Here is a 144179-nt window from a genome sequence, read left to right as displayed (position 1 = left end):
ACCCCTGGACAGAGAAGAAGGGATTGATGGACAGAACTTTGGGAGGGGTTAAAGGGTTAAAAAGGGAAAACCTCCATTGTGAGGGGGCTGAGCACATGGCAGGGAAAATCCTTTGCTCTCTTTTTTCTCTATTCAGTCTTCTGTTGTATTTTTGATAAGGTTTAATAAACCTTCCTAAACTATGAAAAGTGAGGAGCTGTTTCTCACAATAGACTCATTGGGCTTTGATTTTCCTTTCTCAAAGTTTGCATGCAGTCAGGAGTGCCTCTTGCAGGGAGCTCCATCCCATGCAGGTCAGTGGGGCAGGATTACCCTCAGGGGTCTGCAGAACTTTGCTCAATTTTTGACCACAACCTGCCTGTCCTTTAGGTCTCCAGCCTGCAATGAGCAGCAGGTGCCACATGTATGAAACAAGGTACTACATATTTGCTCCTAATTAAAAAATCCTCATGAAGTATCCAAAACCCTCAAGGATTTCCAGGGATCAAACCCAACTGAGGACCCTCATTTAATTGCATCTCCCTGAAGACAGACACAGGCAGTCTTTCCCAAAGTTCAGTGTCCTGGGTGGTGATGTTGGATGCATGCTCATGTTCCAGAGATTTTATTAGGAATTAAAAGCCAAGACCCAGGTCACTGATAAATTGCAGTTTCGCCATTCACATCAGGACTGAGATTTACACAACTGGGCAGGAGGCAAGAGCTTTGGTGACCAACACAGAGAGCATTTCAAAGTCTCCAGCAGTTTATGAGTTCAGACAGACCACCAGCTCTCTGGGCTGGTCTGTGCCAGAGCAGAGGGAGCTGCTCCATTGACTGACTCCACAGGAATCCTTCCTCCAGACTCTGTTCTGCTGCTTCACAAAAATAAAACAGTTACAGCTGAGGTGGGATTTCTAGTTCCTGGAAGTCTCCCTCAAAATGAAGCTGGCTGATAGAATCCTGGATTGTTTTTTCCTGGTGTTAGCAACCCTGAGACAAAGCCACTGGAAATGATAGCACCATGTAGAGAAGTTCAAGGGTCTAATGCAACAAAGGACCTGTGTGTTCAGCTCTTTTTCTCCTTTGCAGGAGAAAAGTCTCTTTCTTTTTTAGTTTCTTCTCTGGAGAGAGCTTTATTTAAAATTCTGTTTGTACATCCTTTTTTTTTTTTCTTCAGTGCCTTTGGGCCTTGAGAAGTCTGGAAGCTCAAGAATTCAAACTTCAAGGAGGTTGTTTAGAAAAAACCTTCAGTGTGCTACAGCATTTTGTAAACCCCAGATGGAGGCTGGTGCCTTTGATTATTCATACATGCCATTCAGGCTCTGCCTCTGTCAAATATTTTTTATTTCCACACTATTGGATGAAAAATTCCCCATGCAGCAGTTGCCTTGTGAAGCAGAAAATGTTAATGTTTGTGTCTATTGCAATGCACCTCTGGCAGGAAAAACAGAGGCTCTGTGCAGGGAAATCTTAGTGTTGTCAACCCCTCTTTTCAGGTGGAATGTGCACCTGTGTCATATTTTTATATAAATGCTGTAGGTTGGTCTCAGCAGAGAACGAAGAGCTTAAATTTATGGCTTGCCTGGCTGTGGTTGTCCCCTGCAGCACATTTGACTATTCATCATCAGCCCTTGGTGCAGCTCAGGATGTCACCTATCAGAGGATAAACCCTTTGGTCACGTCATAAATTTAAGATTACACATTAAATATCTGTATTATTATAATACTGACATAAGACATTTTACATGTATTCAATCTTTAGAACTCCATACAAAGAGATTTTGACTGTCATGTCCTCCTCAGGCTGTAGCTCCAGTAATTACACAATATTCCTCTCATAATGGACCAGAGTTTCAAAAGCCAAAATCAATGCAACACCATTGCAGCTCTGCCAAGTCACACCAAGATGGACTGGCATCATCTTCCTCCCCTTCATCCCTTGTCCATGTTGTCTTATATATTGCAACAGTTCTATATCATTATAGTGCAAGGATTCCACATTGCCAGGGTTTCATATCTCTTCAATGTTTCTCACAGGCAGCTCCTCTAAGCACTGACTGTTCCTGGTCCTCACAGCAGCCAACTGACTCTTGAGCCCACCAATCCACTCTTTTATAGCGCTGTTCTTATTGGCTACAGGTGTGGCCTGTTACCATCAGGCCTGCTCCTAATCTTTAGTAACTGCTTCAGCTGCAAATCTTTAGGGAATAAGATTACATTCTATACCACCTTCATTTACCCATACTGTATCCCCCTACATTGTTATAATACTGACATAAGATGTTTTACATGTATTCAATCTTTAGAACTCTATACAAAGAGATTTTGACTGTCATGTCCTCCTCAGGCTGCAGCTCCAGTAATTACACAATTTCTGGTCCATTCCTCTCATAATGGAACAGAGTTTCAAAAGCCAAAATTAATGCAGCACCATTGCAGCTCTGCCAAGTCACACCATGATGGACTGGCATCATCTTCCTCCCCTTCATCCCTTGTGCAGCTCTCCAGGGACTGAGCCCAGCTCAGCTTTTCCTGTGGCCTTGGGCAGCACGGGTCATCAGGCAGGGCAGGGAGGGTTGATCCTTGCTGGGCTTGCAAAGGTTTGGGCTCCACAGACAGCATGGGGTCTCCACCGGGAATATTTTCATGCCTTGGGCTGCCATATCATTCCAGATGTCCCCATTTCTGCTCCCCAGGCAGCCCTGGGAAGGGATTTACTTGAGGTGACATTCCCCACTGTCACTCAAAATGGGACCAGACAGCAATGTCCAGCCAGCTAAAATCTGCTGATGCCCTTGCCTAAGCAAGCCCAAAAGGAGAAACACAGGAAAACAAGAGAGGTACCCAGCTGGAGGGTGAGGAGTGTGCTGAGGCACTGGAACAGGCTGATCTGAGAGGCAATGAAATCTCCTCCTTGGAGATCACAGAATTACAGAATATCCTGCAGCAGAATGGACCCAGAGTGATCACTGAGGCCACTGACAACAGAAATTCAGCTGGAGGAGGCTGTGAGTTACCTTCCCCAAGCTGGCCTCATTTTTGGGGTGCATCAGAGACATCCAGAGGTCCCTCCCAACCTGAATTATGCTACCAGCTCAGGCTTATAGATGGGATAAGATGAGGCCCACAGGACAGAGAAATAAGATTGGGGTTGCCAACAAAAGGTCTTGCTCTTGTCCCTCCAAAGGACAGGGGAGAGGGATTTGCATCTCAGGCAGAGTCATGTTATGGCTTGATTTTCCAGAGAGGAAACACAGCTTGAAAACAAGTGTATTTATTTGATTTTCATTAACTAGGCACAAAAATAACCCTGTGTGTCAGCTGAACTCTCCTCGTGCTTTTCAGCTTTACAGATTTTTCTCAGAAAGCTTCCAAAATTTAGAAATATTCCCAGGCAACCTTCCAAAATTCAGAAAGCACTGAATATTGAACACTATTTTCCTCCTTCTAGACTCCCTCATTAATTTTAATCAGCAGGGAATACATTTTCAAAGTGGCACTTAGAGGCAGACAAATCACGTTAAAAAGTGAGGGTATTTCCACCCCTAAATCACCATGACCAGCTTTAAATCATACCTGAAGGCAGCTCATTATCCTGCCCAGGCACAGAGTGAGGCAGAAGGAAAACACTGGGTGCCAGAACAAGCCTGAGGAACCTGCTTTTCTTGAGGAACCTGCTCTCTTTGCACATGCCTAGGAAGGATCCAGGAGCAGGAGCCCCATCCCTGGGACCTGTGTCTCACAGGAGCTCTGTGCAATCTTCTTTTTGCTGCCCACTCCACAGAGCATCTCAGAGTCTCTGGTTTTTAACAGGGTGAAAGAACAGATGTTAACTCCACAGGTCTACACCCATTTGAACAATACATCAGCAGAATTGGCATCTCAATCCTTGTCTTCTCACTCCACAGACAAGATGTCAGGTTAATTGGTGCTCTGGACTTGTGTTCGCACGCTGCATTTTTGTTTTAATTACACCTCATTAATTTTCACCTTCTAAGCTTACAGAGAGCAGTGAGAAACCCAAATACTCACTCCCATTTTTCCTGCACCTTCATTTCTTTCCATTCTGGGTACGTGACATGCACAACACACTGGCACCAGAACACTTGGCACCAGAATTTAAGGCCCAAGCACAAAAGCATTTATTCTGTCACTTCCTGAGCTCAGTGGGATGCTCAGGGTCTCACCAGGAGCAAAGAGCAGCAATGTTTGGCTGAATTGGAGCCCTGAGGAGGAGGCCAGGACCACACAGTGAGCTAGAAAGTGCTCCAAGAATAAAACCAGGAGCTTCCTGGCTCTGTGGTGCCCATTCAGGACACAGGATCAGCCTTCCTCTCTCCACTGATTTCATGAAAGAGCACATGCATGATTTGGGGATGGCTGTGCATCCCTGCAATGACTCATGTTCCAGGTAACCAACACAGGAAATATTTGAGGAGAGGGATGTGACAAATCTGAGCACACATAATTGAGACAAAAAAACCCTTCACAAATAACTGGCTTGAAAGCCAAGATTAAAAATACTTTTAAAAGATAGGTCTTAATTTTTTAATAAAGACATGTTTAAATATTTAAATTATTAATTTATATATAAAAATTAATAAATTAAATTAATATATAATCAATTATATATATAATTAAATTATTGTTTAATTATTAATTTTTTTTTTAAAAAGATGGGTTTTAATTTTTTAATAAAATATTTAAAAGATAGGTCACAGTATTATCTGCTACAGTGATATGTGATGAAAACAATGGACTTCAGGGCATGTGACTTTTGTACATTTTCAAGAGTATTAATAACTTTGAATGAGGCTGAACACCATGTTTCCTCAACCCTCCTTACAAAAAAGGAATGCTAAAACACATAAAAAGGAACATTTAATTTTTTATATAAGAAACAGTTAAAGTGGCCCTTCATGACACAAAGCCGCTCATTAAAGCTTTTCTTTAGCACAAAGGAAAAGAACAAACTACACACACGAGATGACCCCAACAGCTGCCTCTGCTTTGTTTTGTTTAATGAGTTATCCTGGGGCAGATTCCCCCTGGCACAGACACAGAACCTCACCCTGCACAAGCTCTGCTCCCACTGCACATTAGAACAGAGTCCTGGAGCTCCTCCTGTGCACAGCACCCTCTGCAAACACCTCCAGCACCACTCCCAGCCCCTCCTGGAAACCTCTGACATTCACAGGCCTGCAATGCAAACATCTCTGAACTTAAATATCAGCCGAGATATTCCTGAACTGCCCTCGGTGCTCTTTCCATGAGATAACCCCACCTCAACAGAGCTGAAGCACAATCATCAGCCAGTCATGGATGGAGGAAGGATCAAGAGGTCTCCTACTCCCCTCCTTCCCATGTTTGAGATAATCATGGCATTTTGAAGGCAATGAGTGATTTTTGAAACTTCCTTGGCTGAATACTGGCCTTTATGAAGACAGCTGCTTTGAGGGAGCTGCACATAAAAAATGCCTTTGCTGAATAGCATCATTAAACTATGCAGGCATTTTCTTAGATTATTTCCTCTTATTTGGAAGCTATTCCAAATATCTTCAATTTTATATTAGCTTAAGTTTAGGGATGTCATCATTGCTGCATATTAACTCACTGGCAAAAAAATCCAATTACAAACTCAGCCTGGAATCCAGAATGAAATGCAGCAGATAGTACTGAAATCTTTAGGAATTAGAATAACTGCTGATAAAAAAGCCATTATCTTTTCCTGAATGCTTGGTTGCACAAATCCAACTCAAGGTGAGAACAAACAAGTTTTGGAGAACTTCCTTGGCACAAACTTGTTGACCAGGGCCTATAAAAACAGCTTTTCAGAAGCAATGCTCAGTCTGAAATCTTGCAGCAAGAGGATGAAAAAGCCATTCCAGCTACTGAGCCTTAATTCCCTCTCATGCTCCTCTATGCACAACCCTGTGCTCCAGGATGACTTAAAAGCTGGGAATGGAAAAAATACTGAGAAAATCACAACTTAGCATAGCCTGGCAGGGTTTAAATGCCCTTGAAATGGCAGGTGAAATGTTGGAACCCAGAAATTCCTCTGGCTGCCTTGGAGGGCTCAAGCCCTGCCCGGGGGCTCAGAGACCTTGGCACAGAGCCCCAGAACCCTGTGCCTTTGATTTAGCCCTTAGAAAAAACAATTACCAACCTTTATATGAAGAATTACAAGTCAAAAGAGTTTAAGTAGAATAATAGTTGGTTTGTCACGGGGTGAAAAATAGATTTTTGGGGTTTTTAGAATGGGGGTTCAGGGGGCAAGATGGAAGAATCTGGGCATGTTCAGCCTTTCTCCTTCTTCTTCTTGGCCTCCATATTCTGCTGTGATGTTGGCAGTAGAAGCTCCACTGTCTAACATAGGTGATAGGTGTTGGAAAGTAATTGTAAATATTGTACACGTAGTTTTTCGTATAAAAAGATAACACTGCCCTGGGGGCAAGCAGAGTGCTTCTGACTGTCTTGCTGAGCAGACCTCGGCTGGACAGGAGAAAAAATTTTATAGATAAGAAACAATAAACAACCTTGAGACCGAGAACTGAAGAGCTCTAGCTCCTTCTTCGAGTGCTGGGCTGGGAAAAGGTACTTTCTGATGTATCTCAGGGTCATTCTGACCAGCTAAAGTCCTGAGAGTGGAAAGCCAGGATCCCTCACCCATTCCTATTTGGATGGGATCAATGAAAGAGTGATGCTTTCCCTGGAGAAAATAGGGGATGCAGGATCTCTGGTATCAAGGTGATTTGCTACTGGAATTTCTTCCATTTCCCTGGATAAGTCAGCTTGGGCCAAGGGCTGTGGGCATGCCATGTCACTGCTGGGCAGCTGCTCCTGTCCCTGTCTCTGGAGCCTCCCCACGCTGAGGAAGGCACCACTGGAGGTGGAGATTGGGCTGGGAAGCAGCAGGGTCCTCAGCCAAGGTGAGGACAAAAATATTGTATTACAGGGTGATCCCAACACCTGGGGAGAATTATGAGAAGGACTCCAAAATATCAGAGGGCTAATTAATTACTTTATTATACTGTATTATTCTATATTCTATTACACCACATTACATCTAAACTGAAAAAGAACAAGCATTCAATTCAACCAAATCTCGTGACTCTGCTGAGGGTCCCAACACACACACATGTATGCAATTGGTCACCTTGGGTAAAAACAATCTCCAGAACACATTCCACATGAGCACAAGAGGAGCAATAAATGCAATAAGAATTGTTTTTTCCTTCTCTGAGGTTCCTCGCTGCGATTCCCAGAAATATCCTTGGGAAGTGTGCCTTGCTTTTCTCAGTGAAGAGAAACGTGGCTACATCTCACAGACATATTTTGTGAAAAATCCTTTTGCCAGCATTTTTTCTCCTGAGAAGCTGAGAGGCCTCAGAAATGAAATGTGAACAATAATTATCTGCTGCTGTGGAATGTGGCAGGTGCATCTTTGATTGGTCTCATGTGGTTGTTTTTACTTGATGACCAATCACAGTCCAGCTGTGTCAGACTCTCTGGTCAGTCACAAGATTTTATTATCATCCCTTTCTGGCTTTCTGTTGTCTCCTTTCTCTTTCTTTAGTATAGTTTTAGTATATAATTTTCTTTTAATGTAATATATATCATAAAATAATGAATGAGCCTTCTGAAACATGGAGTCAAGGTTCTCATCTCTTCCCTCATCCTGGGGACCCACAAACACCATCACAGCCACACAAGAATATCTGGGCCTGCTGTGGAGGTTCCAGAAAAAGGCAGCTGGGAGTCTCCAGTTATGGGAGCAAACCTCTCTTTGGTCAGAGAACCCACAACATTCACCAGTTTCATTAAAGATTTCCTCACTGCTTCCTGGGAGGGTGGAAGGCTCAGCACAAAGGGGCACTGTCCCCTGGGTCACAGGAAAAACATATGTCTGTCTCCTCCTGATGGAAGAGTGGCAGTAGCAGCTCAGATTTGTCTTCTGGAGCCTCTTCCCAATTATCAAAACCAGGTTGTGTGAAAAGCCCATCCGGACACCCAGGCAAAAACATTTTGCACCTAAAAGTCATTTTAAAAAAGAAGAGATCCGTAACTCTGGAATAAGGGAGCTCTTGAACCCAGAAATCCAAGATGAACTGAAAGAACAGGTTTTTAGTCAAATGCTCCATATATAAAGTAAATTTATATTGCTGTTGAGGCCAGAAAAACTCCCAAAATTAACAGTAGCAGATATGTAGTTCCAGCTGCAGCCAAGAGTGCAAAAACAGTTCACTGCTAAAAAGAGCAGAAATTGCCATAAGTATTCTGAAGAGCTTTCCAATTTCCTGGGTTTGAAGTGATTTCACTCCAGTCAGTGAGGGTGAGATATAAATGCCAAGGGGCTGGAGAATTTAAAAATGCACACAAAGGTACTTTTAGGGAACAAGCTCCCAGCACTCTTTGGCCATGTACCTTGCTTGGCAAACAAAAAATGTTGGAGGAAAACAGCTCCTCAATCTGGCCAGCCCACTCCCTAGAGGAGGCTGCACTGTTAAATACATTTTGGGAAAACCCCAGATTCCCCTGGCCTCCAGCCTAGGAATGGAAAATGGAAAATGTTACAGGTAAAGCAACAGCTTGAGCTGTCCTGAGATGAGAAGAGGCAGAGGATATGGGATCATTCAGGCTGGAAAGGACCTTTAACATCATTGAATCCAAATGTTAACCCATGGACAAGTCCACCAGTAAACCAGGTCGCATCTACACATCCTTTCAATGCCTCCAGGGATGGTGACTCCCTGGGCAGCTTGTTCCAATGCTGGGAAACTCTTCTAGTGAAGAAATTTTTCCTAATATCTGATCTGAGCCTCCCCTGGTGCAACTTGACGCCATTTCCTCCTGTTCTATACCTGGAAGAAGAGTCCAAGGGGGCTATAACCTCCTTCCAGAGAGTTGTAGTGAGAGAATCCCTCCCTGTAATGATAGAATCCCTTCCTTTTCTTCATCCTCCACCCCCTCAGCTGCTCCTCCTCTGCCTTGTGCTCCAGCCCCTGCCCCAGCTCCATTGCCCTTCTCTGGGCACTCTCCAGCCCCTCAATGCCCTTCCTGAGCTGAGAGCACAGCACTGGAGGGTGGTTCTTGATGTCCCTCCAGTCTGGCATCATCTCATGAGGCTGTCCTAGGTTTTTTTCCATCAGGGAGTTAAGAAATCCTTGTGGTGAGCCCTGGCACAGCAGCTGGCCCAAGGAAAGGGCAGCAGAGATGCAGCTCAGGATGAGGAGCCTTGTGCCTCACTGTAAGAGCCTAAATGAGAGATGCAGGACTCCAGGGGCTCTCCAAAATGCAATTTATTCCACCCAAGAGGTTACAGCAGTCCAGGGTGGTGGGTGACAGAGCTGTGCCTGCAGCTGTCAGCTCCAGACCCTTTGGGTTTGGTTACAATGCATTATGTAACCAAATGAGCATCTTAATACAGTAAAACCAATCTGTACCTTAACTTTTATCTATAGCCTATCATAACCACTATAATTACCATATTCATGTGACTGTTCTCCAATCACTAAAAGTTAGTACATTACAGTTTAAGCTACAAGCTGTTTTTCAGTTTTCTTGCAGTGGAAAATTCTGAGACCTTTTTTCTGCTTGCAACTTTGCTGAGTTGTTTGCCTGTGCCATCTTTCTGCTTGGTAAAACATCTTTTTTGAGGTGGGTTTATCCTTTGCTCAAAGTCATAGAAACCCCTTCTAACTAACAAACCCTTTGCCTCACTGGTTATCCAGTAAGACTGGCTCAGCAATTCTTTTCTTCTATATCAAAACTTGCTTCCATCTCTATTCCTTCACCAGACTCTACATTTAAAAATCTTTCCACTAAGCACACACATCTGTGAGACTTTCTTGTCAAACTCTCATCCTTCCCAGCACCACACTCAGTGACAGAGAGGAACTCACCATTTCCACCTGCACATTCCATTCTGCTGCTGCCAGCCCAGACAGGCTGGGAGAAATCAGTTTTAAATGGAGCTCATGATCGAGGGTGGAAAAGCCACCATGGTTGTCGGCTAGGAGGGCCCTCAAGCACCTCAGGGGTGGCAGGGCTTGTTTCCCTACCCTCTGCAGGATCAGCAAGCTGTGCCTACAGCACCCTTGAAGTGACAGAGAGGCTTTACACAGCACCAGTGGTACTGCCTGGGCTGGATGTGTGGCTTAGGCCACAGGGCAGAGGCACACTGAGATTCTAGGAAAAAAATTCTTTCCCCTGCACCTTTGTGCTAGACACACCTTCCAGCTTTCAGACCAGGCCAGGTGTTGAAGATTGCAATGCAAGATGTTTTCCATTACCATCTGTATGGCAGATTACCTTTGTCAAGTGGGCAGTTTGCTTTATCTCTCTCTTTGAGTGACCACATTCACACCTCCCTCAGGAGGGGACATTGCTGATAACAGCAATTGAATGTCACTGCATGACTGATAAGAACTATAACATCCCATTGGGAGATGCTCCGCCCAGAGGGAGGAGCCAAGCATTCCTACCCAGATATAATCCAGAGGTTTTGAGACACCAGCATGGCTTTCTCCACTGGATTCCCCAGAGGAACAGCAGCTGCCTCTTCTTCCACTGGATCTTCAGAGGAAGAATACATCCTTCTCTACAGATCCCCCTTGCTCCAACAGAACCACCCCTGACACTGCAGAAGGGCTGCAGCCACAATTCCAATGGGACTGCTGCCAACACCCTGACCCACAGGGTGTCAGGTTGGGTTCTGACTCTGTCAGTGTTGTTCTAGTGAACTGCATTGTTTATTTAATCCCTTAATTTTTTTCTTTTTCCTATTAAAGAACTGTTATTCCTGCTCCCATATTTTTGCCTGAGAGCCTCTTAATTTAAAATTTATAGCAATTCAGAAGGGTGAGGAAGGTTCACATTCTCCATTTCAGGAGAGGCTCCTGCCTTCCTTAGCAGACTCACAGAATCACAGAATTCTTTAAGATCATCGAGTCCAACCCATACTTCAAGGAAAGACTCCTGTCTTTCCAAACCAAGACACCAGGATACAACCCTGGGCACATATTTTCTGTATTTCAAGCAATTCTCCCCATTCCCATTCACAGTTTAATCTGCATGGGGTTTATGAGGCACAAGGGTGGTGTTTTATCTCAGAGGGTGTGTGGGACAGTCAGTGTGGCCCAGCTCCTGTGTGTGGATCCAGCTGGGAGGCTGCAAAGCATGCACAGAGGGGAAAGGAGGCACGTGGGGGGTGCAGAGGGCCCTGAGCCCCCCAAAGGGAGCAATCTCCCCCTTGCAGGCAGATGGCAAAGGCTCGAGGAAGGAGAGAGTGTGTTCACACCTAGGGGGATGATTTGGATGCAGGCAGGGAAATGTGGCAGGGTCTGGCTGATTTGGCTGGGCTGCTGCTCGTTGTTATAGCAACAGGAGGAGCCTGCTGCCAGCGAGGATGGAGCTGAGGATGGGGAACATTTTTAGAAAGCAAAGGAGAGAGTTTGAATGGGTACAGAGAGAGAGAAGTTGTAGGTATGGAAACCAGAGTGGCAAATGCAGGCAGATGAGTGGCATGTGTGGGAATGGGGGATTCTCCCCACCTGCATTCTCATGGTTCCATTGCTCCTTCCCTGGGGTAGAGGGAGGCTCTGGCTGGGCTGTCCCTGCTGCTGGGAAGGGCTGCCAGGCCACAGAGGCACAGAGTGCTCTGTGGGGTGACAGCAGGAAGAACACCCTGCTGGGGGTGCAGGCAGTGGAAGGGGGCACAGGGGGGTGGCACAGGGATGGGATTACTGATGGGATTGCAGCAGGAGGTGAATCCTCTGCAGGACCCCAGATTGCAGCAGTGGTGGTTGTCACCACATAAAGCAAAGGAGCAGCCGCTGGAGAAGGCTGCTCCAAACACAACCCTGGCACATTTGGGCTTATCACATCTCTAATCTGTGCTGAGAACACCTGGGATCTCTGCAGGGATCTGCCTGTGGATAGCCCCAGAGACTCCACAGGAGCCATCAGAGATCTCTCCATGGTGAACCCTCATGCACAGGACACCAAACACCCCTCTGTGAATCCAGCTCCTGAGCTCCCGAGCTCTTGAAACACACTCAGTCAAGGCTTTTAAACGTGGAAAATCAGCGATGTGTTAGCGGAAATGCTGATGACATTTGCATAGGAAAATCACGAAATAACAACGCATTTCCCCGAGGAAGCAGCAGTCATTCGGTCTCGACAGCTCAGCGCTGCGGTGTTTTTAGAGGAAAACTTTGGAGGGAAGGAAAGGCGAGCCCTGGATCCCTGCTTTGCCCAGGAGAGGGCAGCAGGCGGTGGGAGTTGAGCGGGGGCTGCGGGAGCATCCCCGAGCATCCCTGTGCATCCCCGAACATCCCTGTGCATCCCGGTCCCGGCAGCTGCCCGGGCAAGGAAACGCCTGCACTGCAAATCCTTCCAAGAGGCTTTTCATGGCTTTAAGGAGGGCAAGGTGAGTTTGCCCTCACACTGCTTCTATGTATTTTGGGCTTCTTGCTAATCACAGAATGGCTTGGGTTGGAAGGGAACTTATTGATCATCTATTTCCAACCCCCTGCCACAGACAGGGATGCACCCCTAGACCAGGGTGCTCAGGGCTCCATCCAACCTGGCCTCAAACACTTTCAGGGATGGAGCATCCACAGCTTTTCTGGGCAACCTGTTCGAGTGATTCACCATCCTGTGAGTAAAGAACTTCCAGCATCTAACCTAAATCTCTCCTCTTTTAGTTTAAAACCATCCCCCCTTGTCCTGTGACTGTCTGCCCACATAGAAAGTTGCTCCCCCTCAATTTTGTAGGATCCCTTCAGGTACTGGAAGACCACAATGAGTTTTCCTCAGAGCCTTCTCTTCTCCAGGCTGAACAAACCCAGCTCTCTCAGCTTGTCTTCCTAGGAGAGAATGAGGAGAGAATGCTCCTGCCCTCGGATCATCTTTGTGGCTTTCTCTGCACCCTCTGTGACAGCTCCATGACCTCCTTGTGCTGGGACCCCAGGGCTGCATGCAGCATTCCTGCTGGGGTCTCTCCAGGTCAGGGGCAATGGAGAAGGAATCAAAGAGCAAACTTTTGCCACTCTCCTTTTCACCCCCATAGGTTTTTTCTCATCACAGTCCTTTTTGAGTAGGGCTCTGAGATAAAAGCTTTGAGATGTCTGTATTGGTTTCTTATTTATGCTCTGTCAGACAGCCACTCAGAGTTTTTATCCCCACCTGCTTCTGGTCGCTGCATACCCAGTATTTCCCATCTCCTCTCCCCACAAACCAAGGGCTCAGGCTGGGTTTCCCTCCATGCTGCAGCAGTCAGCCTCAAACACCCATTTCAGGATCCATCCCAAGGATTCTTCATTAATTAAATGCCTTTCATTACAAACCAGCCCTGGGAAATAATCCAAAGGCAGGGAGGCCTGAATATGCAGGAAGAGCTTGGGGTGAAAGGAAACAATAGGAAAGGAATCAAAAACACAATGAGGCTTCAGGGGAAATAAAAAGGCACAGGGTACATTAGATGTGAACACAGATGCAGACTGAGAGCATCATCCTCAGAGCTGCTGTTTAACCTTGGCTACAAGGTGGAAACCTTCATCACTCAAGCTCTTGCCTTCCTACTGTCTGCTCCTCCTTCTTCCTCCCCAGACAGCAACTCCTGCTTTCCAGCATGACTGAGTGGCTCTAACTGTAGAGGGGCCTGTAGCAAGTTTGCAGCTCACCTCTTGTCTGGTTATCATAACAATTTCTTAATACAGGAATATATTTCCTGATATAAAACAGAAGCAACTCCCTTGCAACAAGAAAATGATACAAAATCCAAGATCTCTGTTTGAAGAGAATTTACTCCTTGGTGTTTAGGAAGTTAATTCTATCTGTACTAGAAGTGAGAGTAAAATTTCCCCAACAAACCAGAGGTTGTGATGTTTGGGGCCCGCTGGGCTTAGCAAATTCCCCAAATCCACTTTGTTGCAGAGCTCAGCTCATGAAGGTGGTTCCCTGAAATTGTATGGAGCAGAATTCACTGAAAGGATTAGCACCAAAACAAAGCTGGATGAAGACAGGAGCTCAAACTGCATGTTAGAGAAAATCACCCCTTATGACCCACAACCACAATGATGAAGGATGTTTCAGGTTTAACAATGTAAATTTAAGGGGTCTCTCTCTTTTTCTGCTGCTACTGATGAAAGCAAAATCCTGATCAGCTTTTCATCAGAGAATCTTTTAGGCTTCATTTACCAAAGGAAGAGTGAAAGGACAGATAACCAGATGGACACAACCCCTCCTTCAGGGAGACCATTTCAGATGGGCTGGGTTACCATGTCCTGACTCCACAGGCAGCTCCCTTTGCCTTTCTGTACCAAGCAACACTTACCTTAAATGAACCCCACTTGGGGGCTTAGGCTTTCTGGGCACTCTTAATTTTTGAGCACAATAAAGTAGACCTGGCATTTCGATTGCATTATTAAAGGTTTGTTTCCGAATAGCTGAAGAGGGGGAAAGAAACATGTTTCTCCTTCCCATCTAATCAGGCTGAAGTTTCCATGTGCCACCTTCAATCTGTGTTAAACTGCTCGTGCTGTCCACCTGAGAGATTAGACTTGGGTGCATAATGGAAGTTAATTTCCAAAATGATTACTTAGATAATTAAGTTCTGTGGCTGTAGCAGTGGGTGATTCTGGCTGTGGGAGGTGCTTCCCATCCTCCTCCTTCCCTCACAGCACTGTGGAGATGCCACCTCCCCTCCTGCTGGTCAGTGATGAACCACACAGACATGAAAGGCCAAATCTACTGAAGGCATCCAGTGCCTGATCTGTCCTGGGGCACAAAACTCCATGAAAAAGAGAGGGGTGGTTTGGAGGTGTCATTTGAACTCCTGGCTGCAGAATGCCTGCAAGGTAGACAATGTTCCCTGCCAGTCAGACATTGTGGGCTCCTGCACAGCAAAGGAAGGCAACACAATCCACACGGCTGATTGCTCTGCTCTGATAGCAAGGAAAAGTGGATGATTAGCTCAAATGCATGTACTTGAGTTCAGCAAAATCAGCCCAGAGAACAGAAGCCGTCCCTGCTAAGCTCAGAGAGGCACTGCAGGCCATGGGAGGGACCCAATGCAGCCCTCCCCTAGGTCTGAAGCAATGCAAAAGCTGTGGAGCACAAGCACTGGAGTGACAGGCAGGACATCTGTGCTCCATTACCACCACCAAACACTTCCTGTGGCCACAGTTTCCACCACTTCCATTGAGGAGTGTCATCCTTACTATTGACAGCAGCACAACAAACCTTTACTCTGACAGATGAAAGATTTCAAACAGTTTAAACTGGCAGGGGGAGGGAAAAATTATCTTGTATTTCCACTCCTTCAGATCTCATCAAGTGTTTGTGCTCTTTGTGCTTTCTATTGCAAAGCCTCGAGAACCCAGCCTGCCCTCTCATTCTTCCCCCTATAAACACCAGTTCTGAGCCAATGGAAATTGCACAGCAGCAGCTCTTTGGTCTCCAGTTATTTTCTTAAGTATTTTCTTAAGTGCAACTTGTTATGAACAAAAATTCAGTCAATATTTTTTTTGTGAGAAAAAGTTACAAAAAGGCAGCCAGATCTGTTTCTGCCAGGGTTCTGTGTGCTTTGTTATTGTAATCACGGGTCATTGTAGATTATCACCCCTTTTGTATTAGTAAAGGCCCTGGCTGGGGTGGGGTGATGGCCCTTCCCCAAGGCTGTGTTCTCTTCCCAGCATAGGGAAGACACCTGAGAGGGTGGGGGAGGTTATGCAAAGTGACTCCAAGACCAGCATGCTTTTGGGACCCCGACTCCAAAATGCAACGAGAAAACCCTAAAAACAACGAGCCACCTAAGAGTTGAGAGACTAAAGTGATGTCCGGATGTGAGGAGCCAAGTGCTGAGCCTGCAGAGATGCGGAGTCCCTCTCGCCCTGACCATGAGAGTCGTCCCCGGCAGAGAGACCAAGCCGGATAAGCGAGAAGGGGTAACATCTGACGGGGACCTCACGCCCTAAAGCTCCCACGAGGACTGGATCCCCCGGCTCTGCCCCTAGTGGACGGAGCTGCGCATATCCTCCTCCTCTGAGTCGCCCTGGGAGATGCGACGGGGACTGCAGCCCTGCCGAGCCGCCCAATCCTGAGCTGATCACTTTTAATAAAGGCATTATAAAGGAGAAGAAGTCTCCTGGCCCTGTTTATTTCAGCTGGGGGCGCTCGTCCGGAATAGCCACGCCGCAAGAAGACTCAAGACTGGCCATCTTGGACTTCAGGACAGCTGGCTACCAGGACCAGAGGGATCAGCTCAGGAGCAGCGACGCAGAGGAGCACCGGAGCACCGGATTGGTGAGAAAGCCGGTGGCGGGAGCGGGAGTCGAGCGCATGTGTGTGTGAATGAGACGAAGGCCGGCAGCGGACCTTCGAAGCGAGAGCGGACCTCTCAGTACCGCGGTTCCGGACTCCTGCGAAGGGGTCCGGCCGGGAACAGGGGGTGGAGCTTGGAATTAGCGTGAGTGAGTCGTCTCCCAAGGGGGAATAAAGGGCCCCCCCCCTCCGGGCGTGCGGAGGGAATATTTGTATGAGTGGCACGCACCCAAAATAGGCCCTGACAGAGGGAAGTCAGGCAGATTTGTCAGTCCCGAGAAGGATTCGGGTAGCAGTTGTAAGTCTCGAGAAGGATTCGGAGATCTCCATAAGCCCTGCAGGCAAAAGTAAGTCCTGGCACAGGAACCAGGCAAAAACCCCAGCGAAGGAGGCTGTGGTTTCTTTTAAGTCCTGATACGGTGAAGCCTAAAAATTGGCGGGTTAGGCAAACTAAAAATCAGGCAGTTGTTTTTCCTGACTGAGGGAGTCAGGCACGACCCGGATTCTTAGGCCGAGGTGTCGTGTGTTCAAGTCCCGATAGATGTAAGACCTGACGTGGGGAAAGTTAGGCAATCAAGAGATTGGGCAGTTGTTTCAGTATAAAGTCCTGAGCATCAGGCAGAAATTTGAAGTTTCAGTGGAGGAGGCTGAAGCTCCTCAAAGAAGGTTCTGTTTTGAAATTACGGTCAGTAAAGGCACCTTTGGGATTTTTTTTACTGTTGAGACCTGTAAAATGGGAGGGTGTAATAGTAAAAGACCGGTAAGAGACTGAGGTATATACATCCCAATAGTCCCTTAGGAGAACTGTTAGTAAAATGGGATTCTATAGAGGCCACGGAGGGATTAGATAAAGGAAAATGATCCATTATTGTATGGAAGTGTGGCCAGAATTAGAGATACAAGGAGGATGGCCTTGGTGTGGGACAAGGATAAGTGGATGTGCCACTATTAAATAATTATCTGACAGCTCGAGGGATACTGATCCTGAGCAATTATTGTATGTACCCTTGCTGGTTAAAGAGCACTGTTGGGGATGAAGGGGTGCGAATTTGTAAGGTACAGAGGAAGAAAGAGGGGAATGAAGGAGGGGATGATAGGACTATAAAGATGGGATCCCCTGGATTATTGCCTCCTTCTGCCCCTCCACTTATAATCCTCTTCTTCAAGCACTCAAATGGCAGGTCCGGTTCTTCCCCCGGCTGCCATCTCATTACCACCTGTTTCAGAACTCCTCCTTCTACCTCTTCAGCTTCCGCTATGATAAACCAGTATCCCCTCCAGCTTCCTTCTGCACCACCACAAGGCCTACTCCACCTGCTGCATTCTCCACCCCTTCTCCAGCTCCACTTAATATTCACTCAGGCTCTTCTCCACCTCCTATTGCTGTCCCTTTACCTCCTCCTAGTTGGGGCACAAATGGCTCCTCGCCGATAAACAGCTATCAGCAAATACACCTGCTGATGGGCAGAAAGTTCAGGGTAACCCAGATATCCCTCAAAGTAGTTTGGCATCTGAAGATGGGCCGTACTGTGGTACCAGATCCAAGACCTCCAAGGCAGAGAGACTCTTTCCCCTCAGAGAGGTTCCTATGGGAGGAGTAATGGGAGGTGTTGGCTTTGTGAATGCTCCCTAACTGCTTCTGAGGTGAGAGGATTCAAGAAAGAATTGGGGCATTTAGTTGAGGACCCAGTGGGCATAGCTAACCAAGTGGATCAATTTCTAGGTCCAAATATCTACACTTGGGGGGAGATGAATTCCATCCTGAGTATATTATTTTCTCCAGAAGAGGTTCAGATGATTAGGGAGGCTAGCATAAGAATTTGGGAGAAAGATAACCGTCCAGGACCCCAGGTGCCATCAGGTGAACAGAAATTGCCACTAACGGATCCCAGCTGGACCCTAACCAGGAGGAGGGGAGGAAGGCCATGATGGAATAAGGTCTTTGATAATAAGGGGGATCAAAGAGTCAGTTCCCAAAGGAACTAACACCCAATGGCATTTGAGGGCATGCAGGAGAAGATGAAACTCCTGCTGCTGGCTTAATCGCCTAAGACGGAACTTCCAGTTGTACTCTAGAATAGACCCAGACACCCCAGAAGGTCAAATGCTACTAAAGGTCCAATTTGTTACCAAATCTTGGCCTGATATAAGGAGAAAACTGGAAAAGATGGAAGATTGGCAAGAAAAGGACATTAATGAGTTATTAAGAGAGGCATTGAAGGTGTATTTAAGGAGGGAGGAAGAAAAGGCAAAGGCCAAGGCTAAGATCATGGTTGCTGTAGCTAGGGAAAGTGCAGGGTGGGCGGGACCACCACCAGGAGGAGGCAAGGATAGGCCTCTTGTACTGTCAGGTGCAACGGGGATGGAGACACCTCAAGGCCCTTTGAGAGGACGACATTGCTATTACTGTGGAGAGCCAGGACACACCAGAAGGTTTTGTAGAAAGCTCAGTCTCGATGTGGCAATAGCCAGGGAACAAGATAATTTAGGGAAGATCCTTATAGGTGATGAGTAGAGGGTCAGGGGCTTTTTAATATAGGGGACCCGATGCAACATCTAGAAGAGCCCTTGGTAAACTTTGAAGTGGGACCCTTAAATGAGGAATTTGAATTCTTGGTTGATACAGGAGCAGATAAGTCCTGTCTCAACAAAGTAACATCTGAAGTTAGAAAAAACAGCTAGGTAGAAAGGATATCCAATAGCACCAAAACTGGCCAGTAAAACTAAACTTGTAATAAGTGGTGTGAAAGTAAAAGGTACCTTATTGTTGTCTTGTTGTGTGTGTGAGAGTGAGTCACAAGAAAAGTCAGCCTCAACTTCCCGGGCAGGTGGGAAGGGGGCAGTGGGAGTGTGTGTGTGTGTGTGTGACCTGCAAACCAGGCTTGTGTCCCCCGGGTGGGTGGGGGCTGTGACCAAAGTGTGTGTGTGTGTGACCTGCAAGCCAGACTAGTGCTCCCCAGATGTGTGAGGGAGCCGTAGCTGTAAGAGCGTGAGTGACACGCAGGCAGCCTCACAGGTGAATGTGCACCAGAGGCAACCAGAGTCAGGGCCCTTCCAAGAGGCCCAGAGATACTGAGACCTGTGGGCCAACCCCAAGGTGGGGATGGGGCTATAGGGACCTGTGATTTTCTAGCAATAAGTTTGTGTCTTAAAGGTGTGGAGGAGTGTGTGAAAGTGAATGAGAAATGAGAGGGTGAATATAGATGAGTTAGAATAGAAGTAATGTAGATTGTGCATTACAAGTTTTACCACATCTCCTTAGAAGGAAGTGTATTGTGTAAAAGAATGGTGTAAGGAAAAAATTTAAGTGTAAGAGATTGAAAGAAGTATTTAAGCTGTAAGTAAAAGTAAGAAACAGAAGCAAGAGATAAATAAATAAGATCTTGAAAATAGAACAGAAAACCAGTGAATTAAATACACAGATATATAGGAGAATAAAAGTACTTTGAGAGTTAAGCTAGCTGAGAAATACAACTCCTTGCAAAATACAGAGTATGTAGAAGTTGATGAGAGAAACATACAAGCTATGGAAAAAGAGAAATTACTGATAACATTAAACAGAGAAGCTGAGTTTTGATAAAATCATTAACAGTAGACCATTAATGCCTGTGTTTGAAAGCCCGTTTCAGGTATTCTTCATTACTGAGACGGTTGGACTCACATCACTCTCACCCCTGGTATTGGACCAGGATTCAACACCAAGTTTTTCCCTCTGGCATTCTGGTATTGGACCAGACTCCACCCCTGTCTCCTGCTGGCATTGGGCCAGACTCCCAGTTTCTACATCTGGCATTGGGCCAGACTCCCAGTTTCTCCTTGTGGCATTGGACCGGACTACACCCCTGTCTACTTCTGGCATTGGGCCAGACTCCCAGTTTTCCCCTCTGGCATTGGGCCAGAGTCCACACCACTCACCTCCAGGCACTGGACAAGGATTCATCCACATCACAAGTTAATTCACCTGGGTATACTGTGATTTAAAGTTGACTCTCAGGAGGAAGAGTCAAAAAGACTGAACTGTATAGAGGAAAATTGGTATCAGAGTTTTAATATTGCTTAAAATGTTTCAAAACTGTTCTGTGTAAATTATGTTGGTAAAAAGTTTAAGGCTGTAAATAAGTAATTCTAGTTTAAGTTCCCCAATATACTTCTAAAGACTCCAGGTTAACCCTCTACAGAACACTCCCCTGGGGGGGGAAACTAAAATTTGTAGGGAACAGACCAAGAGAGGCTTAACCAGAGAAGCGGGTAGAAGGGACTCTAAAGAGCTTGGAAGCTTGTCCTCAGAAAAAAATTCCCCAAGAGGCAAGGCCGGGTGGGCATGCTGTGCAAGATGACCCATACCGGACTCTTGGGAAGGGTAGTAATGATAGCTCTAATTGCTGGTGGTGCTCTGGGAAGCCCAGCTGAGCTGTGCAGTGAATGCTACCAACCCTGCTATGAAGAGGAGGAAGTGAGCTCCTTGTCGAGAGTCCACATCAGTTCTAACCCTGATGGTGTTAACCTCTCCCAATTGGTCCTTTATCAGAAAAATAAGAGAATGTATTGGATAGCCCAGAATACTGCCACTTTTAGGCAGCCGCTCCTAGGAGAGTGCCCTATAGAGGAAGCCTGGTTGTGCTTTGAATGTGATGCTGCTGAAACAAGCTCAGCAGATATAGTAAAAAGCAAAGAAATGGTGAAAATGGTAAGAAAAAATTGTTTGTTACAAGTATTTAGATGAGTGTACTAGAAAAGAGATAAACCCCTTTTGGAACACATTTCAGGGGAACTCTAAACCCCTAAGTTTGATCCCATCTGGCAACTGCATTGCTAGGGTGATAACACCAATTTTCTTATTACCCAAAGAAACTGGATCAAGTTTGGGAGTTCCTATATGTAATGATTTGGGAGAAATTAAACAAAACCGGGAAAGTGAAATAGAAATTGGGAAAATCAAAAATTGTAAAAGCCAAGTTTAGATCCCAAAATCTGTGTTGAACAAAGTCATCCGGCTACAGGCAGTGTTAAAAATAAAGAATTCAATTATTAGGGACATTTCAAATGAAATAAAAGGATTAGCATGTGAAAATAATCAAGATCAAACTCCTACACTTGATCCCAGTGGGTGGGAGAATTTAGAGATTTTCAGAAAATATGTATGGGAAAAAGTGGTTTTTCTCGCTGTGTGTGTACTTGGAAGATTGCTCTTTTTACTATGCTTATTTGTCTGTTTTAGTAAAACAGTATTTGCTGTACAGACTAACCTGAAGAAACCAAGAAAAGTAACAAGGTTAAGTAACCATGATTACCAAAGTGCACAAGAGATTTATAGTAGATTCAAAACAAAAATTGTGAGTTGATGCGAGCTTAAGAATTCAAGCTCGATCAAAGAAAAAGAGGGGGGACTGTTATGAACAAAAATTCAGTCAATATTTTTTTTGTGAGAAAAAGTTACAAAAAGGCAGCCAGATCTGTTTCTGCCAGGGTTCTGTGTGCTTTGTTATTGTAATCACGGGTCATTGTAGATTATCACCCCTTTTGTATTAGTAAAGGCCCTGGCTGGGGTGGGGTGATGGCCCTTCCCCAAGGCTGTGTTCTCTTCCCAGCATAGGGAAGACACCTGAGAGGGTGGGGGAGGTTATGCAAAGTGACTCCAAGACCAGCATGCTTTTGGGACCCCGACTCCAAAATGCAACGAGAAAACCCTAAAAACAACGAGCCACCTAAGAGTTGAGAGACTAAAGTGATGTCCGGATGTGAGGAGCCAAGTGCTGAGCCTGCAGAGATGCGGAGTCCCTCTCGCCCTGACCATGAGAGTCGTCCCCGGCAGAGAGACCAAGCCGGATAAGCGAGAAGGGGTAACATCTGACGGGGGACCTCACGCCCTAAAGCTCCCACGAGGACTGGATCCCCCGGCTCTGCCCCTAGTGGACAGAGCTGTGCATATCCTCCTCCTCTGAGTCGCCCTGGGAGACGCGACGGAGACTGCAGCCCTGCCGAGCCGCCCAATCCTGAGCTGATCACTTTTAATAAAGGCATTAAAAAGGAGAAGAAGCAACTGGTCACTGCAAGTGCCACCAGGCACTTCATGTCACAGACACTACCCACGGACCCTGTAAGAGCAGCTAAGGGACCTCAAGTTGCTTCTTTCCACACAGCTATGGCATGGCACAACCCATCTGCCCATGGCCACAGGAGCACAGGCAAAGCCCCCAGTGGATTGGTGCTTGCAAAGCCACATGCCAGAGCCTATCAGCTCAATGCAGTCCAAAAAAGCAGACAAAAGGAGGATCATCTTTTCTTCTGGACGTGCTACAAAAGCAGATCACATGCCCTCACCATTTTCCTTGTGGAGCTGGAGTGAAATATTGAAGGATAATTCAGAACACATTTGGCTACACTTGAGGAAGGAGAGCACAGGGCAGTGTCTCCAGCAGGCCATAGGAACTCACCCCTTATTAACTCTGCTCTCTTTTACCTCCCCCTCATCTCAGAGCTCTGGGAGCGGCTCCAGCACCATTGCATCAGCAGAGCTGCCAGGACCCATTCCACATGCTGAGCACTTTCTGAAGGAAAAAACCATTTCCTGACATCTGTTCTGAATTCACTGCTCTCCTCCTCCCCCACCTCATTTCACCCCATGCTCCTCTCCAGCTCCCCCCCCACTGTCACCTGCCCAGCTGGCCAGGGCTCCCCAGTGTGAGCTTTGAGCAGAGCTGATGGCACACAGCTCTGCCAGCCCTGTCCATCCCCTGCCACCTTCCCTCTCTGCTGCTGGCACAGGATTTTGCTCTTTGCACTCAGCTGTCTGACCCTAACCCAGCAAATCCTTTGTGCCTGCACCTTCTTTCTCATGCCCAAGTCTTTCCTACTAGAACCACACCTTGGAGCGTTGGCTAAATTAAAAGGAGCATTGTAGGACTTGAACCCAGGACCAGGCTTGTTACTCTTTTCTCACTCCCATTTGAAATGGAGCTATTGCAATGCTGATAATTCCAAGGATTGACAGGGAAGAATTTCCACAATTACTTTACTCCCATCAGACATTTTACTTCATGCTCTGCCTCACCTTGCATTACCTGAACAGCTGCACAGTCCTGTTAAAAACTTCCTGCATCTAATTTATTTGAAGGATAATACTGTTCAGAGACACAGCAAACTCCTCCTGCCAACTTTTTCACATACAAACAGGGTTTGCAGGGTTTAAGGAACCAAGAGTCATTATGATATTGATACTTCCCCCCACACTGAAGAATGTGAAACAATCTGGATATCTCAGTGCAGCCCCCAAAGTTTTGTTTTTGGCAGGATATGACAGACACCACCACATACACCAAGCATGTAGTAGATTTTATTAAGCATAGCTTTGGTTCTAAGTATTCCACCCTCATTCTTGTAATACCTTTAGTTAAAAACAATTATACAAGAGCAAATACAAAAAATATTAAATTATGAAAACAAATCCATTAAGGCTCCCTTTTTATATTTATATATATTTATATATGTACACTCAAACAAGTGCAGATATTAACAGAATGTTAAAGCCACAAAAATGCTAAAAAATTTACTACTATACTATCAAAAAGCAAGAGTTTTTAAAAAAGTACAAAGTGGTAAGTGAGCAATTTTCAGATCACTGAAGGATTCGCTGAATTGCTTCAAAACCCACAGAGCTGAAGGGCAGAGCAGGAGTTGCTTATGCTCACTGCAAGCAGTTTCTTACTTGAGTAGCTGCACAGGACACTTGTGGTGTGACTAACTGGCCACCCATTGAAGGGTTGCTCAATCCTGACTTCAAATCAAGCTTTTTCCTGTCAAAATTGATATGAAGGTGGCTGGGGTTCCTAGGATTAGCAGGACTCAAAGATGTTCTAACACACACGTTGATGTTCTGTTCACACAGAGAGTTAATTCCAATGAAAAACAAAAATAAAACCACTTCATGCTGTATGTACAAGGGAGTTTTCTGGCCTCCTGTGCTTCAGAAAGAGAAACTCTACCCTGAATCACAGGCTAACCTGGGGAGAAAGCAGGCTGCCCTTAGCCTTGAGGGCCAGATCCAGCACAGCCACTGAAGCCACACAGGGGGTCCCTGTCCCCCACCACTCCCAGTGCCACTGATTCCATTTCACTGAATTCACTGAATGTGTGGGAGGATTGCCATGATCACCAAGGGGAAATGGCTAACACCAAATGGTCTGCTCAAACCAGAGGAAGGTCTCCTCACACACTTCTAGACTTCTCCATACTGAGCAGAAGGTTAACATGGAGCTGGAACCAAGAGGCAGGATGGTTGGTAGGCTGGGAACAGCTAAGATGAAGCATGAGTGGGGTGTGGAAGTGTCAGACAGAGTGCATGTCTCAACACAGAATCAGTGCAAGCATTGGAAGGATGTATTGCCAGAAAAGATCCTCTCTTGCCAAGAGAAAGGAAGAAGAGAGGGAAGTACCTGCAGCATTCAGGGTGCTCCTTTGTTGAGATAATACATGGAAGAGTCTTACATTTGGCCTTTGTCTTTTGTATGTCCATAACCTGAACAGTCTTAGACCATCTTCACGTTTAATCCTCTAGACATGAGTCACACTGCAAGTCTAAATCAATGGCAATATGCTTATCACAATTCAATTTACCCTCAATCTGATTATGTCCTCACAAAAAATGCCTGTATCTTAACAAATTAAAGTCTGTATCTAGGAAACATTTCTAATTGTGAGTGTATTGTCCCCAGTGCTAATCTGAAATTGTATTTAAAATGTCCAATACTTATAGGAAAGGCAAAAGGAACTATAAAAAACCAAGCAAACAACCCTCCACCACACCTTTACAATACAAACATGCCACTGCTGATATTAATAAAAAGTGTTCTCAAACAGTTATGTCCAATGTAATTACAAAGTAGAAATTGTTGTGTTTAGCATCCTAAGGCAAAGGCTAGGGATTAGATCCTCAGCAGGTATGTATGAACACAGTTTCAGTGAGAGCTAGGACTGCTCTGACCAAGGAAGATCAGGGTTTGTCCCCACATTGTGAAGATACATCTGCACCCAATCACACCAGGTAAGAATCCAATTCTATAATCCTACATGAACAATCTGTTCCCCACTCCTCATCCCAGGCTTTTCTGGGTAACTAGTAGTCATAAGCATGAAGGATCAGATTCTGTCATCCCTGTGCAAGCTGAGCAATATTTTATGTAATGGCAAGTCACAGGACAACTTGTGGAAAGGCAGAAGATGACAGAATTGGACCCAAAGTCTCAGTGGTAACAAACTTCTTTCTTGAGGCTGAATGAAGGATGGGAAAAAATGAATTTCATTTTATGCCTCACTTTAGGGTAAAAAAATCCATTTCAGTAGATTTCAGTAATTGGTTTGGTCTGGTTTAAACACTTCTCTACTGCAGAAACAGCAATGTGTCTGCAAGCAGAGTAGGAACTGATGGTAGGTCAGTTCCAGCAAATGAGTTCAAACACTACCAAGTGATGTGTTAACACTGTACTCTGTTCAGCATGTCCTTGGAGGAGAAAGGCCACAACACCAAAGTAAGCAGGATTTCAAAACATGAGAAGTAGAAGACAGATAATTTTGCTTTGAGAGGTAAATTCACAGGTAGCACTTCACAGACCTGTACACAACAGTGTAACTTTCCAGACAGAGACAAATCAGTCTCTGGAGTCTCCCTGTGAAAGGATCATCAGATTTTCATTCTTTCATAGCCCAAATTCTACATGCCAAACAGCAAGAAATGGGCTTTAAGGCTGCTTAACTTTTCACTGCTGGTGAATTTTAAGCATTCTTATCTTGCCCACACCTACCTATCCTAGTGGGGATGGGCAGCAGTAATCAGCACACCTCATAGTCTCCTAGATTTAATAAAAATTCCAACTAAACACACATTATTGTGGGATATACACAAGCTGTAGGTCTAGATGGAGGACATCTACCTGCTTAGCAAAGCTTGATATAACAGGAGGATTTTTTTTCTGTTTTAAAGCAAAATATAATCTGTGTATCTCCACTAAACGAGGATCACAAGAGTTAAAGCAGTGCAACACTGAAGGAGTTTCTCTATATCCCTGGTTAAAATCTCTGAGAAAGCATGTCAGCCTGGTCCATGACACTGAACTGACAAAGACACTCCTTATCCATTGATCTCAGGACTGTATTTGGCAATCGATCTGTTTACGATATTGTCTTTTTAATCCACACGTCCCAGGAATTAAAAATCTCATCTTCAGTAAGTGTCAGCTGATGCTGTTATTTTGCCTCTTGAGGGGCAAATGTGAGACAACTTGCAAAAGCCTCTCTCTGCAGGAAAGCTGGAAGTCTAAGCAGGCTCTGGCTCTAGGAGTCTGGTGCTTCTGCTGCTTCCTGGACCGTCCTCCTCAAGTTGCCCTTGACTTTGACAAATTCAGGAGCGTTTTCCTGCTCTTCCTGTATCTTCTGCTTCTCCAGTTCCAGCTTAAAAGGGAATCACATATTAAAAAAAAAAGTTCAGAAAACACATCATTGAAATACAAGACAAAAAACGAAAGGTTTCAATAATTGGCCATGCCAAACTCTTTAAATTGCTTCCTTTCTTTGTCTCATGGAAAAGATAAAATTGCTTTTCTTTGGGAGTATCTGTTCTCATAAACAATAAATCTTTTCAAATCCTTGGCTCTAGCTTGTTCCAGATGTCCACCTTTGCCAGACAGACAAAAACTCTGCAAGCTCAGTACAAGAACAAGATGAAGCATTTTTTAAGAAATTCTTGGACATCTTCATTAAAGAAACAACAGTAATTTCCTTCTCTGGCTTTTACCACAGAACAAGGAAGAATGTGCCTCGTGGGAGAACACGTGAACAGCTACTACTGAGCACACCTGCAGAACTGATTTCTGAAAGTTTAGCTATGAAGTTCTGTATCTAACTTGAGCCTCTTTAAGAGTATCTGGTTTGTCTATCACAAAAAGCAATAAAAATCCAAAAATCTTTGTTGGCCCTAAGCCATTCATTTTTGAGAGGCCATTCACTGACTTTTTAACCAAGCTGGAGCTCCTGCCCATGCAGACACTTGAAATTTCCATGTGAGGAATGGAAATGCTCTGTGTGAGAAGGCTCTGCAGTGCCCACCCAGCACAGGCTCACACATGGCACAGAATATGGACTGCTTTTAGCCATCTTTTGGGAAGACAGATCAGTTGGCAGAAAGGGAGGAAAAAACCCTTTAGAAAACTAACAAAAGTGCCTGAAATGAGCTTTTTTTTTTTTTCCTTTTTCATCAGACCAAGGTCTCCCTTATTAATGGGGACCACGTACAGCACACCTTAATAATCTCTGCTTTGTCTCTGGCTCACAGACAAGGGACATGCCTTGTTTCTATAAATCAGAACAATGTCCCTCCATGAGTCATGTTGTCAATTAATGCCAGTCCTGTGATGTTTACAAAGTCACAGCACTGTTTGCATGGGCAGGCTTTTCCTCTTTTAAAACAGAATTTTCTGATCTACATAATCTATGTTGGATGGCTCAGTTTCAAATAAAATCTTCCCTCAAGCTGGGCCATTAAGAGAAATAAGAAAAATGACAAAATGATATACTTAAAAATACAATAGCTTTCTCCAAAAATATTTCTAAACCTAATTAAAACAAAACACCCTCAACCTATAATAAAACCCTAAAACCTATGATTGGATTACATGTAATTTTTAACAGCAATTATTTGGCTTAATTGTTTTCTTTTGAGAAACACAGGAGGTACTGTTTTAAAGCATTTATTTATAGCATTAATTTATTTTAAAATTGCTCGATGCACAGTGGCTTCTCTGATGAGCTGTTTCACTGCAGAGATATTTCCTCCCAGGCACATGAAGGGCAGCCAGAGGCACAGAGATTTTGGCTGGTGCCTGGCAAAAAGCTTCACCACAAGGAACTCCAACTCCACATCATCTCCATGCACAGGGTCTGAGGACTTTTTCTTTCACTTGAAAACATCAATGGGCTCACACATTTTACAACAACAAAAGAGCTTTTAAAAATTATCCTAGTTTCTTACATAACTCAGGGGAATCAGTTGGTTTTAATTCATGAAATGTAATTTTGATGTACTGCAGCCTAATAGCCATTCTTAGTGGATCATAGTTAGACTACAAAAATTGAGTAAAACACCACAGTTTCATCAGTGCTCCACACACATTCCTGTTGCCTGGAGAAGGACTAATTTGACCAAAGGCAGACCCCATAAGCAGTTCCTGTACAGTAAGTGACAACAGGTAATTAAAGAGCGTGATTTGACTTATCCTAAGAGATATCTGAATTTAACTAAGGGAAATATGCCAAAAATTGGCTGCTGCTTCTTTTCTGTCTACAAAGGGAGCCTCAGGTGAGTAGCTCAGATGGAGATGTGTAAATGTCTGTTATTCCCCATCTCACCTGCTCCAGTTTCTGCTGCCGTTTCAGTAGTTCTATTTCCAGGTCTGACTTCTTCTTCTGTGCTTCCTCTTCTTTCTGTTGTTTAATAACCTGATCTCGTTTCCTTTTCTCCATCACCTTCTGTAGCTCTGGTTTGTTCTGAGGTGCAAGACCCCTGCAAGTTACATGAGGGGGGAGAAAAGAGAGATCCATTTCAACTAGCTGGAATTCACACAGAATTGCAGGCAGCTTTATTAAAATCAAGTAGTTGCCTATTTAGGGATTGGGATATAAATAAATAAAAGGAAAAAACATGCAAAATTTGCTTGATTTCTAACCAGTACCCTAAGCTAGAATTTAAGCCTTTAAGATATTTCCCTTTAATGTGCATGGCAGTATTTCTCCTGTATACTTCATTAACTTTCATCTTTAGCCTTCAGTGTATTATCTTGATTCCAGAAGAATGGACTGAAAAAACCATCACAAATTAAGACATTATCAGAACTAGAAACAAATTTTGGACACGAAGAATTTGCTTGGTGCCTCATTATTCTGAAGGACCGGGTTCAGACAGCCCTGTGCAGGCTATTCTGCCCACAGAAGTCTGCATGGACAAAACTAAAAAGCAATCTGTCACACTGCTCCTGGAAATCATGGATTCTCTCCTTGCCTTGAAAATGTGACAGCTTTACCCATGCCCGGTTGTGAAGCTATTTCCAGTCAGAGCTCCCAGGCTACATCACAAAGAGCCTAAGACAACAAAAATCCAGAATAAAAAAGTTGCCATCACCTTGGAGACCAGACAAAGCCTGGAGGATTCCCCCTCTGAGAAGCCTTTAGGTGCTACATGAACTGACTGTTTTGAGCCTGTTCAGCACAAATTGCTTTCCAAGCCAGCTACTCTGGAATGAGAAAGCTCCCTCCTTGGGAAGATGCATGACATTATTTATACAGGCACACACATGGATACTCACTCCTACTTATTTTTGTGACTTCAGCTGTTTCTTTTATCTCTGTTACGCTGTGATGGTTTCAAAATTTGTTATAAGATTCAAAGCTCTCCCTGTTATTCAGGTATTAGCATCACTTACAGCAGAGCAGGGAGATCTGAAATTTGTCTTTGTTATTGTTGTCTTTCCTGGGAAGACAATTATGTGAAAGCATCCAGCGTTAAGTTTAACATCAACCATTTTTTATTTCAACTTTAAGAAATTCAATAACCTGAATAAGCTTTCAGGAAGAGTATTTTTACCCTTCCTACTTGCTATACATCTGTGGTTTCTTAATTATTCATTAATATGCATATCTGACAGCATGTCCAATAAAACATTAAAATGCCATTTTATGGTGGCATCTAGGAATGACTCCATATATTATGCAACACTCTATCCCTGTAGATACCCTGACAGCAAAATCAAATATTTAGCAACACCAAATGCTGTTCCCTATTTCTCATAATAGATCTCATGGCCTGAGTGCAACAGAAGCTACAAGACTGTGTTCATATTTTATGTTTCATGCTATTTTAATTACATTTTAGCACATAAAACTGAAGTCAGGCAGGAAAAACTGGAGTAATTTTTTTACTACTACCACTACTACTACTACTGGATTGGTGAGAGCAGAGTCAGTGGAAGCTTCCACACTGGCAATCAGGAGTCAAAACAGCCACAAACCAGGGAGCAGCTGCTAAGTAACATCACTGCTGCTGCTTTTCTCACTGAGGATGCACCATAACAAAGCAGAGGCACTGACTGGTTCAGATGTGCTGTAACAAAGGGAACCCACAGAAGCTACAAGTAAATAAACCCCTCAGTCCAACCAGGTGGGGGTGGCAGGTCTGTAACAGAACTATAAACTCAATCCTGTTTCCACTGTTAGGTAAAAAGGAAAAGCAACAAACTGGTGGGTACTGGACTAACTGGGGTCTGGTATCCCCTCCTGGTGACTGTTCTGGTTAAATCACAAATCCTAAGGTTTGATACAGAGCAAGCAAAGTGTGTTACAACACAAGTGAGAGCTGACAGGGCTAAAACCTCTGGAAGGGACAGCACCAATATTCTGCAGAGCTGAGGTTGACTCCTAATAAGGAAAAACAATTTAAGTGACCAGTGCCTTGAGGTAGCACCACCTGAATCCCTTTTTATTTCCCCTCCCTTAAACAATGACCCTTTCTGCAAGTAGAAAACTACACCACTTCTAGACCTGAGACAGACACTCCTCACAGTGGAGAATGACTGGGCCAGTACTAACATCTTCCAACATCCATTTCTGGCTGTTCAGAGCTGATGAGTCCAAAAAGTGAAGCTGCTGATGTCTGCACTGAGTCTTTGCAACAAAATAAGCAGCATGTTAAGCAGAATTCTATAAGAGCACTGAAAGTCCTCCTTACACCTGAAAATTTGCTGTAACAAAGCAGAACAGAGCCTAATATCTACATTACTGAAAAGCCTCCTATCAGAGCTCCTACAGTGATGCAAAGTACAGAAGACTAACCCTCCGCTAAAGGATACCAATTTTTCTGCTGGTGAAAATCCTCAAAGTATTTATTTCTGCAGCAATAAATAAGAATCTAAAATTACCAGCTGCAGCTAATCAAAATTACAATAAGAGAAGAGAGGGTATTGAGGTCTGCACAACTTTTCTGTGTAATAGGATATTTTCCTAGAAGAAAAGAACTCCATACTATTTTAAAGTGCTTTATGCTTTCATAAACTTAAAAGAAAAAAAAATAGTCTTAATTTATTGCAGCCTTCACATCCTCTAGATTAAGATCATCAGGAAACTTCAACTATTTTTCTTTCAATGACTATAAACTTCTTGGTGCCAGGAACTGACTTTGATGTTTAATCCCATTAACAAAAAATAGGACAAACACCTATTTAGGCCAGTTTCTTCCAATTCAGTTGGCATTCTGTAAAATATCTCTCCTTCTTCATCACTAAAGAAATGCTATATTGTGTATGCAATTCATTTAGAATTAAGTCTCTAAGCCCAGCATTTGTGAGGATTTTGCTACTACATATAAAAAGACCCCTTCTCCTCTCAAATACTACAATGCTAAAGGATTAAAAAAAAAGAGAGAGAAGAACTGCCATAATGTGACTCTTCCTGCCAAATACACAAATCCACCTCTGCTGGAGTAGCCAAATTCATGCCTTTTTACTCTTCTTTATCAAAGTCCTAGATCTCAAAAAGTCAGATTGGCTGCTACCACCAGCTTTCTGCTCAAATGCACTCTGAAATACTTCTATTTTATAGATCCCCACACTCTGCCTTTGAAAAATCCATTTTGGGTGTCTTCAATGCAACAAATCACCAATTGATATCATAGTTGGTTTCTGCTGGTTCAAACAAAGCAGCATCAACAGATTTTCTGCCTTTTCCTCCACCAGGTGGTCTGGTGGCTATTTTCTTAATGTGCTTTCCAAGTGACTTCTCTGTTGCTGAAGAGATTTATTAACAGAACTTCAGCTATTTCTGGGCCAGGTGCTTGTGTCTCTGAGGTTGATGAAATGAAGACATGGTTGTTTACATCTCGAAAAGCAATATACAGAGCAACAGCTGTGCATCCCATCCCAGAGAGGGGCAGGCAGCATTTGCAAAACATACAAAGAAACACTTGTGCAGCAGCAGAGCAGGCCCCAGACTATCACACTGCATTGTCAGACACATCAAATAAGTAGAGAACAGTTGAATGTAAAATAGAGTACATGATTTCTCTGATTTAAGAGAAATGGCCTCACAAACTCAGTGCACTGGTGAAAGCTCACAGATTTCATCATCCCACTGTTAACAGCAAAATTTTGTTAAATATTTGATAACATTAAGAGTACAAGATAAATTACAGTGGCCAAATAACTCATATGAAATGTAATAGAGGAGAACTGAACTGCTCCCTCTCAAAACTGACCCTCTGAATATTTAGAAAAACAAAATGAGAAGCCTTCTAAGGAAAGCTTTTGCACTGAAACTCAAACAGAAATAAATGCCATGGTTAAGAATCAGAGTCCTTCAATTTACAAGACCTGAACCAACAAAAAGTGCCTGCTGGGTTTTGGGGACAACATCATTTTGATGAAACTAAAACTCCAGTTGTGTGTTTGGGGTGGGAGAGTGGCACAAGTGATTTTTAGACTCTTACCTTTTCTGATTCATAAGCAGCTCTCTATGGAGATCTTGATGATTCCGGGATGACTTCACAGGATTAATTAATTTCTGAGGTCTAATTAATTCAGGATTGTCATCATCTATGTAGTCTGGTTCAGCCATAATCTTTCTTGGAATGGGAAATGGATCTTTGGGTTCTGTGTCCTTGTTCACAGTATCTGTAAAATGGGAAAAACTGTAGTGAATCTACACTGAAAGGCCTTTTAAAGATGTCCTAAACAACAAAGGCAGCCTATTACACTGGCAGCAGCCATGCTTTTGCTGGGTTAGTTTTGTCTGTAGAAAGTAAAGGCTCTCAGAGAAAACATCAGTAGCATTTTTTAAATAGGCAGCAATTTTATAACAATGGCATCTCCAACAGCCTTCATCCAGTGACCTGGAGATGAGTTTCTCCCTTTTTGGGAAGAACTTGACAATTTAGTTTAAGTGTGTGAAGACCCTTATTGATTTCAATAAGCCTATTCAGATGAAACATTTTTCGATCAGTAGTACTGAGACCCTAAAGACATTTTAAATGCTGTCTATATTAAATGCTGTGAATGTGTATCAAAAGCAAAGTCTCATTTTGTGCTGTCAGTGTCTTGTCAGCTGTGGGGAAAATGCCTCTGTGGATAAGCAAGCCCTGAAATGTATCGAGCAAAGCTTCCATGTGGAAATGGCCAGATCTGCAATTTTTGTGATGGGGGACTGACTTCTGAGTGGCAAAGATGAGGAGAAAAAAGTTAGGTGAGGTTGATCTTTAAAGGCTGTATTCTGTGAAAACCCACAAAAATTCAAGGACCTGAAGACAATGAATTATGATTTATTTAATTTGGAAAAATGGCACTTTCCTATCCTACTATAGAAAACTTATCTACTCATCAAATCACAACGTTTTTAATCAACAGCTGACAAGTAAATGATGGTTTTCAAATAATTCCTATGTGACCCTTTCCATTAAAAAGCACCATTCACAAGATAACCAGCATCCAAAACGTGTTCAGGGAAATTCTGTCTCTCTTCACTGTTGTGAAAATCTGTACGCAGAATTTGCAATTGTCAGTTTGATGAAATGTTGGCCGCGCAAAAATAATCTCACAGCATGTGGGTTTACAGAGATGCATCAATGGGACAGGAAAGAAAAGGCAAGAGCCTTCCATTCTCCTGACTGGCAGAACAGCTGAATGCTGCACACTGTACCCACAGGGCTATGGGACAAACCAGAGAATCACTGGGATTTGCTGTGCTCTTTCCAGCAAAAGCTGAATATGGGCTTTAATTCACATCCCATTGTTACCAGATCTTCCGTCCCTGTCTCACCCCATGGGCTACAAAACCTATGTTCAGCTGCAGTTTAATCCCTGAACTATTTTCTTTCAGTAGGAATCACATACTGCTGCTCAGGTCTGACCAAATCCACTTGATATGGCAGAAAGATTTTCACTTAACACTTCAGCAGATTAAAACTGGACAGTACCACCATCACCCAGCTGCAGTTGCTTGCAGGTGAGGAAGCAAAACAACATGGAAGTTTTCAGCAGATGCAAGAAGGTCATTCCAGATTTGAATGTGTCCAGCAGACCTGGCAAAGGTCTTTCAGCTTCTTTTTTGGAATGGATGATGTAACTGTGTGTTAGTGGTGTTACATCTCCCACACCAAATTTCTGTGGAGCAACTTCAATGAGGAACAGCTCACCAGTGTGAGCTGCTCTCAGGGTGGCTCCTTCATGGGTTCTTCAAGGCAAGTTCATATAAAGAATTTCTGAATTCTGTGGGGGTGTCAGGTCTCACAGGGACCTCTGAAACTACTATAAAAGTTGTGCACAGTTCAAAGCTATGGAAATGTATTGCTGTACATGGCAGAAACCTCTTAGTGACACTGATCATGCAATAAGAAAACCTCTCCTGTCACCCCTTCAGAATCCTTGCTTCAAATCAAGCAACCAGCTATCACCACACATGGCAAATATACAAGATCACTGGAAAATGGGTCAGAAGAAGCTTGGAAGAGTTCTAATTCAGCCTCCCCCTGAGGGCAGGAACAGCTATGAGATCAGAGCAGCTTGCTCAGGACATTTCCCAGTAGGACCCTGAAGATCCCCAAGGCTGCACAGCCTCTGTGGATGTGAGGGATGGCCCCTCTCACACCTACAGCTGAACCTCTTGTTTCAGCTCCAGCCTGCAGCCTCTCATGCCCCAGCCATGCACCCTGGTGAGGAGCCTGGGTCACTATGCTTGGAAAGGCACAGGGGCTGCTGCTGGTCCTGCCAAACCTCTGCTCTGGCTGGGCCAGCCCAGCTCCCTCAGCCTCCACCACAGCTCATCTTGGGGGCCCTTGGCAAAAATCACATCTCAGATCTCTCACTGCTCCATAGCATGCCAAATAAAAACCAAAAACAACCCCCCAAAACCCCTCAACACCACACAGCATCAGGCTGTTAACATCTGTAGAGGTCTATTCTCTTTAGCACAGACAGTGAGTAAACCAGCTGCAGTTCTTTTCTCACATAATGGTCATTCTTAAGGACATTTCATTCTTCCTCAGTGTTCACATCAAGCTTATCACATCTAAAATAACTCAAATATTACATACCCAACCTCCACCCAAAATAAACCTTCTCTGTAAATATTTGTTTTGCTTTACTCCTCTATCAGTTCTGTTGCACTGATGGACCTGTGAGTCTTGTGGAAGCTATTTATCATCAACAGCTCTCTTTTAAAGTAAATCCAAAAATAACCTGCTGCTTCTTCAAAATAATTCTTGTTTTCTTAGGTGGAGATGAAAAACACAGAATTACTCTACAACTGCCATAAACAATGTACAATTTTCTTGACACAAGCCCCAGAAAAACAATTTGATTCAATCATTTCTCAAAGTGTGGTGCTGTAATTTGCAGCACATCGATTTGGTTTGAGCAAGCCCTTAAAGGAAAGTTTATTTATTCTTTTTTCTTCTGTCCCATCACTATTTTTAAAACATGTATTCAACTCAGAGGTCAGGAATCGTGGTTTCCCACTGTAACATGAACTCTACTAGCAGCAAACATGAATGAATAAAAACTCTCCTGGGAAGAGGAGAGTTTTTCCATGTGTGATTAAGCTGCAAATGACTTCAGCTAGGAGTTCCAAACAGAGCCAGCAACACAGGGCACCCAGTTCCACTCAGTGAATTCTCTCACACCCCTGGCCAGCCTCAGCCCGGCTGGTGGCCACTGACAAAGGCTGCACAGTCACTGTGTAATATTACATGCAAACAATACAATTAAGATAAGGTGATCTCTACCCACACCCTGTCAAAGCTAACATTTACAAAGCACAGGCAAGTTGCACATAAAAAGGAAACTGAGGCACAAAGGATTCACCACTCCAAGAGCAGACAGGAACAGAGCAGTTTATCCCCAGAGTTTCATTCTGAGGTTCAGCCTCACACCAATAAACCAGTCAAGCTCAATGGCAGAATCCCTTAAAAGTCCTTAAACAAGTTTAATCAATGTTCAAGCAATAACAATTAAATCATTATTAATTCCATGAGTCTCTAGTGCTCATCACCACAAAAGTCACAGCCCATAAAGCTGCTTTCAGATCATCACTAGGTGCTACAGTGGGACATTAATAATCCAAATAATCACTCAGCAGGAATATGCTGCCTGAAGAGCATCCGAGAGGCTCCTTTTAACCATCTGCTGCTCCACGATCGACTGAGAATGCACAATCCATGGCTGTGTTTCCTTGTTACCTCACTCCAAATAAAGGAGATTTGGATTCAGGGGATGTTTTAGCTGAGCTTGGCTCAAGTTTAATACACCCACTAATTTGGCAGGTGCTTTCCCAGTGCATGTGCTGAATTAGCTGTTACTGCACAAGCAGCACAAAAGCATTTATCTACCTTAATTTGTTGTGCCTGAGTAACCAACACAGCCTTTGTCCACCACTTCTTTGGTATATGTGGATTTTGATCCACAGAGAGAAAGAATAAACTGGGGATCCTGCATGGAAGAGGAATTTTAACTCCTCAGACAACTGCAAGGCAATTTCAACATCCCACTAGACAAGGAAAATGCCTCTGTAGAAAAACTGCTTCAAGTATTGTCCCAGACAGAAGTTTAATGTTTCCAGACAAAAAGATGCTCCTGGAGTAATCAACAAGTATCTCAGCCTTGAAGAGCCAAGACCAAGTGGTCACATACTTGCAACTCTCATTTTGATTTCCTTGGAGCACAACTAATTTCAGGGAAAACAGAAAAGACCCTTCAAAACTTGGTCCTGCTGAAGAGATACAACCAAACCAGAGCATGCCAGAAATGTGAGTCACATCTGGGAGAACATGTCCAGCAGATACCTTTGCTTCCAATATTATTTACTTTTTATTCTATCTACAGAGGGCTTTTTCCAGCAAAAGTCCCTTAATGGTAGTAACACTGGAAACATGTCTACAGAGAGAACTACACACAGATACCAGTGTTTTTAACAGATTTCTTAACAATGCCAGGTTAAGGATTCAGCAGCTGCCAGTTTTTGCTACAACAGGGCTCCCATGGCTTCCACAGAAGAAAGAAATTCACAAAAAACCAAAACCAAACAAAAAACAAAACAAAACAAAAAAAACCCACCCAACCCTCTCATGGTTATATGGCATTCAGGGAATTGCATTTATTTTCTATCTGATATTTTTTATACCAGAAATCACCTTCTACATATGGAATCTGAATATGAAAATTCCTGTGAGACAGCATATATTTATATTATTACACATATATATGGCATTTTCACCCTTAAAATGATTCCCACAATTATTTCCAGCTGTGAAAGCAGAGGTAGAGGCCCCTTAAAAAGCAGATAAATAAATGCCTAAAAATACCAACAGACATGAAAATAATAAACTATACTAGATCCAAAAGTTACATTAAGCCTAAATTCACGTGATTTCCTTTTTACCTTCATAAATTCTTGAACTAATATCTTCCACAGGAGCACTAGCTCAAACACTGAATACCTCCTGAAGATTTTATTCTTGAAAAAGCTTTAACATCTGTTCTGGGCTGTGCTGTAAACCATCAAACACTTTGTTTTAAGACTTACATTTTTAGCTTTTTAAACTACTGTGCAGACTTGCAGTTTGCTACAAGTAACCCAAAGGCATTCTTTGGGGGGGGAAAAAAAAAAATCTTGTTTTACTCTTCCCCTTCCAATTTCAAGAGGAATTGAAATAAAAATTCTTCAGCATGTTCTGCTCAGATGTTACATGACCAAGCATCACCTTGCATCAGCCAAGTTTGGGTAGAAAGCAAAAAGAGCTGCTTAAATGCAGGGTGTGCTTTGCAGGCAGCACCTCAGCACTGTTTGCACATGAAAGCCCCCACTGCTATCTCCTGTATCTGTATGCTCTCAGTGCAGTAAGAGGCACTCAACCAGAGAGATTTACTTGATTAATCCTTGATTATAGATATCATTAATAATTTCCCACAGTTCACCCTTTAGTTCAAAGGAAGAGTTCCTGAAAACAGAATACAAAATACTTTTCCCTAGCCAAGATGCCCAAGCCAGACACCAACAAAGGAATTTGACTCTTGCTCATACTGTCTTTTGTGGCTGAAAGGGAGGATGGAGTTTGGGCCATGGCAAAACACAGCTACACTGCCTGAGGAGGGAGAGGGAGGCCCTGGTGGCTGCAATTCCTCCCAGCCACTTGTTCTTTGTTCAAAAGGCTGCCACCTCCCAGTGGAAGATCTGAAGAGTATTGAAGAGTATTCACCTGCCTCAGAATCAAACACTTTCAGGGCAGCATGAACCTGGGATTGCCCACTGAGAACTATCTTGCTACCAGGTTACTTCCTACATTACTGCTCTTCAAAATTAACATCATGGAGGTTTAAAATCCTTAGAGACATCTGGCGCTTATAGTGGAGAGAGGAGAGGAGAGGGTGAGGGAGAGGAAGGGAGAGGGAGAGGGAGAGGGAGAGGGAGTGAGGAGGAGGGGAGGAGAGGGAGAGGGAGGGAGAGGGAGAAGGAGAGGGAGGAGAGGAGAGGAGAGGAGGGAGAGGAGAGGAGAGGAGAGGAGAGGAGAGGTAGAGGAGAGGAGAGGAGAGGAGAGGAGAGGAGAGAGAGGAGAGGGAGGAGAGGAGAGAGAGGAGAGGGAGGAGAGGAGAGGAATAGACGAGGAGAAGGAGGGAGCAGGAGAGGAGAGGAGATGGAGAGGGATGAAGAGATTGCAGGCTGCAGGAATCAGAGGCACTTCAGGAATGAACTGGATGCCCAAGAGCATGACACAGTTACTGTCCATGCCATGCAGAGTTAACTCAGGAGACTTTGAACGTAGGAGACATGGCTTGCAAGTGGAGAGGAGAGGAGAGGGAGAGGGAGAGGGAGAGGAGAGGAGAGGGAGAGGGAGAGGGAGGAGGGAGAGGAGAGGGAGAGGAGAGAGGAGAGGGAGAGGGAGAGGGAGAGGGAGAGGGAGAGGGAGAGGGAGAGGAGAGGAGGAGAGGAGAGGAGGGGAGAGGAGGGGAGGAGAGGAGAGGAGAGGAGAGGAGAGGAGGAGAGGAGAGGAGAGGAGAGGAGAGGAGAGAGAGGAGAGGAGAGGAGAGGAGAGGAGAGGAGAGGAGAGGAGAGGAGAGGAGAGGAGAGGAGAGGAGAGGAGAGGAGAGGAGAGGAGAGGGCATCTTAGAAATTGCCATGTGTTTCTGCAAGGCCAATCTCACTGCTTCTTGTGCATTTCAAAATCTCACATCCCATCCCCAGGCTGACAAAGTTCTGTCCATGCCATGCCAGGACAGTTTAACTCACAGCACTCCCCTGACACGAGGTATCATGGCTTCATTAGTTCCACAGCTGCCAAAAGACTGGCAGACCACATAGAATTCTCTCAGGAACAAGGCTCACTTGATTAGGGCAGCCCAAAGCAATCTCAGTGATGTCAAGGATATGGAAAGAAGCAGAGCTGGCTGGCTCCTGAAGCTGTTCCTGTTGTCACTTTAGACGATATTAAAATGACCTAACCCACTCAAAATCTGAAGGAAATCCAGTTAACACTCATTTTCTTTCCTTAAGTACTGCTGAGAGTAACATCAACAAAGCACAGATAAAACATCCAATAAATGAGAAACCAGAAGAAAGAGGGTCATTTTAAAGATGTTTGCATTGGCACGGACACCTAAAGGAAGGCAGAGTGCAAGATCTGGGGCAGTGTTACAATTCCCTCAAATGCAGAGAGCTGCTCATGGCTCTTATTCAATTTAAACAGCACTAGGCAATCTCGGATCCAGGGCTTTGAAGTTCAGTCAGGTCTTGGGAGTGGAGGGAACAGCCTTGACCCCCAGAGAGGCAAAGGCCTGGAGAGCAGTGCTGGTGAGGACAAACCAGCTCCTTCCTCTTGGCGTACAGTTTACTTGGGAAAGAGATGCAAGAAGACACAAACAGCCTTAAGAACGGCCTCACACCTTCCACTAAAAACCCCAATGGGAAGAATTTGTATTAATCCTAAAGAAGTTTTCCTCAGGCTGCAAGATCTGCAAGGAAGAATGCAAGAAAGAAATACAACTACTTAGAGCTGATCCTTTCAGCTGGTTTGAAAGCCTCTGCCATTGGCTTTCAAACCAGCTGAAATGATCAGGTCTAAAATAGTTGCATTTCTTTCTTCTGTTTGGTTAAAACACTGAAGAGGTGTCAGGACTTCACTGTGTAATGAGAGGCAGAAGACAGAAAGAAAGAAAGAAAGAGCATGTTTCTCCCCTCCTGCTGCAAGAAGAGGTCTGCACACAAGGTGCTTTAAGAATACTGAGAGAGGAAAAGATGGAGACCTTCCAAAAGGTCCCCTTTTTGTCAGACACAGGCAAAAACTTTCACTGCAACCAACTACTTAATCTAATTTGTAATACAGGCAGTAGAAAAGACAGACACAGGATGAAGAGCAGCACACTGAACAGCACTCATCTTCCCTGAATCCTGGTCTGTGATCCACCCACTGTAACACCATGGGTCAGTCTGGGATGAACAGCAGAGAACACACACTGTGCATCTTACATCATTTGTCTTTCCTAAATTCCCTACATATTTCTTAAGGACTTTATATTCCCCATACTCATTTTTCTCAGGATCCTGTGATTATCTAAATCCCAAGACAGGGCTGGGGGTGTGGAAAACCATTCTGATGGAGACCCAGTGGTTTGGACACCTCTCCTCCAAAAGGCCCTAAGTGACTACAGAGTTTTTGCCCTGCAGAACAAGAGCATGTCATGCACACCCTGCTGTCCTCTCATCTATGTCAGTCCTTTGCAAGGAATAAATCATGACTGACAAAGGCACACAACTGAATATACACATAACTCCCACCAAAACACTACACAGGTAATTATAGCACAGTAACATGATTTTCAGGAGATGGTAATTGAAATTATGCCTCTTAGGAAAGGCACTCAGCAGCACAGTTTGCCACTAGATTAATCCCCAAAGGTAAGAAGCAATTTATTTATACATGGGTCAACAGTGATTCACATGCAATTGTGGAATGACACATTTTTAAAAGAGATTTTAAGAGCAGAAAAGCAAATAAGATCAGTTTATACTCCCTGCAGCTACAGTGCACCATCAGTGCTGCAGACCCATCAGTGTGGACCATTAGATTAAAAATCAGGGCAATTTTGTTTGAATCAAATTTTACTACACTGAAACATGGGATGCTGCATGAAAACTGAGCCTTGATTTAAAATGAGGAGTCCAAAGAGCAAGGGGAGAGTTTCTTCAGGGCTTCACTGAAGCAAATGTTAAGAGCTATCAAACAGTGGCACCCAGTGGTAAAGGACTTCCTGCAAACAGGAACATGACAGAAAAACTTGGGAGGGAGAAGGGGGAAGACTGACCCAAATCCGTGTTTATATACAAAAACGCTGAACTGAAAGAGCAAACATACCAAATCCCCCACAATTTCAGCAGTCTAAGACATTCTATTTCTGCAAACATCAGCATTAGAGAATAGTGATTCTTCAAATACAAAAGGCTTAACACTAAACAGGTATTTCTGAGGGAAAGGGGGAAATCCAGAGCAGCCAGCAGCCTCTTATCAACTGGGAGACTGCAAACATTTCAAACATCTGACTTGAGATACCTAAAAGGAGACTGGTGAACCTCAAACAAATGCTGTTAAAATCTAGTTCAGCAAGATTCCTCCAGGGAAGAGAGACACATGTTGGTAGTGGTTGTTTTTCCACTTGTTCTGTATTTTCTTCACATGATCTAGAGAGAAAGATTAAAGACTAATGTGTGTCCCAGTGAGGTAACCAATGCCCAGGACCAAAGGGTGTAGGACGTTCTCCTGGAACAGGAATCCTCTTCTGCATGCTGTGATGATAATGAGGATGATGATGATGATGGAGGGTCCTAGCAAATATCCAACCAGGCAGGAGTTTATATCAGATACAAGCCAAAAAGGTTAAAATTACCTTTTATATATGGGAGAAAATTTGGAGCAAGAGAAGAGGCAGATTACTTAGCAACCCTGTGAACATGACAAACAACAGCAAACAAACTGCACAGCAAACAAAGTTTTCTTTGTTAAAAAGAAATTAGGAAGTTAAAAAGCAAATGGAAGAGGAACATCTGTAAATGGAAGAATGTGTCCCATATTGAGGCTGTTTTAACAGATCTGCTCATGTGGTTTTTAAGAAGTGAAGATTAATAACAGCTTAATAATTGTATAAGCAACAAGTCTGACAATGCTTTGAGAAATGTTGATGACTGAGTTTTTTGGCTAGAAAACAAATTCCTAAAATAAAGAGTACTCATTTAAAGTGAGGGGAGTAAAGACAGTGATTTAGTAAAAGATTTGTGTTCAGCTGCACGGAGAGACCAAATTACAGGATTATAATTATCCCTTCTAGTTCTACAAATTTAAAATCTATGAGTGCAATTAATAAGTGTTTGCAAGGGGGTCAGAAGATTAAAATCTCTGCATTAATCAGGTAGTTATGCATTCAGGAGCTACAGCATCAAAATGAGACCAAGAAGCAAAGTGTTTCTCATGCTGCCTCAGTTGCTCCAGTGCTGTAAATCCCCAAATCCTGCCAAAGGAGCCCAGCAGGGATGCTGAGCCAGATTTTGCTCCGTGCCACGTGCAGCTCCTTAGGGCACAGCAGCATCCTGCCCGGAGTTAGGGCACAGCACGATCTGCTGAGCTGTCACAGCTCCCCTCCCCTCCGGGGCTTTCTGAATGACAACTTAAAAGGAATTCTAACCACCCATAAAAGAAGGCCATTTGCAACAAGTTTAAATACACTGACATAATGAAAACCACACAGTTCACTGCAGCTTGGCACCTTCCTAAACAGACTCGTAGGTAGTTATGTAAAAGTTAAGTACTTCTTCAGACCGGGCAGATATGTATCAATTACCTGCCAACTCAACAACTCAAGTTCTTTTCATTTTCTAGGAAGAAACCCTTTTCCTAGGAGGAAAAAAAAAAATCAGAACTAGCAAATATTGCTTTTTTTCCTTCTCTTTGGTGACAAATGGCTCAGGGCAAGAATTCAAAACTCTGTTTTGATTTCTTAACACAGGGAGATTTCCTAGAAACAGACAAAAGGAAACAAAAAGAAATAATTTCCTTAAACCTATTGCTACTCCAAACACACACACTCCCAGCTTAATCACAGGAAAGAAATAAAACCTTCACCTCAAGGAGTTAGTTTTGGCTCAGGCAACTACATCCACATTCCAGCCTGCACTGTGTCCACAAAGAACACCCTTCCCTGCCCAGACCTGTTTTATTCCCTCTCAGCTGGCACAGATAAATTTTAGTATGAGGCTCTGCACTGCAACTCCGTGGAAAAAGAAACCACTACAAAGGAGGGAAAACAGGGCCTGAAGGAAAAAGCAGAAATGGGGACACCAGTGAAACTGATGACCAATCTTCCAAAAGTGAGGTAGAGTAAGAAATTTTTAAAAAAGTCTGTTCCACACCCTATTCATGACCTTAACCAAGAGCACGATGCTCTAATGGTTTGAAAGGATTGAGTGGGTGTAAGAATGCATGGTAGCCAGCACAAGCCTCCTGGAAGCTACAAGTGGGCTTAGAACAGCCAAGCCCAGTACACATAACTATTAAAATACATCAGTGAACAACACAGCATGCCACAGGGCATAGAGAGGAACATCATCTGTTCACTGCTTGATGGGAAGAATGAGAGCTCTGAAACCCAGGAATTTACAGAAAATAAAACAGAGAAAAACGTTGACACTCAGTCACATCTGTCAAATCTGGTGACTTTTCAGTGGTGCTCTTGATGAGCAGCTACAATCAGCAGCTTCTCCTGCAAGCCCATAAATCAGGAAGCTGTGGCACCAGGGCAGGGCTGAGTATCAGCCAGAGGGCTGCACATGAAAGGGCAGCGGAGGAAGGGCGTTGTTCTCTTAAAGAAACACGCCTCCATCTGAACAGGACTGATGCGTTACGCACAAAACTGAGCTGGAATGAAGATCCCAGAATGTCAATACCTAAAGCAAAAGCAGGCACACAAGCTTAGCATGAACACAAGGGAGATTTGAGCATATAATTTGGCAGAACAATTTGTTGTGTGTGGTGACATGGGACTGTTTCCAGGATGTTTACTGTCAACTTTTTCTCTTTCTTGTCTTTTTAGAAAGACTTGAAAAGGTTCAGGAAGGGAGAAACAGACCACCACTCCCTAATGCCTCCAGAAAGGAACTGTTTAACAAATTCCAAGTAGTTAGCAAAGAAGAGTAAGAAGCTAGAAGGATGACCCCAATTCCTCCACAAAGGGATTGTTTATTGAGCTTGTGAACTGGTGGCAGGAAAGGAATTTCCTACAATTGTTACCTTTCTGCTTGAGAGACCACCTGGAGGCTGTCCTTCCTCAGCAGCACTTGTGGAGGGTGAGCTGGAGTTTGTAGGACCCCCCATTCTGCTCCTCACATCCTTCTCCAGGGCTTTAGAGAGGGCACCTCACTTGCTTGGTGTCCTACAGAAGTGGAACTGAACTGGAGCTAAACTTGAAATGCAAGAACTCTGAAGTTTGTAATACTACACTGAGTAGTTCTAAGAGGCACTACAAGGATCTCCAGCAAATGGTTAAAACAAACCACCTGCATCCCAAAAAGTTTACACTGGTCACATAAAGGAAAATAAACTGTGCAAACTCTTGCTTCTTCATGCTCAAAAATAAAGAAAAACTTTAAAGAAGCCAAAAACCAAAAGCTTGCAAAAGAAGACTTCAGTAGAGCCAAGAAAGGAGCTGAAAGTCTTTATCCTAACTTGCCTACAGCTGAGGAACAAAAGCAGTGTGAGGTCACAGCCTGGCTCCTGCTAGTCAGGGTTCACAAAAGCAGCACACAGAGCTTCCAGAGCAGTGAGTGCCATTTGTCATTCACAGGAATGGAAGCCACGTCTCTGAAAGAGGCTGCTGCCAGCCCCAAGACAAGAGGGCTTAAAAAAAGCCTCCTCACAAGCCTTGGAGCCCTCTTATTAACAGCATTTCTCAGGTGACTCAGCTGACTCTACAACAGGCAGGCTGAAAAGCTGTCCTCTAGCTGGGTTTTACAGCAGCAGCTTAATTAATAGGCTGAATACCTATTGACAGGCAATCACAGCCTCCAGTGCCAGCTGCACCTCTTCATGCCTGAGGCCAGTCCTGCTCTTTGTTCTGCTGCTGAAAACACAACTTGGAGCACTCTCAGCACCTGCTGGGCCTGCAACCAAAGAGGGGAAACTTTCAGGCAAGCAAACTTTCTATGTTGGCAATAAACTGTGTGTGAAAGACTCCTTAAAAATGTCACCATGCAGTGTCCTCAGCAGGATATCACCTCACTGTCTCAGACGTTTGTAGAAAGAAGGAAAAAATGGCCCAAGGTGTTTCTGTCATCCTTTTCCTGATCTCCTTCAACAACTAAATGGGCTATTAAAAAATAAAACAACAAAAAAATACAGAGAAAAATGTAATTAAAATTCCAATGAGCCCATGTAGCCTCCAAGACTTTTAAAAAAGCACACCCCTGTTTTACAAGGAGAAGCATTCCAACAAATGGTCACAGGTGAATAGTGGAAACATTTCCACATTTTCCAAGTGGAAACATTGTTCCTTGTCACATAGATCAAGCACTGCCCCTCATGCTTTCTGTCACTAAATTAATTTCTAGTTTTCTCTATCACAGCCCAACCTACAAAGATGTTATGGATTTACTAGAGGAACTTTCTTTATGACTAAGGATGAAAGATGAATTGATATTTATGTAGGCATCTCATGCATTGCTAATTTCTGGAGTTGCACCTCACTGAGGGAAAGGTGATCTGCAAATGTGAGCTCTGTTTCTTAAAAAATAAAAGGAGGTGGAGGCCCCTTTACTGTAAAATCTTGACCTGTTACTAGTCCCATAAACCTGAGCAAACCAGACCAAACTGCCACAACACTTTCAAACTTTTTAACACAAGTTGCTCAAGTTCCTGCATGCACCACAGTTCTCTCATCTTACAACACAATCACTTTCTCAACCTGCTTGCTTAACAAGCAGTGGAGAACTCCACACTGCAAAGGAGAGTATTAACATCTGCTTCTTTTTTTAATTAGACAGTCATATTTTGCCACGATTCACTGAGGAATTGTATTTTAAAACTGCAAAAAAATTACTGAATGAGGAGAATTCATCAAAATTTGAAGTAGCACTGTTCATTATATAACAGGCTTGGTCACATCAGAGACTCAGTCAGTCAGTCAGTAGGAAAGCTGCCCCACAATTACAGTGAGGAACTGAGCCATGACAGAAGAGAGAGGCTCTATTCTCAGCTTTACCAAAAACTGGATTTGTGATGCTGAGCAAGTTGCTGAGCCTTAAATTACTCTGGAACAAGCTGTGGTTGTCAGTGCAAGACAACATTTTGGATACTGAATGCAGAGAGAGCAAGACAGGCTTTCTTGGATGAGCAAATCAATAAGAAACATCGTAAATTACAACAACACTGTGCTTTGTTCTATTATAGGCAGCATTTTGTCAGACATTTTGGAGCCATTTCATGTTAACCACTCTTTTTTTTAGGACTGAACAAAGGCTTGCTTTAGAATCAAGAGGCAAAATCCAAACAGGTAATTTGCTGAAAGAAGTTTAGAAAATCAAACTGATGATGTTTAAAATAAGACACAAAGTTATGGATTAAGAGATACACAGAATAAAATTTAGAAAGATGTTAAGAGTTAATAACACAGAGGCTGTGAAATTCTTGGTGCTGCAAAACAAACGTCAGGGATTTACAAGTCTCATGCCTAAAGGATTGACGCTATTTTCACCCCAAGCCTATTTTTATGAATTTCTTCCTTCCCAAGTTATTACCAAAGTCCCCAGTGATTTTTTTTTTTGTTATTTGTCTGTGGATTTCTCATCTCAACAACAAAAAGAGATACATTAAACACATGCTTTTTTTAAGCTGCACTAGTAAATATGTTCTCAGAAATGACTCCAAGACAAAAATCCACATTGAAAAGCTGGAATGAGAGCTGGGAGCCTGAGGGCCTTCCTATCCCACTGGTGAATACAGCACGTTCTTTTTGAGCATGTTTGTAATAAGACAGAGAGCCATTTGTCAAAATCTGTCCTCTTTAAAACAGTATGTATTCCTCTACAGCCTCAGTGCTCAGCAGGGTGTAAATACTGCACCAGGGTGTAAATACTGCACCACTTCCCCAGTGGGAGTTCAACACGTACATCACTGTAAGATTGAAGCAAATGCTTGCTATAATTAAGTCCCATTTCATCTAGGAATGTTAACAGTCATCCTTTAATGTGAATTTTAACATACCAGCCATAACTTTTTTCATATCATGGAGATATGTGATGTTCAACACAAGATTCTGACCTGATGAACCCAGCAGCCTGCCTGCACAGAGGATGTGGTTCCACTGATCCTCACAAAAGATCAGAAAAGCTGCACAGAAACACAACAGCAACAGGATCCACTTCCAGTTTAGAAGGCATTCCTTTATGAAAGCTAGGCTATCAGAAGTAATCCAGGAGCTTCCCCTGCACAGATTTGTCATTAATACTTCTTGTTTTCTCACCTGCACCTTTCCAGCAACACCACAGGTACCAATGGCAGCACACTGCAACTGGCAAATGAAGATGGTGAATATGGGCTGAACACAGTGTCTGCTCATCTAGATGTCCATCTGAAATATCTTTCCAGCAGACAACACTCTGCTCCAGCCAGTGCCAGCTCCTCACACCCGAGAAACTCTAGAGCAGCTCCTGCTGTACCTGCATGAGCAAACAGCCCTGCAAGGAAGCAAAACCCTCAGAAGAGACAAGCACAGTCAGCTGGGATTGCAGCTTCTGTGCAATGTACTTGTGAAAGTCAGCACAGGGATCTGCCTGTACCAGGATCAAGCAAAGTTACTCCAGAGTGGGAACAGCTGCACCAGCAAAAACGCAATTGGCTAGTGCAGAGACTCAGATCCCTTGAACCCTACAGAACAACTTGTATGAAAAGATTAGAATCCCAGTAACTCTGAAATGACAAAATATCAATCCTATTCTAGTTTCATTAGACCCTATGTTATACATTTATTTTACAAATGGCAATGGGAACAAAAGTTAGAGCAACCTCACTGTTCACACATACTTGAGGGAGTCACTATGACTGAATCATTATCCCCATTTTATATACTCCATCTTCCTGGAAGCCAAAGGCCTTTGGGACTTACAAGTAGTAGAGCTTTTGCAAATTTTACTGACTGGGCTCAAACACTGTCCTTACAAGGAGACACTGTCAGCTCATCTTTCACACAAAGGTAACATCCTGCTCACATTTTAAGTAACTGTTCAGTTGATTTCCCAGGTAAAAAAGATGTTGGTTGCCACCTTCATCCCCAAACCTGACCTTGCCAGCACTACTAATCTGTTTGCTGCAAACTGGGCTGCATGAGATATACAGTACTGTGTGCCTTTGAGCAGGGTGCCTGCCACCCCATGAGAGCCCAGCAGCATGGCACTATCCCATATGTAGCTAAGCCATCAGCCCCATAGTTTTGGGTGAAACATCCTCTTTTCAAGAGCTGTTTCCCCCTTACCAACACATTTAATTACACAAACACCTCAGGGCCTGGTGGGATAAACAGCAAGTCTTTGTGGCTGGGCAGGGTGCAGGTTTTGATTCAGGAAGTGTATGTCTACAAATTAATTTTGATCTGCACCCTACTGTGCTCAGTGCTTTCCTATGGCTTCCATTCAACATAAACATTAACTACCATTGAAAACACTCTGCTTCCAGGAAAACAATGTTTAGTTAAATTCACACAGTGATAAAAAATTACAATAAGAACATTAAAAGTTTGAAATCAGTGGACGAACTTTCCCACACAATAACAGCAGCTTTACTAAAGTGCATGCCAGCAAATGTGCCTGTGCACCCTTAGAAGTACTACTCTCACTAGTAGGGAGGTAACAAATTTGTAATTTTATAGTAGAGCCAAGATGGGTAAGTTTGTAAAGTCTACAGCACAGACTCTATCAGGAAAATAGATCTATGCAGATTTCAAAGGTTTTTATCCCATCCAGGTTTTTTTTCTATTGCTAGAAAAATATTTTTCTTGCTGACATCCATTTAGCAGAAAACCTCTGAACAAGTCTTTTAAACATCCCTTTCCAAAAACCTCCCATGGGAGAACTTCATTACTTCATCAAGTGACTCGAGAAGCAGGAGGAGACAGCATATTAAATGAGCAAGGCAGACACAGAGGCCAAGGCAACAAGAATTTCATCCAATTTCTCACACCTCATTCTACCCTTCCTTACATCAGATGAATCAGCGTTGTCCAGCTGCAGCTGCCGGCTCTGAATCTTACCCAATACCTCAGCTAAAAACTAAAGACATCAAGCTCTTGTCTCTCTCTTGCTTAAGACCTTTTATGCATCCCACTCTAACCCTTATTTACACCATTATGATTATTATCTAATTATAAACAATGGCTTGATTAAAACATACATATTTATAGAAGCATTCATGTCACCTACCTTTAGGCCTTTAACTGCTGCAGCTAAAATGGGAGAGCAAGCTCCTTATGGCATTAGCATGGTGATCCAGAGGGCAAATCAAAGCAGCTATGTTCAGCACTAAAGTCAAATATCATCACTCTCAAGCAGCTTCCAGACACTCTCACCTTCCTCCACTGAGGTTATGAGAACTCCAGGGAATCTAGATTCCCAAATGGCTTTTTTAAAGCAATGGGCAAAGTTCCTTCAAAAATCAAACTAGTTAGAAACTGCAGCTCAAATTTTATAAACCACAGCAATACTGAACAAATCCAGCCTGCCACTGCTTTTTACACTATCTCCAGCATGCCCAATACTTCCAGATTCACATACAGTATGATGTAAACCCAGGGAAAATACTCAGTTTAATCATTTCCTGTATTATTCACCACATTGTCTGCAATACCTTGTGGATTAATTATCCAGATAAAATGACTGCAAGTGCCTTTAATGCTGTTGGTCTGAAGTAGTGATCTAAATAATGAGAGCAGTGTGCTCCTGTGATCTACAGCATGAGAGCTGAGCTAAAGAACAACCCCCTGCTACACAAAGTGATAAAAGACCCCTCCTCTCTGCACAGGAAGGTGAGTAAACCATGAAGCAACTGTGGAAAGTCCCAAAGATTGGGAAAATTAAAGACAGAAAACAGCCAAACACTTTGGCTTCACACCTAGAAGCCAAAGTGTTTAAAGGAATGGAGAGAGGGGTCACCAAGGAAGAAATGTTTCATGATGAAGGTGGTGAGTGAGACACTTGCACAGGTTGTACACAGAAGCTCTGGATCACTGGAAGGGATCAAAGTCAGGTTGGATGGAGTTTTGAGAAACACAATCAAGTGAAAGATGTCCCTACCCACTGCAGGGGGTTGGACTAGATGAATTTCAAAGGTCTCTTCCAACTCAAAGCCTCCCATGACTGTGACTGATGACATTTATATGAGGAGGGGATAAACACATTTTGGTGGTGTCTGTGCACAGAAGCAATCCAACAGTGAGAGAGATGCTGCTCCTCTCCTGGACCAGGACATCCACACAGGTGAAGGAAGCCCTTGAGCAGAATTACTGCTGTCCCCAGCCACAGGTATGGCCACACACCACTACCCACAACACAGCTGGAAACATCTCATTTCTGTGTGTCCTGCTTAAGCAAGAGGCAGAAATTTCTGTTTGAAAGCAATCTAAACCACACCACTGGAAATACCCCTGGAAATATTTCTGTTATTTCCAGGCCACCAAACACAAGTAGCACTCACTAATTTACTATTCTGGTTTCCAATTTAAGAAATGCCTTTAATGGAAGCACTTATTTGAACACATACCAAATACCACTGAACATAATTGTGCCTAAACTGCACCTCCTAGAGAGCTCCATTTTAAAATTAAGTCTGAGCATGTTGAAACCTAAAAAGGGAGGAGAGGAGGGGAAAAAAGGCAAAGAGGAAAAGAGGAAGAAACTTTGTCTGTGGCATTTTTCTTTCTCTGAACACAGGAAGAAACAGGTGTTGGTATAAGCACAAAGGAGGACATCTCAGAGATTCAAATCCAAGAGCTCTCAGCAAAAATATTAGATTCTTGAGGCAGAGAGAGGAAGTTGCAAAACTGCTTAACATTTCAAGAAAGTCTGAAGCTTTTTACTCAGTGTTGTAGCTGGGAAAAACAGACACACACTCTGAGTATCATACAGAGGTTTGGACTAGAAGGGAACTCAGATGATCATCCAGTTCCAAGAGCCCTGCCATGGGCAGGGACACCTTCCACTAGGCCAGGCTGCTCAAAACCCTGTTTAACCTGACTTTGAACATTTCCAGGGATGGAAAGAGACACCACTTCTCTGGGCAACTTATTCCACCCTCACAGTAAAGAATTTCTTCCTAATACCTAATCTAAACCTGCCCTCCGTCAGTCTAAAGCCATTCCACCTTCTCCAATGTCCCTCCCCAGCTCTCTTGTAGCCACTTCAGGCACTGGAAGGGGCTCTAAGGTGTCCCCAAAGCCTTCCCTTCTCAGGCTCAACAACCCCAAATCTCTGAGCTGTCTCCACAGCAGAGGTGCTCCAACCCTTTGAGCATCTTTAGGCCTCTGGATTCACTCCAACATGTCCCTGTTCTTACCTTGTGGGCCCCAGAGCTGGAATAGCAACTCAGTAACAACAGTCAAATAAATGAAATGCTGCATCTGTTGTTCCAATTAAATTAACAAAGTACTGATAGAACCATGCATGGTTTCCCCTTGTGTACCATGCCCTGGGTAAAGATGTTCTGTAGCTGTACATATTTCCTGTGTTATAAATTAAATACAAGCCAAATGTACCCTTCCTGCAATGCTATTAAAAATCAAGGGCAATTACTCCAGGGATAAATCTGGCCCAGTAATGTTTTTTCAACAAAAATGAGTTTCAGAATAAATTCTACTAAAATAAATCTGGGTGGAAATACTTGAAACATTTTCATTTGTGTTCCCAGAGCACTTGTTTAAAAATAAATTGGAACAGAGAGTTCCCAGTATTAAATAGATGGAACATGTCAAGACAGTGTTTCAGAATACTCTGTTTTCAGGTGATCAACCTGATATTCTTACTGTCTGGTTCTGTGGGGGATAGTTTTGTTGTGGTTGATATTTCAATTTTTTTATTTGTTTTCTGTGTGTTTTTTGGGAGTGGGGAGGGATTGTGAGGTTTTTTTGATGGGTTTGGGGGTTTATTTTGTTTTCTTTTTAAAACCTAAGTATTTGCAGTCTTAAATAATGGCCACCTTATATTTGCAACTTGGGTTGTGTGCCATGAATTAAGAAGCTCAGAAATTAGATGTGTATGGAAAATCAGACCCATGAATTCAAGATTTCAAATTTTTACATTGAGATTACACAATCAGACAAAATACAACTACAAACAGCATCAGGTGTCTAGACTCTCAGCTGGCATGAGTTGGAGCCAGTCTACTAAAATCAATTTATCTTCCTCAGCTTGTCTGACTCCTGAGGGAACGTGGGCAGCATTGATACTGCAGCTCTGCACAAAGTCACAGGTGCAGAGGTGCTGGTGACAGTCGGCTGAACATGAGCCAACAGTGTGCCCAGGTGGCCAAGCAGGCCAATGGCATCCTGGCCAGTATCAGGAATGGTGTGGCCAGCAGGAGCAGGGAGGTCATTCTGCCCCTGTACTCAGCACTGGTGAGGCCTCACCTGCAGTATTGTGTCCAGTTCTGGGCCCCTTACTTTAGGAGGGACATTGAGATGCTTGAGCGTGTCCAAAGGAGAGCAGCGAGGCTGGTGAGGGGCTTGGAGCACAAGCCATATGAGGAACGACTGAGGGAGCTGGGGTTGTTCAGCCTGGAGAAAAGGAGACTCAGGGGTGACCTTGTCACTCTCTTCAACTTCCTGAAGGGTGGCTGTGGTGAGCTGGGGGTCGGTCTCTTTCTCCAGGCAACAAGAGACAGAACAAAAGGACACAGTCTCAAGCTGCACCAAGGGAGATACAGGCTAGCATTAAGGAGGAAGTATTTTACAGAAAGAGTGGTCAAATACTGGAATCATCTATCCAGGGAGGTGGTAGAGTCGCCATCCCTCGAAGAGTTTAAAAAAAGACTGGATGTGGCACTTGGTGCCATGATCTAGTTGAGGTGTTAGAACATGGGTTGGACTCAATGATCTTAAAGGTCTCTTCCAACCTAGAATTTCTGTGATTTCTGTGGTGAGAGCAGTGGCCTGGGGAGCCTCACCTGATGCTGCAGCCCTGCACGGATGCACCTGTAACGCTGCACCCACAGAACACTGCATCAGCTGCAGTGATGGACAGCCAAGAACCACACACTACTTAGCAAAAGCAATTTATCTACAGCAATTTGCACAGCCAGCAACCACTGTAATCATATTTTTGTTCAAACATGGAAAATCTGGAAGGAACTTCAAGAGGCCCCTCAGCCCTTCCCTGCCCCAGGGCGAGCTGTAGCACACCTACACACCCCTGAAGTCTTCTCCTGCCAAAGATGTTTTTGAGCCAAAATTTTTCATTCTTGATCTTAATCCAAAACAAGATGTGACTTAAACCCAGTTCATCTGATTTTAAGCCCCAGGCACTGACATTTAATGCTAATGAACATACAGAACATCTGCTTGGTTAAGATCCAATGTGAGCAGAGCTGAGCCTTCACGAAAGTGGGGACAGCAGAAGATATAAACAGGTAGATTAAAAATTTCTTTAGGGCAGGAGTCAAATGTAGCAGAAATTTACAAATCTGTTCAACAGATTTTTTTTTTAATTTTCATTTTAGGAGATATTTTTAGCACATCTGGAAGAGACCACAGAGTTCATGAGAAACCTGCAATGCTTTCATTGAGGCCATCATCTCCACGACAGGCACAGAGAGGAGAAGTATTCCCACTGCCATACAGAAGGGGCCACTCTGCTCCCAGAGAGGTCTCCTCTCCTGCCTTGCACTGACCAAGTCTGGCTTTAACCTCCCCAGCTTTTACAAGCTTGTCACAGAATCCCCTGGCAGGGGCAGAGGGACATGTACTTGTCCTTCCCTCTGTTTTCCCACCAGAAATCACAGACTCAGGAGAGAGTCCCACAGAGCAGAGAACTCATGGATCCTCTGCCTTCCAAACCTCATGGGCCACAAATCCAGAGATAAAGAGGGAAGAAAGGGGAGGCTGGTGGGGAAAGCCATTCAAGAAACCATTTTGCAAAAACAGTACTTGGATGGCTCTCAGGAGCACAGAAGAATTCAGGACTAACAGCTACTGATGACACTTCAGTGGTAAAGGGAGAAGGGTCTGAACATAAGATCCAAGTCTTAAAGTTTTAAATTATTAAAGCAAGGCCTCAATTCTTGTAACAAGGCACTGCAGCTTATTTAAAGAAAATAAGGCACTAATAAGAACATTTATTTCCTTCCTCATCTTCCAGGCATGGAATCACTAGGATCTGTTTGGAAGTGTTTCCACTACTTCTGCCAGTCCTGAAAACAATCAAGTGCTCATGTTCAGATACAACCCAGTTTTCTCATTGTGATTCTAAACCAGAATATATATTGCTTCTATTTTTTCCCCTATATATTTTTTTTTTCATGCAATTATTCAAATAACTCCCCAGTCCCCTGGGACTCAGTTTATGGCAATAATTGAGAGGGCTTTTTTCTTCTCAGATGTTCTGTTTTTTAGGGCAAGATTCCTTTTTGTGTGTATGATCCTTTTTTAATTATGCAAAACCCAAGGCAAAAGTGTAATAAAAAATGCAGTGACTGTGTTGCTTATTTTTATACTCTGACATTTTAATTTCATGTCATTAATGAGGCTAATCAATCTCTCTTGCATTACACACATATCACATTCCTAACCAGTAGCAATTAGAAATAGATAGCCATTTGCTTTCTCATAGAATTGTAGAAAATTCATGCCACTTGTCACAAAAAGGGTTCAGACTACAAAGAGCAACACACAAAAAAAAAGTATTTTAATTTGACACCATTCTTCATGTATTGTAATTTGACACCATTCTTCAAATCAAAAGCAACAGTGTTAAATTCTATTATTAGTCTCCTGCTTGGATCTGCACTTTGAATAAAGGCATTAATGAGATGGAGACCTGCAAAGCATTTTCTTAGAAACCAGAGAATCACTAAATTAAACAGTTTGGATGTTAGCATTAAAAATCCCCAGTGAATTGTGTATTCACGAGAAAAGGCAAAAGTACTGAACAAGAAGCATCTGTAGTGGCTGTGTCCCTTTCTGTACAAGTGACAGGCAGGGTGTCTCCCTTGACCCCTAACAGACATTGTACCCACTGTGCTCAGGGGCTGCACTGGCAGATTTCCAGCCCAGAGCACAAACTCTCACAGCTGCCCATGCACAGGATTTCCCCCCAAAACACCTCCCCTTGTTTTTGGAAAGGCAACAAGCACAGTTGTCCCAGTTAAGCCCGAGGTGTCCTGCACCAGTTCATGCCCTCCTGAAGACCCAACCAGCCCCACTTTGGCAGCTGCTGTAAAAACAACTGCTCCCCATGTACAAGGAGCATCCAGTTGCTGCAACAGCCAGCTCTGTCCCAGCTGATGGAAAAAAGAAATGGCAATGTGTCCCTATATTGATTACAGACATCTGGCTTTAATTCTATTTGAGAGCTTATCCCTATCTGTCGGAATTCAGGACATCCCTCTGGCTGTCCTGGATGGCCAAGATCCCTGCCAGGGAGCTCAGAGACACCTGTGACTTTGATTATGACCCATGGAGCAAGTTACCAACCTTAGATGAAGATCTGCAGGCCATGACAGTTTAAGTAGCATAAGAGTGAATTTATCATGGGATAAAAAAGTAGATTTTGGGGCTTTCTAGAACGGGAGCTCAGGAGGCAAGATGGAGGAATCTGGACGTGTCCAGCCTTTCTCCTTCTTCTTGGCCTCCATCTTCTGCTGTGATGTTGGCAGTAGAAGTTCACTGTCTAACATAGGTGATAGGTATTGGAAAGTAATTGTAAACATTTTACACTAAAAACTACGTATACAGACATAACATCACCCCAGGGGCAAGCTGAGTGCCTCAGACTGTCTTGCTGAACAGACCTCAGCCGGACAAGAGAAAATATTTTAGAGGTAACAATAAACAACCTTGAGACTGAGAACTGAAGAGCTCTGACTCCTTCTTCAAGCACCAGGCTGAGAAAAGAGACTTTCTTTATAACATTTTCTCTGAGTCACTCTGACCAGTGAGAGGCCCCGAAACACCAATCTATTGGGTTTATTTGGTGCACCAAGCTACTTACTCCTGAAAAGTTCAAACACATGGAAAAAAAAGGTTGTAGAAAGCTGGAGTAACACTGATCTCTTCAATATCTGTATCACTAGAAGTGGCTGTATCACATCAGAGTCAGAAGTCAGAAGGCTGCCCCAGTTCCATTCCCATTGGTGCCTGTTGCTCATCCATGTGCTGTGACATACAGACTGTGACAACAGCCAAGATGCACACAGAGCACTGAACACTCTGTGATTCAGTCTCAGCTCTCAACCACCTACACAGATGTCACAACCATTTCATAAAAACATCCCCGTTCTGCATCTGTGTTAATGGGGAGAGAAAAAGCTGAGTCTCACAGATGTGCAGAGCTCAGACAACAATAAACCAGGTCACTGATCACAGAAACTCTCCAGGCATTTTCACTGTGAAAGACAGCACGAATGTTGATCCCTCTGGAGGTAACCAGACAGACAGAGTGATGCCTCCTCTAGAACTGGCTCACAAAAAGTGGGATCCAGGGCTTTTGCATACAAAGCCATTGAAGCTGAATCCCATAGAGCACAGGCAGGAGTGGGTGTACAAGAAGTGCACAACTGTTAGCTGCCACATTACCTGAATCTTGGATAAAACACCCGTGGCCACCCATCCCTGAGCTTTCCAGAGCTGAGTTAGGAAAGTCCAACAACACACCAGCTGCTACTAGAACCTATGCTCCATGAGAAGTTAAGAAAATAAGGTGATTTCTTCTTATTAGGTCCCAATTTACCACTGAAGTAAGCAACAAGACAAGGATCCAAGGTGTCTCCTTTATTCCAGAGATCCCTTAAGGCACAATCCATCCATGAGAGATGGAAAACTTTCAGTAGTGAGCAATTAACCTCACAGTCACCAAAATGTGAAGCTTCGTTCATCACTTGAAATTTTTTATGCCCTTCTAAATTCTTTACATAATCTATGCATTAGCAAGTGTGGGTAATAGTTTTTTGCTTTCATAAAGTAAACTAAATATAAAACCAACAGATAAGACTGAAAAAAAAAAATTCAGATTTTGAATACTGATGGTTATGCCTCAACTATATTTGTATTACCTTCCAAGTGTTGAGTAGATCAAAATCCAGGGAAAAAATACATACTGTAGGCCAGATCTTTCAGCAGGTGTACAGTCTGAACAACTCTTCATATATAATTACACTGCCAAATCCTTGATGAAAAGAATTGAGTGGATGTCAGCATATGCTTCTTGTAAAACAGACAAGAGGACCTTTGTCAGACAAGAAGTAAATTAAGATTCACTATAGGAACTGTATCATACAGTTTAAAAGAAAACCACAAACACATGTGCAAGCCTGAAAATGGGGGTAAAAAACTTGAGAAGAAACGTCAGCTGAGGTCTGTTCCTTGCACAGAAGGAGACTGAACAGCAAGGGATACTATTATCCATTGCATCCAGAGAGCTGGCAGGCGTGCTGCTCAAAAGCAGCTGCTTGAATATTTAGCTTGAAAGGCAGACTATTCCTTGCATTTTCTGTGGTGTGGCTTTCAGCTGCACAGCAGTGCCAAATGGCATCGTGCTTCCTGCAGCAGCAGAGTGCCTCTGGGCTGGCTACAAACTGCACATGGTTTATAGGGCACCCTGAGGGGCAGAGCACAGCACTGACTGATGCCAGGGGGGCCTGGAAGCTGGGGAGGAATTTCTGAGGATGAGGGCTCAGCATGTTCAGATCAGCAGGGTGGTTGACATGAGCCATTTCAGTGCTGGCTGTTTTGTCACAGAGAAAGACAAAGAAGGAAGGAAACAGTGAGAGACAGCAAAGGACTCCTGCACTGAGAGATGCACACAATATTGGTCCATGCTTGTCAGAGCTGGCTGTGACAGATAATAACTCCAACAGCCTGCACTAAACAGATACTGGGTGTGCAGCCTACACATCTGCCAGTTTTCTTGCTAGGTACTGAAAGGCAGCATCCATCTAATCACTCAGCAGTAACTCCCTCTCCTGCTTCAATCTTCTGTTACATGCTCTCACCCAGTCCCAGAGACTTAAAATACATGAATTAACAATATCTGACTTTTGTGTTGGAACAGTGAAACAAATAACTGATAAATGGAAACTTTAAGAAAAAGGGGAACAAATTTCAGTTCAAGAACTGAAAATGATTTGCAAAGCAGTAATTCAGCTTAGTGTGCAATTTTACACACATGCAGAGACACAGGTTTTCCACACATTAAAATAATGCCACTAATTAAATGTTACTAATGCACAAAAGATGTGCTCAGCTCTCCTTTGAAATGCCTACCATGCAAGTAGACACCTAATAAATACAGAGACAACTGTAGTCAGACACAATATGGCAATTTCATTCTAACACAAATCTTGCTGGCACAGAGGCTGAAGTCACACATTTTTTAGAAGAGCTTCCACACTTTTCCTTGAGTGAATATTTAATGTCTTGAGAGAAGCAAGAGGATTTTGTATTCAGAAGTTACTCCACCAGAAACACTCTCTGTTATCTTTAGTGTTTTGCTTTAAATTATGAATAATCAACTTGTAAGATTTCTCACAAAATCTCCAGCCCCTGAAGAAGCAAACAAGAACTTAATCAGAAAAGCTGTGGGCAAACAGGATTACCAGTCTGACTTGCAAGGGAGAATTGCCTGTTAAAAAAGGCAGAATCATGTTTCCATGTGGAAAATGTTGAAGTTATTGTAACTAAATATAACAACCCAAATTTTCCCTCTCTATTTTATTTCCAATAATGCACACACTCATCTCTGCTTGCTCCATTAGACAGCAATGGGTAGCAGAACCAGTCATGTTCAAAATTCCCTGGGATCTGAGCCTTCCCTCCCAGGTTTCCCCCAGAGGGAAGCAGCAATGCCAGGACCACAAGGAAGGCAGGCATGTGCCAGAGAAAGAGAAACAGGAAATATCTGCATGTGGCTTTCACACCCATCTTCAGCACAGGCCTCAAAATATCCACAAAACAGCCAAAATTCCCATACAAATCTGAATGAGAGAGGAAGGAGGGAAAGACTCCAGTATCAGGATGTTCCAATTTGGAAATGTCATTAAGAATGATAATTTTGAGCAAATTATATGGGGGAAGGGAAGAGGGGGGGTGATGGGGAACGTAACAATCAAAGAATATCCATGTCAGATGTCACCTAGATGGCAAGACAGGAGCATTTATTCTGTCACACTGAGACATTCTATAATCACAGTGATGAATGATGAGCAGGAAGTGTTGCTGCTTCATCCTTGTACCATTCTCTGTTACTGCACCCTGTGCCATCCAAATTCCCAGTTCCTCTCACACTTTACAAAATGTCAGTGCAGAGACTTTCTAGGAATTTGGGCCAAGTTCAAGAATCCCCATCTGCTCCTGTTGGAGAGGGATGAGATCAGACTGTAAATGAGTGGCAGACTCCTAGCAAGGAGACACATGGACACCATTTGGACACGTATGAAAGTCAGTCCCAGCCTCCTTAATTTAAATTAAAAACTTTAGACTCTCCTCTGCCTCTCTGTAATGAAACATTCATATAATCAGTTATTCATCCATTTAGGTTAAGTGCATGTATAGGCAAGTACTCTCAAGACATTTCATTAATCTACATTTATCTTAAAGCTGTTTAGAATTGCAGACGTGCATCCACAAGATGAGTTCTTCAAGACTTAAAAGCAATTAGGTCTTGAGAAAAGTGGCTTTGGTAGCACATGTTCTCACAGTTATTTAAATAAATTCAAATCAAATATAGGCTTAAATTCACATGAGACTTCTCATTAGTGTTTTTTCAAGTTTCCAGAGCTTTTTTTGCAGTGTTTGCATTGTGTATGTAGGAGCATGCACCTGTGCTGGTAGTCAGCTTGCAGGAGGGCTCCCCTTGCAAGCATACACACACATGAGTTCATAAATTGAATTTACAACACTTTCTTGTCATAGCTGGTAGCAATATGGAAATATATACATTAAAAAGGTGTCACTTTCTGGAAATACTTCTCCTCACCTGACTGGTTATCATGGTAGCCCAGGACTAAAGTCAGGAGCAGAAACATGGTGCTCGTCCACTAACATGCTCCAATTTACCTTCATGGCACTGAGATCAAGCTTCCTTATTTTGTAAGAAGGTGAACATTAAAAAAAAATAATTAAAAATCTAAATCAGGAATCAACTTACTTGAGGAATTAGGCAGAAAAGGAAACTCAAGGTGGACCATGAAAGTCCAAAGTGAGCTCTGTAAAATAAGCCCTTTTGCATTTAACTAATTCTTACACTTCTAGATGTGCAGTAATTTCAAATCCTGCCTACTTAAACTGTAACATATGACTCGTGAATTTTACATCATTGGAAAAAGATGACCCTAACTCTGGCAGAGTATTAGAATTCCTTATAATATCAAGTGTCAGTCTTGCTTACATATATTTGTTTTCCTTTAAAGTCCACAAATAGAATTAAAAGGAGACTAAACAGCCCATTTCTTGGCCACAAATGTGGCCAAAAAGCCACAATGTGATTACATTCTGTGTGTGGGTAAGGCCTGCTGGTTTAAAACATACACATAAACACACAGATCCATATGCACATACATAGGCACACATAGTGCCTTTGTAAATAATCAGAACTGATCTTGATGAATCACCTCCATTTGATATTTTTAAAGTGTTTCTTGTAAAAAAACCTTCCCTGAATGTGCAAACTATTAAGAACATATGTGAAAAACAAAGTCTGATTGGCAGACTAAAGTTGGAGGCTGAGTAACATGTAAGCCTGTTTAGCATTAGTGCCAGAAATCCCTTCTCACTCCAAAAATCTGACATATCATTTGCTTTATTAGTTCTAGATCAACTATTCATTTAATTTACATTAAAAATATGAAATTAAAAATTAATATAGATGATTTAGAATTGAAGTCATGCAAATACAGTACTTCTTTTTTAACAGACTTTCATTTGGGAAGTGAATATCACTGCACACTGCTGAATTCCTACAACAGTCCACAAGGCCAGCACTGGAATTTGTCCTAACAACCATTAGGATTTCATTCACCAGGAGCTGATTAACTCAAGTCTTCCTTTTCCACTAATTAATACCACAAACTGCCTCCAACTATTGTGTGTTTAGATCTGAGTGTATGAGCAAGGAATGACCATCTTACACACCACATAGAATTACAATTTCACAGATCCATGAAACCTTTTTAAAGTGGGAAAAGAAAAAGAAAGACAAGATAGGCTTTACCCTAGTCAAAAGGTCATTCAACTCAGATTAACTTAGAATTCATGAAACTTTAGTCAAGAAAGTAAAAATGAAAGTCTGACCCTTACAAAGGCCAGATGTCCCACTAATTTCCTCTTATTTTAGTCAAGCACATGGTTCACAGTCACAGAAAAGTTTATTACAAGTCACAAATATGCCACCAGTAGAGATCCAAGAGATTCCCTTCCAAACTAGAGACAATTCCCAACAAAGAGAAGACACCATTCCAGCACCAAGCCACATGAAGTGAGCCAGAGGCCATCAGCAATCCCATCTCATGGAAATGGTGATGCAGAGAAAGCTCTGCAGGCAGATCCTGTGGCTGGAACAGCTCCCAGCACATGGGGTGCTGAACTCCAGCAGAACAGCATTTACAGTCTCTGCAGCCCCTGCTCCCTGCAGGAGCCGTGCTAACATTTGTGTTCACTACTCCAGGTCAGTGCCAGCAACTTCACAGTCCTCACTGCAGGGAAAATGCTGTCCCACTCTACCTTGAACCCCCTGCACGTTCCCACTCTAATACAGACATGCCTCTTATTCCAAACACCTCAAACTCCACCTAAGACCATTTTAATCACACACACAGAGGCTTTCTTTCCTTTCAATATTTTTACTCTACATAACTTTAGGAGTTGAAAATTTTCCCTTTCTTAATCTTGATAAAATCCTTTCCCACTAAGACCTCTATAACCAGACTGCTGCACAGCACCATACCTGGAAATCAGGGGCTTATAATGGAAATGCTGAGGTAAACCTTAGACACAGCATCAAGCTGCATGAAAACCCTGTCATGGCACTGGAAATAAAGTGCATTTAAAGCCTAAGAGGCTCTGTCATCACCATAAAATGCACCCACTGCTGCTGCATGCTCTCAAAGTTTATTAGATAGGCCTGGGCACAGCAGCAATGAAGTGCAGCCTTCCCTGACTTTGGACAGTGCTTGGGCTCATTGCCACCTCCATGCTAACAAGGATGGGGAGGAGAATGCACTAAATTAGAATCAAGTTTTGTGATCACAGAAAGAACAGGGGAACAAAATGAGTCTGAACAGAAGTCAGTGCTGGAGGGTCACTCTCACTGCCTGGCCATTATTCCCTCTCAATATCATCTTCATTCCTCTGCTGGGGAAGGTCTGTCAGCTGCACTCAACACTGACCACTGCACTTAGCATAAAATCTGGGACTTGGAAATTAAGGCAGTAAATCACCTCTACTCTCCACACATAAGAGACAAGTCCAGATGTGACAAAGATCTAATGATGCTCTTTTATTAAAAGATTAAAAGAAAACTGAAGAGAAGTGAATGAAACATAGTCTTACTGAATATCTGAAAGGTAATAACTCTATAATAATGAGGACTGCTGATAAAAAGACAAAAATCTCCAGGAATTTAACACAGAGTAAGTTTTATTAAAATTATTCTTCCACCTAAAGTGCTTTGGATTATTTAAGATTTAGCTGAGTGAGAGCAAGGAGCCCTCATCTAATCAGGAAAATGCTGTAACAGCCTCTGATTCAGAAGCCATCAATTTACTTTGTGTTCACAGACTATGTAAGACACCATAAAATGAAATAATAAAATGCAGTAAAATAGAAGAGATGATATGGCAAAAACCCCAAGTAGTAGCAAGGGGAAGGAAAAAAATTATGTTTTAAAGACAAACTACCTGCATGCACAGTTCTGAAAGTGTAACTCCCAATGTCCCTATCACATTACTGTGTAAGCTGCAGATGAAACAAAGCAATGGAGAATAACAGGGCCACATTGCCTCTTTTGAAAAGAAAACTTTCCCATCAAGGAAAGCTAATAAAGAGAATGAAAGCAACAGGCAAGATTAAGAAAGCAGAGAATTAAAAGTAATAGTATTGATTTAAGTGGTTCATTTTTTATTCATGGATATTCTTTCCAGTGAATATCTCAGAAGCATTTTATGTTTAATAGGCACCACCATTGTGCAAATGTTTTCTAAGCAAAAAGCCCTCACTTATTACCAAGGCAATAAATGGCTTCATAGCAGACAGTCCTATGAAGAATTCAAGAACCAAAATGAACTGTGGATCATGCAAAACATAAGAAAACTTATCCTCAGTGAAAGCCTTTGATGTTGAAGCAGTTTAATGGAAGGTGGGTGCTACAGATGATATGTTTTCATTGGGTAACCCTGGTTAAGGTGTCTGTCAGAGATCCTTGACTTCTCAGAAGAGCAGGTGTGTATTACTGACTGAAAAAGCTTCAAAAGCTTCAACAAAACCAAAACAAAACCCTCAATTAAACACACAAGTCCTAGTCTCAGAGCCTTGCAGAGAGTTGCTTCCTATTTCTCCCCATTCCTTTTCCCCTTCCCACTTCTGGTTTAAATTCTTACAATAATTATGTTTTGAATATTTACCCCAAATTCACAGACTAACTACAGTCTATTCCACAGACTAACTACAAAATCTGATTCAGCTAAGAAATTAAATCCCACTGCTTAAACTACAAAATTTAATCCATAATTAATATGTAAAAAAAAAGGTCTCTATTTATCTTGCATAAATTGTTCTCCTCCTTCCCTAGTCTCCATGACAGAAAATGTTGTTTGCCAGTATTTCACTTCATAATCTCATTAGCAGCCTCTTCTTCCCTCTCCCATCAGTCAGATTTTGTATTCAGATAGAAATGCCTTAAGATACTGCCTGGTAACATCCTGGAAGCAATCTCATCCAGTTGGAATTGAAAACGTTATTTAGTCTGCTGTGATTTTGTTAAAATCAAATATTTGGATTAACAGTAAAGATGGTGGTGGTAGGGAAATTGTAACAGCTTTAGAAAGATGTAGCCATTTCCTTCATTAGTGAGCAAACATGCTGCCCCTGGGCAAAGGAGAGTCAGATGGCCAACAGTGTCTGTGCTGGAGGAGCCAGCAAGCCCACTGCTAATGAAGCCCAAAGGGCACTGGAAAGAGGCACTGGGACAGGACTGGAAATCTCCTTTCAGAACCTCACTGTGCAGCTGACCTACATTCTCCAACTCAAAGCTGAAGGCCAAGTCAAAACATGCATAATAAAATAAAATAATGGCTCAGTTTCAGTGGGATCTCCAAGCATCCCATGCTGGTGAGAACAAGCCATCTCCTCCCATGCACTACTCCAGCACAAGCCACAGATGCCAAATTTGATCCCAAATCACTCAGTTTTAACTCGCAAAAGGGCCTTTACATAGCAAACCATACTTTGCCAGAACCTTGTGTTAGGTTGCTATTTTTTGACTCTGGTGGTAGTGAGAAATCCAAGGCTTTAAACGACCAACATAACCCTTGCCTTTGAAATCTAATTCAAACCAGTTTTATGACTTCCCACTTACGAGTAATTCCCTCTATCCAGGCATCTATTCGATTTAAGAAAGAAGTCATAGCAAGCTTCAATTTTCAAACTCATTTTTACCCTTTCCTTAAAAGACCAGCAATTTTCTTCATGATCTGCACATCTAAACATCTTGCACAGCCAGGGGCAACCTCTGCATATAGAAAGCTTGCAGTCTGTGAGCTCCACTGTTTTACATCAACAGCAAAGCACATGCAGGCTCAAAATAATGCCATGCCTCCATTTTTCTCTTCAGCTAAAAAGGATTCAAAGAAGATATATCAGAGGAGAATGCACTAGTGTTGATTTGTATTCTAGAAGTGAACAGATGTTAAAAGATGAAAATTATTTAAGCAGAACTCTTGATTGCTATTCTCTGCAGAAGGGTTGCTGTAACATGAGCCTTTTGTTTGCTGAAGAAGCAGATAAACTGCACCACTAATTAGTCACAACACACACTTACCCAAATTCTTCATTACACACAAAAAATTACTCAGTGCTAATGTTCTACATGAACACATTTCCAACTGATATTCCTATCAGCGTTGCATTAAGAGAGGTGAGTGAAGGCAGAGTAGGACCACAAAAGCATCAAAACAAAACTGATTTTATTTACTCTGCTAAAACCCCCTGAAGCAGCCTGTGCACAAAGTGGAACAGACATCTTGTTTATAGATAAAATTTATGAAAGTAATTATTATCTCAAGTTTACAAATTGATTATTTTTGGTCCTGATTCCAGATTTTAGAACTACTAGAGCTGTCTTTTTCTATTTTAGTCAAATTCATGACTTTTCATCACTTTCTCAGCTTTGGAGCAATTATTTATTGAATTAAAATAGCTAGTTGCAGCATTCATTGAATGTAATAAAAATCAAGAAAATACCTCTGAATTTGAAAGATTACTGAGACATTTTGTTTATTTCTACAAAAATCCCTGGTTCTTACCTCTTAACCAGTAAATTTCAAGAGGTAATAAAGGGGGAAGCCTGAAGCTGCTCAGAACAGAGGAAGGAAGGAAGGTTGTTAGATTGAATTATTTCACTATGGCTAAACTACAGATTTATCTAAAACTAATTTACAAATATTATTTTTCACCATTACCTTTATGTGTTTCTAATCCAGTTAAAATTAACATTTTGACCTGATGAATAATAAAGACCTACCCCCATTTATACATTCAACAAAATACTTGGTTAGCAAGACAAACCAAGCCATTCCACCCTACAACAGGCTTTTGCCAATTTTGAATTCATAATGAGTGAGCACCTAAGTTTTACCACCCCAGCTGAGAATGTAAAGAACCCTCCCCTGCCCTCACTCCTGTACCACAATAATGGCAGGATTCCTGCATGGAGACAAAGGCACAAATGCAGTGGATTCTCCCACACATCTCCTGGTGCCACCAGTTGAGCAGCAGAGCAGAGGAAACCACAGTGGCACAGCTTTACCAGTCACAGGTATCCAGAGCAGGATCAGAATCACCTCAGGATTAGGTCTTGAAAAAGCCTTCAGGCTCTGCTCACCTGTATTTTTCTGGTCTGGAGAAGCAGAAAACAAGTATTTGAGGCACAAGGCCCCAAGAGCTGAAGTCTTCTTGCTACAGCTGAGCTCCCTGCACTGGGGCAATGGGTGCAGGTATAGGATGGCCCCTTTTTCCTGCCCACCTTTTATCCCCACCCTTACTGGCAACAACAGAAACCAGCTGGCTCCCTGTATCAGATGGCACAAGCTGTCCTGACCATCCCACAGCAGCTGCCACCCACTCTTTGCCAGCCCTGCTCTGTCCCCAGGCTGTGAGGGACACACAGCTCTGGCTCAGGAGAGCAGTCCTGCAGGGAGAGGTGGAACCACCTCGGAATCTCAGCCTGTGCTGGCTCAAAAATACCAAGCAAACATTGGATTGTGCACTTTTGTGTACACATCTGGATACAAGGAGGCAAAAAAGGTCAAAAAGATACGGCTGCCTAAGTGACTGCAGAGCTTTTGGCACAAATGCAGGTGTGCAAAAAGAGACAGCACAGGCTTGGGAAGCACAGCAGATGGACAGCCAAGACAGATTTGTTACAATGAGAGCAAGCATTAGAGCACTGCAACAGAGAAACCTGAACTGGTTCAACTGGGTCCTTCTCCTTATAAAATAGTTATAAAAAGAAATGTGAGATTGCACGACCAGCTGAAACTGCTGTGCTAATAAAACACAGGAAACCATTGATCTCAATAATGTTGGCTGAATGCTTACAGAGAAACAAGTCTGCAGGGCTAAAATATTTTATTAGTTCTCATTAAATGTTTTTAGATATGTACTAATCCTTGTGAAAGTCAAACACAGCAAGTGGAGAGAACCCACACCCAAATGATTCTGCAGTGATAGTGGGTTTGCTGAAATTCTGACTGCAGAAGATAGCAAAGGTTTTCCTGCATAAATGAAAGACTGATAATTTTAAAAAGATGTCCACACCCTGCCATAGTAACTTTGTATCACCCATCTCAAAAAAAAACCCAAAAGCAATACAAGGAGTTCAGAGAAAAAACTCAGAAGTAAATACAATTTATTTTTTTCTTCACATGACTGACTCTGCAACTTAGATCCCCCTAAACTTAAGCATCACTAACAGGTTAGCCAATACCACAGAAACCCATAAAGCAAAACTAGAACATAGAAGGAGAGATAAAATTTACTTAACAAGGTCAACAATGGATCCTGGCACATCTTTGCCTCAGGAAAAAAATTTCAAAAATGGAGAAGACACATACCACTGTTTTTGTAAATATGGGCTGATGCTCACACACCACTACCCAGCAAACATGCAAAAATTCACCCTTGTCTCATGAGCTCAGATGCACACACGCACCCAAAGTAATGAATTTATGGCAGCTTTTGCCAGAAAGTTTTCCTTTATGTCCACAGCTGATGAGATACTATTGCCTAGGTACCTACCCTGTCGTGTCCAAACTCTCCTGGGTTTTGAAATGATCCACACTTCCTTCCTGGAGCTGGAGTAGAATGGATGGCTAACTCATTTCACAAAGAGTTTGGTTATACATCTCCCTTGATGAAAAATTTAAATTGTTCAGCTAAGAAGCAGTGTCTTTTTACCCCAAGACGCTGCTCCAGCAGGAGCTCAGTAAATAATGCTAAACAAAACCAGGGAAAGGAATCAAAGTGTTTTGTAACTAGAACAGAAAGGGTTTGGGGTTTGTTTTCACTAAGTTCAAACACAAGAAGTTTTATGACTCAAGTAAAAGGAGTGTGAAAGGGTTTGGAGAAGGAAGGTTTCCATTAAATAGACCTGAACTGGTTCAACAGTAATTTGAGCTCTGGATGAGCTCACTTTTTGCTGTGCCACTCTCAGCAGTGAAGCAAAAACTTCACAAAACGCAGGAGGGAGCTGATGACAGATGAGAGGGCAAGAGGCAATGCAAGGCCAGCTCAGAAATAGTTACTTGGACTGTATTACAGCCTGCCACGACAGAACCTTTCCCACATTTTTAAAGCTGCAAATGTAAACACCACTTAAAAGGAAATTTACGTGAATGGCGAACCAGGGAATGAAAAAAATGGGCTGGAAGAAAACAATGAGTTTTCCTGTGCCCCAAAGAGCAACCCTGGGAAGTCCTGGCTCTCAAAAGATAATAATGGTTACCAGGGCTCTCCATTTGTAGGGAGTGGGATTTCAGGATGTTTTCTTCCCCCCAGCCTTTGCAGGCTGTCAGGACAGGTTGCTGTCAGCTGTGGCAAACCCCACTCAGGGACGTGGAGATGATGGGAGGCAGCTCAGGACATGGCAGAAAGCTCCACTGCTTTTGGGGTCTGGCAGAGACACCCCAGCTTAGGGAGTCATCCTTCACCTGCATTTAAGTCAGCTCTGATTCATGGCAGAATAACCATTTTGATGGTGAAAAGCAGCTACTAAAAATGCTTTCTTATAACAACACTGCCAAGAAAAGAGCCAGGAGACTCTGACAGCATCTGCAGTTAATGGGAAATGGGCAATCAAGGAGCCGATGTGGGGAAGCTCAGTGGTGGGAAATGCTGCCTGAGCTCACCCCTGTGTGCCACAAGGGCCACCTGGGCACAGTGCCACAGTTCCTGCAGCAGGGGATGCAGTGACCCTTTGGAAAGAGGGGCCCAGAATCCCCACAAAGAGGATAAATGGGGGAGAGTCACACCAAATCTGCAGCTGACAGAGTCCCAGCTCCTGCCTGGTGCCAGGGCTGCCCTAACAATGGTGTGGGTGCTGTCCCTGCATATTCCCCTCCTGTGGTACACACAGGATGGGACCCAGGGACTGCTGGGCTCTGGACAAACACACTGACCTGTGGTTTGTCTGATGGGGATCTAACAAGACACCATTTCATTGTGAGCAGCATGGCAAGTCTCCCTTCTGACAGCTCAATGTTTGATCCACAGATCTGCACCTAATCAGCTCAGTGTTAGGATCCACAGTTAAACCCCATTTATTGTCTGAGCCTGAAGATTAAGAGACAAAAACCAGAGGATTCAGAAATAAAAAGTAAAGCAAGGCAGTCAGAGTTGTTTTTTTCTCATTATACATGACTGTAAATGCAGCCACTTGCAGGCAAAGCTGATTCTGGTTCCATCCCTTCAGGACAGGTTTGCAGACTGTTACTGGTCTCCAGCAGAAAAGGTTGGGAATTACTAAAAACCTCACAGAAGTTTGGAGCAGGGAGGTTCATTCCTCCTAGGGGAGGCAAAATGAGTCACACCATCTGCAGTGGCAGCCCAGCTGCCCAATTCCTGCTCAGACAGTTTAAATCCTGACAGTGCTGAACAGCACTTGCAGCAAGACATCACTTCAAGAGAAAGCAGGTTAATGGCACAGGAGGAGGCACAAAAGAAACCAGATTAAAGGCACAGGCTTTGCTCACCAAGAGCTCTCCTCTCCAGGATTCCTGCAGATGGAATCCTTCACACTGCAGCAAATCCAGAGGATGCTGGAAGCGCTCAAAGCCAGACTGGATGGGCACTGACCAAACCTGCTCCAGTGGGAGGTGCCCCTGCCCATGGCAGGGAATTGTCAGTAAATAATCATTAAAGTCCCTTCCAACCCAAACCCTTTGTGATGCTACAAACCATGGGCAGACCTTACAAGAATGTCAGCAGGGATCCTGCTATGGGACTCACACTTTGGATATATGAAGGCAATTTTAAATTTGGATTGGATTGATAAAGGCAACTGTTCAGCACACCAGTGCAAACATGCAAATGCAGGGAAATGCATAACCTGAATAACCAAGTTTTCTTTGCATATTGAGACTTGTCAGCCAATTATTCTTCAGGCTTTACTGTAAATGGAAACATAAGTATTTTTGATAACCAGTAATAATGACTTAGGAGAATCTCTCTGATTTTTATATATTACATGGGCAAGAAGCCAGACAGAGCATTTAGTTAATTAAAGTTTTATTGATAGTTGTAAGTGGTGCATTTCTGACATCCTGCTTTGTTCCTCCCCTGTAGAATGTAACCCTCACCTTCCTTGACGTACAAAGAAAATAAGAAAAAACAACTGTTACTTCCTTCAAGAGCCAAGTAAAAAAGCTGCCACAAAAATAAACAAATAACAACCAAGTTCATCATTCAACATAGCCATACCCATAAAAAGACTAATTTGCAAATGAAATAGGAAAGAACCTTGCCTAGGCTGCTAAAAAGAAATTAGATAGCTGCATTTCAAATTAAAAAAGGGCAGGAAGTAGGAAAAAATAATGAGATACTTATACTCTCTAAGTCGGCCAAATGTAGCAACCCTTGTTATATTTGGTTTTCATGTGTTACTCACTAGGCATGTCCCTGCACTGGGAAGAAAACCAGATAAAACATGTGGTTATTGGCCCACAGAGATATCACAGCTAGAATGCAAGCTCAGGTCTGCAGTAGCTTTCCTTAATAAGTATTCTCTATTAAAGGAAAGACTGATCCTACATGATGTGACAGGCCACTGATACAAATAAATTGCTTTATGATATGATCTGTGAGCAGCCAACAAATATTCACCATGGGCTCACTGAGCTCCACACTAGCGTGTCTAAATTTCCACTTCCTGTAAAATCAACTTTTATCTCCTCTGTGATACAACCCAGCAGAATGTTGAAATCAATGCTTTTAACCCAAAGGCCTGCAGCCAGTTTACAACTATATAATTTGAAATAACAGGAGTTTCCTATCCATTCCAGTTTTCAAGCCTTTGTGATGCACATGTCACTGAATTGCAGGAATAGCTCATGCAGTTGCAGAAAACTTCTAAAGGAAGTGATAAATGAATAACACCCTTTACAGCTGTAACCAAATAACGTGACTGAAACACACTGGGGTTTTTCCCCACCTCCAGCTTTACAAAATTTCATGTGGTTCACTGGTCAGAAAGTCAGAAAGAACAAAATCTTTATCTGCTCTTCCTCACTTGCTACCCACAAACTGCCAGTTAGATAATGCTGAAGGAAATCAGTGTGGTTTTCTTGCACAACAGCCTTGCTAAAGAGGGAGCAACCATGTAGCAAAGCATTTACAGGAGACAGGAAAACTCTAGGATGCCATTCTGATGCCCACATCTTCATGAAATCAGTATGGCTCTGGCAAAACCCACAGGGAGTTCCCTGGATACAAAGCAAGGCTGCAAAAACACATTCAGGGGAATTGTTCCATAACCCAGAAGCAAATACAGAGCCAGGTCAGGAATTTACATTATATTCTTAGATTTCTTGTATGATAACATAAGTGTGCACATGCAACCTGCCCCATAACTTTTGGCCAGTAGCAGCCAAATTTTTAAGGGGTCTGAAGCCTCCATGAAATTCCCCTAAACCTCATGTAAACTGGGGGCTGAGCAATGAAAGGAGTCCAGGCTCTGCCAAGCTTCAGTCCAGCACTGCCAGACAATTGCAAGTAACAGCTTTTGGCAGAATGTTAAAAACAACAACAAACAAACAAAGAATTTGAATCAACAGGAAATGAATTGTCAGAAAAACAAAACCAAGGTTTATAGAAGGCAAAACTGGAGTACCACCATACTGACCACATGTGAACTGCATGACAACAGTTATGTGACACAGAAGAGGTCACGTTTGTGAGGATGGAGTGAAAGATTCACACAAGCTTATCTCGTGCAGCTCAGATAGAAAGTATAAATACATATGGTACAAACAGATATACCTTGTTTTTTTTAGTTATCTCATATTTCACTTTCTTTACATTCTAATGTTACAGTCTGACCCATTTTCTTTCAAAATTTATCAAACATGATGAAGGGATCAACTAAAGTACCCACCGTCCTCATTCTTTCTGAAAGTAATTTTACTGTAAGATAGTTCTGGCTTCTGGGGCACATTTAAGGAAAAAAATCAAAACCAAATACACACACAAAAAACCCACAAAACAAAACAAAATCAAAAAAAACCCAACCCAAAACAAAACAATGCCCCCCCTAAACAAAAAAAGCCCCAGAAGCCAAAATTATTCAGGTTTAAAATACAAATGTCTTCTAATAGGAAGAACATACCTACATCAATGTGATGACCATGATTAATATTTCAGAATCTTTCAAGAACCACATCCAGTCATTTTACAAACTTCCTGTTGTTAATTACAGAACTGCCATCTAAATTCTAAAGCATCTTTCACTTTAAGGAAAAAACCCCAACCCAGTGACATTTAAAAAAATGCCATATATGGGAGTAAACTGTAACTCTGGTGCAATGAGAATAAACCCAGTTTAATCCTCCAAACCCTAGATTAAATTATAAATCCTGAGCAGAGGTAAAGAAAGCCCTTCTCAGAATGCCCTATAGTCACTTTTAAGAACTTCAAAGTAATAACACTTAAATTTAGACTCCACTCCCAGTGTCCCAAACTTGAATGATTCAACCTTTTCAGCTTCCATTCAACCACTCTTCATTCAACAGTTTGTTTACAGAAAGATATTTGAATTGTTCTAAAGAGCACCACAGCTCACTGTAGAACCTTTTGATTCTCCAGCAGGCACTATCACTTATTTACTTTAGGTTTTCCATTATTCAAGTGCTGGCTGGTGCACATTCAAATGAATCACAAACACCAGAACAAACAAGACAGTTCAGGCAAAGGAATGCAATTCAAACAACATCCAGTACAGAAGGCATTTAGAAACTCAGAAAACTAGGAAATGTTTGGTCTGCTTTTAACTTAGCATGTTTAGAAAAAAAATATCATTATGAAAGTCTGAAATTGCTTAAAGTTATACAGAAGTGCCACTAAAAACTCCTTATCTCTCAATTTCCACCAGTGACACAAAGGCATTTACCAAAACCACTGCAATGAATTCTTTCCAAAATTCCTTCCAAATTAATGTCCAGAAAAAGAGGAGAGAAATCCCAAACCCTGTTCCAGGACTACTCTGTTATTCCAAAATGCACAGACACTGGAGTGGTGCAGTGACCATGTCTGTGCTATCACCTGAAATAAAAATTGTGCTTGAAGATCCACCATCCTTTCCCTTAAAAAAACTAATTATGGATGGCCCCTGTGATCCAGGGAATACACCAAAAGCCAAGAAAAACAAAAAAATTCCTGCTATGTTCAGTCAAAACTGCAATGAAAATTAACATTTGACCAAGACAGAGGAAAAACTGACATTTATAGAAGCTGCAGTTGATGACATCCCATAAAATGATGCCAATCACTTGTCTCTGAGTCAGCTCCATTCCCACATTTAGTACAAGAGCTCTGGCTGACTCACACCAACCATCTACCTGGGAGATAAATAAAAGAAATTTCAAGCATGATTTTGCTGCAGCTTTTCATGATGAAGTTTAAATTTGCCTGGTTCTCTTCATTTGAACTCAAATGATTTGAAAATTTAATTTAAATTCCAGTTTGTCTTCAGGAATTTTCTCAGAAGCAACAAGCTTAATGCTAGATGCACAAAATTGGCAAGTAAAGAAATGATCTGGTCTAAACAGATTCTGTTTTCAGTGAGAAACAGCTTTTCAGGCTGCTTACTTGCCTAAAGGCATTTATGGGAGGATGATTTGTATATTGGGGTAGTGAGTTTATGCTTGAAATATAAAGTTTATATTATCTTTTCATTATGCTTCTATTTGCAGTGTTTCATCTTGTTTGTTCTCTCGGTTCAAAGTCCCAAGTTCACATTCTATCCTTGTATTAATTAGTTATAGCTTTAGGCAAGCCAATTCAGCCTTTGTTTCTTCATCTGTAAAAGAAGGACAATAATAAATATTTATGTACTTTAAATAGATATTGGAAAGATGTGTTTACTCTGACACAGTTTTTAAAACACACCATTTTATAAAATTCTATGCAAAAATTACCCACTTTAACTGGAATGGTTGTAATTTTTGTAAATGGTTTGTGGAACTCCCTATCCTTTCCTTCCTCAAGGAGCCCATTTCTTACAGTTCTTGAAAAGCCTCCCATGTAGCAAACCATGCAACCCAGAGCTGAGTTCATGGCATCCTAATTATGACAGTGTAACAAAAAAATTTTAAAAAAAGAAAGAGTGCATTGATTACAGAGACATTTAATCTTAGGAATCTGAATGACTGAATATTACAGTACAGAATTTTTTTCCATTCCTCCTCCTGGGGGAAAATACAGAGGAGTAAGAGCTCCTTATGTCATTGCTTTTACAGCAATAAGTTTTTTGTGATATTCAATGTTTTGTTCGCTGGTGTCTGTTAATCTGAGCCTTTCTAAATCCAATCTTTGCCCGACTTCCTCGCACGCGAAACATCTGCACTTCCAAAATAAATGAACTACATCTGTGCCTGTTTTACCAGTCAATTTATCAGCTTCCTATTAGAGGGGAAAATACCCTAAACCAAAATGAGATTCTGGAAATAAAATAAACCTCAATCCTTGTGAATCATCAAATCTGAGCAGGAAATCAGCTGAGGATTCTTCATCATTAGAGATAAAACAGGAATAAATACCACTGGCTGAAACTTTAATTCTTAATTCTACTAGTGCTGATGTTACTTGCAATAAAGAGATTAAGATCCAGTACTAAAATGGGAGGAAGGGGTTGAAACAATCCCTTAGAGCAGTCATTTAACAAAGCACCACTTTATCAATGCATTTCATGCCCAATTTGATTTATTACTCCAATTTCAGTGTTGGAAGGAATACAGTCTTTGAAAGCACACACTCCTCTGCTTTAAAGCTCATTCTAAACTTTTAGTGCACAGAACAGGCATTACACTGCAGCACTCCCCTGCATGCCACCAGATGCTGTCAGTCAAAAGAATTAAGCATCAAAACAAAGCCTTCCATCAACACAAAAAAATCCACAGGAGAGTAGAACAGGTGACATCATCCAGCAACCAGTCACTTTTTTCTTTCATAGTTCTGTGGTGGGGAATGAAAACTAAAACTTGGAAAACAACTTTGCTGAAAGCTGATATGAGGATGCTTCAGCAATGAATAATTTTGTACACCAGACACCGAGATCTGAATTAGCACAGCAATACAAACCTGGGCATCTGGGCAACCTGGCAGCTTCTGGGCAAAGCTGCTGTCCATGGCACACTGAGGCACCTCAAAGCTGCTGTCCATGGCACACTGAGGCACCTCAAAGCTGCTGTATGTGACACACTGAGGCCACCTCAAAGCTGCTGTCCATCACACACTGAGGCCACCTCAGAGCTGCTGTCCATGGCACACTGAGGCACCTCAAAGCTGCTGTCCATCACACACTGAGGCCACCTCAGCCTCAGCAGCACAGGAACAGGAGCCTCCCCCTGGCAGCTGCTGCCTGCAGCCATCCCGTGCTAACAACTCTGGGACAGCTCTGGGAGAAGGAAGAAATACTCAGCCACAGGAAACCATGGCAGGGGATGAGGAAGAGACTACACAGACACAGGAATTACAATTTGAGCAAAAATTTTAGCTGCTTAGGTATCCATATGGCCCACTGCCACAACATGCAAGTCCCCCAGGACTTGGATTTTTCCTTCCCCATCCTGAAGTTCTTCTCCCAGTTCCTTTAAAAAGTTATCCCAGTATCACTGACTTGCCTGACTCTGCTTTTTGAACTGGCTCCCAGTTTCAGTCTTCTGCTCTAATTAAAGTGACAGTTTTGGAAATTTTCTAGGGGAAAAAAATGTACTGGTCTAACTTGTATTAAGCCCTGCTTTTTTGAAAATTAGATTTACTATATAGACCAGTGTTTCTCCTCCCTGCAGTATTTTTGGCTGAAGCTGGCAAATGGATTACATTTAGCTAAAGGAACACATTGTCTTGGATCTGTTGATCCTATTAGTTACCTGGAAATAGGTACCAAGGTTGAGGAGATGCTTTTTTAATGCTTCTGTAGAGAAAAAGAAGGCCCTAACTAGCTGTAAATTATATAGAACCCTCTGGAACAGCTTAAGTGCTAAAATTTCTTCCTGTAGTGCAATAAACACGAGCAATGAAGCAGCTTTATAAAGATACACAATGCTATAGAGGAAGTTAAAGTAAAAATCTGTCTCTCCATCAAAGCAGCTGTATTCATTGCAAGAAAATTTTTTCTACTTCAACCCTCACACCAACATGCTGAATCTTTTGTGTCTCTAATATCCACTCACAAACTCCTCCTTACTTAAACTGCAAATTCTCCAGGGCAGAGACTGTCTCTTTACAACAGTGATAAGTGGGAAGGACCCTCAGGCCACTGGAAAACAAAACAAGAGTTGGCACACTTATTTTCTAACTTCATGTGCTAACTTGTCCTCAAATCCTCAAGCAAGGAAATTTATTTTATTTCACTTACATACTACACTGAAAAAGACCCCAACCAACAAACCAAACCAAAGCAGTCATTGCACACTCACTAAGTTAGATTTATAGAGGAAACTTGGAAGGTACTGCACTTTTGCCCAATTAGGAAAAGGATGTAGAATATAACATGGCCAGGTGATGCCTGTAGCCTCTCCCTCTTTGTACCCAGATGAATCAGTCATTAACTGCAGACAAAGCAAAACAGGCCCAGAACTCAGACTGGAGCTTCCCCAAAAGAGAGCTTTGATACAACGGCATCTGTAACACTGCTTGGACCTTTTAAACGAAATCCTCCACCTAAGACTCCCAGGCACAGACATTCACAAACTCCAAGCTTCATGGCAAGCTTCAAGGTTGGCTTTCTAGTTGCTGTACTTCAGAAAGTGTTTTTTAAATATTTTCATCAGGATTTAGTTTCACTTACCTAGAGGTTTAGTTTCATTTACCAAGAGGTAAATGCTTTCTGCTCTTCAGAGACCTTATTTTCTTGAATTCCAAAGTTTGCTTTCAATGTATTTTTTGAAAAAGGAAAAATATATTTGCTCATATTTTATGTAAGAAGCTTATGACTTGCCCAGCCTTCTTGTACTTGAAAGAACAAACAGATAAATAGTAATGGGCAGGCTAACATTGCCTTTGGAGAGTCACAGGCTCCCACAGTTGCCATCTGTGGTAACAAACCACTCACAGCCAGGGCTCCCTTCCAGAACACACAGACTCCCTGTGCCTGAGCCCTTCTGATCAGGGGCAGTGTCACTGGCTGCTCACCATGACAAAGGACACAGGAGACAGTGGGACAGCGCCAAGGCAAGCCGTGCTCACCTCCCAAAGGTCACCCCTGTGTGTGCCAAAGCCCACTGCCCACACCCTCAACACCCTGGGTACAACCCCCAGCACTTGTTTGCTTCTGCATGTTAGACAGGGATGGCCCCAAATGTACTTGAGCCTTGGAAGAAAAGATTGGTTTGCTTTTAGATACCAAAAAAAAACAATCCCAGACAATGAAAATAGCAAAACTACCATGATTCTTTCCCCTATCCTTTCCTCCAGTCCCATCCAGACTAGTGTATAAATTTCTGACAGACTGTTTTCAGGGAGTAGCAGTGATGTGCCAGGTTTATGAGAGTTAAACAAGTGTATTACAGCTCACCTGATATGTCACAGATCTTCTTCAAGGACAAGTAACCTCAAAAAGCTCTAGGATGAAAAAAAACCCCTAAGCATAGAACCATAAAATAAATCATAAGCCAATCAAACTCCTCCTCCCTATTCTCTCCAAAAATAAACTCAACAAATCCCAGTGGCTTCAGATGAAAATTGGTTTTCTTCTTCTACCAGCAGCCAAGCCCCAAACTGTATCTGAGGGTGAGGCCAGGCACCCACTCTTCCTTGAAGGGCACCAAGGAGCAGCAAGTCTGAGGGATGTGGCAGCAATGCAATGAGACATTCAGCAAGTCATCCTTGTCCCCAGTGACACTTCAGAGGAAACTGAGGTAGCAGAGCCATATTTCAGGGAAATAGCAGAGCAGTGCACATGTTCAAAGGGCTGCTCAGCAAGTCAGCCTGCCAGGAAGAGGAAAGTTTACTTTGCCTTAAACTCCTCACTCTTCAGAGGTTCTAAACAGCGAAGCTGCACCTCTGTGGTCCTCCTAACATGCAAAGCTACTGCAGAGCATTCACTCTGAGCCCTGTCCCTGAGTGCTGCAGTCAGCTAGAGGTGCATTTCACCCAGCTGACAGCACAAACTCCAGCTTCCCTGAGATCTCTGCAGCTTGTTTAGAGGCATCCAGCACAGGCACTGGCCTGGATGAGGAATGCAGTTATGCACACACGAATGGCCCTGACCCACTTCTCATCCTGGCCACTCGGAGCTGTGAACTCCATTTATTATTAGCACCAGAACAAAAAAAAGCCTGTGTATGTACATGAGGTCTGACAAATGCCCACTCACTGCACAGGCAAGGAATGAAAGGAATTGTTCTATTATTTGCCATCATCATCCTCCTCTGAATGCCCACTGAATGCCATGACTGTTGAAATACCTTTGGTGGGCAGAGCTTGCCTCCCCTTCAGGGCAGACCCTGCTGACCTGGTGAGGCACTCAGCACCATGGGGCACAAGCACAGTGAGCTGGACATTCTCCAAGGGGCACAGGAGAGCTCTAAATCATCAAAGAAAGAAAAGAAGCTCAAAGAGAGGTCCCCTTTATAGAGTAACACCTTCAAGAATGAGTTTCTCCTGCCTAAAAAAAAAACATACTACAAAGCAGAGGGACTGCTTCAAATGAAGCCAAACATGAGGGCAGTTCCTCCCTCAGAAGCATTCCTGGGTTTCAGCTCTATAGCTTAGAAGAAAGGTAGGTAGGTAATTCCCCTGTACAAGGTAAAACACAGGATCTATCCCACAACAAGGTTGTTCTGCAGGATATTGAAATACCCCTCATAGCAGCAGCACTTTTCATGCTTTGTTATCACAAGTTCTCTACAGGACCCTAATGCAGCTCACACAGAGAGGCTGTAAATGTAAATGCTGAGATTTGCTAAAGGACAGCACAGAGGTTTTACAGCTCATCCTGAAAGCACACATGATGCCAAAAATTGCAGTAAAACTGTAAAAATAAAGAAATTGAGCTCATCAAAGTGAAAGGGATTTGTCCCACTGTTCCTAAATGACTGCACTGTTTCTTGATGAGGAGCATCTATGTGCACAAAAGGCAACCTTCTGCCTTCATGATGTCAAAAACATTTTAAAAATGTAAGCAAATCCAGGAGTTTTGCTTCTAGGATAAATAAAGGTAAACAAGGCAAAGGTTATTGCATTTGTGCTCCCTGCTGATATCATAAAACTGGGATTCTTGTCCCAGCTAAGCAAGCTGAAGACTTGCTAAAGACTCAGTAAACTCCACTGCAGACTAGATTTATGCTACAAGCAAACTGCACTAGGTCACCACAAAACCTGCCCTTTCAGCTACACACCCAGGCTAAATAATGGAGGAAATACTGATTTCAAAAGTTATTTTAAAATGTGACACAGACCAGCAGACAGCACTACCCTAAATGCTCCAAAATCTTTGCAACTTATTCTTTTATAGCCACAGTTTGGAAACACTGTTCTCCCACCTGTGAGAGTCCCACCCTTCATTGCACAAAACTTACAGCCCTGGCCTAGAACAAGAAGTAGGCTGTCAAGACAAAAGTTATTTTGAAACCAAAGTGACAAACAGGACTGACTTCACTTCAATCATAACCATCAAGCACCAAACACAGCACTGTAGGGAAAAGCTAAATTACTAAAAACTAAATTACTTTAGTTTTCCCAAAGTGACAGAGCACAGGGGTAGCAGATAAGCTGCAGTGCTTCGAGTTACACAGAAAAAAGACCACATCCTTCCTCTTTTTGCAGACACCTGCAATAAAAATAAAGTGCTCCCTGCTCATACAGCCCCAAAAGATTTCTGCCACAGGCCACTCCCTGCTGTCATGCAACACCCACAGCCCTTCACACCAACAAGCCAAAGCAGAAAAGCAGCCAGGTCAGAAGAGCAGCTACGTGAGTGTCTGTGCATATCACAACGAAGAGCAGCCACCCCTTTAGAAAACAATTAAAAAAAAAAACAAACCACAAGCCTGGTCTCTCAGGGTGGGGATCTGCACTCAGACCACATCACCCAGCTGCTGGGGTCACAGAAAGGCAGTCTGGCCTTGCCTTCACCCACCTGGCTCTGCAAAGTCTCTTCCTGCTCACACTCAACTGTACAGTGGGACAGAGTGGGACCTCCCCAAAGACCCAGCCAGAGACCCATCTGTAAAAACAGCACCCACTGTTTGAAGGCAGGTAGAGAAAGGAGAAAAAAAAGATCCCTTTCCATTTTCTCTTCTCTCCTGTGTATGCTGACTCTGTTTAAGTACCCACCACTACAAAACCCTTCTGTTTTCCACAGTATAACAGAGAGCAGCATGGCTGAGATGGAAGAGCAGTCAGCCACTGAGTGCATCACAGCCAGGTAACCCAACCAGTTTAACACTGTGCCTTTTGGGCTGTGCCTCTTCTCTTCTCCCACTCCTTCTGGCAGGGGCAATACTTTCATTTCAACACCAGCCAACAGCTCAGGACACATGAGTTCAAGCTCTTCCACCACTACACAGTTCCTGTGTGGTCACAGACAACTCATTTTCTTGCCTGTGATCCTATTCCCCATCTGCAAAGGGAAAGTGTCTTCCCCACAATGGGAACTCATGGTATTCCACTTCAGCATGGTTTTAGAAGGATTAATATAAATGAAGCATTTGAAGAGATAAGCCTGGCAAGAGCATGCAAGACATGGGAAGTGGAAGTATTACTGATAAATGTAATTCTAAACAGATAATTTATGTTTCTTGTAAAAATATGTTTTTCCTATCAAATTTGCAGCATTATGTTCAGGTTAGCATGTGAAACTATTCTCTTTCCACACCTGAATCCTTCCACTGTTTTATGTCAAAACAAAACATCAAACCCCTGACTTACATGCCTTTTAAGCAAACACAGAAGAGTTGCAGGCTCTTTGCACATTATGTTGTGCTGCAAACCATACTTGACTGACAGTGAAAAACACCCCAGGTCTGGCCAAATCAGAGCAAACTTTAGAACAATAACTGAAGTTGAAGAAACATTGAGCATTTTCTTCCCCTTCACAGTGAGATGTGCATGTATCTTGCTCTTTGATTCTGTGTCAGAACAGCATCAGCCCTGAGCTGTGTCGGACATGCCCTCTTTGGGTTCTTATGAGATGCAAACAGATCCAAAGTTGTACAGCACAGGGATGTCAGATACAAAAGGGCCCAGCAGAAGCTGAGCACTGAAACTGGCTCTGTTTACAACTACCACAGTCCCAGAACAGATTAAGAGCCGGCCACATGTATTTAATACTGCTAACCGCACACAAAGATAACATAGCTTTATTCAATAAAATATTTTCTTTGAAACGTTGATAGAGCCAAAGCACTGTTAGAGCCAATTACTTGTTAAACAGTTCCACTCTTCTTCCCACAGCTAGCAAACATGATTATTTCCTTCTCTCTTCCCCCGTTATTCCTTCTGCCCCAATTTTTAGGTAATTTCCCTGTCCTTACTGAAGTCATGAAGGAATGTTCTAAAAACCAGTTTTTCAATGCCCTAAGTATGGGCAGCTGTGTAAAAACTGAGAGACTCCCCCACCCCCAGGCCAGTCTATCACTCTGTATCAAGCCAGGCTGCTCCACTGTGTGACTCTGACAAACAATCTGCCACTTCAGCAAAGGCACTGACCAGAGGCACCACACAAATCAGATTGTGAGGGAGAGCACCAGAAAGATCTCCCAGCAAATCTGATTGTAAAGGAGAGCACCAGAAAGATCTCCCAGCTGCAGCTGCCACGGAGCTCCTCACTTACCCAGTCGTGCAGGGGTGGTGCACGGGTCAACACAGTCTCAAAGCCTTTAAATGCCTGGAGGTGAACTGGACTGCAGAGAAACTTCTTAATTTTGAAGAGAGAAAAAAGATGCTAAGACTGAAAAAGAAGGAAGAGAATAAATTAAGGGATATGAGATCTGAAGCAGAAAGGAGAAAGCAAGCAGGAAAGTATCGTGAGGACCTGATGAGATGATTCTCCCACTTCTAACCTTTGGGAAGCATCAACATGCCATTTTAATTAACAAAACTTAAGTGCTGAAGACAATATACTGACACTACTCTCGAGCATTATGGACACAGAAGTGACATTTCACCTGCCAAAACCATCCCTGGCAAAACTCCACCATCATCAGTGGAACTACACCAAGCATGAAATTGGCCCACAGTTGTACTAAGACAAAAAAGGCTTTGTTTCAGGAGATATAGGGAATTTCTGGTTCTTTATAATAAAGCTCAGCAATTGTTTACTGTCCCTAAACAAATATCCCTGACACCAAACAAGCAGCCATCACATTCATAGCACACACTGTCTGTTCATAGGAAAACATCCATCAATAAAGCAACAGATTACCAGCATCCTGTTCATATCACAGTGAAATTAAACACAGTTTAAATGCCTCCCAAATTGCCTACCAGATCCACAAGCAATCATTCTCATTTTCAGCAACATCCTTCCACCCTCCTCTGCCAAGTCAAGGAAAGTTGAATGTCCTGACTGGTGCTACAGAACTCAGCACACACTGATGTACCACAACGCTGAGCAGCTCCACTGCCAGACTTATTCAACAATACTCCCACCACAAACTATACCCTGCGACCACACTGTGCTCACACAGAAACATCTTTTTCCTCCTTTTGTTACATTTTGGTTTGACCATGTGAATTCCCAACGAAATCCCACAAGTTCACATGTTTCTGCCGTTCTCTCGAGTTTGCCACAAACATACCCTGGGCTTACAGGGCCAGACTCTGCTCCAATGCCAGCCACGGCCGTACAGCACATTTGCATAGTATCCATTTATGCCAGAACTCATTCAGCTATGAAAAAATCCAGTGGCTGAAGCAAACAAGTAGTTGGGCACACAGAGCTCCTATACTGCACCCTTTTCCCTTATGCACCCCCAAAATGAGTTTCTCCGTGCAGTTTCCCTGGCCAGCTTCACAGCCTTTAAACCCAAAGCACAGGAAAACCTGGACATTTGAATTTCCAGGGTCCTTGAGTGAAAGTTTGACAGACTCAGGTGGGATTGGCGGGAGCACAGGAGAAGAACTCCTGGGGGCTTGTCCCGCTCCCAGCTTCTACTTGGTTTAAAGATCTGTAGGAAGACATCCACTGTCCAGACCAGAAGTTCAGCTGCTCTGAACGCTCATTTCACAGAGCACCACGTATAAGAAATAAAACATTTATCATTTTAATTTGCTTTTCCAACTCCTCTTCCCGACCATCACCACCCACTCCCCCAGGGATCCCGCGGTTCTATGGGGGTGCTCCCACGGCTGCAAGAGGCACCCAAGGATCAAAGCTGTCCCCAAGAACACCCGAACACCCCACGGACACACCGAACAGCCGGGGGAGAGCCGGGGACACCCAGGGGGGCAGCAGGACCGGCAGCACCTCGGAGCCTCACAAACCCGGGGCACCCTCCTGCTTGCTCCCCCTTTAATTTGTGCAGAGCCACGACGAACTCCCCGTGTTTCCCTTCACGAAGGAAGGCGCGGGTGCCCCCCCAGCCGGGACCCGCCGCTCCCGCCTCTCTTCCCCGGGAACCGCCGTCCCTCAGCCCCCCTGGGCTGGGATATCCCGTCCCTCCGCGCCAGCGCCTTTGTGTGCGGAGCAGACACACAACCTACCTCGGCGGGGCGGCTCTGCCCGCTCGGCAGCGCGGGGAACGAGGGCAGGAAGAGCCGAGAAGGGACGAAGACGAGCAGCCACTGCCTGCCCGCCCGCCCGATGCCTGCCGAGTGTCCGCCCGGCCCCGCCACACGCGCGGAGCCGGCCCGGCCGCGCCTGAGGGGAGCGGCGGGGCGGGCCGGGGGCGGGCCCGGCGCTGAGTCACCGCCGCGGCCGCCCCGCCGCCTCCTTTGTTGTCAGGCGTGGAAAAATCCGCGGTGGCGGGGATGGCTGGGGGGAAATCCCGAGAGAAAAGCGGGAAAACTGGGTCTGTGTGGCGGCCTGGGTCGGGTTCTATGGGTTTAGCGCTGCCCCGGCAGGGACAAGGCGTGGGGGGCAGCCACGGGTGTTCTCAAACTCCTGCCGGGGCTCACCTTCGGGAGACACCTCTTCTTCCATGGAAAAGAATTTTTTCTGTAACTTTCTCACTGGTTCTTTCCCGTATCCCGGAGCCCTGTCCCTGTGGATGCTCTCACCGTTCATTCTGTAGGATTAAGGTCCCAATCCAAATTAAAGGTCAGGAGATCACGGCCAGCCAGCCAACACGTGTTCAGTGTACCCAAAATCTGTCTCAGAGCAAGCATTACGCGATGGGGACATGAGAAAATATCGGGGACACGGCATAGCGTGCACAGACTTGGGAATGAACTCAAAGACATTTGGGGATGAAATGTATGTTTACACTGGGGCACACAAAATAGATTCCTTTTGTGTGTTTTACGCTGGGATTATTTTGCGTTTCTTCAAAACAGATGACTTGAATCACAGCACAGCGACTGGAGTCACCTCAGGGATGAAAAGCTTCAGCCTGGTCTGGGCAGCTCAGTAATTTGAGGACCTGAACATCCAGCATCCCTTGGGCTGTCGGGACCCTTCTCCTGCAAAACCCCAGCCCCAGAGGTCCCAGCAGGAAGAGTGTTGGGTGCTCAGTAGATGGTGCTGTTTCCACCGAATTTATCCCAAATAACCCTCTGCCCCACGATAGGAAGGGCAGTGAGTCGGAAAAACAGGTTTTCCATGAGGAAGGACTAAAATCCGGAGTGCTGGTGTGTACTAAAAGACTGCTCAGGTCTTTGTGTGCAGCTGTTCTTCCACTAGGAATAATCAGCAGCCGGGTTGAAACCTAGGAAATGGATGAAATCCAGGGCACCAGTGGCCATTGGCACATCTGGTTCAATTCAAGCCCGCTGCTGAGCACCTGCATACACAATCAGAGCTGTCCTGTGAACAGATGAAATGCTAAAAAATACTAAATGCTGCTCCAAAAGCCCCTTGTGACATGGCAATCTGCACAGCTGTTTGTGTTGTCCATGTCCACAGTGTCAGCCCTGGTGATGGGCAGCCTCATTCCCCAGCTCTCTTTCCTTTACAGGAGTGTTGTGAGATATGGTTGTTCTGTATGTGGTGCCCATGGACACTGTGTGGAAAAAACCTAATAGAAATTGATTCTTTTAAAATAAATATGGTAAAATTCTGTGCCTGGATGAATGAGGCAGTATAAACATTGATGAGTTCCCTGGTCTGTCTGAGGCATGGGAGGGGGAAATAGTTTATGGCCAGAAATTTGCAACGAAGTAAAATTAACTGCCAGGCCAGCAGAATGCTGGATTTCCCTATCTTTTGCATTCTTGACCTTACAGACCTCTCCATATCATTTCTGTATGCAACCATTAACAATTTGTTTTCTAAAGACACTTTGTAGTAGCCCTGATGAAGATTTATCTCTGTTGCCTTAGACACTGCACAGGCAGCTGTCCCTGCTCTGAAATCTGACACGTTACCTCAGTGCTTCCCAACCCTTCCTCAGCTCAGACAGCTATTTTGTTGTGATATGTATGGTCTTCCCAGCAGATCCTGCACATGCACACCTTTAAATGGAATGTAACACTTTTCTGAGGCAAAATGACAAAAAACTCTGGGTCTCTTGCCATGGCTTGTCAAAGCAGCATGGGCATTTTTCATGGGGTTTTGTTCCAGAGTTACATTCAGTTTAAGTGTGTGGTTATGGAGCATTGTTGGCAGGTGCAGATTTAGCAAAGTCCACACACATACAGAATTATCTTGTGCTTTGTGAAATTACTGTAATGCTGTGCAGCCCCTAAGCTGCCATGGCCATATCCAGACCTGAAAAATATTGCTGGACAGAAGCGAGAAAGGGGAAGATTTGTGAGGGGCAGAAAGTTGAAAGGACTCACCAAGGACACACCTGAAGACCAGCAATGGCTGAGATCAACCTGTTATGCTGTTGTCTTAATTCCTCATAAAAGACAGTGGTCAAATGAAAGCTCTGAGTCAAACATCTCGTGAGCAATTTAAGGGATAATTTGAGTCATCACATTGCCTGGCTTTGGTGCAAGAGCTGCCTGGTACCTCAGACCTCTGGCAGGGGATGAGTCAGTTCAGCTCAGCTGCAGCCCCTGAGAGAGGAACACACCGGGTGATCAGCACTGTATCCCATCTGTGAGCCACTCACATTCCTGGAATTCCTGTTCTTTCTTTAAGGCACTTCATATGTGCCTTTTGCCTTTTGACCACATGGAAATTACAGTCCATGGTTCACGTGATGAAGAAATTTGGCCACAACTGCATTTTACTCATGACAAGCCGCCTTCTCCCAGCACTGTGGGCACTGAAACTCTAGAAAGCACTCAAAAAAGCCTCAGGGATCTTTCTAGAAGAAAAATAATATATAAATGTAAAACATTACCATTTTACTTTAAATTAAAAGCACTGTATTGGAATTTTAAAAAAATTAATAAACTGGCTGCACTTTAGACAGAATGATTTACTAGAAATATTTAATATGAAAAATTCCCTTCTTGTTAATATTATAGCCAAAAGTGCATAGACATTCTATCATATGATCATCACAGGACATTTGTAATATGTACTTTGGCATTTTGACATCTCATTAATCAAGTATTATGTATTTTAATTGCCTGTTGCTGTTTGTAATTTTTTTAGTCAAACTGCAGAACTAAAAGCAAAATCATCCTTTAATTTAAATCCCTCTTTGTGAGGCAGGGAATTGCATTTTATGCTGTGCCTGAGCCATACCTGGCCTTTGAGTGTTACCACATTATAACCTTAAATAATAGCAATAACAGTTTTACTGTAGCAGAAACAAAGTGGAGTATTTTACAAGGGCAGACACGAGTGGAGTCAGCTGCTGTGGGATTCCCCTTGCTTAGTTTTGGCTGTCTGCAGGCAGACGTCTGGTCTAAGCAGATTGTGAAGACTGGGCAAGAAGTGGGTACCCTCAGAGAGAGATTTGTGCCTCCTACCCTGAATTTCTGTGTTAGAATTGGACTGATTGCTTTGGAATTGATTCTGGGGGTTGTACAAGGCAAGACCTGACCAGCTCCAGATAGATGCCTTCCTCAGAATTTCTTTAGCTTTGTGTAATTTATTCACTCAGAATGGCAAAATGCCTCCCTGTGTCCTCCTCAACAGGAGTTGAGTGCTGCCTGCACACCAGGATTTTTATTCCAAATAATGTGGGGAAGCCCTGACTTGAATCACAGGAGACTGTGGTTTTCTTTATTCCTCTGTAGCCACTTTCAATGTAATTTTTTCCCTAGCTTTTTAATTTAATGGAAGTAAATCAATGGGAATGCAGGTTGCTATGAATGTTTTTCCATACCATAATTCTGCGGAAACATCAGTTAAGTATTTGAAGAAACATCTGCTAGATGAACATATATATATATAGGAGCTGAACAATATGACTTCAGAGCTTGCAGGGTTTTCTTTACACAAAGCCAGGGGCATAAAAGGGATTTCCTCCAAGTTTTCCTGTGTATTAATAATGAAGATCAGGATGCCACCTTTGCTTCCTCCCCTTCTGAGCACACAGTGAAAGGAAATGGTTCTGGATCGAATCACAAAGAGCAGTGGAAAAAACCAAACTCCACTCCACGCTGGCACTCAGAAGTTTGATTATCCAGCACACTGCATCTTTATGGAAGACAGATAAATCGCATATGTTAATAGTTGGCCCCCTGTGGGTGACCTTTGGCTCAAATATTCCATTTAGTGATTAATGTCACACAGTTGGATCCAAAACATGCTCATTCCTCAGGCTGCAGGAAAAAAAAAAAGGGAGGGGATTTAATTTACCTTCCAAAAGCAGAATTTAGTTTGATAACTTTTTTCGAGGCTGATTTTATCCCTGCTTGTAGTCTGGGCTCTGAAAAGCTGTTCTGCATTCCCTCTGCTAGGACTTAAGACCAAGCTTCTCATCTTGCCACCACTACTGACTCTCTGGGCAACCTGAAATAAGTCATTTTGCCTCAGGTTCTGGTCTAGTAGAACAGAGAAAATAACTCTGACTTCCTTACTGACACCATTTGAACTTGCAGATAGAAGACACAAAGGTTCTATCTGAGGTTCATCTACAGATAAAACTCAATATTGACCTCTAGAACCTCAAGGTGTCATAAGAATAGGTCAGAAAATTAGATATGCTTGGATTGTGGCTTTCTGGCCACCTTCTCCTCAAATCTTGCCATTTTTATGTGCCTTTGCTTGCCTTTTCATGTCATTGTAGTGATCTTACATCATTCTAGGGACACAAACTGTACCCCTGGCACTGGCACAGGGAATCAGGCACCAGGATCTCTGAGCCTACATGTCAGTTTGATCCTGTAGGGCACAGGATCTATGGAAAGGTACACATTCCATGTAAAATACAGATATATAGTGCCTGGCATCCCATGGCAGTTTTCTGCATAAATCAGATCCTCAAACATACATTTACAGGTGGGCTCAGGGTTGTAATGCAGAACATTTTAATAGACTCAACAATACATCACTGGCATCCTCTGAAAGGCCAAAGCCTTGAGGTGCTGCAAGTAATAATACCAGAATTCCTTCCCATTTGACTTCTCTGGAGTCATGATACCAAAATTCCTTACCATTTCACTTTTCTGTAGTCATGTCTGGCACAGAAAGCCTAATTCAGCTAATTAAACCATTGCTAAAATTGCCACAGCCCTCAAGTAAGTTTAGACTGAATCTGTACTTCTGTGAGCCTCTTAGATGAGATGAAGCAACAAAGCGTGATGAAGGCTTGGAAGCTGCTCCTGAGGAGATCATGAGGAATTTTGCTTTACTGGGCCTAAAAACCCATGTCCAGCTGTCTTCCCAGCGATGACACAGGAAAGTCTGTGGAAATACAGCTGTAATATCTGGAGACACAGAAAACGTGAGACAAAGCCTCTGAGGAGGTCTGTCCCTGCCTCCAGCCAGGACACATCTGGACTGTTGCAGGCTGGGCAAATTTTTCCGTTCCCAAGCTGGTTTATTTACCCAGGATGACAGGCTGTTAGCAGACTGTCCTTGGGGTGGCCCTACAGCAATTGGAACAGACAATCTCATAGCATTTCCCACTACCAGAAATAATCAAGTGCTCTTTCCTCCATGGAAGGAAAGATGGGCAGATATTCTCTGTGCTCTAAACCTTAAAGTACATTTGCATGTACTTTATGGTTTAGAGCACAGAAAATATCTGCCCATCTTTCCCACCCAATATCTGCCCACCTCCCCAAAAAAGGGACAAGTAGCTTTATTTCTATCTTTTTTGCAGTAATGATTGCGATCTGAGGACTTTCAATGGGCCATGTACACACTTGCAGAGGATCATGCACAAGACTCTACAGCATCTTCCTTCACTGGATCTCAATGTGCTGTTTAAACCTAACAATTTGTCCTGGTTTTGGCTGGGATAGAGTTAATTTTCCTCCTGATACTGTAAGATATCAATAACCATGGTGTTTGCAGCATGCCCATCACCAGAATTTATAAGCAAGTCTAGTTTAGAAATGATAAACTAGATTTTCAACTTCCAACCCTAGTTGAAGATAAGAGGAGAATTAGAAATCACTATGCCTAAAAATAAAATGAAAAAAAGAAAAAAACCCACACCTGCTCACCTTTGATATCTAAAGCAAAAAGTTGATTCTCTAGGTGTTGAGTTCCCTATATTTCTGTGTGGGATTCCCTATGGAGAAATCCATGAATATGGGTTATGCTGTGCCAAGCAGAGAGTCTTGAGCAAGCTCAGCATCTCAGACCTTCTGTGCAGGCTCTGCAGAACTGGTGGGTCCATGCAGAAATAGTTTTGAATGTATGCAAATCCCCTTGCATGGACAGGTTAGCCCAATTTATCATACCACAACTGCTGCTGAGCACCTAGAAATCCTTAATATAGCCAAGCTGCTCTGGTTTTTCATAATTTCCATAAATACAAAAAAAGCCACAGGATGGCAGATGATGTAGAGGAGTGGTAGGGGTGACAGAGACTTCCAGCCTGACACACTGAGCTAGTAGCAGTTCTGGGAACAGGAGTCAGAGCTCCAGGTTCTCACTGTCCCAGCAACAGGCAGGTGGCACACTGGAATGTGTGCCCACCCCAGAACTGGTCTGTGATCACTTCATGGCATCTCCAGCTGGCTCAGGACCATCTCAGGCAGCCACACCATAAAATTCTGCCTGGATTATCCCTGGTCCTGCATGCAGTTGGGACTTCTGGGGTCATTCTTCCTATGGGGGGAAGTTGTGCTAAAATAAGTTCAAAGTCTCTCTGATTCTTTCTCAGTGAGTCATTCATCATGGGAGTGCTTGCCTTGGTCCTCTAGACACATGGGGAGAGCTGTGGGAAGAAGCTGAAGAGACAAAGTAAATGGGATAGAATCCCAGGGGAAAGCAGAGCCATAGCCTGTGCTTCCAGCCTTGGCTGGGAATCTGGGTTGTGTATTAGTGTATGGTGTAAATCAAGAAAGAAAATGGGGGGAATGCTGTATCAGAGCTTCAGCAATGGGCTCACAGTGTGAGCACAATAGGTCCAGTTCAGCTTGATCAGTTTAGAATTTCAGCCGAGTCTCTTGTCACCAATTCTGCTACAAACAGTAACGGAGTAATGACAGCAAAGCAAGCGATTAACTGAAATAGGTTTCAAACTATTTTCCTGGTTTCCCACTTGAAATAAATCATTATTCTGACTCTTCATTTTTATTGTCAGCCCCCTGTGGTTTAGTAGCCAGCTGGTATTCCTTATGAAGAAATCAGCAGGTTGATTGAAGCTGTGGCTACACTGACATCCTCCGAGGCTTTCTTATTGACTGACCATATCTTAGATAAGGCTGCCAGTAAATTATAGCTCTGCTTAAGAGCATCTGCCTCAGGGCTGCTCTCCCCTCATTATAAATCCTGATCTAATCCTGCACGTCTCCTCAATTATTGGAGAGCACAATTCAAGAAGTGGCCTCCCCAGCGAACATGAAATGAGATAAACTATTCCTACATAAGGTAAACATGACTGCTCAAGAGTGAAGCTAAGCATTTTCAGGCCAGTCTCCTTCTGATTTTCATGTGGTTTCCAAAGGAAAAACATATCACCACTCCTATTAATGTTGACTGTTATTTCACCACAATCAGTTCTAAAAATCAGTTTGAAAGTTCTACCTGTCAGTAGAACTACTTGTAAATATTTCTATTTGCAGGAACAACATGTATGACAATTCAGGTGACAACCTTAGGAAAGGAATTGGGTAAGTCACTTTAAAGTCCCCAGCCTGCCACAGAAACCCTTTGGGAGATGCTTCATGGCCAAGCCAAAATACAGGAATGACATTTAATTTATGAGATCAATGAATGTGAGAGAGCAAATGGAAAAGGGACAAGCTTATCTTAACATCTTTTTGTGTTAGGCAGGTAAATGATGTTCTGGATTGCTGGATGAGTTTCAGCACATCAGTGCTGCTGGAGATAGTCCATCTTACAACTCTGTGAACAAAACTATCTCATTTGTGGAGTCATCCTATTTTAGTGAATAAAGGGTGAATAAAGGAGCCTGTTAGTGCTCCTGCTGGATCAGCACCTGCTCCAAGTTCCAGTTCCTGAGACACCTGCTGTCACTTTCTGTGGTCTCACACACACACACCACAACAGCCAAGTCCAGCTTTGCAGGTCCTGCCTGAGCTCTGGCCTGTCCTAAACCTCAACTTTTGTGAGAGCCCTTTCTCTGGAAAAGTGTTGGCTTTATGCAAATATAAAAACAATGTTTGAGCACTATTAAATAGGTGACTTATTTACAGCTTTGTATTTTCACCAGGATGAATGGAAAGAAACAGGATTTATTCCATTCAGGGAAAAATGTGCATTTAGGAATTAAATTAATGGAATCTGTAAACCACACCAAGGTTACATGGCAGTTTGACTCAACATAACATTAATGACTTATTCTAATTATGCATTAATGTTTCGGATTATGTTTATTCCACAGCATTTCCTTTCATCAAAGAGAAGTTTATTGTTCACCCAGCTCCAAATACAGAGTGAATTTTGACATCTCTGCCGGGAAATCAACAATCTGTCTCATTGCTGCTGTCATCTACGTGAGGTCATTGCTAGATCATTAATTAGTGCTGAGCTAGATTGGGATGTCAGATGATAAAAGAGGAGCTCTCATCCTAGGGCATAGTGGGACTACACACAGATCCTCCTCCCTCAGCCTGCATGGCCAGCCCAAGGAAACACTGCCTGTCCTGGGACAGGCCTCAAAGGATCCTCTGGGGAACCTTTCTTGTGCTTCCCCCTGATCAACCACGGTATAAAGGCATAAAAAGTCTGTATAGAGTGGCTGTAGTGTTCAGGTTAAAAATCTGTCACAAGCCATGCACAAAAGTAAATTCCCAAAGAGTACTACAAGAAAAGGGCAAACATACATGATACTCCACTCACAGTTTCTAGGTATTCACAGCCTCCTGAACTGACTGCAGATTTCTACTAATTTCTACAAATGGATGAAGATTTCTAGACACAGCCCTCCATTGATTTTTTTCCCCTGGACCTGTCCAGCCTCCCCTTAAATTCGTGTGAGACTCTGGTAGTGTCTTTTGGCAAGAAATTTCAAAGCTCAATAACCTTCTCATTCTGCACTGGTTAGTAAGGGTTTTTGTAAATGTTGATCACTATTGCTTAGTACAATTCTTCTTAAAAGAAACATTATCCTATGTCCATTGGAGGCAAACTTCTATAGGCTTCTCTGGTATTAGATCTCAGCTTGTTTAACCCAAGCCCCCTCAAAATTAGCAAGAGATTCTTAATTTTAGTCAGGTCCATAATTCCTGGCTAACTGGAAAAAACAGTTCAAATTACAATTTAGTCAAAGTGAGGTTTCACCTCTCCCTAAGTACCCAGTATCCTTTATTGCAATTCTGGTTTTGTAATCCTGCCTTAGTTTCTAGCAGGATTCATCAAAACAATAATTTCACTTCAAAAAAAGCTACAGAGTGTTTTTTAAGGAGAGATGAAAGGCTGAATGGTGAGTGAGGCTGCCCCACGAAAAACAATTACTGAAACAAATAGGTCCAGCAAAAAGTTCTGCTCTCATTTACATGGCTGCAGGACTCATCTTGCTAAATTGTGGCCCCTTTTATCAAAGGATTTAAATATGAATTATCTCCTTGTAATTCCCTCAAATTTATGCCATTTGAATTCTGGTTTTGATCAGCTGTTTCTTCTGTGTTATTAACTAAGGCAGAGGCACCCTGCAAAAAGAGCATACTTCAGTATACTCCTTTATTTATGTACTTACAGACAACTTCAGTATTTCCCCAAACAAGATGTGCCACTGTGACCCATAGAGTCAATACATATTGCATTTGCATTCTTTTATAATGCAAGGCAGTTGTAGAATTTCGTACAAATAGACCTCTAGGGGCCTGACCTCCCAGCTGTATTAAATAAATCCCCTTAGCACAAAGGAGGAAGAAAGGGAAACAAAGGGCTTCCTGCTGGCTTTTCCTGGAAGCACAGAAGTGAAATAATTCACTTTGGTGTCCTGTGGAAATAAAGGATGGCTAGAAAACATCAGAAATCAATCTTTAGAAAAATACAGCGCCAGAAGTGAGAGAATGAGCAACTTGGCTGTAGAGAAAAGTGGAGTTTTCCCAGTGTATTCACTCACCAACATGGCCCTGCAGAAAGCATTTAGTCTTTATTCAGACTAAGTGTCCTTGAGCTGTGGAAATCATAAGGGGAAAGTGCACCCCTTGGATGGACATAGTTACAGGGTGGGTTTTGGCAGGAGTTTATATAAACTCCTCTGAGAGGAGTTATACTGAGTTGCAAATTTGTCTTTATTGGTAGACATACAGTACTCAAGCTGACTCTGATCTGATAAAAACAGCTGTTCAGACATAATTTCTGGCTTTATTGCAAAATATTTAAATGAAAACTTGAAAACAATTTTGTTTCAATTTAAAATCAAACATTTTTTTCAGGATTTGTTCATGTATTAAGCAAAACCCACATGCCTTCCTAAAATGTTAACAAATTTAGTCCATTTAGTCTAAAAACCTGTTTCTGGGGGAAAATAAATCTTCTTTTGGAAATGCCAATTCTCCCAGCAAAACTGATGTTGGACTTTGGGTGATCCTGGGCAGACTCTGTAATGTGGGTGATTCTGTTTGTTTTTCTTATGGAAGCTTCCTATGCATCAAAACCTGGATAAATGGCATTTCCATTACCTGCAACCCCAACTCCTCCCCTGTGTGTCTCTCACTGTCTGTATTCCCTGGATTTAATGGCAGTGGAGGGATACTTCATTCACCTCTTATGATGAGTGGTGTTTTTCCATATGTTCATTCCCAGAAAGAAGCAGAATGGAAAATCAATGTTTTTTTTCTAATTGATGTATGTGTTAACAGAATGAATTTTGGAGAGGGAAGCTCAGCAGTGCTTACTCATGGCCCCTTGGTTTTGTCATTGTGCTGGTGTCACAGCATCCAGAGTGGAGACACACATTTTGTTAGCAATTAAGTGAATGGAAAAAGGCTGGCAGGAGTGTTCCCTGTGGCACGTTTTCATTTCAGAGACCGCTGAGATCAAGGGATCAGAGGGAGCAAGCTGAAGCTTAGCATGTGTCACCAGCCCTCCTAGGACCTGCCACATCTTGCATACAAACATGGTTTTACCAGCCCAAGCACTGAACCTGAGGCCCTGTTTGCACATGACAGCATATGGCAGATTTGTGTTTGCAAATCCAAAGTGGGAATGGCAGGGGTATAATCAAAAGTCCCTGACGGGGAAGTGTTAGACAAATGGTTCTGGTTCTGGTTTCAATTCATGTCCTTTGTTAATCTTATTATTCAGGGACTACTTAGAGCCATCTCATGCTCATTTAAACTAAATACATAACCCAATTAAAACAATCCTGAGCTATTTAGATCTAAGGAATTAGACTAAATTTCAGTGCTTCTGACATTTTAGATCATTCAGGGCTCTAGAGCATGAATGTCTGTATCATCACTTTATCTTCTTCCATCTCAACCATCATTAATAAATTGTACCTATGGGTTAGGAGATTGTCATATTTCATATATGACACAACAGTTCCAGCCAATTTCTAGATTACTGGATACTGAAATCCCCTGGTAGAGCTCTATGTCTGACTACAGGATACAGGACTTGGGTCTGCAAATCCACTTGGGTGCCTGGGATCATGGGAATGTGCTGAGGTGATGGCAAGAAAGGACAGAGGAAAAGGGCGGAGCTGGAAGCATTTGGTCCATCAGCACAACAGCTTTCCTAGCAGAGCTGGAGTCTGACCAAAGGCCTGATGGCTTTTTTCTGCTGTAGGAAATATTCTGCTAACTAGAGGGTTCACAGTGGAAGGAAACAAGGAGAAGGGGGTAGTTCGATGAAACAATGAAATGCTTTTCTCATCAACTGTACTTAAATCCAGCTGCAAGTTGATCTGTTTTGTTAGGAACAGACAAAAAAGGTACTTCCAGGGGATTCCTGCAAGGTTGTGATTAAAAACAAAGAAAGTGCAAGAAGTTAGAGTGACAATTTAAGTAAAACAAGGGCAAGAAACTCATGGCAAAGGGAGCTCAGCAGGTAATTCCATGCACAATTTGTTCCCTGGATTTTGTACCATTTATATTCACAATGTATTCATGAACAGATTGCAGAAATTAAAACAAACAAACGAGGAAACGTTTATTAATTATGGAATAATTTATATACAATATGTTATGAGTTAGGGATAATTCTTGGTCTCCAAATTGTATCAGCCAGGATTGTGTGACTCATAATTTGCAGTGTCCCTTTGTCACTTGTGTCCAAAGGCTCTGCAGGACAAACCCAGCACAATTCATCTCAGCTTTGATGTATCAGAGTGGGGACCTGGTGGGGCTGGAGAAGGTGCAGAGGAAGACATCTGAAGGCAAGGGGATGGAGCAGCTGCCTCACAAAGAGGGGCAGAAAAGGCTGAAATTCAGCTGCACTTTGGAGAAAAGGCAGCTGAGCAGGGAGTTGACTGAGGTCTGCCTGTTCACAAAGGTTCTGGGTTAAAAAGCAGTTATCCATGCATCCCTCAATGCTTTAACAAGTACAGCAACACAAGAGCTGCTTCTTGGGGGGATCCATGAGCTGAAGCTCTGCTGCCAAGGGTGCTGTGCCTGGGGACATGGCAGCACCAGGGAGGCAGCCAGGGCCCCCAGGCCATTCCAGGATTCTGTGACACCAGCATAGATTGGCACACCTTGGTTGTGGTTGGAACAATCCATGTCAGATCCCACATCCCTGCTCATGGCTTGGGCTGCTACATGGGTGCTTTGGTACTCACACAGGAGCTGGGCTTTCCAACACCCAAAGTGCCATGAATTAAAACTGGTAGGATGAGTAGAATTTTGTACTTTTATTATTATAATGAAAGAACCTCACAAAGGCAGTAAATCTGATTTAATTTCTGTAGACTCAGCTATAAGACATTCCTGTTCCTATCTCTTTGGTCAGTAGCATGTCAAGGGCAGGGAGTTCATTAAATATCACACAGTCCTCCACAGTGTCTTTTACCTCCTCAGCTTGTTTTCCTGACACAGCTTTAAATTGCTTGAAGATACTTCTCTTTCTCACCCATGCCTTCTCCTTTCATTCCTCTGTGCCCTTTCACACTCTGAAAATGCATTTTAACCTGACAGATCCCTGCTATGCAACAGGGCCTTGACTTTTTTCTTCCTTTTTTAAAACATTTTCTTCTTTTGTACCTACAAATTACTGTAAGTGTGGTTTTCTGCCCTCAGTTATAGGGGAGGATAATTTGTGCCTCTTACGGGCACTGGCTTTTTTGTGACTAGTTCTGGAAAACAAAATGCACCTGCAGTTGTGTGTCCATGGGTGCAAATTATAAAGATAATTCTAAGACAATTTAAAATGCTGGGAATTTTCCAGTGAGATGGATTTTTACTGGAAAACAAAGAAAACTCATGCATCTGAGCTGAGGGGTTTCTGGGGGAATTTCCACACCAGTTTCAGCAACAATGGCATTCCTGGAAAAATCTACAGAACATGATAATCAGCTTGTCCTTCCTCAGAATAGTAAGAATTCAGAATACAGGGAATTTTCTTAAGATGAGCAAGCCAAAGTCAAATCCTGCTGTGCCTGATTGAGTTCTCACATCTCCAGTGCATATCCAGTAAGGATACCACTACCTCCTTCTCAATGTCTTCATTTGAAATTGTCTCACTCAGCACTCACAGGACTTGGTAAGACTGAGGTTCATAGCTGGGCTTTCATTCAGACAGGGCAAAGCCAGGCCTCCCTTTAGACTGAAAGTGGCATAAAACTTTTCAAGTTCCAAACACATTATGCATCACCCTGTGCATCCCATCTTATTGAGGCAAAGCAAAAAAAAAGCTTTGCTGGTGTTGTTTCTTTTTCAAAAGTCTGTTAATAACTATAAATAACTTTGAAATTCAGGCAGGGTTAGCTCAGATGGGTCGAGGTGCTCCATGAGAATGCTGTGGGTGTTTTTTGCAGTAAGAGTATACACACAAGCACTTTTTTTCTCCATGTGAGAAAACAGTGTGCATATTTTACAATCCATTTCCCTCTTTAAGGCTGTAATCATGTTAGAAGAAACCCGCTGGTCTATCCCCCAACAAAGCCCTGGCCAGCTGTAGTGGAAGGAACCCTGGTGGTGGAGCCATGTCAAGAGCTGTCTGTGGCTCTGTGCTGGGCTCCCACTTCCCTTTCCACACTCTGCAGCATAGCTGAGGCCGAGGCAGGCAGTGAGACCTGTCTGTCACAGAGCTGCTCCTTCATCATGAATGGCCTCTCTTAGATTTAAAAGTTATAGTCCACAGCCAGGACTAGGACCACAGCACTTTCCCCACTGATGCTGCAAACTAATCCTGACCTACCTGTAAATATAGCAGTGAAAAGCTTTGGTGAAAGACATGAGGAGCTTGGAAGGACCTTTATTTTTTTTTTTTTTTTGGGGGGGGGTGTGTGGTAGGAGCCTCTTGCTTCTAAAGAACTGAGCTGAACAGGAAGAATCTTAACTTAGCTGAGTCCTCCGAGCTTCATTGCTCCGTGACATTTGTCAGCCTTGTCAGGAAAGAACACCACTAAACTGAAGCTCTGTCCTGTTCTGCTTCATTAGAACATAATGAGGCAAAATTACAGGGTTTGCTGGCACTGCTGGGGGATTCATATCATGACTGTCCTCAAAGCCAGACAGGTAAAGCCACCAGCCCCTCCTGCAGCACCTGGCTCTGGGGCAGGGCAGAAGATCCACTCAGGCTTTTTCTGGAATATTAAAGAAATCCTCAGTAGCCCCAAAGGGAACAGGGGCAAACAGAGCAGATGTGGCAGCTGAAGGGCCCTGGAGCAGAGCTGCTCCAGCACTGCCCATCCTTCCTGAGGGCTGTGAGGGGCCTTAATGGGCCCCATGTGCTGCAGGAATGCAAGGCTCTGCGTGGGCTGGGAGATTTATGCTCTTGACATTGGGGGGATTTCCTGCCTAGGAGCTGATTGCTTTGGACTGTGCCTCTGCTCTGAATTACTGGGGCTTTATTGAGCAGCAAACCTGAGGAAGCAGCAGAGCTGGAGATGGACTCTTGTCCTGTGTAAGATCCTGCTGGTTTAACCTCACATTTCTGGGGGTGTGGAGCAAGAATTGTCTCTGTTTAATGAAGCTTGCATTTAGTTGTCATTTAAGTGTCATTAAAAGATGGGACTGGCCTCATTAAGGTTGTTTTCTATTTTATGTTTGCCACAAGGCCCAGCAGTGAAGGTATGTAGGAACAGAATAAAATTATAATGGCTTCCCAGTCCTCAACAAGGTATGGGATGTGCTGAGCCACAGATGGCATCTTTATGTTTTAGCAACTTTCAGTCATCTCAGTGATTTTTATGAATTTTTGCATGAATGAATTCATGTAAACTGCTGGTTGCCCAGACATCCCATATCTCCACAAAACATTATGGTGAACTCTACTTTTCTTTGATTTGTACCTGCTGTTTGGCAACACAACACCTCCTACACAGCATTCAGCTGTTGTGTGGGCTGTAGGGTAGTTTAATTGACAGAATTATATAGTTGAGACCAACATCAGAGATGAAACTCTTCCATATTTTGTTCATCTTGGGCTGCTGACCAGCACACTTGAAGTTGAGCTCCCTGTGGGGAAAGCACCAATGTGTTTGAAGGACCTGCCTGAGGTGAGAGCACCTGAACACACAAACGTTCAGTCATCAGCTCAAGGGATAACTTTGCTTTTATCTGTCACCCTGTGAGACACTCAGCAAAGGTTTGGATGCTCAAACAGTGACAGGAAAGCAGGTAGACTGACATACTCCAAAAGGAAAGGAAAACGGTGAGGAGAAAATGAGTGGCTCTGGAAGGATCTGGGGAAGACACACACACACACAGAAGTAGAGATGTCAGTGGTACAGGTGATGGTGTGAGATGGAGGGAGGAAAAAGAAGCATAAGGTTCAGTGATTTGGTTTCTGCCTGAGATTTAGGTCTGTGCTTAGCTTGCAACAGTTTGGTTGAATGTGTACGCAAAATAAAGAAAATCACAGATCATAAGAACAACAAAACCTGAGGAAAACAAGGCCCCTTCTGAAAGGACCTCCCACTCAGGCCACCACATGGTTAACAGAACCTTTAATAACACAGAATTGTCAGGCTCCAATGTGAACACCGAAAGTTCATTCCTGTAGTTCTCTGAACATTCAAGCAAGAAGAAATTCAGTTGAGTAACTTAGGAAAGCCTTCTCCTCTTTCCCATGCTGCTCACATTGCAGTATATTTCTGGCATTGTTTAAAGTGTTACTGGCAAATAATATTGCTTTGTGCATTATAAATAGAAATCAGGCAGCAAATGGAATTAAATGTGGACTGAAAGGCATGAATTCCTGAGCAGAACAGTCTGTGTGTCTGACAGGAAATAGACAAACTTTGTTAAGTTTGCCCAGGACCAGCCTAATTTGATCTTGGAGGTTTTATTTTTTTTAAATGTGGTTTTACATTACTACAAAATGTAGCAGCTACTTCACACTGAAATCAAAGCCAGCAAAATAAGATCCCTCCAGGGCATTCCAAGTTATTTAAACCTGAGCTTTTCCAGCATTCCTGTGCAACAGATAACAGTAAACAGTAGGTTAAAAATATACACCATTAGGGTCATACAGGCAAAAAATAGCAGCAGATATTTGTGAAGGACAGATTAGCAACAAATCCCTGACCTGGATTGAGTGTACCCTAATAAAATTTGCCTGTGAGTGGGGAATTGGACGCTTTGGAAGGGAGAGGCACCCTGCAGGAAGACCTGGACATGCTGAAAGGATGTGCTATCAAGAACCTTGTGAAGTTCAGCAAGGACCAGTGTGAGGTCTTGAACCTGGGAAAACACTCCAGGAGTGCAGCAAAGGCTGGGGAGCAGTGCTGTGGGAAGGGATCTGGGGGGCAGCCAGCTCAGGATGAGTGAGCTCTGTGCTGCTGCCCAAGGAAAGAACAGGATGCTGAGCTGCATCAACAAGGGAGAGAGGATAAAATCATTGTTTCACTCAGCTCTTGTCAGGCCACACCTGGAATTGTGTGTTCTGTTTTGGTGCCCACATCAAAAAGAGGAGTGGGCACCCAGAGAGGGTGCAGAGAGGGGCCACAGAGATGATCCAAGATTGGGAAGCCTGTTGAATGAGGAAAGGCTGAGAGAGCTGAGTTTGCTCAGCCTTGAGAAAAAGGTTGGGGAAAACACCCTATCACCATGTTCCAGTGTTCAAAGTAGGCCTACAAAGAAGATACTCCCTTTTTACAAGGAGTCACATAGAGAAGATGAGTTAGAAAATTTATTCCTGGGGAGATTCCAGTTTGACACAAGAGGAAAACTTTTCATAATGAAAACAATCAGCCACTGAAATCATCTCCTCAGGGAAGCGCTGGATTCCTTAATATTAGACACTTATAAGATTAAACTGGACAGGGTCCTGGGCCATCTAGACCATGCTTTTGCCAAGAGAAGTTGGATGACATGATCCTTGGGGTCTTTTCCAACCTGGTGTTCTGTGATCCTAGGTTCCTATGAAATTCCAATTCTTTATATAAAACATCAACTGTGCTGCAATTCTGCCGTGTGCTCTGGGGAATGGCACCCATCTTTCAGGATTTTCCATCAGGTTCTGTACTAGAGAGGCATCTACCACATAAAATATGGAAGAGATGAACTTCTAAGTGTCTTCAGTTAATTTTGTTTAATGTTGATTAATTCCACAGTTTTTTTTTTAGTTTTGCTTCCAGTTGCAACTTTCATAAGGACATTGTGGACATTTTTGGTGACAATTAGAGTGAAGAATGTAGAGTTTCCACAGCATCTGTCGTTTTCTGCTGGGGTAGCAAGGTCTTTTGGAAGATTAGGATTAATCTTTCCTGCTTCCTGGCTCCTAAAGATAGCATCCAAGCTGTCCCCTGACTGCACTGCAAGTTCATTCCACAGCTAAAAGCTCTCCTTATCAAAGATCTGTTCATGCTCCTCCCTCTCTTCTTCCTCAGCTTCCTCTTTGGTATTTTAGAACAAGATTTAGCCACCCTGACAGTTTTCATATCAATACTCAGCATCACTGAGTTGCAAGAATCCAGTCTGGTAACTCCTAACTGGAGGTTCCCTCTCTAGGCATCTTTGGGGCTTTTTGTAAAACCCCAAAATCAAAAAATGTTGGCTTAGAATCACAAAATTTTCAGTTTTGTGTTGCAAACCTTGGAAGATTTTCATTTTCTTCATAAAGTGTCTTGGAGAATGTATTTCCTCTGAAAACACATTTTGTTTTTGGAGAAGCCCCTCTTTTCTTTCCAGTTCTGCTGGAAATTCAGGAGGAACGGATGTCACCTTTGCTCTGCTGGAAAAATCTATTGCAAACTCTGCCAGAGGAGGAAGAGCTGTGTGTATACCAAGGGAGGTACACAGAGATCTGAGCTCTTTAGTGTAGCTGGGCATGGACCTGATCTGAAAGCCAAACATTCCCAAACTATTCTTTGCAAGCAAGGTGCTCCCATTCTCCCACTTTTGTAAGAAAGGAAGAGGCTCTGAGTGCTGACACCCTGCAGGGCGCATCCCTGAGGCACCGATGGTCGGGGACATCTTTTTGTGAAAATCCTTTCTTAGGATTTTCCCTTCTGAGAAGCTGAGATGCCTCAGGAACAAAATGTAAACAATGATTATCTGCTGCTGTGGAATGCAGCAGGTGCATCTGTGATTGGTCTCATGTGGGTGTTTGGGATTAGTGACCAGTCACGGCAGAGCTGGCTCTCTCTCTCTGTCCGAGCCACAGACCTTTGTTTTCATCCCATTCTATTCTTGGCTTAGCTAGCCTTATGGGATGAAACTTTTCCTTCCTTTCTTTTTAGTATAATGTAATATATATATCATAAAATAATAAATCAAGCCTTCTGAACATGGAGTCAACATTCTCGTCTTTTCCCTCACCTGAAAACCCCTGTGACCATCATCACACACTGACATCACAAACAAGGACTGAGCCTGCTCTGGCCTCTGCTGAAGGCAAAAAGGGTCCTGTGCACACCCAGGCACCTGGAGCTTATTCCATGATCACTGCCCAGATTGATGTGCTGATCCCACACTGAGGCAAAACTCCCATTGATCTTCATTGTGCGGGATATGAGTGAGATGGGACTGCGGAAACACTTAAAAAACAAGAGACCTTTAAAAGTATTTTAATTTCAATCCCTTGTTTTAAAGCTGTAACTCTGATCTGCTGTGATAATTTATGCAGCAGATTGGTAGTAAAAGTATTGTGCAGTCAGTGTGATATTGCAGATGGGAATTTAATAATTGCTGATTATTTTAGAAATGTTGTCTTGTAAAAAAAAATACATAGGAATAAGTGATAATCAAGGGTGAAGGGATTACTGCTGTTGATTTAAAAGCTTGCTGAGGCAGATTTTAAATCCCAAAGCCAGAGCATTTCTTTTAGCAAATAAAAATGCAAAGAGGAACAGACTGGTGGAGTCTTGTTTGAACAACTGGCAGGCAAGTAGCAGTAAATCATGCAAAAAACATTTCCTAAACTTTCCCTTTTAATAAATTAAGTGTTGTTTGTAAAATAGCTTGGGAGAACATGTTAACACAGAACTGCTAGCTAGATAACAAGCCAAATCCATCTCTGCATTTCAGCCCAATTGCACCAGGGATGAATTTGGCTCTGTGTCTCTACAAACATGAATCAAGCTGTTTGCATTTTGTCATTACACTATCCCTGACCCAAGTGTATACATTTCCTTGGCAACAGCAATTAAAAGCCTGACAAAAACACTACACATTATCTGTATAATATTTTCTTCCTTAGCAAAAGTTGCATTTTCCCACCCCTGCCCCTCCCTAAGTAAGAAAGATTAAGGGGCCCATCCAGTTTCCTGTGAAACTGAAGATAAAAATTCCTCTGGTTTTGACAGCAGCAGCAGTGCTTTCTTCATGTAGTGATTATTTATTGGATTGATGGCTGAGTCCCAGGCAGCAGCCCCAGCTCTGCTGGCTCTGTGCTTGGCTCATAAAACTTCTCTTGTCCATGGCCATGTCCATGCTCTTCCAGAGAAAAGAGGAAGGCTGATCCACCAGTGATGCACTGGAAGCCTTCTGGGTTCCCAGGTGTTTGGGGGAGATGGCATCAATTTCTTAGGGATTTCTTTGGGAAATTCATCAAAAGGGAGAGCTGCATGGGTATTTTGGGACCATGTGTATCTATTTAACTAAGAGATTCACCATATCCCTCATGGGTTTATTCTCTGTGGAGTATTTTGATGTATTTAAGCCCTCTTCCAAACCCTTATCAGACTTCTCTTCCTGATTCAATGCAATCCAAGACTAAATAAAGTGTATAGCTAATAATTGCAGGAATTTCCATAATGGCTTTTCTCAGCTATATATTCCAATTAGAATGAGAGAATTTGCATGTGCATCAGGTATAATGTACAAGATAACATTTAGTGGGCAGCAGCAAGCCTCTGCTTAGAGCACTGCAGATCCCAGTCCCCATCCTTAAGGAATTTTCCATGCAAGTAAGTGTAGTCCTGTCAAAATCTCTTTTCAGGGGAAACCCAATGAGTGTTTCAGGGTTTGTGCTCCCAGGCTTTTGGCAGTTGCTGCATCTGATGGTGGTGTATTTATTCCCTAGCAGAGAGCTGAGCTGTTGGCAATGCAAACTCTAATGAACACTCACCTCTGCTGGAGGTAAAACTTCAGCCATCCCAAGCCTCTGCTCACGTGGGGTGGCTGAACCTTTGCACCCTTCCAGCTGGGATTGCAAGGAGCTGGGAGATGACCAGAGGCATCACACCCACTGCAGTCAGTCGTTCAGAGAGAAGATTATTGTTATTGGTGCATCTGAGATACCCACCAAGCTGCCCTGTGCAGTTTTTACCTGACTAATGGTAAGAAAAATAGCAAAAGACAAAAGCAAAATGTTTCCCTCCTGCTTTGTGTGTTTGCATGGCAACATGATAACCCCACTGCCAGAGTCAGCAGCCCTTTTCCATTAGCAAAACCAAGCAGTCCTTACCAGCACACCAAAAAAACCAAAAAACAATAAACAAAAAAACCCAAATCTGCTTTTTGCAGCTTCTGAGAGACAGGCTGCAGGGGAGGGGGAGGGAGGGAGTGTATTTTGTGTATTTTCCACATCTGTTTCCTCCATCCACCTCTGGTCTGCTGCTGCAGGGCAGGAAACACATTGCTCGGTGCACCAGCCACTGCCCCACCGGGAGCCAGCCTGCAGGGGCTGGAAGTGCTTCACACTTCATCTGCTGGAGCTTGGAAACATGGATTGCTGCTAAACACAGCTTGGAAACATGGATTTTTGCTAAACCCAGCCTGGCTGCTGTGTCAGGGCAGCAGTCTGAGCAGAGCGTGTTTGCTTTGGGTACAGTAGAGAAAAAAGGAAAGGGCAAAAAAAAGTCAGTGAAGGGAAGGAAAACAATGAAAGCTGGCCTTGATAATGGTGTTTTGGTAGCTGTGCACATCAGTGTGAGGAGCTGCTCCTTCACAGATGTGCCCTGGCTGTCCTTTCACACTGACCTGCACATCAGTTCTGCCAAGTTCCCTTATTGCCCACTTCTCTCTGCTTCACAAATCTCCTTCAGGATGTCCTCTGTGTAAGAGGAGCCACATTTGAGTCTTTCCTGCTGTGAACAGGTCCATAAAAGTCCATCCCCTGACTCCCTGTTGTCACCATGAGATCTTATGAAAAATCCTTTCGTTAGGATTTTTTCTCCTGAGAAGCCTCAGAAGAAAAGAAAAACAATAATTATCTGCTGCTGTGGAATGCAACAGGTGGATCTGTGATTGGTCCATGTTGGTTGTTTCTAATTAATGGCCAATCACAGTCAGCTGGCTCAGACTCTGGTCAGTCACAAGATTTTATTATCATTCCCTTCCTTCCTTTGCTAGCCTTCTGATGAAATCCTTTCTTCTATTCTTTTAGTATAGTTTTAATATATCATTTTCTTTTAATATAATATATATCATAAAATAATAAATCAACCTGATTTATAATAAATATAAATCTGAATATAACATAATAAATAATAAATCTGCAACATGGAGTCAAGATTCTCATCTCTTCCCTCATCCTGGGACCCTGTGAACACCACCACACCTTGTCACACCCCAAACACTCCCGTCCCAAGGCAAGGTTTTCTCTGCCCTTTCCCCCTGACTCCCATGAAGTTCCCCTTTATCCTTTACATGTTTCAGGGTACTGGCATGTGTGACACCACAGCATGAGCTGCCAAAGACCTCTCCCATTTGCTCCGCTGCTTCCTTGGGGCATGTGGGTGTTGGAACTTGCAAGGGTGTTTGCCGTAGCAAGAATGTGTCTCTATTTCTAAGGCTTCAAAACACAGAAAAAGATGTTGTTCTTCCCCACCCATCCTCTCCTGACAAAGAATGTTTGTGAGCAACTGAAGATAAACACTTGTCATAAAAAACCTTGTCATCTCTTTCCCCAGTAACCTCTCGGCATCTGGCCCCTGGCTTTGCTGCAAAGCCAGATAAGTTCCCTTCCTGATTTCATCCAGCTCATTTTCACACTTTCCAAAACTTGAAGCTTGCACACTGACATGCCCTTGAGACTGATAGAGAATAGCCTGTGTTAAGCAAAAACACCAGCCAGGTCTTCAGTGTGCAGCAGCCTTTCCCAGAATGTCCCACAGCCCCTTGTCTATCTCAGCAGAGGCCAGGCTGTCATTTCAGAGGCCAGCTCTTCACCTTGGGTGCACTTATGGGGGGCCCTACTGAGGCTGAGTCCCTCTTTAGCAAGGGAAGGGAGACAAAAGGGAATCGGGGTTGTGATTTTAAGAGATTTCTAGGTCTTGCAGCAGAAATGCAAAGGCAGCACTGCATTGTGCCCATGAAGAACACAATGGATTCCTGTGAGGCAGGCAGAGTGTGCAGAGAGTTGTGCCCCTCTCAGATGTGCACAGATACCATGGCTGGGTCACAAAGGAGGAGAGAGAGATGCCAAGGGCAGTAGCAGAGCAGGGACAGCACAAGGTGCTCTGAGGTGACATCGTGACTCCCTTCGACATTTGTCACATCATAAGCAAGACTCAGTCCAAGGCAGTGCTGTCTGTCCCACACAGGGGAGGATGTGCCTTCATCTTCACCTCACCCTCACCTTTTAATCCCCAAGTTCTCCTCAATGAGACGTGCTCAGAATGAATGAGTGTGCAAATGAATCCCTGGTGCACAGAACTGCAGGGTTTAGCTGGGGGGTTGATGTAGCTCTAGGATTAAATACAATTAGGCTGTCTAGACCCCATTCAGCAGGGATGTGGATGGGGTGAGGATTACCAGCTGGGAAATCAGATATTCAGTGAGAGGGTGGGCAGCTGGGCTGGGGCAGGAGAGGAAGCCAAGTGGAAATGTAAGAAAGCACAGAATAAATTGCCAGAGGGCTGGATATATTGTACACCCTCAGCTTCCTTGCACTGGCTGTTCCCTGTGCTCCTCTGCAACAGCTCACCCTTTGCAGTCTGGCACATCTTTCCTCCTCCAGACCGCTGTTAGCATGGAAAATGGCATTGCTTTCCATTAACACTGGCTCAGTGTGACACAAACTGGACAATGATCATAGAATCATAGAGTTCTTTAGGTTGGAAAAGATCATCGGCTCCAACCATTAAGCCAGCACTGCCAAGTCCACCATTAAATCATGTCCCCAGGTGCCCCATCCACCAAGTGCCACATCCACCTGTCTTTTAAGTCATTCCAGGGATGGGAATACCTACAGAGGGACATACAGAGGGACTGTGGCAGAACAAAACCTCAACCCAGGTCCCCAGGGTGTTCTTCTAATCCTTGGACTATGCTCACATCCACGGTTCTTCCCTTCCAGGCCCCCAGGTATAGGAGTACACCATAGAAATCAGAGCCATGATCTATTTGGTGTGCCACAGCAAAGGCTTCTCATCTGAAAACAAAAATGTCCCATTTCCTTCCCCTTGGTATTCCCTACAGGCAATGGGGCCCAAATCCACCCCTGCAGCAGTGCTGATGGAGGAGATGCGCAGGGCAGGTGATTTGTCCCTCCTCAGCCCCAAGCTCGTGGCACAGATTGTTTTTCCCATGGGAAGCAGGTGTGGGCGTGCTTTGGGGACCCTGGTGGCCCTGTTGGGACGTGGTGGCACAAACCACCCTGCGTGGATGTCCCCTGCTCCTGCTCCTTTGTGCTGGGCTGTGCTTTGCCTGGCAGTGCTGCTCTGAAGGCAGATGGTCCTGCAGCTTGTTGCTTCTTGCAGTTGGGCTCTGCCAGCCTGAGCAGACGGATCTGAGGGCCCTCAGAGGGAGCAGGAATCTGCATGTGCTGGAGCTATTTTAAACACATCACCAAAGTCTAGCATGGAGAAGACCCTGCTGCCTCAGAAGCATATTTAGCCAATCTGATAGAGAAACGTGACCATATTTCACAGAGCACATAATTTACCCTGCTCCAGGCATGGCCTGGGATGCTTCATGCAGTCCCAGCCATTAGGAAGGAGAGCCCTTTCTCCAGGAGGAAAACCACAATTTTTCATTGCATGAGCTGAAAAACCAAGCACCTAAATTCATCTGTTTCTTTATTTACTCCTCCCTCAGTGCTGTTGGAGGGTCTTCAGGTACCTCTTGGGACCAATCCTGTACCGTCCCACTCTCCACATTGAAATAGGACAGGAGGTTGGGAGGGGGGGAATGTGAATTATTTACAGTGCTGTTCAGTCTGTGCTGTGAGCAGCAGCCCTGCTTGGTGGTGTCCTGCCTGCTCTGACCCCAGAGCACCAGGAGCTTTCATCCCTTCTTGGGTAAACAAGTGGTTTTATGCCCAGGGCATGGCTTGGTGCTGAGGAGTGGGGGTGCTTTTGTTCTGTCTGTAGCAGAAAGAATAGAAATTAATCTCTCTCTGCTCTAGTCAGCCCTTACATCACAGATATCACACAGTTCTTTGTAGTTTCCAGCAATATTTGCTTTGTGTAACTCCTCAGTGGCTTTCCCTGCCGCCTCTTGGCCCTTGGAGATGTGCTGCTGCTCACTGACATGCCACTTTCTGCAGGCAGGAAATACTCTGCTGATCTTTCTGGCTCTAAGGATGCACTTTCCAGTCTGAGCAAACCCCAGGAGACCTGAGGTTTTATTCCTGCTGCATGACAAGCAGCAGGGGCCATAGGTGTGGGGTGTTTGGGATGTGTCCCACCACACCACAGCTGGCAAAACAAATCTTTCCACAAAGTTTTCACCACCTGCCCCAGCTTCCTCCCCACAGGAAATCCAGCCTCCCCCGCTGCTGGAGACAAGAGCTGGACCTTTGTTTGCAGCTCCCCTTTCACAAATAGAACCAGTGCTGACTGGCAAACACAGTGCCACTGAGTGTGCAGAGCTGCACTCAAAGATTGGAAGATAATGGTAATGGGTTTTTTCTACTGGCTTGGGTAAGAGGAGCTGCCAAATCCCTGAACTGTGTGCAAACAGCTCCTTGTTACTGAAATTTGCTTTCCAGCAGCACACTAAAGTGTTTTCTGCTTCCTATGCACTCAGTTTGAGGCTGGTTGGGGTTTTAAGGGGACAGAATTAGGGACAGATCCAGCCTGGATACAAAACTGACTCCTCAGGAAGAGTTTGGCTGCAGGAATGTGACATAAACATGGATAGGAACAACAGGAGCATCTCTGCACTGGCTCTGACCTGAGTCCAGCTAGATGAATATCTAACCTCCAAATAAGTCTGAAACCACTGACTTCAAGAGCAGATAATCACATCCCTTCAGCTATGAAGATTATATTTCCCTTCTACAAGTGCTAATAGTTTAAACACCCTTAATTTTTGTATTTTTATATCTCTCCTGCCCTAACTAGCTCCATGCAAGTTCTGTATCTCCCAAACTCTCCCATAAAAGGGGTCTCAATACTGAAGAATTTAAAGAATTTGATTATATGAGCCTTCATTTACCTCCTCCATACATAGCACTTCATTGCCTTGAGTTAAAAGAAAGGAGACTACAAGAAGAAGAAATAAGAGGTTTAGGTTGGATATTAGGAACAATTTTTTCACTGAAAGGCCTGTCTGCTAGGGGCCTTTCAGGACACAGAAACAATATGCCCAAAGTCTTACTCTGCAGGAGGCCAGGAGAGGGAATGTCCCTTGTCACACAAGCAGATGTGGAGAGGGACAGCTCATCTGGATCCTTGCACACAGAGACTTTCCTGAAATACAGCAGGAAATGCAATATTTTTGAATACAAAAACTATTTTTTTTATTTTCTAAAGTCTTTTTCTAAGAGCTGATATCTTGGAGCTGCTGGAGAATCCCAAGTGAGAAATAAAAACCTGGCCCAAGTCTGTTGTGCCAAAGTGGCTGATCTCTCACTGAGCACAGAGGAAGACCTAATTCTGGAGGGAAAGAAGCTGGGAGATACAAAAGGTTGGAGGAAAACTCCTTGCAGAAGCTTCCAGAAGAGGATTTCTATCCAGCAGGTCTGCCAGAGGTTCAGTGCTCCCTAAAAGCAATGCTGACAACAGATTGTTCTCCTGGAATTTGCTTTGGGAAACAACTTTTATGATTGAAAGCAAAAACTTTAATTGGTCAGAAGTTTTGCTGACTGTTTCAAGGATACTGATATTTTAACTGAGAGCACTAATTCCTCCAGTAAGAAGTTTTTAATGGCTAGGGATCTATGGTGGTCCAAATGTAGTTTAAATGTAAGTGATTTATATTTTCTATTTAAAAAAAGCAGGAGGTGAGGAAAGTTTCACTGAGCACAATGAAAGAACTCTGGATTTATATGGAATAAAATAATAACCAGGCTGAACTGCCAAACCCCTTAATGACCACATTCCCTTTCCAGAGATGGAAAAAGAGGAGGACCAGCACCTTTTTTTTCCTTCTACCTCACATTTCCAGGAACCTCTTTGCTTTGTTTTTCACATCAGGATTAGAAGAGGTAGGGATAAGATATCAAGATAGAGGTCATCCTTAAGTGCATTTATTCTGATTGAAAGTAGGAAATGCCAGAAATCCCTTCAGATTCCCAATTCCACTTGGCCATTTCAAGATAAATCCCCCATCCTGTGCTTGCCTATCAACCACACCAAAAGGGAAACTGCAAACCATCTGATTTTTGGAAGGCAATACCCAAAGCAGTTTGTTCCTGAGCTGGTTGGTGCTCCAGGCCCTGCAGCTTCTCCATGTCAGGGACCAAGGGCAGGGAAGGGACACCCAAATCTCTTGGAATCTGGGGGGGCTGCCAAGGAACCCTCCCTCTGTTTTCCTCCCTTCAGTTGGGCTGTGACAAAGGCTCCTGCTCTCAGGAAAGACAGGGCAGGGCTAGTTCACCCAACATGAAAGGATCTGCTCTCTGGTCCCTGCCATGTTATGTGCTATTTGTATTTTGGATCAAGTTACATGTGCCATGGGTTGTTATTTTAAATTATATTCAAGGTGTGTGCTCTATGTTTGCATCCTGGGCTGCAGGAAGGGATTTTTTTTTTCAAGTTCCTATTCTTGGCTCAATGTAAACAAACAGACTGTAATTTGGAAGAGCATCTGTGATGCTGCTGATGCTTTGAGCAAGAAAAGAATTTGTGTCAATGGAGGGGAAGCCACGTTGAGGGAGCTCCTTGTAATAAAACATCTGCCCACCTTGGGCCCTTTCTTTTTTTATTTCCAGCACTGCCTGGGATTTTCGGCTTCATATTTATAGATGACATAATAGGTGCTGTGCAACAGGGATGGAAACAATCCAGATCTTTCTTCCCACAGACTCACACTCTTCCTGCAAGATCATGGCTGGCTTGACCCCCAGTCACTCACACAAAGAAACCTGCAGTGTGCTCAGGGAGGTAAATCTGGACCATGAGGTATTTGCTGGTTTGCAAGACCAAATCAGAGGCTGAACTCCCCTTTGCACCAGTGGGTTCCTTCAGCAAAATACTTTCTTAGGATCTGCTTCATTTGCCAGTTTTTTACCTGCAGCTCCACTTTTGCTCAAGCAGCTTTTTTGCCAAAGGTAGAAACATCTTGGGCAGTTGAGGCTTTTATTGTGGCAGCTGCTATCTTAGAAAAGGATAAAGTTCCATATCATGAAATATTTCATTCTCTGGTAGCTGTAGAAGGAAGTTGTGGCTTTCTGGAGAAGCCCTGTGAGCAGAGGAGGACCTGCTGAACCCAGAAAACTCTGGTTTGCAGCTGAGCAAAAATGCAGTTCCTTCAGAGCTGGTTAAAAATACCTGTGGCTTGATCCTGCCAGAATTGAAGGAAGTCTGCCCCAGATTAAGAAAGGCATTTTTTAAAAAAAGTCATTTTACAACAGTGCAGATGTTTGCTTTAGTGTCACCAACAGCACAGGCTGACCTGAAAGGCTGCAGGAATGAGCACAGGCCCTTGGCTCACTGGGCAGCTCACCATCCAGAGCTGGAATTTCCATATTCTTTATCACTAGAAGATTTAATAATCTTCCCTGGTGCAGGAGCAGATGGGCAGCACACCCGGGCAGAGTCCTTAATATATTAAATTACTGCAGCTACATCCACTTGCCAGTTACCTGCAAAGCCCCTGATTCCTGCTCAGAAATGTGCTTTCTGCTTTGCTTGGACCATGGCCACTTGGCTTGTGGAACAGCTGCAGCCACAGCACAGCAGCAAGGAGAGAGGAGCCACCCTGAGGGTTTTCTTTAGCAAGGAGCCAGAACGTTGTTTTTCCTTCGTTCCTCTTGGTTTCCAGCTCTGGCTTTGCTTTCCAGGTTTGTGGAGGAGGGATGGGTGGTTTTTGGCTGGGCTGTGGAGCTGACCTTTCCCTGGGTGCTGTGTCCCTGTGGAGCTCACAGCCATTGCTCGTGGTGTCTGTGCTGGGAGAGGTGATGGGTGATGGGGCTGGTGAGGCTGCAACTGCAGAGCAGTGTCACATACATCTTTTATGAAAAATCCTTTCCTTAGGATTTTTCCTCCTGAGAAGCTGGAGGCCTCAGGAACAAATGTAAACATTGATTATCTGCTGCTGTGGAATGCAACAGGTGCATCTGTGATTGGTCTCATGTGGTTGTTTCTAATTAATGGCCAATCACAGTCAGCTGGCTCGGACTCTGCCCAAGAGCCACAAACCTTTGTTATCATTTCTTTCTTTTCTTAGCTTAGCTAGCCTTCTGATGAGAACCTTTTCTTCTATTCTTTTAGTATAGTTTTAATGCAATATATATCATAAAATATTAAATCAAGCCTTCTCAAACATGGAGTCAGATCCTCGTCTCTTCCTTCATCCTAAGACCCCTGTGAACACCACCACAGAGCAGTGCTGAGGAGGCTGAGCAGACTCGCTCTGTGCATCACACAGGGCTCACACTGAGGCCCTTGGCAGGGATCCCTGTGCCACAGATGTTCCAGCAATGGCCCAGAGCTATGGAGGGACATGTCAAGAGCAGCAGGAGGAGCAGTGTGGCAGCTCCAGCCCAGAGAGTGAAGCTGGAGCTGGCTTCCTGCAGAAAGGTGAGCACTGCTGAGATGAGGAATTTGTAGACTAATTCCCCTACTCTTTCACTCCCCAGGCAGCCAAACACCCTCACCCCTTCCTGCTGGCTCTGCCAGGGGTGCTGCTCCTTCTTCCACCCTTCGCTGTGGCATTGACATTCTCTGAAAAATCCCTTCCCCCAGGATTTTCCCCTGGGAAGCTGAGAAGCCTCAGAGAAAAGGGAAAACAATTCTTGTCTCATTTGCTTCTCCTGTGTTGTGCTCATGTGGAATCTGTTTGGAGATTGGATGTGCACATTGGAATGTGTTTACCCACAGGTGATTGTTTCATTGCATTCTGCTATGAGTTGTTTTCACTCAATGGCCAATCAGGGCCAAGCTGTGTCAGGACTCTGGAAAGAGTCAGGAGTTTTCATTATCATCTTTTTAGCATCCAGTAAGTATCCTTTCTGTATTCTTTAGTATAGTTTAGTATAGTATTCTTTAATATAATATAGTATCATAAAATCATAAATTAGCCTTCTGAGAGCATGGAGTCAGATGCATCATTCCTTCCTGCCAATTCAATACTTTGCAGTTTGTTGGAACCTGCCAGCTCACCAGGAAGGCCCCCAGCAGCCCATGGGTGCTGCTTGTGGTCAGAGTTTGTCCCTTTTTGCAGCAACAAGCCTGGGCAATTCCAGAAGAGGAAGATGCTGATCTAGTGCCTGCCTGGAGGAAGGCCTAAGGAGGTGCCAAGGGGAAAACTCCCCCCTCAGCCTCACCATGCAAAGCAGCTTCACTGCCACCCAGCACAGCTCCTGCCAGCTTCCATGCCCAGCCTCGCAGAGATCTGGGCTGGGAAAGGCTGCTCCAGACAGATGCAGACAGCAGATCGACATCAATGTGCTTCCCAGAGCTTTTGTCTCTCCTCCCAGTTCCTCTTGGCATCTTGTAGTCCTGAACTGATTATTTTTCAGATATTCATCCTTGGGAGTGTTCAAGGCCAGGTTGGGACTTTGAGCAACCTGATCTAGGTGGGAGGTGTCCCTGTCGATGGCAGGAGAGTTGGGCTGGATAGTCTTTAAGGTCTCTTCCAATGCAAACCATTCTGTCAGTTTTTTCTATTATTTTACAATTTATTTAAAACAATCCTTTTGTTGTTTGTGTTTTTTTGAAGAGTATTTTCTTCACAAACTCGCCTTTCTGTTGGCACCATTCTGTTTTCAAGTCAGGAAAATATGTGGGTTTTTATTTTTAAAAAAAGACACATTCCTCTGAGTAATATTAAAAAACAATAACAAAATCATGTCTGAGCTTTTCAGACTTTACATGGAAAATATCTGTTATTCATCTGCTTGGAAAATGACATAAGCCTTGCTCATGTTCTCTCTTTGGTGGAGTTTAGGTAAATGGTGGTTCAATATTGATCTCCACTTGACTCTGAAACAGCAGTCCCAGAGCTGTGTGCTTCTCAGAGCATCTCTGCCCACCAATTTGCCTGCTGGACTGTAAATGCCACAGCCAGGAGGTTCACTTCCATTCCTCTGCCACAAAAAATAAAAGCAGCCTTGTGACTGATTGCAAGTGATGGAGGGTAAAAGCTACAATGGTACAAATGTTTCATTTCCCTGCTGCATCCCTGCAGTGCTCCCTCAGGATGTGGCACAGATGCTGCACACGAGCCCTGAGTGTCCATGCCAGGCTGGTTCAGAGCTGACATGAGTGGGGAGGATGGCACAGCTTGGCTTTAAGGCTTTTTTCCCCCTACATTTTTTCCACATCTCTATGAGTTTGAATGCCATATCTCAGCAGGTTTGTGCTGATGTGCTGCCCTGACCAGCAGCTGCTCAGTTGTTGTTTGTTTTCCCCTCTCCAGTCCCAGCATCCTAAACCTCATCATCTGCAGCTGGTGACAGCCATTTGCACCAGGGCTTGTATTATTATCATAAATAAACAGAGAATTCAGGTCCCAGCACTGGATATTACCAAGCAATTCATTCACTCGCCCAGAAAATTTTAAACACCATAAATAGATGACCAGGCAACCCTTTGCAGGCTCTTTTTCCAACTCTGATGTCTCACTTGCTGTCTGGGTGGGCCCACATTGAACACAGCCCCCCTTCAATCTGTAACCACAGATTTGCTGAGAATGTTTTATTTTATTGCTCTGCACACAGCAAACCAGGCAGGGAGGGAAAGGTAGGGGAAAACTACAGAGCTGAAAGCTGTGCTGGCCTCTCCTTTGCTTTGCCTTGTCTAGAAAGCCACAAGAGAAAGATGGAATCCCTCCAGGTTTTGAGTCTACAAAGCAGATACAGCAGCTGGGCCTGAGAGGGATGATGGATGTTCTCTCAGCAGGCCTGAGGAGGGAAGCCCTCAGGCGATAAATACCTGTGAGAAATACCTGTTGTCCCCTTCCCCCAACACATGTCTGCATGCACAAGGTGCACAAGGCTCCCAAAATAAATCTGGGCAGGTGAAGGTAGGAGAAGCAGGAATCTCCCACCAAAACAGAGTTAGAGTGTCAGAAAAAGAGTCTCTGCTGGATGTCTTTTAACAGATGTTTTGGCCAATGATTTTAACAGCAAGATCTACCAAACTGGAGTTAACAACCTTTAGCCTGGCTGTGATTGATATCCAAAACTTTACAGAGAGGTTTCATGGCCCATCATTTCTTGTTAGCAAAAAGAGAATTAAGTACTTTATAAGGGGATATGGACAAATTCCTCTCTATTCATGCTGTAAGAGCCTGTCTCTGCAGTGTGCAGACTGAGGGAGAGATCAAACATTGCATATACCCACAGTCACTGCCTTTTGCAAGGGAGGAGGTGAAAGCCAATTTCAATTGCATTAGCTGCAAGTGCCTGACCCAGAGAGGCACAGTGCTCACAAATGGGAACAGATCCCAGGGCAATAGACAAGCTGTAATAGACATGCAACAAGTTCCTGTTAGCACAGATATCTCTCCCTCCATTTGCCATAATCTGAATGTCAGCACATTATCATCCCAGCTCAGGCCCATCTAGAAAAGACTGGTTTTTGCACACAGAATGGGTGTGCAAGCTCTGAACATCACTCATACCTGATAAGGGCTCATGCTCCAAGACTGGCAAATCCAGCTGCTTCTGTGGTGACTCTTCTTCATCTTCTTCTTCCTTTTATGTTGCATTTCGCAATAGAAAGCAGGAAAAAAAGAAAAAGAGGAAAAATGCAAACCATTAAACTGTTTGTCAAAATGAGACAAAATTTTGAATAGTACTAATACCAGACAGAATACATGAATTGCATCAAAATCATCTTTCATCAAACACTCTTGTAACTCATGCCTAGCATGGAAGCAAGGCACCCAACAGCCCTGTGTCAGGCATCACTCCCCATAATGCCAGCAGTACTTATGGAGGAGGTGAAGCTCAGAAATCATCAGAGAATTACACAGCATTTGACTGGAAAAGCTGGCTGGAGCCACCTCTAAATCTAAGATTTAATCTTGACACTTGAACCCAGTGTTGCCTGTCCCATGCTCCAGCTGAAGTCATTAAGCTTATTTTTCCATTTCAAAGGAGAAAGTTTCACTGGAATTATTCAACTTTTCCTTATTAAAATACTAACTCTATTCCTTTGAAGAAATCCATTTATGTCAACTACAGAACAAGGAAAAGGCTGATTTTAAATTTTTTTTGTGATTTTGCCCATTGATAAGTGAATGTCTTCAGCATTCAGAGGATTAATCTGTTCACAGCCAAACTTCTGATTCACAATCTCAGATGTCTTGAGCTAGATCAGATGAGCCCTGACATCTGCTGTGCCAGCAATTGTGCGTCCAGCAGCACCACAGCAAGCACTGTCCCCCTGCATTCAGCACTGGTGAGGCCTCACCTCAAATCCTGGGTTCAGTTTTGAGCCCCTCATGACAGGAAGGACATTGAGGGACTGGAATGGCTCCAGAAAAGGACAATGGAGCTGGGGAAGGGTCTGGAGCACAAATCTGGTGAAGAACATCTGGGAGTGTTTAGCCTGGATGAAAGGAGGCAGAGGAAGGAGCATCTTCCTCTCTACAACTCCCTGGCAGGAGGGTGTAGCAGGTGGGGGTCAGTCTCTTCTCCCAAATAACAAGTGGGACAAGAGGAAATGGCCTCGAGTTGTACCAGGGGAGGTTTATGTTGTATATGAAGAGTAGTTTTTTTACCTTGAGAGCTGTCAGGCAGTGGAACTGATTGTCCAGGTGTCCTAGATTGCAAGGCAGTGTGTATTCTATTGCCATCTGTTAGAGGTGGGGCAGTTATCCTCTGTTCATTGGGCAATTTTCTTTATCTCTTCCACAGCCAATCCTCCCTCTGGGGAGACATCTGCTGTCAATGGGCCATTGAGTGTCACTGCCTGGCTGATAAAATTCCATCATCCCACTGGGAGATGCTCCACCCAGGAGGAGGAGCCAAGCATTCCTACCTGGAATATAATATATAATCTCAGTTTTTTGGACACCAGAGCAGCCTTTCCACTGAGTTCCCAGAGCAACAACTGCCTTTTCCACTGGATCTTCAGAGGAAAACTCCATCCTTCTACAGGATCCCTGCTCCAACAGAACCACCCCTGACACTCTAGGAGGGCTACAGCCACAATTCCAACTGGACTGCTACCAACACCCTTATCAACAGTGTGTCAGGTTGTGTTCTGACTCTGTCAGTGGTTTTTTGTTTTGTATTATTGCGTGTATTTTGGGTGGGTTTTTTCCTTTCCCTAATAAATTGTATTTCTGACCTGGGGTCTCTCACTGGTTTTGCTTTCAGACCAGAACACCAGGGAAGTGGCTGAGTCCTGAAGGTATTTAAAGATGTGTTTAAAAGTATTTAAAAGGTATTTAAAGTGTTGTTGTGGCACCTGGGGCCATGGCCATGAGTGTGAGTGTAGCAGCCCGGAGGGCTCAGTGCTGGCAGTGGCAAAATGCCACAGAGCTGCTGGCAAGGCAGGGAGGCACTGCTGGACATAAAGCAGGCAGATCATATTCGTCTTTCAGAGTAGTGTTTCCAGATTAAATATAAGAGGGAAGCTCAGAGAGGTCAGAGGCTGAGATTGACTTTCAGAGCAGTGCCTCTGACGTCCAAAGAGGGAGGACAGGCTTATTAAAAATGCAGTGTGGATTGCAAATCTGTCACACACCCAAGGCACCACGTGGAGGGGGAGGATGGATGAGGAGGTTATGGAGAACCTGCTGACAACAGCAGCCTCTCGAGTGACGGGTCAGTGAGCAGTTTGCTACTATTCAGCATTGTTTTGACAGAAACTACACAAAGCAGCCATGTGGGGGGCAAGGAGCAAATGTTCTCTTCCACTTGGAAGCTTCTTTAAAATCTTGTGGTGGGAAAAGAAGACCATGAATGAGAATTAAGTTCTGCATTGACTTAGGAAAATCAGTTTTGTGAGGCAAAACGGAGAGGGAAGAGAAGCAAAGTGGGAATAGTGGGGATGGAGGGGAGAAGATGGCAGCAGCAATGACGGAGAGGAAGAGCTGGAAATTCCACTGGGACATGCTGGGTGAAGGCTCCATCAGCTTCTGCCATCTTCCTGGTTTTCCACTGCTCTGGAGCACACCAGGTTCCACCTGCTGCACCTTTCTTGGCCACAGTGAAAGTCCCTGTAAGAGTAGAGCTGATGGTGCCCAGCACAAGGGTATATGCCAGGAGGGAGCCACACCATCTGCAGGCAAAGGCTTTGCAAGCCCTGCACCATTTCAGTCCCTCTCATCATTCAGCTGTCTGAGGGCTGCCTCACCACCATGATGGCAGCACCATCAACTTGCTGCAAATTGAATCTTCCCCATGGGAAAATTCTGGATGGAAAGGTCTAAATAGGAAATTCTTCATGTTGGGGAAATTCAAAAACAACAGTATTCATCAGACAGTGAAGGCAGTGACTGCCAAGATGCCTCACAATTGTTTTGTTTGAGCTTATGGATGAGTGGGTATGCTGTAAGTGCCCTGTTCTCATTTTACAGGTGATATTCTGTCTCTAAAACCATCTCCTTTTTTCAGGAAGTGGACATTTCAGGCAGATTTTCAGGACACAGAAGCCAGATATCCTGGAAGGTACAGATCACAATGCAGTGGGGACTTGAGATCAATCTTGTGAGTCTTTACTGCAGCAGACCAAAATTTTGGGTTATTTCATGTAGCTGCAGGATGTAGCATCAAAGCTCCCTGCTACATGGGGCCCCCACTCTCTCCTGAAAATTCAATCAGAATTTAGTATCTTGACTGTGCTGAGGCTCTGGAACAGGATGCCCAGAGAAGCTGCCCCATCCCTAGAAGTGTTCAGGGCCAGGTTTGATGGGGCAATGTAGGATTCCTTAGTCAGGAGCTGCCAGGTGGATCCAAGGGGAGAGTGTCACTTTTCTGCTTTTTAATTTTTAAGAATAAATTAATTTCTATATCTACCAGAAAAGCAATAAAGGGAAGCTAGGAGAGAAGCCATGTGGAGTAACAAACTCCCTGCCAGTAAATGCTGGGAATATCTTCTCCATGCCACCTCCCAAGGACCCTGCTGAGAGGAAGGAAAGTGGTCACCTCTCCATCAGGCACAGGTTCAGCTTGGCTTGGACCTTGTCACAGACATCTTTTATGAAAAATCCTTTCCTTAGGATTTTTCCTCCTGAGAAGCTGGGAGGCCTCAGGAACAAAATGTAAACGTTGATTATCTACTGCTGTGGAATGCAACAGGTGCATCTGTGATTGGTCTCATGTGGTGATTTCTAATTAATGGCCAGTCACAGTCAGCTGGCTTGGACAGAGAGTCCAAGCCACAAACCTTTGTTATCATTCTTTGCTATTCTATTCTTAGCTAGCCTTCTGATGAAATCCTTTCTTCTATTCTTTTAGTTTAGTTTTTATATAATATATATCATAAAATAATAAATCAAGCCTTCTGAAACATGGAGTCAGATCCTCATCTCTTCCCTCATCCTAAGACCCCTGTGAACACCATCACAGGATCCAGGTAAACTTTCCCAGAGTATCAATGACTCTGGAGGTTGCAAGCACCAAGCTTGTGTCTCTCCTTGCAGGGAGGGTCACACACTCAGCCCAAAGCTGGGATGGTGTGCCCAACCCAGATGGATCAGGGAACAACGGGACAAGCAGTGCCTGAGTGCTCCTCCCTGTCAGGATGGGCTGCTGAGGGAGGGCTGGTGTGGTTAATGCCAGGGGGATGAAATAATGTCTTGAATGAAAGCACCAGGATAGGCAAGAGCCATATTTATGGGTGTGCAGGGCAAGTAACATTTCATACATATTTCAGCACTTCCAAGATAAAAAGAAAAGGTTTTCTTATGTGCCTCGTGGAAAAGATAAGAGGATTTATAATAGCTACATTTCTGGCCTATAATCCTTGGAAATGAGTGTATTTGCTCCACATGCCAACTATGACATAGAGAAAAGCTACATGATCAGCTCATTCCATCATGTAATTTGGGCTGTAATAATTAAAGCTGAGCTTTCTGTTTCCCCTTGGCCCAGCAGAGCATGCAGCTGTATCACCCTGCAAAGAAATGTAGCTGAGAGCCAGCCATGGTTTTATCAGTGGGGTGCACAACCCTCACCCCAAGCCTTGGCCCTTTCCCTGTCCCCTCTTCTGCTGTGCCCCACCTCCTCTGGTAAAGTCCCCTCTGGCTTCCCACCACCACACCTGGTTTAAATTCTGCAGCACCCTTGTCATAGGAGAGCTATTTGGGAATCTGTCCAGCAGGCACTCGTCGCCTCCATTCCTCTCATTGAGAATCTGGGCAGAGGTTTGGCACAAGGGGAGAGAGCTGGGGAGCAGAGCCCTTTGCCCCCACACAGGCTGGAAGGGCTCTGCCTGGGGGAGAGGTTGAAAAGGAAGCCCAAGGCTGTGCTAAGCGGTAGATGAGTGACCAGCCAAGAAACCTGAACAAAGGATCCATAAACCCTCCTGATTCATGTCCCAGGTCCATGTCAGGGGAAGGGGACAGATGATAGCAGGACTGTGGCTCTGTTTGGACTTTCAGCTTTGATTGTTACATGTTTCTGATGTGCTTCTGCAGCTTGTAGACAAACCACAGAATTTTCTTCTTGGCAGAAAATCTGCCTTTGTGCTCTAGTATAGACTGTGTCTCTTCAGTCCCTGACAAAGAACAAAACCCACTGAATCTCCAGGGATAAAAGTAAAGCCTGGAGAAACCTGTGGGATGATGAAAAAGGCACTGATAGCAGGATGCACAGGAAGGATGGAGGATGGGTGTTCACACAGGTCCTGTCTGCTGGATCTTTTCAGTGCCCACCAGGCCAGCAGGGAGCACTTGATCTGACAGATGGTTTCCTTCAGCCTGGACAAGCCATGGGGGACATCCCACACACCCACACTTCAGCTTCCGCTCCCAGGCTCTCCTAAACCCCACCAAGGGACCTCACTGCCCTTTCACACAAATGCCTGGAGGCCAGAGCTGCCCTCAAAGTGTCCACATCCTCATCTGAGAGCTATCAGAATGACTGCTCCTGAGCAGAAAGGACTTGGGGCTTGTTCTTGCCAAAGCCCTGACACAGACACAAACTTGGCACGGAGGTGCCACTGTGAAGGTCACTCAGAATCCCATGTTTACAGTGTAGTCACCACTCTGAGCTCCCAATAATTTAGAATAGTCGATGAATTATTCATGCAAACTTGGGATTGCCCCCAGGGACCACAGGACAGGTGACAAAAGACAAGGCAGGCTCCCTAATCCAGGCCCCAGGGTTGGTGAGGTGTGACAGTGTTCACAGGGGTCTCAGGATGAGGGAAGAGAGGAGGATCTGACTCCATGTTCAGAAGGCTTGATTTATTATTTTATGATATATATTACATTATACTAAAAAGAAAGGAAGGAAAAGTTTCATCCATAAGGCTAGCTAAGCCAAGAATAGAATGGATGAAAACAAATGTCTGTGGCTCGGACAGAGAGAGAGAGCCAGCTCTGCTGTGACTGGTCACTAATCCCAAACACTCACATGAGACCAATCACAGATGCACCTGTTGCATTCCACAGCAGCAGATAATCAGTGTTTACATTTTGTTCCTGAGGCCTCCCAGCTTCTCAGGAGGAAAAATCCTAAAGAAAGGATTTTTCATAAAGGATGTCTGTGACAGTGAGGCACAAATCAGCCATTCTGGGTGTCAGATGGAATCTCTGCCTTCCAAGTGATGGACAGTGGAGTGTCTCTAATCTACCCAGACTGGAACTGTTTGTGTGGTTCACCCTGATAAATCCGTGTATAAAAACTTCACCTGCCCAGGGCTACAGCTGGTTTTAGTGGGATCCCAACAGGTGTTTAATTCTGGGCATATAAAACTTGATATAAGCCAAAAAAGAAAACCCCATCCTACCCCATCAGCAAAGGCACCATCCTCACCTCAAGGCCAGCAAACAGCTGCTGGGGCACACTCCCATCCATCCCTCACCCAGATCAGAGCTCTCTGAGCAGAATATTCCCCTTTAATTTAAGGTGTGGGTCTAAAGCAAGCACATTTCTCCATTAGCAGTGCAAGTCACACAGCCCAAAAGCATGTGAGAGCCAGAGGCTGCTCTTGGTTTGGGGTTTTCAGATCCAGAAGAAGCTTCCAGATGTGTCATGAGGTTCCCATTGCTGCAGGATCTGAGCTCCTTCTGCATAAAATCAACAGCAAGTCAGTGGGGAATTTCCTGGACTCATTTGCTTTATCTCTTTTCTTTTTTTTTAATGTACAAATAGGTGTATAGAAATAAATACTATTTCTCAAAATTATACTTGAGAAAGTTGTTTTGTTTTTTTTTTTATTTTGAGAGGATTCACTTCTCACCTCATTTATTTTGAAGCTGTTAGAGTTACAAGGTTAGTGGCAAAGCCAGCACTGCAAAGTGGCTTTGGGAAGGGTTCTCTTTATGGTAGAATGGCTTTTCACAAAGAGAGGTAGCATTTTGGAGGGGTTTAAAGCCAGTCAAACTGGTCTTGCCTGATCTCTTCTCGAAGTTCCCTCCCTCTTGCTGGTTTTCCTTAAGGAAGAATGCTTTGTCACAAGCTCTCTCCAGCCCTGCCCTAGGCTTTGTGATCAAATGCTGAAGCCCATGTAAACAGCTTTTGTACTTTCTGCCTGGAAAACCTCTTTGTCCTCTTACAGAAACATTTTCTCACAATTTCTTTGGGCAGAAAGCACTTTCCAGTTGAAATAAAAGCCTCACTTTGTCTGTCTCTAAGCCTTTTGATTGTATTAAAAGGCACTGGATGCATCAACAAAATTTTAATTCCACCTCAAGATAACAAAGGCCTCTCAAACACTTAACTCTAATGTCTCTGCTTGGAATCAGGTTGCAGCCTCCATCCTGTTTGTCAAAAACAGAAGGTCAGTCCTGATCTTCCACCCTCTGGGTCTCAAAGGTGGCCATGAGAGTAAACTGGGCCTGCAATTATTGAGCATCTCTGAATTGAGAAAGGGTTTGTAGCAACAAACTGAATGAAGGGGAGGAGGGAAGATCCCCGGTCTTACAATAAATGCAAGATTAAAAAAAAAAAAAAAAAAGAAAAACATTACTATGGACACGGAATTTTATCAATTTCTTGCAGAAATTAGTATATTTATGGAAATTTTTGAAGGCTTTTCCATTTGGACCACTTTGGAGGAAAATGAAATTTTACAGCTTTTTGTTTTCCCAGGAATGACATACCCACCAGAAACAGACTGTGATTTACAGACAGCTTGTCTATAACCAACTCACTGCCACAACACAGCACATTCCATCTGAACTTGTTGATTTCCATGGTTTTTCCCTATCCAGATTTCTGCCTTTCCTGCAATATTTGCTCTGTACTTGCAAAAAGACACACATGAGCTCCTGAGTACAAGCTGAATCCCACTCACCCAAAACAGAATTTACTACCAATCACCTGAAATAGCCTCATTTTTAATAATGACAGAGTGGCTAAACCTGTAAGGACAGTAGGAGTTAAATTAAAGCTACTTGTCATTTCTTTAGAAAGATAAGGAGACAGGAGGCACCAACAGGAACTATTGCTTAATATTTGTACTGAGACAAAATATCCATCCTGAACTAAGTAAAGTGTCTAAGAGAAGTAAAAAGTCTGTAGAGCTAAAGCTGAAAGAGAGGCCGCGTTCCAGAGACAGCGAAGAGACAGAGAAAGAAAAACAGAAAAACCACGAAGTCAATCTGCCCCCGACCTAAGAATTCCTCCGATAAAAAGAATTAGTGCTAAGTGTCATGCAAGATGAATATGTATGAACTTATTGTGAAACTGTATGCATATGCATTTAGAAGGGAGATAAAAAGAAGTCTGAAATCTTCAAGGGTACGCATGCCCTTTTGGAGAGTCTTGCGTCCGGCGCGCGTCGTAATAAAGCATACCGGGCTTTACAACTTTTACAAGTTGTGAAGTTTCTTCTTTTCTCCGCAAAACATTTTGGCGAGCCAGCCAGGAGTTCTCTGTCCCTGCGAGGGCAGGGGAGATAGACAGACCTCCAAAGCGCGCCCCAGGATTTTTTCCTAGTGGGGCTCCGCTTGTCTCAACTTGCCACCTGCGAGGACAGACAACGACCCGCTGGCCTGCGGAAGAGAATACGGTATGTATAGAGCCCCAGGAGGGAAAGAACAAGAAAAGAACAAGAGAATTAACGACCCAGAGACGTCTAAGATCAGCCGATAGAGCGGCTGTATTAGAGACGGAGTTCGTTCCATCGTCCTGATAGAGCAGGACTGCCAGCGGCTCCGGGGTAAGCTAGCTGCAGCTGATAGAGCGGCTGTATTAGAGACGAGGTTCGTCGCCTCGTCGTCCTGATAGAGCAGGACTGCCAGCGGCTCCGGGAGTAAGCCGAGTGAACCCGTGTATGCGTGTATTAGAATTCAGATTCTGATAAGGCAGAGCTGAATTCGCGTATGTTTCTTCTGTTTGTGCGTGTGTGAGTGGTGTCCAGACACTGTGTTGCTGTATAGTTAATGTGTGTGGCCAGTGCACTGTGTTTGTGATCGTGCAGGTGATATGTGTACGGTGTATAAAAGAGAGTAAATCTACAGTGCCCTACAGTGCAGAGATGAGTCAGTACTCCCCGTGTTTGAAGCAGCCGAGTGAGGCCAGAGGCGCCGGCTGCAGCAAGCTGCGGGAGCAAAGAGAGAAGTGCCCGCGGAGAAGTGAGTAGAGGAATGTCAGTGATAGTATTTATCGTGTTTGAATGTAGTGATTTGTGTAGATTTGGTACATTTTAACCGTGAGTATGAGCTCAGAGAGTTCCTTTGCCTTAGATGTTTAGACTTGATCTCTAGACTGTGTGCTGTTATTTTGATTGTGTCCAAGAAAATTGATTTGAGTAAATGCCGAATTATGGTGTGCTGTGTTGTGTTGAGAAAAGTGAGCACTTTGAGAAATAAGCCCTTTCCCAGTGATTTTGTGTAGTGATTTTTTTCCGCTGCATTGTAGTAATTTGATTCTCAGATTGTATAGTAGTGTTTGTAGAGATTTTAAGATTTTGTTGCAACAAGATTAGCATTTTACATAAGAGAACTATAGTACGGTAATTTATGTTTAACTTCGATAAAGCGAGTTAAAGGAATTCCAAGAATTCTCCCCCTCATAGTAATTCAAGCCATGGCTCTAGTGAATTTGAGATAAGGGAGAGAGGGAGAGTGAGTGCGTGTGTCTGTGTCTGCAAGTATATCAGAGTTTTGGCTGTGACTAGCACAGCCTTTTTGCAAAGCAGCAAAACAAGTGTAAGTAGACACAGTGCCTTAATTAGATTGTGCAAGAAGAGAACTAGAAAAGACTGATATTTTGTAAAACAGAGTTTATATAGAAGAAGTGAATGAGATGAATTAGTTAATGAGACTTATGAGATTTATGAGACTTCAGTTAGTACTGCAGTAAGTCTTTACTGGAAACAATCTGCTGTAGAGATTTAAGGTTCTCTGTAACAAACAGAATAGCCTCCCTTTGTGAGCAATTTCGGAGAGCCTTTAGTACATCAAGAGGCTAGCAGGCTGTGTGAAGTGACAGTGGCTGCGCCCTGGGCACAGGGACAGCTCTGGCTGCCCTGTCTCCCCAGAGAACACGGGAATGGCCTGTGGGCAAAAGCTAGATGTGCAAGTATTATTGCAGTGCGGTGTTTATGAGAAACACTAGTATTGCTGTTTTGCTGTTCCAATAAGTGTCAAGGTACACGCCCCGAGTGTAAATTAAAAGTTTCTAGTCAAGCAGATTCAAAACCTAAAGTCTTAGAGCTTGTGTGTGAGAATCACATCTGATACCTGCCACCTGGAGCTGTGTGTATAAGAAGAAAACTGAGAAACTATTGTGAAGGTCTGTAAAAAGGTTTGAATGGAAGCGAGATAAGGCAAAGAGAAATAAATAATAAGAACTGACCAGAGCAAACAAGTTCCTAAATTAGCCCCTTTTGAGAGGGGCTCATTGGAAAGAAGTTGCCAGTAAGAGCAGCTCAGAAATAAAAAGATTTATAGTGCTTCATTGCTGTTAGTACTGTTTTATAACAAGAAGATAAATAAGATAGTTTTTGTATGCTGAAATGTCTTTTGTTTTAAGAAATCACCCAGAATGACAAAGAGACTGTGAGATCAGACTGCTCTCTGGTCTTGGCCCCTGAAAAAGAAAACAAGGCAAAGAGAAAGCAAATCAAACATGTTGTTCAGCATGCAGCATAAGATAGCAACGTATGAAATCAGGCAAAGATTATCACGCTGAAATGCGAAGCAATCACAGTTCGCAAAATGAGTACATATGATTTGTAAAGGCTTCCTCCCAAGGTAAAAGAAGAAGAGTAAAAGTAACCTTCCCAAAAGAGAAAAATTTTTGTCAGCACAAGAGTCATGTGTTCAGTTTTAAATAAAGCTTTAGTACCTGTAGAGAATGTTTATGTTGTAGTGTAGAGAATGAACAACTGGCCAGTCTGAAAAGGCATACTTTTGCAAACCTTTAAAGTAACATGTGTACTATGTGTACCTAAAAGCTTTTGTACAATTCGCTCAATTTGCTAAACATTCTCAAATGAGAAAAGTTACTCTGGAGGCAAATAATATAAAGATGTTAAGCTTAATATTAACAGACACTGAAATTAAGAAAGACATTAGTAAAGAGATATTAGAATAAGTAAATAAGTGTTTTCAAGAGTATGGGCCTCTGCTGCACCAGGGAGAGTGAAAGATGCTCCCCCATGAGATGCTCCCCCATCAAGCTTAATGAAAGAACACAACCAGTGAGAACTGAGTAGTACCCTCAAAAAGAAAGTAAAGAAAGAATCAGTCCAATAACTAGTAGTACTAGATTAAGAGCTGTCAATAAGATAACACAGAATTTGTACCCTGTGGTAGCAAATCCATAGACCTTACTAACTTGTTTAACACCTGAGCTAACCTGGTTCACTGTTTTAAGTCTAAGAGATGCCTTCTTTTGCCTCCCTATCCATGAAGCCAGCCAGAACATTTTTGCATTCAAACACAAGCTCACACAGTCCATGTGCCTGAAGGCTTCAAAATTCTCCACTCCGATTAGAGAACAGCTTGCAAAGACCCAGAGTCCCAAGAAGCTCCACAAGAAGAAAAGAGGCTGTTGCAGTACATAGATAGTCTTCTAGTAGCCACTCAGACGAAAGAAGCAAGAGAAGCCTGGACAGTAAGCCTTTTGAATTTCCTAAGACTCCAAAGATGCAGAGTCTCAAAGAAAAAGGCACAAGTAGTGAAACAGAAAGTAATCTACCTAGAGTAAGAAGTGAGTGCTGAGCAGCAGACTTTAAGGCAGAGAAGCCCTATGCCAAACCCTGAACCCCAGACAACGAAAGAACTCCAAACCTTCTTAGGCATGGCAGTGTAGTGCCAGCTGTGAGTTCATAATTGTAGACTGTTCTCCAGACCCCTCTATGCTCTTATTGCCAATGAGAACTGAGATCTCCAGTAGACAAGAGACACCACACGGGCCTTTCGCCAGCTAGAGAGTCCCCTCATGTCAGCTCCAGCTTTGAAACTTCCAGATGTAAGTAAAGCATTCTTTCTATTTTTCCATGCAAGGAATTGCTCTGAGAATATTAGCTCAGGACTTGAGTCCATACCGGAGGGCAGTTGCTTACCTCTCTAAGCAACTAGATGCAACAGCCAAAAGATAGCCAGGTTGCCTCAGAGCTGTAGCAGCAGTTGTGCTGAACATTCAAGAGGCACACAAGTTTATCCTGAGACAAAAATGACTGTGCTAGTGTCCCACACAGTGTCTGCAGTACTAGAAGTAAAAGGTAGCCACTAGCTTTTCACCAGAGAAGTTTCTGAAATACCAAGCCATCATGGTAGAGCAAGATGATAGAGAGATAGTAGTGACTAATATTGTCAACCCAGCTTCTTTTCTCAGTAGAATCAAAGAGAAGCAGTACACCATGATTGCCTAGAGACCACTGAAGCTACCTACTCCAGCCGCCCAGACTTAAAAAACTCCTCCAGACGATGCAGAAACCTAGTTCACTGACAAGAAAGCGACATTGCAAAGTTCACAGTGACTACCTGCAGAAAAGTAATAGAGTGTAGACCCTTACCAACAAGTACCTCTGCACAGAATGCTGAGATAAATGCATAGACCCATGCCTTAGAAACAGCAAAAAGCATTCAGAGTTGTGCATGCACAGAGAGCCATCTGGAAAAAGAAAGAACTGCTGACCTCACAAGAAAAGAAGAGACAATCCAGCTGCTAGAAGCAGTTCAGCTACCTGAAAAAGCATATTAAAGCACACCAGACAGTGAGCTTAAAATTAGAAGAAAGAAATGAGCTGGCAGATAGAGAAGCAAAGAAAGCAGCAAAGAGTGAAGTACAGATTTTCCTCGAAGTCTCTTACAGAGAAGACTTCAGAACCACAGCGGGAGAGACCACTGCAAGTACATCTCACCACCTTCACTGCAATCAAAATCAAAGAGCAGAATGCAAGATCCATCACTCTCAGGTGAAGAAAGCCCAGAAGCCCCTTCAAGAGTGACACCAAGAGACAATGAACTGAGACTAAAACTTATTCGGGCAAAATGAGTATATTGCGGTCGAGAGTAGCTCATACTTTAGTGTACAGAATTGTTTTGTATAGAATTATAACTGAAGTTTTAGAACTAGAGAGTACCTCTACCCAAAGCAATGCTGAATAGCCTTAGTCCCTGGCATTTAATCAGTATACTAGATCCATAAGAAAACCTTTTAAGATAAAGAAAGTTTATATTAAACATATCTACTGTAGTAATCCACGAGAATCAAGTATGTGAGCAGTAAGAATAACAAGAACAGAAGCTGTAAACACTTCAAGGAATCTGAAGAGAAGAAATCAAAGTAAAGTGCTTAGTCATCAATAAGATAGCTTATGAGAGACCAGATGTAATTAGTATCTGAACCTCCCCTAGTGTATATGAGCACCAAGAAGTCTGTAATGACCTAAGTGAATCAGACTGTTAGTGTAATTTCACCCTGACACAGCCTGTAGAAGTGACCTGCCTTTGAACTCAAGTTACTGTCAGATTTTCATTTGAATTCAAAGTAGACACTGCACTTTTTACCACAGCGGGGCCTTATAAAGTGATTTTCCTTATTTATAGCTATCCCTTTTCCTACTGAGATTTGGATCAGTGATTGTCCCAGTCTGAAGTAGTTAGATTCTGCTTAAAAGAAGTAGAGAGAGAGAGACCCCCTCAGAACTCAGCAGCAAGCTGTAAGATTTTGAGCATCACTTTTGTGCTGAGTGTTTCAAATAGCAGAAACCTGATCCCAGTTTCTTCTGAGGCACTGCAATGAATTTAAGCTTTTCTCTCAAGATTTCCCCTCCATTATCTTCTGCCCTGAACACAGTCCACAGCTTGATCTTAGCTAAGAGCAAAGTAAGTGACCAAGAGAGACATTCCTGCTTGCCACACATCTAAGAAATCAAGTACTTTAGAGAGAGAGAGAGAAGTTAAGATTCCCTGAAGTCTCTACATTTCAGAACAAACATCTGTCTCAAGTATGACCTAAACCTCTGTCAGATACACTTGTGAAGTGTGTCTGAATTTGTAGTAAGAGCCCAGCACATCCCTCTGGCAGAGAGAGATGATCATAGACAGAAAGCAGTTCCTGTTCCCCATAACAAACATCTAACTGGCATATTAAGGACAAGATTAAGAGTTTTAAATAGAATTGATTCAGAAATACTGATGAATAAACTGGCTGCTGCAGCAAGTAGCCTAACAAAATTGAAGCAGCCTTTATAGTAATCTCTACTGGCATTAAGAACTAGCCAGTGACAGATTTCAAAAGTACTGCCAAAGTAAAGAAGTATGAACAAGCCGGAGACCAAGACCACAAATTGATAGTAAAAGCACTTAGTATAGTTCAAGATAATGTGTCTTTAGCTTTCAGTTGTATACAAGCACAGTTATAGATACAAGCAACAGCAGCTCTGATCATATAGGAAAGGGGTGAAAGTAATTTTCCAGCTGAAATTCAGAAAATTGAATGAGATAATGCAATTGATTTTGAAAAGAAGTTTTAATCCTAGTAGATTATGGTGAATTTCACCTATGATCCTATTTCTAATGTGGCCACTGCCTTTGTGCTTACCATATGTAATGCCACTGTTTATGTTATCCATCCCATCATTGCCCTAAGATTAAACCATAAAGAAACAACACTCTATCCTTCAGAACATAGAGTGTGGGCACAAAAAGATGAATGAAAAGTGACAAGTAGTAAACTTAGAATCCTGCATTACTAGAGAACAAATGAGATTCATTTGTGAAAGCAATACTGCTAATGCCCAAGATGTGTTTAGACACTGAACAGAGTATTTGTCACTTTGAAATTCATCCAGTCACTGACCAGAAAACTGTGCTCGTATATACTAGAAAAGAGTGTATGTTTGAGAACTGCTTGTACTGCTGTACAAATTAATAGCAATGATGTTATTCTGTCTAGTAGAAACCATTCTAATCTCTGTATTTGTATTTGTAATTTTGTTAAGATTATTGAGTGTGATTTTTTGTATTTAGTACCAGTAACATCCCACCAGCTGATTACAGCCAATTACACAATGTATCACAGACTACCACCTACCCCTATCGGGGTGAACCTTACATTAGTAAAACAATTAATTAAGCACCAAGACCTATTAGAAGTCTTGAAAGAAATCCGAGAAAGTAGAAAGAAAACCTTAATTACTGTCCAACATAGTACAAAAGAAATAACCAGAGTTCTACAAAGAATAAAATACAGATAATCACTAGTGAGATGTGATCTTTGAGTGGTCACCAACTGCAAATAGAATCTTTAATAAGTTGTGCCACCCTATTCTAGTTTTACTAATATTAGTTGAGATAAGCTTAAAATTATCTATTACATTGTTAATTTGGAACTAGAGAATACTACAACGAATAGCTGTACTAACCTCTTTATCAAACGTACATAGTGAAACATTAAAAGACACTTATTGTCGTAGAAATTTTCCTTAAGTAAAAGAATTTACTTATTTCCTAGGAAAGGGGGGAATGAGACAGAATATCCATCCTGAACTAAGTAAAGTGTCTAAGAGAGGTGAAGAGTCTGTGGAGCTAAAGCTGAAAGAGAGGCCGCGTTCCAGAGACAGCAAGGAGACAGAGAAAGAAAAACAGAAAAACCACGAGGTCAATCTGCCCCTGACCTAAGAATTCCTCCGATAAAGAAGAATTAGTGCTAAGTGTCATGCAAGATGAATATGTATGAACTTATTGTGAAACTGTATGCATATGCATTTAGAAGAGAGATAAAAAGACGTCTGAAATCTTCAAAGGTACGCATGCCCTTTTGGGGAGTCTTGCGTCTGGCGCGCGTCGTAATAAAGCATACCGGGCTTTACAACTTTTACAAGTTGTGAGGTTTCTTCTTTTCTCCGCAAAACAGTACAAAAGGTAAATCCCTTTATATTCCTTCTCTGTGGCTTTTACAGCACCATCATGAATTTTCCCTAAATCTGAAGGGGAGGTCAGAGCTCACAAAAATGTATTACAGGTGACAAATAGCTCAAGCAAAACAGGGCCATGAGCTGTGGCCAGATATTTGCCACTGGGGAGCCTGGTGAAAGCTTTCTCTGCTTAAAGGAGCAGCTCCGAGGCCGAACACAGGAGATCCATCCAAAAACTGGCAGGAAAATATCAGCTCAGGAGTTTGTGGCTAGTGGGAAGAGGAAATTTAGGGTTGGAGCTGGACACAGGCAGAGGGATGAGCCAGGTCTCCCTGTCTGCCCTCAGCACATCCAGGTACTTTTCCATGGAGAGGACACAAAAATAGATCTGGTTGTGACAGTAGCAGTATTTGCATGTCACTGTCATATTTTCTGAAAAATCCCTTTGCCAGGATTTCTTCTCCTGGGAAGCTGAGAAGCCTCAGAGAAAAAGGAAAAACAGTATTATCTCATTTTCCTCTCCTGTGTTTTACTGCTTTGGAATGTGGTTGGAGATTGTTTATCCAACAGGTTTGATTGGTTTCATGTGAATTGTTTTAACTTAATGACCAATCACCATCAGCTGTGTCAGACTCTGAGGAGTCAGTCATGAGTTTTTCATTAGTATCTTGTTAAACCTTCTGTCTGTATCCTTTCTCTATTCTTTAGGATAGTTTTAGTATAGCATTATTTAATATAATATCATAAAATAATAAATTAGCCTTCTAAGAACATGGAGTCAGATTCTCAATTCCTCCTTCATCCTGGGGACCCAGAAAATACCCCATTTGCCCGCATTTTTCACAAAGAACAAGTCATGTTGGCTTCTTTACTCATTTCTTTACTTTCATTAACATTTACCTAAAGTCTTGTCCTTGAGACATTTAATTTCTAGGAACAGTTGCCTCCAACTTCCTCTGCATCCCACACTACTTCTGGTGATCCTGCCAGTGTGTGACTGTGTTTGACAGACTGGATATTTAAGGAACACAGTCTAGAAGATAATTTCCTTGAATAAAAATATTCCCTCACCTCCTCATTCTTGCTGTGTGTTTTGGTGCCAAGGGAAGGCACTGCTGGCTCTGTGGAACTGGAAAAGGAGCAGATGTGGCACTTTGTGATATGGGCACTTTAGTGGGCCCAGTGGTGCTGAATCAAAGGCTGGACTTGAGGTTGGAGGTCTTTTCTAACCTTAATTATTCTATGATTCCATACCATAGACAAAGACAGGCAAGCAAGGTTGCCCAAAGCAAAAAAGCAAAGTTGAAAGCAAAGGGGGAAGAGGAAGAGGAAAAAGAAAGGAAATCCTCATGAAATCCTCATTTATACATTTGTCCTTGATACAGCAATAGTGCCAGATGTGAGGCCAAGTTGTGCAATGCTGCAAAGGGCTCTGCAATAAGAATTGAGAAAGCAGAAGCTGCTGGTTTCTGTGGTTGAAGCCGGCTGCCAAACACCCAGGAATGGAAAATATCCCACAGCAGGGCTGCTCCTGCCTGCTCTGAGGCTGCTGACGCCCCAGCATGTGCTGCAGGTGCTTCTCCAAACTCACAGGGACACCCAGAGCGAGGAGCCCCCTTTCCCTGGGGCACCCCCAGACCCACCCACACCTCTCATTCCTCTCCCTTCTCTGAAAGCCCCTTTGCCCCTGGGCTGCTGCAGGGGTCAGAGCTCCAGGATCAGCTGCACATTAACTGCACCAGAGGAGTGGGGGTACATGAAAAATGGCAAAAAAAAGAGGGATACAGGCTCTGTGTCACCTCACAATTCTCTGATTGGTATGGGGGGCACTGGGGATGCACAGCACAGCTTCCCAGGAGGAACAGCTCCTCAATCCACTGACACAGCAATGAGGGCAGCAGCACTGCCTGCACCCCAGCTGCACAAGGGGTCTCTGCAGGAGCAGAGCTTGGGTAAGAGGGGTCTGTTGTAAATGCAGTTCCAGCAATGAGGGGAGGGAATGATGCATCTGATTCCATGTTCTCAGAAGGCTAATTTATTATTCTATTCTATTCCTAAATTTTATATTATTAATATTATACTAATTGTAATATTATAATAACTATTAGTATTATTTATTATTTAGTATTATATATATTACATAATATATATAATATTATACTAATTATAATATACTAACTATTCGTATTTATTACTTTATGATACTACATTACATTAAAGAATACTATACTGAATTCTTATACTAATTTTTATATTATTAATATTATACTAAAGATTATTATACTAAATTATATTAAAGAATGCTATACTATACTAAAGAATACAGAAAGGATATTTACAGAATGCTAAAATGATAATAATGAAAACTCCTGACTCTCTCCAGAGTCCCAACACAGCTTGGCCCTGATTGGCCAAAGAGTGAAAACAACTCACAGCAGAATCCAATGAAACAATCACCTGTGGGTAAACAATCTCCAAACACATTCCACATGAGCACATCACAGGAGAAGCAAATGAGATAAAATTGTTTTCCTTTTCTCTGAGGCTTCTCAGCTTCCCTGTAGAAGAACCCTGGGTGAAGGAATTTTTCAGGGAATGTGAATGCCACAGGGGTCCCTTCCAGCAGAGCTGGTGGGGCAGGGGAAAGGACAGGTGGAAAAGCTGCCATTGTCTCTTTTGTTTCTCAGTTGGAATTTAAGAGCAAACAAATGTTTGCTCATGCAATTTCCCTTCTCTGTCCAGCCCTTCATGTTGAGGTTAAAGGGGAGGAAGGAGGGTGGGAGCAATGTTTCACTTCTCAGTTTGACAGAGAACTTAGAGGCTGCAGAGAACTCCAGGTGATTGTGCAGGGAGCATTTTCAAAAAATGTGGGCTTTGGTTAGAAATGTGAAAGCAGCCATTTTCCCACTGCCAGGAGTTAGGGTCTTAGAGGATCCCCTGACCCACAGACAAGTGTCCATCTCAAGGCAGAGATAATCAAATTATAAAAGCAAATCTTGAAGTTCTCAGCACTGCCCTTCCTCTCATTGCCCCAGGACAGCTTTTAGAGCTCTGGGTAATGTTCATCATTCCCAAAAAGCTGTCTCCCAGAAGATAGGAGCTACAGCCACTTGCAGCTGTTTCTGTGCTCCCACACAGCAGGGGAACAGCTGAGATATTTTCTCTTAATTTTTTCCCTTTGTAGCCCTCAGCTGATCTCCCTTGGGCCACAGCAGTGGAAGGAAATAAAGTTGCTGTGGGATGGCAGAGGATGCTCGTGCTGTCAGAGGGGGCATGAAGGGGAAGGGGCTCAGGGACTTGGGTGCCATCATCCAGGCTCAGGTGCCCCTTGCCTGGGAGCCTCCATGGATGGATGGAGCATTACCAGCAAGGGACTTCTGCAGTTCCCAGGGGGAATCAGAGCAGCCCAAAGGCCCATCTGACTCAATCCTATTCTCACATTTTCTGTGGATGTGGGTGCACATTAATGTGGGCAAGCTGTGGACAGAGGGCAAAGCCTGTCCTGTGAGTAAATGAGCACTGCATTAGGGCAAAAGTGGATGCCACAGACAACCTGAAGAATGCTTCCAGCCTAAATCAGCAGTATTTTGAGGCCTTTAGTGGCACACTAGAGGCCTCAAGTGACACAGCAGATGTCACTTGTGCCAAAGAGCACTGCAGTGAGGTGCTGTATGGACAGTACATCACAGGATGCAGCTTCTTCAGATTCCTTTGCACTACACGTGTGCAGATACCACTACAATTCACCAAGCAGATTTCCTATTTAGATATGTGTTCTGGAGCACCTTTCTGTGTGATATTCACATGTACAAGCCCAGCAGCCTTCCATCCAGCCATCCTCATGGATTAGCAGCTGGAGCCTTGGCTGTACAACTCAAAGCAGAAACTTTGCCTGCTGCTCCTCAGAGTGCCCCATCCCTCTCCTCTCCAATGCAAACCTCCCCTACTGATATTCTCTGGCACTGAGGTTCTCTTGTTGGCCCTGAGGACATGCTGGGTGTCACTTACACATTCCTCAATGGGTTTTTCAACTCCCATTCCCTTATTTCAGGTGTGCCCTTTCACCATGGCAGAACTTCAGTCCCAAAAAGCCTCTGCCATCCATCTATCCCTGTGCATCCAATGATGTTCTACTCTTAAAATAATTTTAAAAACCCATCTAAACAAAACCAATCAACAAAAACAAAACAAAAACCAAAACAAAACAACCAAACACAAAATTAAAAAAAAAAAAAACAAAAATAAAAATAACCAAAAAAGACTAAAACCAAAAAAAACCCAAAACAATCCAGAGCAAGAGACACAGACACCAGAACCAACTTTTAAAAGTCTCTGGTTACTTTTGTCTCAGATCCTGATGATTCTGCATCTCACATAACTGACTGGGAGCTAAAAATATGTGACCTCTACAAGGAGAAATACATAAATCTGCTTGGCCTCCACAAGTCACCAAACTTTCAGAGTAAAGAACGTTCTGCAGTCTCTGGTTTATTTTCAACTTCACTTCTGCAATCATAAAAGTCTATTAGTGTTGAAAACCTGGAATTGAACTGCCCTTTGGAAAAACTAAACTCAGATTAATGTGCAGCTTGGTCTGCTCAAAAGCATGAATTAGTCACGCAACCTTAAATCATTCAGATAAAAGTCCCAGAAAAGCAAGTACCTTTCTTTCATGACTGGTATTTGGCTATTAATAAATTAATTAGTGTAATAACTGTGTTTCTTGGCTATCAGTTACTCAGATGGGGGTCACTGTATTCCTGTTCCAGAAGAGAATTGCTTAAAGTCTGTTTTAACCTGATGGATAAAGACTTGTCCATTCTGCTTGTTCTTGTTGTGAAAGTTTGAGCAAACTTAAGCCCCTTTAGTGAGTGTGCCCATTTCCCACAGAGCCCTGGGTGCAGAAAATGCACTCAGAACCAGGGGTACCAAACCTGCAGAGACTGAAAAGGACCCCTCAGCCTCGATCGTGGGAAGTGCAGTGAGATCCAATCCCCACAGAAAACCTGATTATTGCCCACAGGTTGCAAGGAATAGGCTGGTGCTCTTGTGTAGTCAGAAGTGGGGCAGAGAGACCTGCCAGATCATGTCCCTGCATGTCCAGGGGCACCTGGGTGTGTCAGGCTGGAAAGGCCCCCCCGAGCCATGAACTGATCACCCCAAACTCCTGTTTGACCCCACAGTGTGGGATGGGCCAGCTGGCAGCAGAACAGCAGCCTCTGTCTGCTCTTATTTCTGCTGAAGCTTGGTGGAGCTTCTGGGGGAGGGAGTGGTGAGATCTTTATCAGCAAAGCAGCTTTAACAATTCCAGCAAATGTTTTGTCTAGCAGAACAGTTCTGTGGGACCAGAGCTGAAAGCCAGGAGGAACTCTCAGAGGAGCAAATCAGTTTAGGATGAAGCTCTTTGCTCAGTGCCAGCACTTGGTCACTCTGGTGACCATCCCTGGTCACTGTAAATGCACCAATCTTCAATCCAGCACCAGGCTTGCAGTGTGGGGAAGGAAGAGGGAGAGGATGGACTGCGCTTTTTGGCTGATTTTAAACAATAAATTGAATGTATGTTGTGGGAGCCTTGAAGGACAGCCTCAACTCAGCATCAACTGCTCTGCCAGTTCCTTGGCCTTATTGCCTTGTCTCTACAGCTCCTGCTGGCTCAGGATGAGGTCTCCCACATTTTTAGCTGGGATTTGCTAAGAGGAAAACCCTCATTACTATTTGGGAACCAGCTGATGGCACATGTACAGTGCAAGGAGGATGGGCAGCAACAGCAGCTCCCTGGGCACCCAGATCACAGGGGCTGCACTCCTCTGCTGGCTTTATACAGGAAAATGAGCCAGAGAGCCTTGAAAAACCCTTTTATCTCAACATCACTAGCGTTGGTAGAAATACCATCTAAAAGTGTTCTGCTTTCACAAGATGAAAACAAGATGTACAGCCCTGGGGTGCCTTAGTGCAGGGGTTTGTCACATCCCCTCTTAATGGGTATGCTCCTCCTCAGTGATTTATACCCAGCATTGCTCCAGCCCCCCTCTGTGCAGGTGGCATGTGGAGGGGTGAGCTGAGCATCAGCTCAGAGCTGGAAGCTATTGTAAATGCAGGGAATGCCCCCACAAAGGCAGGAGTGATGCATTTGATTCCATGTTCTCAGAAGGCTAATTTATTACTTTATGATACTATATTCTATTAAAGAATACTACATTATGCTAAAGAATACAGAAAGGATACTTACAGAATGCTAAAGAGATAATAATGAAAACTCTTTCCCTAGTCCTGACACAGCTTGGCCCCAATTGGCCAAAGAGTGAAAACACCTCACAGCAGAATCCAATAGAACAATCACCTGTGGGTGAACAATCTCCAACCACATTCCACATGAGCACAACAAAGGAGAAGCAAATGAGATAAAAATTGTTTTCCTTTTTCTCTGAGGCTTTTGAGCTTCCCAGGAGAAAAACCCTGGGTGAAGGGATTTTTCCAGAGAATGTGAATGGCACAGGAGGCTGAATAGAGCTTGCAGCGCAGTGTGAAACATGCAGAAATGCAGACCACAGAAAAGATATCTGGGGAAAGACATCTCCTCACTGAGGGTGTGCTAAAGCCTGTGAGCCAGAAGCAGCCCATATAATGTGAGCTTAGGGGGAGGACACAGCTGCAGTGGGAACTGAGTTGTTAATATTGCACAAGTTGTTAAATGCATGTTACATGGGGTAGTAGCAATGTGGAGAGGGTTACTCCCTCCTTTATTGCCCCAGGAAATTGATCTTTTCACCCACGTGCAGGAATGAGAAGAAAAGGTCTGGGGACTTACAGACATGTTTTCTGAAAAATCCTTTCCTTAGGATTTTTCCTCCTGAGAAGCTGGGAGGCCTCAGGAACAAAATGTAAACAATGATTATCTGATGCTGTGGAATGCAACAGGTGCATCTGTGATTGGTCTTATAGAGTTGTTTGTAATTAATCACCTTCAGCTGGCTTGGACTCTCAGTCCAAGACAGAAGCCTTTGTTATTCGTTCCTTCTTTTTCTATTCTATTCTTAGCTAGCCTTCTGATGAAACCCTTTCTTCTATTCTTTTAGTAGAGTTTTATTATAATATATATCATAAAATAATAGATCAAGCCTTCTGAAACATGGAGTCAGATCCTCATCTCTTCCCTCATCCTCAGACCCCTGTGAACACTGTCATAGGGACTCCCTGTGTCCCTCCCTGTTGTAATCCTCACTGTAGTGTTGTTCTTGCCTCGCTGCTGGGGCTCTTCTCCATTCTCTGCAGCACAGTCCTTCCTGTCTTCTCAGGGGCTCCTCCTGGGCTCTTGACCCACCCCTATTTATTTCAGTTACCTTCACGAGCTACAGCTGCTGCCCAACTAAGGACCCTGCAGCTGCAGCTCGTTTGGAGCAACTCAGACCCACACAGGTCTTACAATACAACATATATTCAGGCCCCACATTTCCCCCCTTTTCTTTTAACAATTATACAATTACAATACACATACAGTTCCAGCTCTCAGGCTGCCACAGCTCTCGGCTGTCTTTAGATACATACATAGAATATATACATATATACATACAGTCCCAGCTCTCAGGCTGCCACAGCTCTCGGCTATCTTAGATACAACCATAGAATATATACATATCCCTATACACCTCCCAGCAAATGTTTCACTGCCTGTCCATGGCAGACACCAGCACCATCTCTCTCGGGCCATCATGTGCATTTACAGCCTTATATCAATATAAACACAAAGGGTTGGGATCTCCAAGCCAGCTCCTGACCACAACAAGCCCTGGCAGGGCAGAGCTGGTTCTGTGCTCCCACATGAGGGCACTGGCCAGGCTGCTGGGCTTGGGTCCCACCACACTCAGCCCTCACTCTCTGGCTGCAGCCAGCACCAGCCTTCCTCTTGTCTTGGCCAGGAGATTTTCTGGTCTGTGTAAAACCCTCTGAGGGAAGCAGGACCTGACTGTGCTGGACCAGCCCCAGCACTGCCCTGACCATCAGCCCCGACACCCACAGCTCACAGTTCAAGCCAATCTGAGACCATCCTGTCACCCAAAGACATGGTCCTGCCTACTCCCCGCCCTGGCTGCATGTTTCTTCTTGCTCCCTTGTGTCAGCACAGCTTGTGGTGCAGCTTCCAGCCCGTTGGATCTGTTTGGTGGCTCATTTTTCAGCCAGATTAGCAGGCTGACCTGCCTCACCATGTGGCTCCACAGCTGCCAGCCTGGCACAGTGGGGGATGGCAGGAATGCAGAGCCAGGAATAGGGTTGGATGGGATGGGACAGGCAAGCAGGATTGTCCCTTTTGGCAGCCAGGCAGAGCTGGATTGGCTTGAACTTCCTGTGAAAACCTGCTTTTAATTTTCCCTTTGGTAAATACGAATAATTCTCTTTTAATGGGGAAGTTGTGCAGCCCCATTGTGTTTCAGAATCACTCTAACCACAGCATCTTTCTGCAGATCATAACTGAGTTAAGTGTGTTGAGCAAATAATATTTCAGCTGCTAACAGTTGAGTCAACAGCAGGGTAATCACGATTTAATCTTCTGTTTCACAGGGGAAAGCTGCACTGCTGTTTTACAAAGCCTTTTTCATCACAATAGGATTCCTTGAATCAAAGGCTCACAGGTGTGATTTTTGGCAGGGAACAAACAGTTGCATTCCTATCAAATGCACTCTGCATTCCAAGCACAAATAACTTCCAAATCCTTGGTCCAGAATTTCTTTCCAGAAAAGGAAGGTGTTGCCTTCCAATGAGTTCAAAGGCCCATCAGGAATGCGGGGTTCAGGATGCTGCTTACAAGGAATTTTTCATTACTGAGGAAAAATTCCTAGAAGTTAACCAGGCAAAAATACCTACAGGAGGCTCAAGCTACAAGAATTTAGAAAAATAAGTAAATTCAGCCATCAGCAGTGAGAAGAAGGCTGCATCCCCTTTTCTTTTTCTGCAGAAACTGAAAAAAACCCTCATGCTCCTTAGCTCTAAGCAATGCCTTTTCAAAACTGATGGAGTAAAACAGACATGTCTTTCAAAGACAAGCTGAAAAGCTGCTGAATTTTCTTGTTGGTCTTTGTGGGGATATTGCTATATAACAGTCAGTGGTTGTACTCTTTGGGAGGTTTGATTAGATGTGCATAAAGATTCTGCCTTTTCAGGCTATTCATTTTGTCATGGATTTCTTTCAGAGTGCCTTCTTTTTATTACATCAACATTCTGAAGACAGGCAGTGATTTCTAATTCTCTAGAGGACTTTGCATGACCACATCAGCAGGAATGAGCAATTTTATCCTGCAGGGATGTGAGAGTACCATAAATGAGAGGCTCCCAGTATGAAAGATGTGAAGGAAAGCAACTTCTTTCCCAAGAATGTGAAGTGGTCCAACCTTTAACTGGCAGCTACAGTCTGATTTCAAATACCTCACAAGAGAACAGAGGAATTTGATACAAACTCATTTCTTGGGTGTTTTAGTATTGACAGACTTCCTTGCAGAATTTGTGCAAGCAGTGAATGGAGGCCAACAGGTCACTTGAGCCTGCAGGCTGCTTGCCAGGGTATATCCTGGATCAAGGTGGAAATGAAAGGATGGAGCAGCCCTGCTGTGTGGGTGGGAGCTGTCCAAGAGCAGTTTTGCTCTCTGGAGAACCCATTCACCCCAACCCTTTCAGGACAGCTTCTTACCCTGCAGTTATGCTCAGGATAGCTTTGGGAGAGACAAGGTTGGGGAGCTCAGCAGAGCATGGAGCCTGTGTCTCACCAGCCACTGCTGCTCACCGTGAGCCCCAGGGTCTGCAGCAGAGCCCTGTGGTGACACCAGCCCCATCTCTGGGCTTGCTGTGGTCAGACTGCTCCCTGCCCCACCAAAACCAGCTCCAAACCTCCTGAGTCCCAGCTGTGGCAAGAAATTAGGGAGCAGACGGGACAAACAGGGCAAGAATGCAGGTGGAGCAAGGTTGATCCATATGTCAACCTACAGGCTAAAGCTGGGAGGAAAAAGGGATCCTCCCTCTGCAGCCAGGACTCTGGGGATGAGGAAGGCTCTGCTGGGGAGAAAGGCAGGTGAGGAGCTGTTATTTTATACATCAAGACTTCTATTATCATTATAGTGCAAATGTTCCATATTGCCAGACTTTCATACCTCTGCAATGTTCCTCATAGGCAGCTCCTCTAAGCACCAGCTGTTGCTGGTCCTTGCAGCAGCCATCTGACTCCAGATCCTACCAATCCACTCTTTTATACCATTGTTCTTATTGGCTACAGGTGTGGCCTGTTAAGATCAGGCCTGCTCCTAATCTTTAGTAATTGATCCAGCTGCAACTCTTTAGGGGATAAGATTACATTCTATACCATCTTTATTTACCCATACTGTATCCCCCTACAAGGAGCCACTACACAAACCTGGAACACATGCTGTCTGCATAGGCTGCTCTGCAAAATCTGGGTTACAAAAGGGGATGCTCCAAAAGTGTAAGAAAGTACCTCCTTGTAATCCACCTTCAATCCAGGTGTAATGTCCAGAAAGAACAACCACCCTCACCTTCAGCAACACCTGGCAGGCTTGGGGCACTGAGGTTGCAGACTCTGCTCTGTAGAAGGCTTTGCAAATATTAGGCAGGAGATTTTGTGTCACCTTGATTCTTTAAGATTTTCTAAGTTTTTTGATGTTGACGTTTTTGTAGCAAACTTTCTCACACACTTTCTGTAAATAACTCATTGTTTTGCATTCCTTTATAGAAGAAGAGAAAGTTGATAGACTGTTAGCTTGTCCAGTGTCATTGGAGAGGTGGCACCGTCACCCTCCAATCCACTGTCACTTTTAGAAAACTATAAATGTTAGAGTTAGAAAATAAACTTCCCTTTTTTCTTCACCTTGAGAACAGCGGTGTGCGCTTGTGTTCTTTCATGTCCTACAGCAACAGTTTTGTTTTTAAGTCCCTATGAAGCAGGGAGTAGAGTTGGTTTAGGACGTGCTCCCTAAGTTGAGAACAAGCCACCATGCTCTGTACATGATTTTTCTCAGAGAACAGGTGCTGAAGAGAAACCACTGGCAGAGCTGTAGCAGTTTGGGGGTGCAGCTGCCAGAGCTGCTGTGAAGTGCCTTGATATGGCAGGAAGGGGGACAAAAGATGGGAAAGGGAAAGGGAAATGAGCTGCCAGGAGGGGGAAGCCACCATGATTTGCTTCTCTCAGCAAGGCAGGGCTTAATGTCTTCTGCCTTCCACTGCTGTCCTTGCCAAGCCCAGCTCAGTGCAGATAGCAGGGGAATAAATCTGTCAGTCCCTCAGCAGAGAGGCAACTCCCCTCTGCATTCCTGTGCAGACCTGCAAGGGATTAGTGGCTGAATATCTCCCTTTGAAACCAAAGCTGAACTTCCAGAGCTCCTAATCTGGCCTTGGCAGTGGATCAGCCCCACAAATCTCCTGATAATAATGGATAGGATATGTTATAATTTGAAGTAAGGAAAGCTCTGCATCAGATTCCTGCATCCCAGTTACCTGGGACATAACTTCCCAAACTTCCCCACCTTTGTTTTCAAGCCGTTCAATGGACAAAGATAAAAAAACTAAAGTGGAGTAGCTCACTTCTAATTTCTTATTGAAAAACAGTTGCCTTGCCATATTAGATTGTCCGTGTCCTCTGCAAGACCCAGAACAGAATCACACATGTTCACCACACTCCCCTGGGGCGAGCAGAAAGATGATGGGATACCAAACCCCTGCATCA

At 43.5% G+C, this 144179-nt stretch overlaps 1 protein-coding gene and 1 long non-coding RNA gene across 7 annotated transcripts in view; both read right to left on the bottom strand.

Moving 5' to 3' along the window:
- LOC135458091 (uncharacterized) overlaps nucleotides 1-2041 on the bottom strand; it is a 2101-nt gene extending 60 nt beyond the window's left edge. The window contains exons 1-2 of the long non-coding RNA XR_010442850.1: nucleotides 1728-2041; nucleotides 1-1635 (exon numbers count right to left, since the gene is read on the bottom strand). The exon at nucleotides 1-1635 is cut by the window's left edge and continues 60 nt beyond it. This is a non-coding gene — a long non-coding RNA (uncharacterized LOC135458091). The remainder of the gene's footprint in view (nucleotides 1636-1727) is intronic.
- A 21578-nt stretch (nucleotides 2042-23619) lies between these two features.
- FAM107B (family with sequence similarity 107 member B) lies at nucleotides 23620-116668 on the bottom strand. Of its 6 annotated transcripts, XM_064702995.1 has the most exons (5): nucleotides 84240-84376; nucleotides 82369-82485; nucleotides 32828-33011; nucleotides 28705-28858; nucleotides 23620-26751 (listed from the first exon to the last, which is right to left on the bottom strand). In XM_064702995.1, exons 3-5 carry the CDS (start codon nucleotides 32953-32955, stop codon nucleotides 26635-26637), a joined length of 399 nt encoding a protein of 132 aa, XP_064559065.1. In that variant the 5' UTR covers nucleotides 32956-33011; nucleotides 82369-82485; nucleotides 84240-84376; the 3' UTR covers nucleotides 23620-26634. The 6 variants fall into 6 exon arrangements, with proteins under 6 accessions (XP_064559065.1, XP_064559067.1, XP_064559070.1 ...); XM_064702997.1 differs by lacking the exons at nucleotides 82369-82485; nucleotides 84240-84376 and adding an exon at nucleotides 116640-116668; XM_064703000.1 differs by lacking the exon at nucleotides 82369-82485 and having other exon boundaries at nucleotides 84240-84400.
- Nucleotides 116669-144179: the final 27511 nt, after the last annotated feature.

This window comes from Zonotrichia leucophrys, chromosome 1A (genome assembly GCF_028769735.1).
Source record: "Zonotrichia leucophrys gambelii isolate GWCS_2022_RI chromosome 1A, RI_Zleu_2.0, whole genome shotgun sequence".
Taxonomy (NCBI): domain Eukaryota; kingdom Metazoa; phylum Chordata; class Aves; order Passeriformes; family Passerellidae; genus Zonotrichia; species Zonotrichia leucophrys.
This window is presented reverse-complemented; position numbering and strand designations above follow the sequence as displayed.

Bases quoted from the DNA above. Each gene is read 5' to 3' on its own strand.
- FAM107B (XM_064702997.1), bottom strand. From the start codon at position 32,955: ATGGCTGAACCAGACTACATAGATGATGACAATCCTGAATTAATTAGA. The intron at 28,859-32,827 runs GTAAGAGTCTAA...TGTAACTTGCAG, and splicing joins CTGCTTATGAATCAGAAAAG to GGGTCTTGCACCTCAGAACA. The intron at 26,752-28,704 runs GTGAGATGGGGA...TTCCCTTTTAAG, and splicing joins GGCAGCAGAAACTGGAGCAG to CTGGAACTGGAGAAGCAGAA.